The sequence below is a fragment of the Podarcis bocagei genome (assembly GCF_964188305.1).
Source record: "Podarcis bocagei genome assembly, chromosome: 15".
NCBI lineage: Eukaryota > Metazoa > Chordata > Lepidosauria > Squamata > Lacertidae > Podarcis > Podarcis bocagei.
In genome coordinates, this window is record NC_138141.1 from 35,197,027 (window position 1) to 35,303,658 (window position 106,632).

Genomic DNA, 106,632 nt, shown 5'->3' on the forward strand with positions numbered 1-106,632 from the left:
CTCAATGGAGGACGAAGAAGAAACGGCCTGATCTCGCCAAGCCTCCTGCCTCTGCAGCAAGATTCCCTCATTGTGCATGGGAAAAGGGGGCGGGATTTATTTTTTGTGCCAGTGCATTACACACACACAGCAATTCAGGTTATGTTTTTGTTTTGTACTGTGCATCTAAAAAAAAATAATGCAGTGACTTACAATCCCATTATATATATTTTTTTCAATTACCATTACTATTATTTTTATTTTATTTTTTTAAAAAATCCTTCCCAAGTGCAAGGAGCTGCTGGAAAGCAACGCCGCCTGGGCCCTGCACAGCCATGTTGTTTCTCCCTCCCCCCCTTTTCCCAGGTCCTCGTTGATCGACTCTCTCCGGCCCTTAAAAAAAAGAGGCCAACGCAGCCCCTCGCTGCTCGGCGCGGTGCTTCCTGGGAGGCGTAGTCTTCCCGCCGAATCCAGGCCGCTCGGAGGCGCCTCGGGAGAACTACATGGCCCAAGGCCGCCATGCGGCGGCGGGGCATGCGCAGAAGCGCCTCCCTTCCCCGAGAACGGGTGAGGGGGGGAAAAGGGAAAAAAAGAGAGAGAGATTCGAGGTCTTCGCTCTCCTCCCCCTCCTCCTCCTCCTCCGGTTCTGGGTTCAGGGTGAGCCGTTGAGCGCAGGGCCCGCGCGCCGCCCCGAGACTTGAGGGTGGGTGAGGGGGGGCGGGAAACGCGGCGGCGGCGGCGGGGGGGGCTTCTCCACAAAGAGGGAGGGAAGGGGGAGGGCGGTAATCCCGAGCTTTTCCAAAGGCGGCAGAAGTGCAGGGACGGTTTTTTTTTAAAACAAAAATATTTATTTAATTTCGCCATCCGACGCTTCTCTTTCTTCTCTCTCTCTCTCCCGATTCTCCTCAGCGGCGACGAGTGAGTGGGGGAGGGGAAGGAGCAGGAGGGGGGAGGGGCGAGAGGAGGAAGGTGGGGGAGGGGAGGCCTCGGCCTATCTCTCTTTATCTCTTATCTATAAAATGCCTATTAACCTGCCCACCCCGCCATGTGTGGTGGAGGAGGAGGAGGAAAGAAATTGCTCTTCCCCAATTTCTATTTTTGTTTTTTTTTCCGAGGGGGAAGGGCGCTATTGTTTGTTCTTGGGGGTTTTATTTTAATATTTATATTCCTTACCTCCACACTTTTCTCCATTTTTTACTTATTTGTTTATTGCGTGCGAAGGGGGGGGAGGTAGGGGCATTGTTGTTGTTGGGAACTTGATTGAACATGTTTCATTGGGTGTTTTTATACTGTTGTGAGCCGCCCTTCTTGGGGTGAAGGGCGGTATACAAGTTGCATAAATAATAATAATGTTCTGGCACTTTTCCCTCTTTCTCTCTTCTCCCCCAATTTTCGTGTTTGTGTGTCTGGGGTGGGGGGGACGAAAGAGGGTTGGGCATTATTATTACTGTTAGGAACGTCATTTAAAGATGCTTTCGCACTTTTCCTCCTCCCTTTCCTCCCATTTTCCTTTTGTGGAGCTGGAAAGGAAGGGAGGTTGGGGCTTCATAATTGTTACAAACTTATTTTTTAAAAATATCACCACCCTTTTCCTCCCATTTTCCATTTTTGGGGGGCAGGGTTGGGACACCATTATTGTTACAATATTTAGGAACTTGATCTTAAAATGTCCTTTTTTATTTTGGAGAGTGGGGGTCAATTTTTTCCTCCAGGGTGTTGGGCAGAGGAAGAGGGAACCACACTGAGCCCTTGTTATTGGGAACCTAATTAACATTTTCTCCTTACACTTTGCCATTTTGCTCCTATTTTCCATTGGGGGACGTTGAGAAGGAGCCCCTGCCCCTATTTTTTTGGATGTGGGAGAGGAAAGAAGGTTGAGGTTTTATGACGGTTGTTGCTTTCATAAAAAACTTCATTAAAATTTTCTCTTTACACCTTTCCTCTCCCTTCTTTTCCCATGGGAAGAAACAACAACAAGAACTCCCAGTGCAAAAGAAGTAGGTTGTTGATGTTATTAGGAACGTATTTAAGAATTTCTTAACTCTTTCTCCTCCCATTATCTATTATGGGAAACAGGAGGACCAAATGTTTCCAGTGGGGCAGGAGGAAGACAGACAGAGGCTCTATTGTTGTTGTTGCTATTATTACTAACTTAATAATTTCTCAATTCACTACTACAGTACTTCTTCCCTGGTCTCCCATCTTCTGTTGTGGGTGAGAAGAAGCCCTGACTGAACTAATTTTTTGGGGGGGAGGGGAACAACGGGGAAAGATTGAGGCTGTATTACTATTATTGTTGGTGTTTAGTAATAAAAAAAATTCCTCACACTTTTTCTTCTTTCTCCCCAACCCATTGAGGGGGAGAGGAAAGACTTCTAGTTTTTCCAGAGTGGGAAGGAAAGGTGGATGGGGGATGCGTTGTTATTGTTAGGCACTTAAAGAAAAAAATCTTCTTATACTTCCCCCATTTTTCAATTGAGGGGGTGGGGTGGACTGAGCCATTAATAATATTAGGATTGACCCTTTATTATGGTTATTATAATTATTATCCACCCTTCGACCTAAGGTCCCACAGCAATTTGAAATAAAATATCAAAACAGTTGAAAACAAATTACAATCACATGAATAGGGTGGGTTCCAGCATATGAGGGAATGCTGCAACTTAGGGGGTGCCACAGAAAATAGCCTCTCCAAGTGCCACCCTGAAGCAGCCTATTATTACACTATTATTATTATTATTATTATTATTATTATTATTATTATTATTATTATTATCATAATCATCATCAACAACATTCACTTCATAGTAGTATTTCTTTACAGCCTACCCCCCTCAAATCTCTAGAGGAGAGGGACTTACCCTGTTTCTTAAGGGGAAACTGAGGGTTATATCCAGTGTTAGTCTTACTCAGAGTAGACCCATGGAAATTAGGCCTAAGTTGGTCATGTCCATTAATTTCAATGTGTCTACTCTGAGCCAAGCTAACATTGGCTACAACCCTGAGCCTCTATTATTATCAAAAATAATAATTTATCTTCACACTTCCTCCAGTCTTTATAGAGGGAGTAAATACTTTTCTTACCTATTTTTCTGTAGGGTGGGGAAAATATAGCCTCTGTTTTTGTAGTCATTGTTGATAGGAAGGTGACTTAAGCCTCTCTTTTTGTTAAAACACTAATAAAGACTCAAACCACAACTTCCTGGTAGTGTAAGGAGTAATGTTTTAGTTAATAAAAGTAATAAATAATAAGACTTTCACTTTGGAAAGTTGACTAGGAAAGTTCTCTTGCCTACTCTCCCATCTCACAGAGAATTTGAGATAGTCCAAGTAGAAATAATTTCTTTTTCCTTGTATTCATTTCCCCCACCCCCCAAAAATAATTATCCATGGGAAAATAACATTCTTAGTCTGTATTTGCATGTATGTTTGGAAAGCCAACTGAGGAAGACTTCAATGGATATGTTTTTTGTGGGGGCGGGGAAGTGTGGAGAAAAAATTATAAAATTTCTTTTCCCTCCCAGTTATTTGGGAAGGCCTTCCTTAGCCAGTTTTCCACAGTAACAGTACCAGAGGTTCGTTTCCACTCTGGAAATTAGGCTAAGGCAGTCCTCGTGTGGGATGGGGTGGGCAGTGTGGTGACTGGGGCCTGGCTTCTTCGCTTGAAAGTCTGCAGCCTCTGACCCACAAGTCTTGACTCTAGGTACTTGTGAGTCGGAGTCTGAGGCTTTCAAGCTAAGGAGTCAGACCAGGTGCAGGGCTGTGAGCCTCCTGCTAGTAATCACAGACTCAGAATTGTAGAATTGGAAGGGACCCCAAAGGTCCTCTAGTCCAACTTCCCTTCAGTGCAGGAATGTCAGTCCCCTGCCCAATTTGAAACCATACCCGACCCTGCTTAAGCTTTGCAAATGTGCAAGCAGCTTTATTGCTGAGGAAGACAACTGAGGGTGAGGAACATGGGTATGTAGGGCCAGAGCCTGAACCACTCATGAACCTCATCAGTCCAGCTGGCAGAGAGTGCAGCATGCCTGAGGCTAGGGAATTGAGAAGTGCTCCTTGTCTGGCCAGAGGGTTGGCCCTTTAAGAGAGTAGAGTTAGTCACAAGGGGGTGGAGCCTGAGAGAGGTAGCCTGAGAGCAGGAGCTTAAAAAGGCCCTGTCTGCTCTCAGCCTTTCCCCAGAGCAGATTGCTCACTGGGAGCTATCCGTGGTGCTGGTCGGGCAATTGCAGGCCAGCCTTGCCTTCTCTGTGGGTGTATTATTATTATTATTATTATTATTATTATTATTATTATTATTATTATTATTAATTGAGTTTATACACTGCCCTATACCCAGAGGTCTCAGGGCTTTTCACAGAACAAATTAACATCTATTCATAAATTAGCATCTATTCATCCTTCTGATGCAATCCCAACTTTTAAGAGGTTTGACAATTTTATCTAAGATATTTGTTTACTGCCCTTCATATAAATAACCCAGGACAGCATTCAGAACTGCAACCTGTCATAAAAAGAAAGAGGAGGAAATACATCTATACATGTGTAGCAGAACATACCAGGCAGTGTGGAAAATAAATTACAGTGGTACCTTGGTTCTCGAAGCTAATCCGTTCCGGGAGTCCATTCAACTCCTGAAACCATTCAAAAACCAAGGCGCGGCTTTCGATTGGCTGCAGGAGCTTCCTGCACTTAATTAGAAGCCGCATCGGACATTTGGCTTCCAAAAAGCGTTTGCAAACCGGAACACTTCCTTCCAGGTTTGTGGCGTTTGGGAGTCGATTTGTTCAACAACTAAGCCGTTCGGGAACCAAAGTACCACTGTACTGTTTTCCTCTTCACACACACCCTGCTGCCAAGTCTACATGAGGGTGGCAAGGCTTTCTCAGTCTCCCCCCCCCTTTTTTTTTTGCTGAGGCCTGAGTAGTTGTTGTCATGCCTCCCTGAAAATTTGCTTGTCCTTCCACTATGAGGTGGGTGGTGCACAAGAATGATAACTAAATAATTACAGTGGTGCCCCGCAAGACGAATGCCTCGCAAGACGGAAAACTCGCTAGATGAAAGAGTTTTCCGTTTTGGAGGTGCTTCGCAAAACGAATCTCCTATGGGCTTGCTTTGCAAGACGACAATGTCTTGCGAGTTCCTGCTGGTTTTTCCCCCTCCCCCCCCTTTTCTAAGCCACTAAGCCGCTTATCAGCTGATCCGATCAGCAGATAAGCCACTAAAAGCCGCTAATAGCGCTAATCCGTCGATGGGCTTGCTTCGCAAGACGAAAAAACCGCTAGACGAAGAGAATCACAGAACGGATTCTTTTCGTCTTGCGAGGCACCACTGTATTCCTAAAATGATAGTAAAATAATAGCATTTTCTCCTCAAGCTCTCTACCTGCCTCATGAATGGGCTAAGGAGCCCTTTCCCCATAGAGGGAATGGAGGGGCAGTAGGAAGAGGGGGAAAATAGTTTTATCGTCAAACTCTCCTCCCATTCCATATGTGGGGAAGGGCTTTCTTACCCTATTTCTAGGCGGAGGGGTTTCATCCAGTGTGTGGATAATAATTTAAAAATGCAATAATCAAATTGAGCTTTCTTCTCTATATGCACATCTTTATTACCTTGGTACAAGGGAACAGCTTCCATAGTGAATCTACCAGGAAGAATAAAGGGTGGGTGGGGAAGAATTGTTTCGTTATTATTATTTGCTGGATTTATTTCTCTTTCCCCTACCAAACATTATAGTGTTTATTTGTGTGTAGACTTCCTTGGTGAATTACATTGGGTGGGTGTGGAGCCCCTGTACTGTATTGTTTTTGTTGTAATCTTTATTCCACTCTGGTTGCTACATTGTGGTGCTCCCAGCATATTTGTTTCCATATGTGTATCTTGTTTTCTACCCTACCCCCACCCTCAGCACCAAATCATAGTGGCCAGAACAACAACTTTTTTCCAATTACCCTCCCAAATCTGAAGGAAGCCTCCCCTTTTTTCTTTGTTAATTGCCTTTTAAAATAAAGTTCTATTTCTGGAAGGAAGGCTATTTTTGTTCTTTCTCTCCTCCCAAAAGAATCTTCCCACACAAGTTAATGTATTATATATAGCTAGATAGAGATAGAGATACACACACACACACACACACACACACACACACACACAATGTTTTCAAAGTTTTTAGTGGGATTGTTTTAAATTTTGGCACAGAGCCTGGCATAAAAATAAAAAAGGAATGCTGTGAGCCCCTTTTGGAGAATTCCTGTCAAAAAGTAGGATACCTATTTAATAATTAAAATAGTGCAGATATATTTTCTTTATAATACTTTATCCGTTATTTGTTATCTACTCCCCCCCCCCCCAAATCTGTGTCCTGCAGTGCACTGTTTTTCTTATTTAGCTGAAGCTTTTCTCCTCACACCACATCAGTGGTAGGAATTTTGCCTACATATTGTGCAAAGAGAAGATAAACAAAAAATCCCTTCCCATAGTTCCTACGAGTCCAGTTACCTTTAGATGGTAAACTGTTCCTTTAACTTTTCAGTGGCCTTGTGTACATTAGCTAAAAGTTGGTAAAATGAATGTGGCAAATGTTTGTGTGGTAGTCAGGTATGCTTAAGATTGCAGCCTGATCTTACACATGTTTTTTCAGAAATAAGTCTCCACTCTGTTCAGTGGGTCTTACTCCCAAGTGTGTAATAGGATTGTAGTCTTAGTCTGTTATCTCTTCTCTCCCCGCCTCCAATATTTCTAATGGGGATGTAAGCATGCTTCTTTTCTTCTTCCTGCTATGCAAAGTGGGACCTTTTAGTTATCTTCTCCCCCTGCCCAGAGTCTATATGCTTCACGGAATGATAAATATGGGGATATTTTTTTTCACCTGTCGCTTCCCACTGCAGAATTTCCTAATGGGGATCTCCATATATATCCTCCTGTTACTGCTTTATTTAGGATAAAGCTGTCTACCCCTACTCACCAAAATAATCCTTGTAGCGTGTGTGTTGACTGTGGGGAAGAAGTTGCCTAAATATACACCTCCGCTTCCATAGTAACTTCTGATTGTTCCCCAGCTTTTTGTGTTGCTCCTTTAGACATTTTATTCCCACTCTTTGTGTGGGGTTTTTATCTTTTCATATTGTTTTTTCAAGAAGAAGTAACTTCTCTTCTTCCCCCACCACTTGCACCTCCGCTTTCCCAGACCACAGTTCCTAATTGGCAAATGAAAAGGGAGTACTGCATTATTTTGAGTATGGCTGGTTGTTCTTCATCATCACATGTATTCAGTGGGCCAAAGGACTTGCTTTAAATACAACATCCTTTCTGCTTTGACCTTATTAGAAGTCCTTTGTTCTGTTTTCTCCTTTCTGTGTTCCCCTCTTCCCCATTTCTCATTTAAGAAAAGGCCTTGAATCTTCTCACAGCTTGCAACCCGCCCCTCCCCCACTTGATATAAAGATAAAGGGAGCATGTTTTGAGTAAACACTTCTTGTGATGCTGGGGAACACTAATCCCCACTCTCATACACTTTGTTCCTGAAACCTATCCTTAAACATAAATCTGTTTTAAAAGAAATTATTTGATTATCCCTTTTAGAGGAGTTGGACTGTAACCCACAACTTCTTGATATTTTCATGTATGTTACCTAAATTCTCCACTGTTCTAACTACAGATGGAGAGAGACTTTCCCCTGTAATTCTTTTTCTTCTCCAGATAGTCAATTTGTTGCAGCAAGTAGCTCCAGTACTTGCTCTTGGAGACTTGGGATCTAATCCCTGATGTTACTTAGAATTTTTAGATTGACACTTGGGATATGTGTATCTGTGTGGCTTGCAGATGTATTGCCACCTTTTAAAGTCTGTTACTTCCTGCAAATTTAATTATTGTAGTTGTACAGAAGTCTTGACCAAGTGTTGTTTCCTTCAGAATAGCATGCAAGTATGTCCAGGCCAGTGTCCTCCATCTTAGAAAGTATTCTACTCCTAGTGCTAATTTTGCTATATTGGTGATTTGTTTATCACACATGTATCCTGCATTTCTTTCAAAAAGTGTACATTAATTACTTCATAAATGGGATGTTCCCAAGAGACCTTAGTGGCCTCTGTGGAAATTTCAGCCTAGGTCTTCCTGATCTAAGCCCTGCCTTCTGCAATCTATGAAGCAAATACTGAATCACCTACTTTTTTAAAAAAAATCCTCTAATTTCTAATACTCTTTGCTTCCAATCTAGACTTTCAGAATTGCTTATTAAGAATGTTTTTGACCTATAGAGGGGTTTGGGGGGTGCGGGGTTAACAAAAAGGTGTTCAGAGCAAAATGAAGAGGGTTGTTCATTACTACATTTGCAGGCTTGATGTGTTGGCCTCAGAAAGAAAGTGGCCCAGATTTCACAGACCTAAGTAAATGCAGGGAATCCAGGTATCATCCCCACTGTCCCCCAGCACCTCTCTTAACGTGACATGATTTTTCATGCAGCATTCAAAACACTATTTTGAGAGGCTAGGAGAGTGCAATTTCACCTGCTGTTCATTTGCAAAGTATGCTATGGATAGTGGTTGCAACTCACAAGTCCAACTTCCCGGCATCTGAGCCATTTGAACTAGTTTCTTACTGCCAAAGTAAACAGCCTAGCTGCCTGTGGATATCCTTGTTGCCTTCCAAAATTTCATATTGTACTGTTAGGTAGCATAGATTCCCCAATCCGCAAAGCTTCCCACCCCATTTCATTTGCATCTCAATCCAATGCGTGTTTACATAGAAGTCCCACAAAGTGCTGTGGGACTTAGTAAGTACATTTAGGTTTGTATTGTACTGGCCAGAAAAAGTTTTGGTGCTTCACATTAAAAATTGTGTTTTTCTGTGTCTCCTCCACATTCCCTTGTCTGTCTGGAAAAGTCCCAGATTTTTAGAAACAATTGTTTGAGCTTTCTTTGCTCAGAAAATATGACCACTTTTCAGTTGTGCATTTTTCTGTTTCAGGTTCCATTTTAGCTGTGCAGAATTCTTGTAATGCAGAGAATAGGTATGAAAATACAAACTGGACTTTCATTAGCTTTTGAAAATAAGATGTGAGAGATACTGTATTTGCAGTTGGTACCCACGTGTTGTTACCAATGAACTTATGAAACAGAACCTTTTCTACAGAAGAATAAAGCAGTAATTTTTCCCACCCCGCATCGCTGGAGCAAATGAACGGTTGACTCCAAATGCTGGCATCAAGGGTATATCCTTTATCAGCCACAGTTTGGTTTATCAGAAAGGTCAGCAGGCTCTTTCATTATTGAGAACCATGGTAGAAGCCTGGGCTGAACAACAGGTAGTTTTTCTATCACACAGCATAATAGAGTGCAGAATATAGAACACTCCAAAATCTGGTCATTTTGGTCATAATCCTGTCTAGTTTTGTTGGCAAAATACTGAAAAAACTTTGCAAGTTTTTAAGTCCCAATAAATACATTGACTTAGAAAAATGATACAAGTGGCTCTTTGAGTGGGCCCTTATCATAATCCCATTTTTAGGCGAGATAAGATTGGGTGGGTTACATAGCAGGACCTTTTCTGTGGCGGAACCAGCTGACAGATCTGCTTGGTGCTCTACCAGTGAGCTATTGCCTTTCAGTGTAGCCATGAGTTCTGCAAATCCTTTAAAAAAAAATGAACTCTCATTAATGACCTTTGCTGATCATTATTATCTTTACATCCTTATTGCTATATAAGACTGCATTTGATAGTGGCAGTTGAGCCATGAAATAGGTCAGGATTTGAAAAACTTAATTCTTTTTATAAAAAAAAGTTTGCATAAAATAAGTCCTTAAGATGGAGGCGGGAGGGAGTTGTGACCTTCTCTTTGGGCATTTGGAGGTTCTCATATATGCCCAGATTTAAGAGTGCACAGTGTCCAATCATATTTGTGTAAATAAAGTGCAGGAGAATGCTGCTAGGGTTGAATGATGCAGAAGGGAGAGAGCCCATGTTTATTTTTGTATATTTTTATTCTGCCCTTACTCCAAATAAATCTGAGCAAGGTACATGGATTTCCTCCCTCTGCTCGTGTTATCCTCTCAGCAGACTGTATGATAGGTTAGGCTGATGTTAAATTCTCGAGAATAATCTTTTGGAGAATATTCTCGATTAATGAGAATATTAGAGAATTTTCATTTAAAATAGGAGAATATTCATTTTCATGCATTGAAAATTATATTATTAGTTAATATACATGTTTATTCATGAGTAAACTTGTTCAGATGGCAACCAAAAACTGTACTTTTATTCAATGGGGCAATGCAGTGAATTCACATTCTTTGATTTTTTTTGTACCAAATTTGAAATTGAAAATTCAATGTGAATGACTCACGTTAATCACTAAGCCTGCCACTAACCAAATATTTACCATCAATTTTGAATTATGTTGTGTATGTATGAAATGTAGCTTTTAAAGTAAAAGGAATATTAAAAAACCTCAGGTCCACTACATGAGTACATTCTTTAATAAGCATATCTACATGGTATAGTGTTTTCAGTGCAACGCTAATAAAATCAATATAAAATTTAAAATAAATGCTATTATTTCCAGAAAATAAAACATAAATAATCAGTAATGACAAGTTACACAACATCAGAAATGCAAATTACTATCTCACATTTCAGAACTGCTAATGGTGAATGACACAATGCCCAGTAATGTAACTGGATCAAAAACATTATTATTCATTACTTACACTGGCATTATCACAGCTTAACTTACTATTTACTAGATTTGTAAAACTGGCTCTTACATTACAGTTTGTGGAGAATATTCTCCTGGAGAATTTTCTAGCAGAGAGATGTGAAGGGAGTTCTGGTAAATGCAAGATATCAGGGTAGGGGGAAAGGGAGCATTTCCACCTTCTACAGCCATCCCATAGTGAGCAGCTGAGAAATCTGGTTGCTCAGTAGTTTTGGTTATCAGTTATTGCTCTTGACTTTGTATTCCACACAATGCAAAGGGGTAAATAATTCATTATGTGTATGCCTACTATATAATTTGGATTCACTGTGTTCTTTTCTCATTTTTTCATAGCAAAAATGGCTCAAGCAGCTATGGCAGCAGCATCTAGCCATGAAGAGGATTCATCTGAAAGCAGAATGGTTGTTACATTTCTCATGTCAGCCCTTGAGTCAATGGTATGATGATACTGGTATTTACTGTAATGTATCTTCTGCTTGCAACCTTTCTTTAGGTATCTTCATGCATGCCTGGTCATCTGATTGTTATTTTATCTTGCAAGTGGTAGAAGGTGTAAGTCGACAGTCTTTCAAACCCGTCTTCCTCGTCTTTTTAAATAATTAAATAATTATGATACAGCTGTGCCACTTGCTACTGCAATTCTAAGCAGCAACTTTTTCCTTTTACAGTGCAAGGAGCTTGCCAAGTCTAAGGCGGAAGTTGCCTGCATTGCCGTGTATGAAACAGATGTGTTTGTGGTGGGGACTGAGAGAGGAAGAGCCTTCGTTAATACAAGAAAAGATTTTCAAAAGGATTTTGTAAAGTACTGTAAGTTTAAATTGCAGTTTTTTCTCAAACCATTTAAGTGTCTCCTTTGGGAAAAGCGTAACCCTACACAGATTTGGAGTGGAGTGCTGAAGATGGTTGGATGGTGTCTTGTATGCCACCTCTGGCAACTCCTGCATCCAAGCTGGTGCCAAATGTATTACTTGACTTTCCTTTGGGCCACACCAATGGAACTCCCCCCCCCAAGTTTTTTTAAACCCCTAAAAATGGGGCTTTTCTCCTCCCTAAGAAAAAGCTCAACAGCTGTGAGCTGACTCCCCAAAAACGTGGCTTTTCTCCTTGAAAAAGCTCAACAACTTTACCCCAATGGGGGTAGATCACTGCCAGTTTTTAATTCTGAAAGTAGATCGCAGTCTCTTGAGAGTTGGCCACCCGATGTATTTGAAATGACTACAAAATAGAAAAACGACTGCACAGTTCATGAAGACGGCAACAGTTAATGCAAATCAATGTTTTGGGGCATCATTTGCATCATATAAACATCTGTGTATACCACAGAAGTCCAAAACCATTCCAGAATAATGCATATTTGTGCAGCTGCCCAAAAGGGAATGTAGAGAAAGCTAGGCACACTATCTTAGAGGGAATTCAATGTTGGTGCAACAGTTGACAAGACTGTCCTCTGCATGGTCTTCTGCTGTATTGAAATATCTTAACTTGTGGTTAGGCACATATATCGTTGCAATTTAGCATTCAAAAGGTGACTTGGTTTTGGATTTCATACTTTCTGTTTTGCAGGTGTTAATGAAGAGGCAAAGGCTGCAGAACTACAGAAAATAAAGTCAACATCCCTAGATAATAGGATGACTGTGGATATTGTGGAAATGGAAGCCCTCAGGAAATCCGTTGAGGATTATTTCTGCATCTGTTATGGTAAATATTTTTGTTTTATTTAGAATAATGGTATAAGCTTTAGCTTACAAATGTTGAAGCCACTAAAAAGAGGGTTAAAGCTGGTTTGTGGATCCTCTTCCATTCCTGGTTCTAGGGGTTCGGGGGAGAAGAAGAAGAAAATATTGAGTGGAAAGTTGTCATAATAGAATTGTGATGTCCTTACTCCTGAGCTGGGATGCAAATGGGTCTCTCCTTGAGGAAGGCAATAAGACCACGAAGATGCTGAATCCTACCTTGTTGGATAGGCATTTCCACCCATTTCATAGACGCAAAACTAGTCTTAGGTAAATAAACCCATAGCTGCTTTATTCCTTTAGGAACGGGATAGTAATAGCAGTTTTATACGGCACTATGTAACTAAAATGCACTGTGTGTGTGAGAAGCAGCACTTCACACAAGTGTGCTCTTGTTCAAGTTTTCTTGTTCAAATTTCTTGCGTAAGATGTCACCATGCTAGCGTCCATTACTGTGTCTTGCAGTTGTAGGTAGTATTTTCCACTGAAGAACATTGTTACAGTAAGGACCAGTGTAGCTAATGTGGTGATGACCTGTGTTGGAGGACTAAAATATTCAGAAAGGCTTCATTTACTGAGGCCATGGGATGTTAATTGTTTTCAGTGTCTATATCCAGAAGTTCTCTCTTGGCTATTGTAGGACCAGTAAGTCTGACATGCTGCGGTTGTCAGAATTGAAATGCTTAGCAAATATTAATATTTAACAGTTTATAGACAGGTTCTGAAAAAGTTCTGTTTTTCTAATAATTCATCATCATTGTCTAATAATCAACCTACATTCAGTTACTGTTAAAGTCAGATTGTTGCTACAAGGTCCCAGTTTTGTGGAAATTATGAAGGAAGCACTCCTGCCCTCCTTTTTTCCTGCTTCAGGAGTACTATCTATTACAGACGTATTTTGCTTGGAGAAATGATTTTGAGCTTACAAGACTGAGGCAAAAAAATGGGTGGAGGAGGGGAAAGACAAAGGAAGAATGCATGTTGCTGTGCAAGAAGGGGCATAATTGCCATAGTTTTGGTATCTTATTGATAAAGATTGCTTTCCTCCATCCAGGCAAAGCTTTAGGAAAGTCAACTGTAGTTCCTGTGCCGTACGATAAGATTCAGAGGGACCCATCTGCTGTGATGGTGCATGGTCTCCCAGAAGGACTTGCATTTAAGCATCCCACCAACTATGATGTTACAACACTGAAGTGGATTCTGGAAAACAAATCTGGAATCTCATTTGTCATCAAAAGGTGTGCTAGCACCTCCTTTTCTTGGAGCAGTTTGTTCAGTTAAATTATAAAGGTAAAGGTAAAGGTACCCCTGCCCGTATGGGCCAGTCTTGACAGACTCTAGGGTTGTGCGCCCATCTCACTTAAGAGGCCGGGGGCCAGCGCTGTCTGGAGACACTTCCGGGTCACGTGGCCAGCGTGACAAAGCTGCATCTGGCGAGCCAGTGCAGCACGGAAACGCCGTTTACCTTCCCGGCAGTAAGCGGTTCCTATTTACTTGCACCCGGGGGTGCTTTCGAACTGCTAGTTTGGCAGGCGCTGGGACCAAGCAACGGGAGTGCACCCCGCCACGGGGATTCGAACCGCCGACCTTTCGATCGGCAAGCCCTAGGCGCTGAGGCTTTTACCCACAGCGCCACCTGCGTCCCTTCAGTTAAATTATAATTGCGTATAAATCTTTATGTCTATCCTTAAGTTTATCTATAATTATATTGGAAGTGGGTGGTATTTAGTGGAGCAGTGTTGCTGCTGAGTTGTGAACTTGAAAATCTCTTGTTCAGACATTTCCTCTGCTATGCCATTATTATTATTATTGTTATTATTATTATTAGAATTTATATAATGCCTTATACCCAGAGGTCTCAGGGCAGTTCATCTGTTGTCTGAAATGGGCATAATAACACTGAGCCGTTTTCAGGGTGGCAGTAAGGATTGCATATACAGTCGTACCTCCGCTTATGTATCCCTCCGCTTACGTAAACGTCGGGATATGTAAGTGGCAAACCCGGAAGTATATTTCCGGGTTTTTGCCGCGCAAGCATGCGCAGAAGCGCTCTACCACTGCACATGTGTGCGCAGAAGCGGTCCCTCTGGTTGTGGAAACCTTGGGATCTGATCGGAGCTCCAGAACAGATCCCGTCCGCAACCGGAGGTACCACTGTATACAAAATGCTTTGAATACTTTTAAATGCTAGTAGCTCTTTTTAGCTGTGCTTTTAAAATAACAGAACATTTTCTTTTTAATAGGCCCTTCCTCGAGCCAAAGAAACATCTAGGTGAGTAGACACTTGTCTGATCTAAATAAAAACACTGGAAATTTCATTTGATACAATGGCCCGATTTGCACATTTTGGCAAGCCAGGGGATGACTAACCCTTCTTGTACTGAGGGCTACGTTGACACATCACCAATCTTCCAAGGATTGCATCATAAAAGTGGGTGGGGCCAAAGGGTACAATTTGGCATGGCCATTTTCTTGTTATTGGAGAGGACAAATTTGCTGTGTGTCTGTCTCATTCTCACAAACCATTTAACACCACAGATCGTAGCAGGGGACCTGCAGGAGTGGTCAGTTTAAAAATGTTATTTTTAAAATATTGGGGGGGGGGGCAGTCACAGACCCCTTTTGCTTGCACAGCCAGTCACTGCTTGTCAAATCTGGCTTTTGTTACATTAGGGTTAGGTAGAGATTAATCTGTTAATTGATCTGACCAGCAAGCAAGCCTAACTCAGAAGCCTATATAGGCATCAACAGGTATTTTCTGAATCACTCTGGCCTGTAACTGTTAGAGACTTTCTTTGCTGGTGTGACTGACTTTTCTCTTTCTCTCTCTGTAGTTTGCAGGGCCTGGCTGAATTTTTGTGAGACCTTTGGGTCCCAGATTCAGGACCTGCTGTGACCTTGAGTTATGATACTGGTGTTATGCCACTAGTAGTATTACTCTTTCTAGGGGAGAGTATTTTCAACTAGTTCCTATTATTATTATTATTATTATTATTATTATTATTATTATTATTAGTAACATTATGTACATATCAAGTGGCATTACTACTTGCTTACTTGTTTTTCTGGTTGTGTATATACAGCCAGTGAGGGGGAAACACATCACAGATGCTATTCCTTTACACAACCAAATGCTGCCGGTGCTGTGATTTGCTGCATTTTAGTTTTGTACCTTGTGCTTAGATTCTTTGGGGTGAAGAGTAGGCTAAAAGTAGCTTGAAATAAATAAGTGAAAATGTGGAGTCCAAGTGATACTAGTTTAACCTTACTCTAGAATTATATAATTGGGTGTGAAATATAAGCACCACATTAACAGATAACATTTTATTCCTTGCAGCACCTCGGATGACAGATTCCTCTCACACAGTAACATCCCCAGGTGGAAGGTAGAATATTTTTTGTGCTTTTCTGTGGTTGTTGCTTTTTTTCAACAGCTTTTCTCCTGTTGGTGCAAAAATAATAATTCAGAAAGGATATCTTTCAACCACAAAATACGGTTTTGAATATTCGTCTTTCATTTAAAATACTCATTTCCCCATCATCATAGTTTGCCAGGCTGCTGACAGCATCCTTTGTAAGCACACTAAGATAATTTTAAAAATCCTAAAATACAAGAAATCAGTCTCATCATCAGGATCAATCTTGTTAAAAGCCTAAGAGTATTTGGTGCCAAAAGGCCACCTGAGTTGATGCCAGACAAAAATATGTGTGATGACCTTCTCATCCATCCAGTTGTCTGTCTTGGCTGATGGGGCCCTTTTGACCTTTGTAAGAACCACAGCTGCCATTTCAAACCAGAATAGAAGTTTCCAGCCCTTGTAGTTGTGAGGAAAAATGTGAAAACAGCCCAGTGTGTCTACTAGCCCTAGGAGCCTAACGTAAAATGTTCTGTGGTTTTTTAAGATTTCACCTCCATGTTGCATAGCTCTGGTATAGGCACAGGTTTGGGATATCATTTGGCACATCTACATCGCTTCCAGGGCAACAGAGAAGGGCAAGAATTTAATGAAAAAGCACCTGCTTTACATGCAGAAGGTTCAAACAGGGAGAGCATCTTCATTTAAAAGGCTGTTGGGTAGCAGGGCTGGAAAGGACCCTACCCAACACCCTGGAGAGCTCCTGCCAGTTTCATGGGCTAGTACCAGGTTAGATGGGCCAGCGGTCTAACTCAGTTAAAGACGGATCCATAGGATTTTTGTTATTGCACTCACGGTTTGCATTAACATACTCTTTTTTTCATGCATTCATCTAGCTGCCCTTCCATCCAGGTGAAGACTGAGCCCAGTGAAGATTCTGGTATGTATCTCTTACTTCCTTGTTAATATTTGTCTCTTGAGCAATAGGGGATTGTGGTATATATACATCACTTAATATACATATTTAGGTTATTATTATTTCATGGAAATATGGAAACTAGAACTTAGTGAACTTGCCCTGTGCCTTCTCCCCCGGCCTTATGCATCCCACTTTAAGACCCATTCCACTTGAATGATCCCATCAGCATTTGAATGCACAGTGGAACCTTGGTTCTCGAATGGCTTAGCTGCCGAACAAATCAGCACCTGAAAGCTGCAAACCTGGCAGGAAGTGTTCCGGTTTGCGACTGTTTTTTGGAAGCCAAACCTCTGACGTGGCTTCTGCTTGAGTGCAGGAAGCTCCTGCAGCCAATCAGAAGCTGCGCCTTGGTTTTCAAATTGTTTCGGGAGTCGAATGGACTGCCGGAACAGATTAAGTTCGAGAAACAAGATGCCACCGAATGTGCTTAGTGGATCTCGGTAAACATTAATAACGTGACTGCTTGTAGTATATCTGATTACCTCCGTACATACATACATACTTACTTACTTAGTAGATTTCAGGGCAGTCCACAGCATAAAAATACAAGGATATAGCATATCTAATTAGAAAGAAACTGTCTCTCTGCTCTAGTATAACATGCAAAAGAACCACTGATAATTGGGTGCTTTAAAAAAGCTGTGGTCTGGCTTTGCATGGCAGCAATGGGGAGTATTGCTGCATGGGGAATTTCCATTGGATTGGGGTGCTTGGTGGACAAGGCCTTAATCCAGGTAAGGCCTTGTCCACCAAGTACCCAAATCCAGTGGAAATTATTACCATCCCTAATAGACCTGCTCGTGGGCTTCCAGAGATTCCCAGTAAGCTGCTGTTGGGGGAAGTGGGGAATGGAAAGGATGTGCACGATTCAATCCACAACTCCTAGTTGTATTGAATGAACTTGTGTGCACTCGTAACTCTGTCATTGTTTCTTTACGTGAGGATGCCTGCCATGGTTGAAAACTAAACGCCAGACAAAATGGGCCTTTATTTGATGAAGCAGGACAACTCTTGTCTTTTTCTTTAATCTTTCTTTCTTCAGCCTTGTCTTATCTACCCCACAGTTGCATAGCTATTAATAATGGACATGGGGCATAAAGTGGATGTGTACTCTCATTGCGATTTATTGCTTGAGCACACCTTGAAGCGAGTTTGGACACTGCAAGGGGGAGGGAGTATGATTTTCTACTTTTGTAATGTTTTGTAATGTTTGAACTGAATGAAAGGTTACTTGATGCACAAGAAATCCCTCACACTGTAACAATAATAATAATAAATTAATAAATTTTATTTATATCCTGCCCTCCCCAGCCGAAGCTGGGCTCAGGGCAGCTAACAACAATCAAAATAATCCAACATTCTAAAAACATTCATTATAAAATTAATTAAAATCAACAAGCTTTCGCTCAAACTGTTTTGGTTTCCTTAAGGCTTCAGAAGAGGGGGTTTTTTTTTGCTTTGGAAGCCTAATTGCCAATGTAAATGGCTGACACTTGTTCTTCTTCAGGGCTTGAGATGGTAACAGTTAAAGAAGAATCTGAGGATCCCGACTATTATCAGTTTAACATTCCAGGTAACATTGAGTGTAAGACTTTTACTGTGCAGGCTGAAATCATGAATGTTAAAATATACTGGTGGAAAGGCAAGTGAAAGTGGAGGCTATTGGAGGAGACAGAACAATCAGAAAGGGCCCTGGTTCTAATGTGAACTTAAATTATTTGAGGCAGGGTTTTCCTTTGGTCAGGGGATTCTTATGCATGGCTCCTGCTCTTTTTTCCTGCTGCTTTTGGTCCTTGTTCTGCCATTGTCTGTGCTTTTCCCTCCCTTGTTCTCTCTCTCTCTCCCTCTCTCTCTCCTTCCGTCATCTCTCAAGGCCTTGGCAAACGTTTTCTAGGTGCTGGAATAAATTAAATAATTTATATAGGTCTGTACAATAAGTGTCTTATCCATATCCTAACCTGTATTACAGGAAAACAAGCTCGGATTTCAGTGTTGCAAATGGGTACTTTTGAGGGAGGGGAGGGTGTGCAGTTGTTCACCTGCCTTGATATTTCAGGCTACAGAAGATTATTCTTATTCTTTATGAGTGCTTATATTTATGACAACTCTGTCACTGGTTCATCACACTGAATACTGACTATTGTTACAAAGAATGAAATTAACCTGTATACTGGCCCATTTTGTGTTGAAGGCTTTAAAAAAGTGGCTGTGTTAACATTGCCGGTGTTATGAGGTACAAAAAAGCAAAACAGCCACATTCAGTACTTCTAAATATCTTTTCTTTTAGCAAGGCATTGTCAAGTATATATTTGATGTAAACCCTTGTGCACATAGCTTATGTGTATGGTTTAATAGAAATGGTCTAGCTTGCTGTACTACTAAAGACGAGTGGAGTGTGCATATTTTTTCCCTGTCACTATATGCAAATTTCCTGAAAAGCCTCTGTCATAGTCAAAGCTTACTGTTAAGTAGGTTTCTTCTTGATCCTAGCCTCTAACAAATGTTGTATGTCTTCCAGGACTATGGTCTAAAGGCACATGATGTTATGATCTTACTTGTGCTAAGCAAGTCTCCATTTGGGGATTGCTTTAATGGGAGACTGGAAGCCCTATGTACAACACTTTGAATTCTGTCATAAAAGAAAATGGGGCAATAATATAATGAAATGTTCCCCTTCCCAATTCACATTTGTCTTCTATCTGCCATTACTAAAAGAAACAAAAACCTTCAATATTTCTTTTTCTGTTGGCTTATTGGTAGTGCAGAAGGAAAACTAATAATGATTTTGGGATTTAACTTGAAATGGTGAATGGAATGTGGTCAGCCCCGCAACCTACTTCTTGTGAGCTCCTTTGTGACTTCACTTTCCCTGTTTTAATGACCCATTTGTGACACCCGCTGTCCAGGGAGATGGATTTTGAGAATAGCATGATTAACTGGATACTAGCTTAATGTTGCCTAGTGACCCGTCGCCTAGTGCTGGCATCGCAAGTCAATGAAACACAGCGGATCGGTGCCAGAAAGTTGAATGTCGTTGCTCTTACAGATTAGTGGCATATAAATTTGAATATAGAGGATGTGGCAGTGCTCAGATTTTCCTTGCAGAGCCACCTGTGGCTCTGTTTCTGCAACCAAGAGATCACTGGACTTGCAAAGCCTTCCTCAGCATTGGCTCCTCTCCCCTGCCACATCATTTTGATACTACATTCTCTAGCTTGTTGGAAAAGAGCAGAGTACTGTACTGTTGTCCCTACTGAGTCTCCTTTGAAGCTTTTAATTCTGGTGCACGCAGTTGTGGTAATTTTGCCTGTCTCTTTCCAGCTAGGGCAGGTGTTGTGTGCTTTGTGTGTTCTCTCTCTTTAAAAGGTAGTAGAAAGGGGAGGGTCAGTACTTTGCAAGAGTTATTCTGACATGACTATTAATTTTCCTTATTAAAAAGGAATATGTAAAGGAGTCTTTCATGGGCAAGGAATTCCAAATTGTTTAATATGAAGGCCACTTTCACCCAATTCTACAGAGGTAACAACCTTGTGAGTGTTCTCATGATCCCTTAATGTTTCAGTGGAGAAAAAGAGAAGAGTCATGATCCCTTGCTTTTTTTTTTTACCAGATGTTCTTTTCCTATTTAACTCTCTTCTTTCTCTGAATTGGTTCAATTGAGAGTTTATAAGCTTTTCAGATAAGCTTCTGATATGTCCCAATTATTAGTTAGAATAATTCAGAATATTTATCATTCACTGTATTTTTATCCCACTTTCCAGACACGTGTTGTCTCTCAAAGTGGTTCACATCAATAATAATAATAAAAAAGACAGGCCCTGCCATCAGGCTTGTAATCTGAGAAGACAAAGACTCTCAAGGTTGGGAGAGCTGCCTTTGACGGCTTTCTGACTGGCAGAAACTTAGCAGGTGCAGAAATAGATTGAGATGGCTCTGGGCCAACAGCACAGCAGAAAAATATCCCTTATTCAGTTAATGTGCAAGGGTTTATGCATGCAGAGAGAAAAAACAAGAAAGGGTTAAGTTAGGTGTGCTGGTTAATTCTGGGTCTTTTTGCTCTGCACCTGCAACTAGTTAAGCATGTGAGAGTGAGTCAGCAAACTTGAGAGTGGGACTGCAACGCTGGCAGTGTTGGAGCATGTTGCTGGCTTGTGCTTAAGGTGTTTGCTTTCTTTGTTGATGAGATTTGTTAGAGGTCTGTGAGTTGGTTGAAGATGTAAAGCACTGTTGGTAAATACAGAAAATGGATGGTGGGTAAATCATAGTTTTTGCTTAAGATTGTTTTCAGAAAAAAAGTGTATGATCTCTTTTCTCAGTATTGGTCTGTTTGGTAGGGACAGATTCTGGGGGAATGCCATTATGTGGCCTTCCTGCTGCACCATAACTGGTTGCTACTTTAATGGATGGGACAGTGATAAGACAGGAAATTGAGAACTGAAATTTTGTGTTGGCTGGATTTGTAAACTGATGAACTGGAAGAATCGTGTGCTTCGCTTGATAGAAAATGGAGGGTTTTGAAGGGATAGGTGGGACTTGGCAAAAAGGGAATATTTGAGACTCACTTTGGCTCAGTTCAGATACCATACCAAACCATCCAAGCTTAATTGGTTTGCTTTGATGTCTGGTGAACACTGACTTGTGAGCAGCTATCTAACCCAAATCAAAAGCTGTAATTTGAAGTGGGCTGAAAAGTCATTGTTTGTGCTACTATGCTTTGGAGTGTTGAATTGTTCGACCGTAGTATGTTGCTCCATCTCCAGACAAGCTGCCCTAAACTGCGGCTTGCCTTAGTGTTAACTAAAGCCATGTTTTGGCGGATGTGCGAATTGAGTTGCTGCTTGTTTCACAACAAAGAGCTAGATGACCCTTGGAATTCTCCTCCATGCTGTGATTATATGAAACAATTCCTATTTTGTTTCTACGGTTTTTTTATTCAGCTGAGCATGCTCTTGTAATGGGACGGGAAAATCTTGGGAAGTGATTTTTTTTATGGCTGTCTTTGTTTATCAAAGCAGGTCCTTCAGAAACTTCGGCGATTGATGAGAAAATCGCCATGGCAAAGTCTTACACAGGTATAGCAATTCACTTGTTCATCATCACAGTGCTATTTCTCACAACAGCATTGATACCTCAGTAGCCATGTTCTGCCTGCCAACAGTACTGTTCTCCAATATTGGTTTCAATAAATGGCTTGATTCCCCCCCCCCCCCTTCGTTTCGTGAAAGAGAGCTGTAATTCTACCCTGACCCTACTCTTGTTTGACTTTCATTCAGGGGACTTTTGTCTACCTAGAAATACTGTGAATTTACTGTTGTTGGGCATTCAGACCCTGTAAGCTTATGTTTTCTATGAAAAATACAGAAAGGCCTTTCTATTCCTATAAAAATGAAATCTCAGATAAAAATTGTGTCAAATAACATTTTGATCAGACTTATTTTGCCACATTTTCCATTAAATGTTGTTGTTGTTGAGTCAGGAGGGAGAACAGTTATGAATTATGAAGGGAAAGTATTGAAGGCTTTATGGCAGAACTTGGAAGAATTTTGTTCCAGCTTCATATTTATGCGCCCCCCCAACATGTTTTCAAACGTTGTGCTATCCAAATTGTGTCTATGTTTTCAGCAAGGCTCTTCTGAACTATAGATGGCCTAATTGTGTTTGCCTTTTGCGAGGAGTGCACTCTGCCAAAAAAAACCTTTGGTTTTATGTGAAAGAAAATGGGAGCAGAGATTGATTGTCGACACAGACTCTTTTTTGAAATGATCCTGCTTGAGATGATGGTGCAATATGGGCCAGGTTCACTGGTCCATAAAATCTCTACTCCGTTCCTTGGGATACTAATTCTGAAATTTCAAGTGTTGACTAGTGCCCTCCTTATTCTTATGATGGTGTGTTTATATTTGTCTAAAGGAAGCAACCAGGGTTCCGATTGCAGTGAAGGAACAGATGTGGAATTGCCAGTAGAAGGTTAGAGATATGTAAATTAAAAAAAAATTAAAAACTCTGGAAAGTTTTTTTTAAATAATAATAATTAAAAGAGCACTTAATGCAAACATGTCCATTGTGTTCGTGTCTTGCATTCTTTTTTCCATATTTTACATGGTTGTATTTTTATTTTCATCCCCTTGAGTTGTGATCCTGCATGTTTATTGTGGACAACTATTGAGAAGCCTTTGCAAGATGACCCCCATCTCCTTCTCTTTCCTTCCACACCTTCCAGTGAGCTATAGAAGCTGTTGAAAAAGAGCTAATAAAGTTAGCATCCTACTGCCTTCTTCATGACTGTGGTGGCTTTTGCTATATATCACACTTTTCCTTAGGAGGTCTGAGTGAGTAACAGCATTACCCAATGTGATATGCTTGAAAGCATGAGGACAGCATTTGTTTTTGAAAGTAAGACAGTGACTTAAAGCTCTAGACTTACAGTGACCTCGAAACTTGTGATTTCTAAGCCCCTCTTTTGGTTACTTTTGAAGGGGCGAATTATGTGGGTCTAGCAATGCAAGGTTTGGTGCAACAGAACATGCATTTGTTTACATCCTGAATATGTCAATGTGTAGTGGAAAACAGTGTGCAAAGCCCTTCAGTTCATGCTGCTCCTAGTTGGAATGTTTGTTGAGTAAGTTACCTGCCTCAAATCTTATGGAGATCCACTGCCTCCCTGAGAATGTGAATCTGTCCTTTCAAAAGGAAATGCTAAATACACTGTTGATTTGAATTTTGTAGTTTTGGCAGAGCCACTCTAAATAGGCCTGAATATCAGCTCTGCCTGACCTCCAACAGTTCTGAATTGCTTGGCCACAACTTCACCTCAGAAAAATATTCCACTATTTTTGAACTGTCATTGAATCAGCTCTGTACTGGGGTGTGGCTTTGTGAAGCTTGGATTTAGTGGATATATGGATGAGGTGGGAGTGCCTTTATTTCCTTGTGAAACACGAGGAAATTAAATTGCCAACTTATCAACTAGTTTCTAGCTCAACCTATCCTTACTGAACCTGGAAATACCACTGGAAGTGTTTTTCTTGTTGGAGTATGATGCCTCTGCTCAAACTAATGGTTCGTTCTGTTTTGTTTAATATTATTTTAAAGTGTTACATGTTTCCTAATCACATTTTGGATAGCTGAAGACGCTGCACTATTCCAGGGTTGTACGTTTTTTAAAAAATGTTTTGCTGGACTCCGTCTGCAAACTTGATTATTATTTTTTTAACCTGCTCGGCATCTGCAAAGAAAAACTGCAGATGCAATATGCTTTAAAAAAGTGTTTCTGAAGTCTGTGAGAGATGGGCAGTTTAACTGGTGAAATGGAAACATTATAGAAAACCTTTTGAAGGTGTATGCGTTTTTAGAGACTGTTAAAGGAATCCGTGTCTTAAGGGATATAAGTAGAATGTTATTGTCAAGGAGTTGGATCCAACAAAGGTCTCCTCAGAGTAAGACTAACCTTGAATACAACTCACAAACCTTTCTCTTGTATGATCTCTTTTGTATCATGAATACTTTTGGACATGCGTTATACACGTGGAGATTGCTTCCTTGCCAGCTTTTGACCCTTGACTTGATGTTATCAGTACAGATGATCCCATGGAAGAGAGATTTTTGGTCAACTGGATGGATTCATGGATTAGTATCTTCCACTGTACACTGTGGTTACTTAGAAAAGAAAATCCAAGTACAATCACTTCTATAAGAACTATGTTGTGTGAACTAAAGTAGAACTAAAGTAGAACTAAAGTAGCAAAATAACACATTGATTAGTGTATCACTAGTACAGAATTATTTCAGCACTTCAGAAGCTGGAACTGAAAGCTGGATGCAAATATCTCTGATGTGAACTACCCTACACCTATCAGAGAACTTTCTATAAGGTACATTGTGGTATAATTTCTGTAAAATGATGCTTAACTGAAGGCCAGTAGAATTAGATTTGATAGGGTAACTTGAAAAAATATCCTCTTAACACTGCCTTGCTAAAGTTCATAAACCTGTTTGCTAACCTGCCTATCTGCTTTACACATCCCTATTTTAACAATTTATATAAAATTTATGGCCTGAGAGAGAACTGGTTAGAAAGCTGTTTCACAAACTTCCTGTTAGGTTGCTGCAGGAGTGTCTTCCTATCCATGAGTGACCAGACAAGTGGCTGTCTCTGAACTTGTTCTCAGATACCTTGGAATCAGCCAGCCATGCCTGCTCACACAATTTTTCAGTATCTTCATTAGTTACAATCGTCTAGATCCATCTATTGGGCTAGTAGTGAAAGTGGTGTACTCAGTTATGTTGCCTGTAAATGCATCCAGAGGACAGCACTGGCAAATTGCTGCTATGGATCTCTCAAAATATCTTTATCTTTTTGGGCTAATGAGATTTTGAATCCAGTCCTCTTCTTGCTCCGTGTCATTTACTCTGAATTAACAGTTGAACCTTTTTTTTCAAATTTGAGGAAGAATGTTTCAAAGGATGTGATGGAAATAGCATGAAGCTATTGCCAGAAGACTCATTTGTGCTTTTATTATGGGAATTCAGAAGTTGACAAAGCAACTTAATGTGTTGGTCAAACCAGTAGGATTGCAGCTGCTGGTGGGGCTCAATACACTGGAACCTTCCGCTCCTGTCAGCAATTTCAAGTGTCTTAAGAGTTGTCCTTCTGGTTGCTCATGATTTGATGTGCTTCCTTACTTTGGCAATGGGGGCAAAAAGGCACCAAGAGCAGCATGTTTTAGGATGCACTCCACATTGGTGGTCCCACGCCAGCCAAAATTCCATTTACGTTGGCAGGAAATCCAACCTCTTACTGAGATACCGTCGCTTTGTGAAAAGTTGGTTGCTATAAACGTCTGGAGTTAACGTGAAAACAAGATGTTCCACTTGCTTATTTGGATCCATCTTGCCAATTGTAGGAGATATTCCATCGATGAAAACTTTTGACTGTGTTTTATTACACAACGTTTTACAAATACTAATGTATTGTAACATTTTCAATTTGTACACATATATATTGTTGTAATTGTGCTGTGTGAAAGAAGAGAGACTTGTAAACATAGTATCTTCAGCAATGAGTGAGAAAATGTTTGACAATGAAAAGATAAGTGAACCTAGGAGAAGGCGACTCAGCAGCAGCTGCTGCACCTGTAGCTTAGCACTTAGAAATCTCCATTTCCTTGGCAACATCCCATAGGACTTGAGGCTTGTGATAAAGTATTTTGGCCTCTGTGTTTGTGAGTCTCTTATTCATAGTGCACCACACACTTGTTGATTCACCATTCTGGAGTAAAACCGCTCTTCCAGTTCCCGCGCCGTTCAGACTTGGTTTTTTGTTCTGCTTTTTTCAGATTCTTCTCAACATGCCACTTCTGAAACAAGTGAGGATCCTGAAGTGGAAGTGACCATTGAAGGTTGGCCATTTTCTCAGCTAATACTATTTTGCTCACTTGTTTCAGAAGAATCTCAGTCATGTGGCGTTGTGCACATCTCCTCTATATACCCCCCAAAGCCTTTCTCGTACTGTAAGATAACATTTGCTGGGCAAGATAGACATTAAATGATTGAAAACAAGTTGTCAACATTTTTAAAGGCGTCTCTTAGAGGTGTCTGTATTAAGAGTGCATGTGAAAACAAACCAAATTATTCAATTAGCTGGGTTTTTTGTTTTGCTTTTCAGAGGAAATAAACAAGAAGTTTGGGCAGACTGTTTTATTTTGATACACTTTGTTGGGAAATTATTATGGATGTGGGAGTTCTCCGGAGTGGTAGGAGACCTTAAGAAGGATCAGTTTGTTTAGGGAATACAGCAACTGAAAAGTGTTGCTTGCCTGTTATCCCTAGGATCATTTGGGTCTTGCAAAATTTGTAAGGTGGAGGACGGATAGGCAATATATTCTGACAAACCCCGTGATTGGTTTGGAAAGTAGAAAGTAAATTGTGAATCTGAATACCTAGCCTCAAAGGTCTGAGTGCTGTATATTCCTTAAGCAAATCTTTTGTGTTAAATCTTTCTCCTCCCCACCCCCCTTTGCTTCTTTTGTAAATCTCCTCTTGTGTATAGCCTCATTTGTTAGTTTTTAAACACACCAGTCTATAACAGACACTATGCTACACCTCAAAATAGGAAGTAGAGCAAATGAGATGAATTACTAGAATGGAATATTTACATTAGGAGGGCTTGGTTTCCTGTCTAGATTTTGCAACTTCTAGACCTTGCTACTAGTAAGTAAGTTTTTGGGTTAATCTGTTAAAGGGTTGTTGATAAAGCTTCCAATAGTGCTTCTAGATTATGAATTGCTATTCCTCTTGCCTGTGTAGTGAGGTGTTCCTTATGTCATAACAGTGAAGCAGTAGTAATATTTCTCAGTTTGGGGTGAAGGAGGCATCCGGTAGGGTGGGTTAACTCCTTTTGAAACTGAGCCCAGGCCTAAAGGTTCCTCGCTCAATTCATTCTGTGCCTTTGCTCAATATAGCCTTTCCTCTCGGCTCCTCCTCTGATTTACCTTGCCTGTGAACTGCTAGTTTTCCCCCTGACCCTTTCCCTTTCCCCTTCCTCTTCCTAGTCTGCTGCTCCAGTTTGTTGTTTCTTTTTAATAATCTTTTATTGCTCTCCTTTATTTTATTGCCTTTTCTTCCTTCATTATGGCCCCCTTGGGAAAGCAAATAGTGACATCCACATAAAAAGAAAGGAATTCCATATGTCAGAATGGGGAAGCAGACTAAGCCAATCAAGTCTCTGCTGTAGCTACTACAGAGCTTCCCACTGTGGGCCTCCACCATGTACTGATTCATTCTTCTCCAGAACAATTGGAGTCTCTCCCCTCCCATCTCCCCATGCGCAGTCCTATCAATGACTACCACTATCATAGGCTCAAACGCACTCGCAAACAACTGAGGAGTGAAGGAAACACATTCCTCCTACCTCAGGTGGAGCAGAAAGAGGTTGTGAAAAGGGGATTGTCAGGATGCCATTTTTTCCTTCTCTCAGCTTCTTTGTGCCAGGCATCATTTAGGGACTTGGTGAACATACTGTAGCATCTCTGCTACATCATTGTTATCCCCATTGCTTCTTCAGGTTTACCTACAAGCAGATACATTTCAAGTATACTGTAATGGCCTTGGGCCTTGGCTTGACCTCAAGAGTTTTCACGATTTCAGTTACAGGGCATGCATATATACCATTATCTTGAAGGTCTTCTCCTTAGTTCATCTTGGGCCAAGGCCCACCAGGACTTAACAGGCAACAGTAACCCCCAGCAAGATCATTGCTTTATTTTAAACAAAAGGTGGAAGCTACCTGTCTCCATGCAGGACACTCCAGCACCTGAGAACTGGTTCATCTATCTTTCACATAAGAGAACCCAGAACCCCTCTTGGACCTCAGACTCCTTACATGTCACAAAATGATGGATCTCTCAGCATGAGCCTACACCCTGGGCTGATTATTCATACCTAAGCCATACAATAGCTGTATGGCTCAAGGTATGCATTTTCTTGGCCTATGATGCTCAGTGCTTGGAATGAAATAGTTCACTTGAAAAAAGTTCATTGATCTAGGTTGGCAAATGCTGGGACAGAGCAACGGGAGCTTACCCTGTCACGCGGATTTGACCTTGTGCTTCAGGGCAGTAGTAGAAAGTTTTTTCAAAAGCTGTATATTATTTTATAAAAATTGCCGTTTGAACTGATCTCATGCCTTTTTAAAATGAACTTTCAAAGCAATAGTGATTCTCAGCGAAATGTCATGACATGCTAGGCCTGTCATACGTCAGGTTTTCAGGTGTAAAAATGTCGTCAGCTCCAAAAGCCTAAAATCACTTAACATCAACAATTTTGGGGTCTTCCTAAAAAAAAGCCCAAATACGGCAACCCCATAACAGACTCCATGAGTAGCAGCAGCTTCCATTTCCGCCATGAGGAAATTTCCCTCTACTTTCATTAGACATTGCAAGTTGGACTATTCGGCCTCCGCAGTGGCAGCCTTTGAGAGGAGAGTGCTCCAGCATGATTTGCTTCCCTAAGTTCAGGGTTGCTGAGGTATGCCTCCTTCACCCCAAACTGAGAGGAAAACATTAGACACAATGTGAAGTTTCCTTCTAGTTTGGGGCGAACAAGACACCATCCAGCTGGCTGCACCCTATTCTGACCAGTAGGTTGATTCACATGTACACCTTTGCAGTTCACTGTTTCCTGGGGCCTCCAGCTTGACCTTATAGAGTGTGAAGTTCCATGCTCTCTTTTCTATCATTTCTGCTGTGGCTCTAGGTTTTAATTTGCAATTTCTCATCATTCTGTCTTAAGCACAGCCACAGGAAACTGGGGAAGAGCCTACAGGACTGAGTTAAATCTCCAAAAGCTGGCCACATATTTCTTCCCTTCCTTGGTGAAATGAGGAGCTATGCTATTCTTTTGGATGCCTCATTCACCCCATACTAGAAGGGACCTTCACAGGAAGTGCCCAACATTAGTTTCTCCATATGAGGAATTTTTAAAAGTCTGGTAGCGCTTCCTGCATAAGGAGCTAAAGGAGTTATTTTCTATCAGCAGTGGCAGGTTTTTTGGGGTATATGCTTGATTGCCTTTCACTATCTGTTTGAAGATGTATAACTCAAGAACTCATAGACCCTAGCTCACTTTTAGGGCCCATGCTCTTCAAAACAGCATTTTTCTCTCATTTTCAGCGATGAGAAAACTAGCCTTAGATTTTCTAAAAACAGCGCAAAACTTTAGAGTGCAAGTCTTGTGATATAACTTTCTTGTATTGATGTTGATGGACAGTGAGTGCACAGTGTGGTGTCTGTTGGCTTCCCTTTCAGCAGCTCTTGCACTAATTTTAAAGTGGGGGATTTGTGAAGTGGTTTTGGGTTTGAATGGAGGAGGGCTGCTGAAAGGACAAATATTAGGGACACTAAAGTGTGTTTATCTGGCATCAGGGTGTCTGGCATCTATCTTTCTCTCTTCCCCCAATAATATTTTAAGTGATGTTTGCAACCTTAAATATCTTATTCAACATTCTTACTGTAGATACAGCAGTTTTCTTTTCTTTTTTCTTTCTGGAAAGGATTATCTAATCCTGGATGTAACAGTCCTATCCAGTTACCACTGAAATCTTCCCAACCTTTTCCAGTTGCTTGCAATTTCTATTTATGCAGTTGATGCTGGAATAGAAACCAATTTTTCCTCTCTTCCCCCACCGTCTCCTAATTATTTCCTCTATGTCATGCTGTTGTTGAACCACTGGATCTGGGAGAAGCTTTATCCTATGATCTTTATGATACTTCATTTTCAAAATCATCTGACCTGATGTGGTATCCATTATATATTTGGTACCAGTAGGGGTGTTGGGTGTCCCTTAACAGTAGAAAAGGGCCTCATTTAAAACATGTTGGACAATGCTGCTGTGCATATTCTAATTCCATTCGCATAATTTGAATATTAAATGAGAAATTTGGATGCCAGGCTCTGACCAGTCAGCGTAATGCATGTGGAATTTTTTCCTCCAGAAAAATTATCCTCCAACAGCAAATAATTTTGAGTTAGAACCATAACACCTTGAAAGACATTCAGGCATAATAGTAACAGCAGCCATGATGCATATATCTGTATTTTTCTGTCTGAAGATGATGACGACTACTTACCACCTCATAAGAAGACAAAGAGCACAGAACCAGTCAATGATGCTGCCAATTGTGGAAGAAGAAAAGCTAGAGAATTCAATTTTGGTAAGTTTAAGAGTAAAATGGTTCCTAACCTTCTTCACAGTTTTGTTGGCCTGGCTCCTGTTGGCTAAGGTGTATTCAAGCTTTCACTTGACTTGGTACTGAATATGACTGTATCTCTATTTGAACATATGAAACTGCCTTCCACCCCCCCCCCCCCAAGCCTGAGACTGTTCTGTATAGTTCTGTGCTGTCCAGCAACAGCTCTCCAGGTACAAGTTGGTTCCAAAACCTTAATATCTGAGATGCTTTAAGCTTGAAGTGCCAGAGCTTGAATCTGGGATGTTACATGTAAAACGTATGTGCTCTGCTATGGTGCCGCAACACAGAACCCCTTGCCTTCAGTACCATTAGATCTTGTTTCTCAAAGTGGAGGTACCAGCAGAAGGTTTTCCTGGGATGCCTTGAAGATCCGGGAGACTTGTGTAGGAGGATACATTAGCCCCTTATTTTTATTTTTAAAAATAATTTTTATTGGTTTTTCAATAAATGCATCCTTTATTAAATATCTCTCTAACAATTTTCCATTTTTTCCTGCCCCCCTCCCCTGGACTTCCCTCATACTTCCACTTCATTTTACTTTCAGTTTATTTACCCTGTGTATTATTTCCCCAGTTAATTCCTAATACATTTACATCTATTTTTTTATTATATACATTATATACATTTGTGAATGCTTACTCAAACCCTGCCAATGAGTCCAACTCTTCATGTTGTCTCTTCATATATATTGTAAATGGTTCCCATTCTCTTTTGAAGTCTTTGTTGTCCCTTTCATGTAATTTATCTGTTAATTTTGCTAATTCTGCGTATTCCATGAGACATTGGCCCCTTAAACACTATGATTTAATGCGCTGTGCATGAGCCTCAGTACGTCTGAGCAAAGTGTCAGGTTCATCTGCTCCCCTCATCCTCCAGCATGATCAGGGACTTCTGCCAAGTTTAGTTTCCCTTTTAAACAATTTCCACTTTGTATTTCTTTTGAACCAGCTGGTTTAAAACAGCTTGTTTTAAGTTCCTTAACATGCCAGCTTGAAAATGAATTGTTTAAAACAATGGTTTTGTTTAAGTAGGGTTGCTGGTTTAAATGTAGCACTAAGCTGTTTTTTTGTTTTGTTTTTTTACAAAATGCAACCAAGCTTGTCCTGCTGGATGTTCAGGGGAAGATGAAACCTTATTCTTTACTTTGGATCATTGAGGTCCATCCACATAGCATGCCCATGGTTTAGTATTATGTGTGGATGTGGCCACTCTTGCAGAAGCACTTCTTCAAGCTTACTTGAACTTGAACGTCAGTAGAACTGAGAAAGAAGGGAAGGAGAGTTGGTGACTGGCTTATCTGAGCAAACTGCCCAGTAGGCTGATCGTGGCAGAATGCGTGATTGGTTTGAGGATGGGCTACGCAGAATGAATATACTTGGAGTTTGCTGTTTATTTAGGGACTATTGTCAGTCTTGAGACAGTAGTAGCTTGAGGAGTCTGTAATGAGTCTGGCTTCTGTGTGTGCCTTCCTCTTTCGTAATGATTTCCTAAAGCTTCAGATGTCTGATGTAAATATGGTATAGAAGTGCAAAGCCATGAAGTACTCCAGTGCATCAGTAGCTTGAATGTGGATGCCTTGTGTCTTGCTGCCTCTATTTTCTTTGAGAAGTGGGACATGAATGCATTAAATCAACCAGCACCAGGACTGGAGTAATGATGGGGGGGGGGGCTGTATGGTTCTTCATATAACCTCTTTAGTTAAGGCTTCTGCCAATACGGCTTCACACACTCATTGTAACTCTGGCCTTTTAAGAAACCTCCCAATTAAACCTTTCAGGCTCTGAATTAAAATAATTTGTCAACAGCTGCTTCAGATCAGTGTAAACCACGATGGGAGTGAGCTACTGACTATAGAATTGCTGTAGAGCAGGCATGGCCAAACTTGGCCCTCCAGCTGTTTTGGGATTACAACTCCCATCATCCCTAGGCTAACAGGACCGGTGGTCAGGGATGATGGGAATTGTAGGCCCAAAACTGCTGGAGGGCCCAAGTTTGGCCATGCCTGTGTGGAGTAATTATGGACAAAGTTTTTAGCTGCTTTTGTCCAGCAATATGTATATAATTTTGTCTTCAGAACGTATACAGATGTTACTTTTAAAGGGTTTAGTGTTTTATAATCATGCATGAGCAACAAGGCGAAATGCATAATCCAGAATTCAGCAGCTTGATATATTAAAAGCTTGATATATCTTATACTGGGATAACATTATTTTTCCTTTCAGAGAAATGGAATGCCCGCATTACAGACTTGAGAAAGCAAGTTGAAGAGTTATTTGAAAGAAAATATGGTATGTGTACGCACTGTATCCCTGACCCCCTTTTAAAAGCCATTCCTAGAATTTGAAACTCCCCAAACTTTTTTTGGAAAAAGGTTAGAATTCCCCACTCCATAGAGTCTGAATTCTTTTGGCATGTTGTCCTGCCATTGTCCAAGGACTGCCAGTGCCAAGGGGTGTTTGTAGCCGTGTTGGTTCTGCAGAATTAGAGAGTTGGCAGTAAGTACAATGATACCTCCTTTTGGGGAGTGGGGTAAGTAGTGTTGGAAGTTCTGCAAGCTGTTACTTCCGCAGCCTTTGGTTCTTAACATTACACATTAATTGTGATCTGTATTAAGAATAAAATGTGGTACCAAAAAAGAGGGGGGGCCCCTGCAGTCTGCAACCTGTGTAAAGTAATGCTGCTTATTTTGTGTAACTTAATCGGTTTTAGCTAATCATCCGAAAGGTCAAGGAGTTTGGCTCTGTGTTGATTTCACTCTTCTGGTTTCTTAGATTTGCTGCGCTTGACCACATCATTCGTAGTCTTGTAGGCTTAAAACTTTGCTTTTTAAAAAGTTGGAGGAGGATTTCTGCATCCTTCCTGTATTTGAAAATGTTGACATTATAGGTGGGCATACAACTTAACTACAGATCTGCAACATCTAAATCAGTGGTGACTAACGTATAATCCCCCAGGTATTGCTGGGCTCCAATGCCCATCAGCACTAGTTAGGATGGTCAAAGTCATTGATGATATGAGTTGTGGTTCAACAACACCTGTTGGCCCACAAATTAGCCACCCCTGGTCTTAATACGTTGTAGCATATGTTTGCATATAGCAAGTAAGTTACTCATTTTGGGCATTACACAAAAATTGTGTTGGGTGATAATGTGATCCACTGTCAAAAATCTGAAACCATGACTTGAAGTTTTTATAAATCATGGCTTGGGACTGTCTGTGGCTGGATGGGGCATCTGAGTTGACAGTTCGTACTTAATGGCTATAAATCTTCCTCTGGGAGTCCTGGCTCTGCACTCTAGTTTCCATATGGGGACAGAAAATAAGCACAGATAAGCAGCTCTGAACTGTTGTACACTTTGGAAGCTCAAACTAGGGCTTGTGTTCTAATCTATGGTTAGTGCAAATTAGTTTGGTGTGGGGTTTGAGTTGCACTTACGAGGCATAATCTCTTCCTCTTTTATATAAAGCAGGTTTGATTGTATAGGGTTCTGCTAAGTGAGATACTGCATTTGGTGTTCTTTCGAAACAAGTAAGTTTGCAGGCAATGCTAAGCCACTCTTAGTGTGTTTTTCTTTTTATATTAAAGCTGAAGCTATTAACGCAAAAGGCCCCGTGACTATCCCGTATCCACTCTTCCAGTCCCATGTTGAAGATTTGTATGTGGTAGGACTGCCAGAAGGAATTCCCTTCCGGCGACCCTCCACCTATGGGATCCCTCGCCTCGAAAGGATTTTGCTGGCAAAGGAACGGATACGATTTGTGATTAAGAAGTGAGTAAGTTGGTTTAAATTAGAGTGTCCACAAATGCAGGATTCACAGTATCTTTTTCTGTAGAATTGCTCATCAATTATAACCTCTCTCCCCCTCATAATATTGGCACTTGGGCGGGGGCTGTCTCAGTGAAATTTATTAGAAGTAGATTCAAGGCAGAAAAAAAGATATCATATAAGGGCTGTGTTCAAATGATCAAACCTCAGCTTAATAATTGTTGAATGATTTAAAGTTGGCCTAATATCCCAACTTGTTTGGAAGCTATTAACCATAGCTTCCCATTTTGGATCTTACTGGATGCTGTAGTGAACTGGCTTCCTGGCTTGTTCCCTACTTGCATGGGTGGAAAAGTGAAGCAGCTGCATGTGTGTGCGCAGGAGGCTCATTCTCATCTTGGCTCAGTGCACAAATACAGAGCTTGCAGTCACCAGATGCAGTGAAGGGCAGGGCGACAAATTCATGAATGGGGGTGGCTCTGTTAATGGCTATTACTATACATGATAGCTGGGCAGAACCTCTGTGTTCTGAAGCAGTATGCCTATTGGATGGCAATTGCTGAAAGAGAAGAGGGTTGTTGGCTTCGCAGAAACATATAGCTGGCCTCTGTGGAGAATAAGACGCTAGACTTGATCAACTTTTTGACTGATCCAGCACAGCAGCTTTTTACATTCTTACAGCATAATATTTGCTGCCATTTCATGTATTTCTGCAGTGTTCTTTATTTAATGTTTTTTTACCCTGCTCTTCAGTAGACAAATAGCTAAAGTAAGATCTGTAGTACGCAAGGCATGTCTTGCCTTGCAGCCTTACAATTTAAAAGACATTTTGCACAAGAGGGATCAGGAAAATGAATAAAGGCAGGCACCAGTTGATAAATTGTGTGGTAGTTGTTACACCCTGAATCGAAATAATTCAAGGTTATGCCACTTTGAATGGAAACAATTCAGCTATCCCATCTCTCCCTCTGCTGCAGTCAGGTGGAACCAAGTATTGTTCAAATAATCAGAATATATATTGGGGTGCTGCTACTGCGGATTCTTCTGAGCGGTCTTCAGATTTTTGCTGATAGACCTAATTTTATTCAAGCTTTGAGATAACCAAATGTTTGTTTTTGCCACTGGTTATTACTGTCAAATTATCACCATGGCGTATTGCATAAAGTTTCTTGCGAGATTATTCTGAAAACACTTGCTCTTTAATAAGTATGAGGCTCTCTGATCTTGAAAAAAAATGTACACTACCCATCTGTAAGTTACATCTTAGCTTACCAGTGAGGAAGTACTTCAGAAAATATTCCATAGCCAATCGACTTTAGCAGATTGCCCACTAGAAGTTTTTACCCTGTCACAGTATTATATCCAGTGCAAGTCCTCCTCAGAGTTGACCTATTGAAAATAATGAACATGAGTAACTTGAGTACATTAATTTCATTTGCATACAGCCCTTGGCGATTTCTGTTATAATTTGTGTATCCCTCCCATTCCTGTTGGTAAGATGGGGGGGGGGTGTTTATTTGATGGATGAAATAATGGTTGCTATGGGGTAAAAGTAGTGGTAGTGTAATAGTAGTATGTTGGTTAACAAAAATATGCCCTAAAATGTTTGCAGGCATGAGCTGCTAAATTCAACGCGAGAAGATCTACCGTTAGACAAACCTGTTGCAGGAGGTAAGGGGTATGTGGAGTTGGTGGCTGTGTTTATTTTATTCATTGATTGCATTTATGATGGCTGCCCAACAACATTGTGCTCTGAAAGGCTGTCAAAGAAAATACAGTATTACGTGTTCTAAAGACAATTGCAGCACAGAATTTCCCGAGAGACCTAAATCCAAGTTCACAGCATAACTAAAAGTATACAACATGCAGTCAGTTAAATAAATGTGTTTAGGGTATTGCTGTTGGATCAGATTTGACCAACGTTTCTTAGGTGAGGTGGATGGTAAATTAAGTGAAGGCATTATTGGTTGTGGTAGCTGTCTGGCACTCTTTCCTCCAGGTGGCTTGCCTGGCATTGGTGCTGCTGCTGTTTTGGTGGCAGATGAAGACTTTTAAAAGAATCTATTAGTACTTCCTTTAATACTTTTTAAAGGCTTTAATGCTGCTTGTGATTTTTGTTTTATGATTGAATTGTATTTGATACTTAAAATTGATCTTGTATATATTTGCAAGCCATCTTGGAAACATTCGGTGAAGGGCAGAAGAATGTTCCAGTGAACAAATTAGAACAATTTTCATCTCTTGAGCTAGGCCTCAAGAGGTGAATCTTAACTCTAAAAATGTATTTGTTGGGTTGAAGGAAGTAAAGCAACATAGCATCTATTTTTCTCTGCTTCTTTGCTACCTGCTACCTGTAAGTTTGTGAGGACTCCTGGGGACAACTTCCTTTTATGCCAGGGGCGGAGAGCCTGTGGCCTTCCAGAAGATATTGGACTCTACATTCCCATCTCTGGAGGCTTATAGGTTTACCTCTTTCCTCTCTGCTCTATGCACTTTCCCTCTTTCGCTATTGTGACTCCAAGGGAGAAGGATGGCAAAGTGAATAAAGTTTTGCCAGATCAACAGTGTTTTAGCTTCAGAATGCTAAACATTTAAATCAAATTCTTGTTTTTACCACTGATCACAGTGAAAGAAGAATGGTATGCCCGAATCACCAAACTAAGGAAGCTTGTTGACCAGTTATTTTGCAGAAAATTTGGTAAGTTCACTTGGCAACAATTCATTGTTCAGTTTTGGTGGTGGTGGGTTCAGGACTGGCATGCAGATCAGAGATCACTTTCCAGTTAGCAACCACTAAAATTCAATTGTTTGCTTTCTGTTTGTGGCAAAGAGAGTTAAGAATGCCTCTTAACATGTTTTTTTACCTTTTAACTGGGTTCAGTGGCATCAAAATCGGGTGCTTTCAGGAGCCAAGCTGCATCTGGCAGATCCAGGGCTGTCAAGACATGATCTGCCCCAATTACCTAGAAAGTGCTTGATTGAAGAGGGGTGTGCAGGGCAGGAATGGAAATACACATCAATTCCCAATGCCCTTTTTTCTCTGTACCACATATGCTTGGGATATTAGACTGCAGCAGAAGAGAAAAGGACATGGGGAGGCAGACTGCAGGGAGTTTAGCCGTAATTGGGAAAAGGCTCTGTACTCGCCTGTATGTCCTTTCAGTAAGGGGTCCTTGTTCATAAAATGCATTGACTATTAGTTTAATTAAAGACTGAAACTAGGGTTCTTGTCTGAGTTTTGCCCATGTTGTGAAATTACAAATGGTCTGGCTTCTTCCAACAGCTGAGGCACTGGGGAGCACTGAACCAAAGGCTGTCCCTTACCAGAAATTTGAGGCGCACCCCACTGATCTTTTTGTGGAAGGTCTGCCAGAGAACATTCCATTTCGGAGTCCGTCCTGGTATGGAATTCCTCGGTTGGAGAAAATTCTTCAAGTGGGCAACAGAATAAAATTTGTAATAAAAAAGTAAGATGAGTTTTCTTTGCATTTCTGTTTTTTGAGATTAAATTTGTCAATGCCAAAAAAATGCCAACAGTTTTTCTTGATGTGTGTTAGAGACTGGAAATATATCTATAGGAATATACAACTTTCGCCAGGTGTTTCTTTCTATCTTTGATTTCTCTAGCAACTTGTCTTGGCTAGAAGAGATCTGCTTCACCCTTGAACTTATTTCAAAGATCTAAACTGTTACTGAAGGATTGTTTTCTTTCTTCATTCTTACATTGTAAATCAACCCTGGATTGGAAATACAGAAACGGTTAAATGATATGTGAAATAAGCAACATTCATTTTAGATGGCACCCTTTTGTTAAAAATACAAAACCCTATTATCAACCAAAATTCAATTCACTAACTTGATAGTTTTATATGTTTCGAATGGGCTCTTGGAACCTTTGTATTTTGCTGATATCTGCTATTTTGCTTTTTAAAGTTCATTGTTTTGAGCTGGTACTTTATTCTTATTTTTTAAGTCAGCTTCACAGTGTAATCGAGTGTAATTGATTAGTACTGTGACTTGGATAGTTCAAGGGTAGAAGCACTAAAGATTGTACAGTACGGACTACCTCCCTTCCACTATGTATTAATTTTTATTTTTATTTAATTACAGGCCAGAACTGCTAACAATCACTCCTGCAGAGGTTGCTCAACCAAGAACAAACATGCCTGGTAAGATGGGCATTTATGAAGTGATTAAACACAGACAGCATTACTTCCACACACTACTTGGAGAGATGCTTTTTCTCTCCTCCTTAATGTATTCAGATCCCATTTATTCATAGAGATGGGTTGCGAACTTTTGGAGCTTTGGTATTCACTTGTTTCTCTGTGCTAAATGCATTCATTAAGATGGGGGGAATATATTGAAAACATCCCACCTAAAAGGCCACATATATTATTGCTATTTATTAAATTAGGTTAAACAGAAGAGGTTGATTCTACAAAGCAAAATATCTTAACTGTCAATGGCCAGGGTAACAAGAATATGGTGCAATTCCAATGGTGATTATTGAAGGATGCAATCCATTATCAGAATGGGAAGGGAGGGACAGTTTTTGGCGATCCTTTCTATTAAGTAGTGGGTTGACATAGCAGCCGGCACAGCGATTTCTTCAAGTAGCTCTTTATTAAGATAAGCTGGAATAGAACTGACTGCGAACAGCTCAGCCGGCCTGTATTTATAGGCAGCCGGCTGTCAACATTGTAACCACAACAGCTCAGAGTTCCCGCCTAAACTAACTGCCGCGGACCTGAGTGAAAACTATCTACAGACCTGAGTGAAAACTATATACAGTATCCCCCTGTTGGCCCAGGGTGAAAATACACTACATAACACCCCTCCCCACCGAGATAAGGCGTTAGTTACAATCGTAATGGTTTCCTTATATACAGCACTACGCGTAATGGTTCAATTAGGCACAAAAGCATATCGGTTCCATTTCCCATATTTAGACCAACAGTGATACCTGTCCAACAACGTAGTCCTTTAAATGAGTTGGGCGCTTGGAAACTCTGCCAGACTGTCGGGGACTGGTAGCCAAGTCCGGAGGGCCACACAGTTCTCGCTGAGGCTGTGGTGCGACCCTAGGTGGCGTTGGAACCAACTCCCCTGGATCCGCTGCTGTGGGTGGAGCCTCCGCAAGTGGAGTGGTCTGAGTCTGTTCTGAGACGGCTTGGTTCGGCTCCACGCTGGCAGTTTGCGAGGGAGGTGTAGGTGGGGCCTCGCCATCTGTACGTGTCTCTTCTGGAGCCGCAAGCGCAGTTGGGGGCACCTCGGTAGTGTCTAAGTCGCCAACCCTGCGCCTAAGCTGGTCTATGTGCCGTCGCCACAAACGTCCGTCTTCGAGTGCCACCTGGTACGAGCGAGGTCCAGTGACTCCCACTACTGTGGCTGGCACCCAAGGGATGTCCCCCACATAGTTCCGGGCAAAGACCTGGTTTCCTGGGACAAATGACCGTGGTGCGTTGGCACAGCCTGGGGGTTCAGCCACGGCAAAGTCTGGGTGTAGCCGGTCGAGCGGTGACCTGAGGCGGCGGCCCATAAGCAGTTCAGCAGGACTCCTCCCTGTGGCCGCATGAGGAGTGATGTGTTGCACGAACAAGTATTCGGCGACCCGCTCATGCCATTCTCCCCGGTCCAGGCGCGCCAGTGCCTCTTTTGTCGAGCGCACCATTCTTTCCGCTTGCCCGTTGCTGGATGGATGAAAAGGTGCCGTTAGGGCATGGCGGATGCCCAGTCCCAAAAGATACCGCTCAAACGTGCCTGACGTGAACTGCGGTCCGTTGTCAGAGACAAGGACATCAGGACACCCATGCGTTGCAAACAGGCCTCGCAGCACCCGGATGACAGCTTCGGTAGTGGTGGAGGGCATCAGGGCGACCTCCAGCCATTTGGAATAGGCGTCCACCACTACCATAAAGGTCCGGCCGTGAAAAGGGCCAGCCAGATCGATGTGCACCCTCGACCAGGGTGTCTTTGGCGTCTCCCAGGTGTGTCCCTTAGCTGCCGGTGGTGCAGGCCTCGACTCTTGGCACGCTTGACAGGCGGATACCCAGGCAGTGATGGCATCGTCCATATTAGGCCACCAGACGTAACACCGAGCCAACGCCTTCATTTTGACAATTCCCGGGTGGCCAACGTGCAGAGCCTCCAGGACGCGCTGACGGAGTCCCTGGGGAATCACGACGCGGTCTCCCCACAGCAGACAGCCGCGATGAGCTGAGAGTTCATGTTGTCTGGTTGTGAAGGGCTGGAACTCCGATGCAAAAGGCCCTTGTGGCCACCCCCTCCACACCCAGTTGAGCACCCGGCTGATGGTGCGATCCTGGGCAGACGCGGAGGCCACAGTGGCAGCCGATACAGGCGCTGCCGGAAGATCCTCAATCAGAAGGAGCGATGAAGCTGGAGCCGGGTCTTCCACAAATGCTGGAAGAGGGCAACGGCTGAGGGCGTCGGCATGGCCCATCGATTTCCCCGGGCGATGGATGAGCCGGTAGTGGTAGGCAGCCAGGAAAACAGTCCATCGCAGCATGCGCGGTGAGAGGACCGGTGGAGTTGGACGATCACCGGCGAGGAGGCCCAGGAGTGGCTTGTGGTCAGTGATGAGGTCAAAGGTCCTGCCATAGAAGTATTCATGGAACCTCTTCACTCCAGCCACAAGTGCCAATGCCTCCTTGTCGAGCTGGCTGTAATTTCGTTCCGTCGGAGATAGTGTCCTGGAAAAGTAGGCGAGCGGTGCTTCTCTTCCATCTGGGAAACGGTGACTAAGGACAGCACCGATGCCAAAAGGTGAGGCGTCGCAGGCAAGGACCAGCGGCCTGGATTCACTGTACTGTACCAGCACACTGTCTGAAGAAAGGAGAGCCTTGACTGCGTTGAAGGCCGCCGTCTCTCGATGACCCCAGGCCCAAGGCGTCTTAGTGCTAAGGAGTCGGTGAAGAGGCTCAGCCACAGTGGCTTTGTGGGGCAGGAACATGTTATAAAAGTTCAGCAGCCCCAGGAATGCCTGCAACTCCGTTTTGTCCTTTGGGGTGGGGGCCTGCTGGATAGCGCGGATCTTGGATGTGGTTGGATGAAGGCCGGAGGCATCGATAAGATAGCCCAGGAACTCTACCTGTGGAACGGCAATCAGGCACTTCTCCCTCTTTACCTTGAGCCCGGCCTCCTGGAACCTGGTCAGCACGGCACGGAGGCGCTCGAACAGCTGCTGGTGTGATTCTGCAGACACCAAGACGTCATCAAAATATGGTACCACGCCCGGAAGCCCTTACAGGAGACGCTCCATAAGGCTTTGGAAGATGCCAGGAGCCACACTCACCCCGAACTGCAACCGGCGGCAACGGAATGCCCCCCGGTGGGTGACGATCGTCTGGGCTTCAGCAGTGGCATCATCGACTGGCAGTTGTTGATAGGCTTGGGCAAGGTCCAGCTTAGCGAAGACCTTACCCTCACCCAGGGAATGCAGCAGGTGTTGGACAACAGGAACCGGATAAGCGTGCTGCTGAAGTGCCTTGTTGATTGTGCACTTGTAGTCAGCGCAGATTCTCACCGACCCACCTGGCTTGACAGGCGTGACGATGGGGGTTTCCCACTTTGCGTGGTCAACGGGCTCCAAAACTCCTTGGGCGATCAGTTTGTCCAGTTGTTCGTCCACCTTAGCCTTGAGAGCAAAGGGAACCCGGCGTGGCTTAAGCTTGATGGGGGCGACTTGTGGATCAAGGCTAAAGGAGATGGGCGTACCAGTATATTGTCCCAAGGTGCCGTCAAAAACCTCAGCAAAGTCTTTGACCAGACCCTCAGTCTCTGCGTTAGAGATGCAGTTGATGCCGGTGACTTCCAGGCCGAGGGCATCAAACCAGTCTAGCCCTAGGAGGCTTGGCCGCTGACCTTCGACCACCACCAACCAGAGCAGGCCCGAAAAATCCTTGAAGGCGATCCGGAACCGGCCAACGCCTACCACGGGAATGTCGTTTCCCTGGTAGTCTCTCAGGTGTACGCGGTGAGAGTCGAGTTGCCTTTTGGATACTCTGGGTACCAGTCTTTTGATGGTGCTCCATGACACGACGGACAGGGCGGACCCGGTGTCAATCTCCATGTCACATGGAGCTCCTTCAATGAGCACCGTGACGTTCAGCTTGCGTCGCGTAGACGAGTCGGTTTGGCCAATCGTGGTTCCAGACGGGCAGCGGCAGTTGGTGAGAGCGAAACAACTTTCCTTGGCAGCCTGGAGTGAAGACTTGAACTTGCGAGTCGATGAAGGGGGGGTGTCAGACGGAGCCGATCGGCAGACCTTAGCGATGTGGCCCCTTCTGGAACACCTCCTACAGATGGCGTCTCTGAATCGACACTTGGCACGGGAATGGTCGCCTCCGCAGCCAGCACATTCCGGTTGGCCCTTGGACTTCTGTTGGAGCTTCCTGCGCTCCCGCTTTGTCTGGTGCACGTCATCGTCTTCACTGGAGGATGCCTCATCACTGCTGGCCTCTTCATGATGCACCGGAACTGGCCCCCTAGCAAGACGCGGGCTGCTGGACTTGCGGATCTCCTGGGCGGAGCGTTCAGCAGCTTCTGAGGCCACAGCCTCCTCAATGGCTTTCTGTAGCGTGAGGTCTGGCTTGGCTAGGAGACGCCGTTGCAGATGGATGTCCCGGACCCCGCAGACGATTCGATCCATCAGGGCATCGTCTAAGTCTCGGAATTCACAGTGCATTGCAGCCTGTCGCAGGGCGGTGGCGTAGTTGTTGATTGACTCCCCCTCTGCCTGGTTCCGGTGGTAGAACGCATGGCGGGCAGCAATCTTGGACGGCTTTGGTGCGTAGTGGTTGCGGAGCTTCTCTTGGATCGTGTCCCATGGTGTTGCCTGGACTGCTTCCGGCGCAACCAATGCTCGGGCCGTCTCAAACACCTCAGGCCCACAGAGGCTGAGGAATAGGCCCCGCTTCCGATCCACTGATACTGCTGTCAGCTCATTGGCTTGGAGGTAGCAGTCGAACCGAGCGAGGTAGGAGTCCCATGACTCAGAGGCGGGCGCAAACGGCGGTAGAGGCACAAATGAAGCCATGATTCCGATGCCGGCGTGAAGGGCGATGGACGGAACACAGTGCTCTAGCCAGAACAGTCAGCTCTGAATTGGTTCTGCCCAGTGATTTCGCTCAGTGATTTCGCTCAGTGATTTCGCTCTGTGATTAAGCTCAGTTCAGAGGCTGGCCGCATCTGGCTGTGCTCTGATGTCCATCCAATCCCACCTTCGTCGCCAGTATTAAGTAGTGGGTTGACATAGCAGCCGGCACAGCGATTTCTTCAAGTAGCTCTTTATTAAGATAAGCTGGAATAGAACTGACTGCGAACAGCTCAGCCGGCCTGTATTTATAGGCAGCCGGCTGTCAACATTGTAACCACAACAGCTCAGAGTTCCCGCCTAAACTAACTGCCGCGGACCTGAGTGAAAACTATCTACAGACCTGAGTGAAAACTATATACAGTATCCCCCTGTTGGCCCAGGGTGAAAATACACTACATAACACTTTCTGTATCATGTTGAGGGTTACAGAGCACTGCAGGAGGGAAGGAGGAACACCAGAAACCATCTCTCTTTCAATTTTTCTGGTGGATTTCTTCTGGGGGCACATTATCATCATTGGATCACTATCACTCATTGTCTTCGTTATTAAAGCTAAATATGAGATGATATATCTGAAAGCATTTTTATCATTACTGTGATCTTCCTGCTGTCCCTTATTTTCATTAATCTAGATGTTGCCTTATGTACAGTGACTCAGATCACTCAGAACAGCAAGTGATGCTTTGAGAACCCAAATGATCTGAATTTCCCACCATAGAGCAAAATTATAGCTTGTTCGCTTTCATTTCATAATCTGCATCTAAGGATATGTATTTATATACATGCAAATCTGTAGGTTACATGTTTGAATTGATCTCTCACTAAGTGCCATCATTGCACGTTTACAAATGGAAGCATACATTGTATATATATGTATTTATTTTTAATTCCCAGTCAAAGAAGATTGGAATGTCAGAATCACAAAACTGAGGAAGCAAGTAGAAGAGATATTTAATCTAAAATTTGGTAAGTTAACTGTTGGATATTCACCTTGTAGTACCGTTGCTAGATGAAAATACTGTAGAAGTAAAAAACACAGTTTTTTCTACATTGTTGTAGCATTTTGACCAATTGCCTTTATATATATTTTGGGAAAGGCTATGTGTGTAAAGCTGTGAAAGTCAAGGATGCTAGATCTGGATCTTAAATTACGTGTTATGGCTACTTGGAAATTTTAATGATTTTCATGTACATTGTGTGAATTTCTTTGAGATTTATAAATGGAATATAAATATTTTAAATATTTAAAATAGAATAAATAATTAAAAAGGAGGGGGTGGCCTGCCTTTGAAAGCAGAACTTTGATGCCTAATGGTCTATTGAATCCCTGCCAACTTGTGACCTTCTTTCTAGGACAAGCTTTGGGTCTGAGTGAAGCAGTGAAAGTTCCTTATCCTGTGTTTGAGTCAAACCCTGAGCACTTGTATGTAGAAGGTTTACCTGAAGGCATCCCCTTTCGAAGTCCAACATGGTTTGGAATCCCACGCCTGGAAAGGATTGTCCGAGGGAGTGGAAAAATCAAATTCATTGTGAAAAAGTAAGCTGGTGGTTAATCTCTTTACTATTTTTAAATTTACAATTTTATTGCTTTACTGTTGTTTTTTAAAGCAAAAAATGCTTGTTCTGGAAAATCTCAAAATGCTATCTGCAGATGCAGCCTCAGTCTTGACTTATTACCCCAACAGGGATCTTTAATACCTAGGTCTAAAGTGATGTTGCTGTTGCTGTTAAAATTTATATCCTGCTTTTCAGCATCTAGGTCTCAAAGCAGCTTGCAACGATAAAAATATACACAATTTAGAAGAAATTAAACCCCAGAAATTTAAACAAAGAACACCAGAAAATTTAACAACATTGGAGAAGCATTCCTGATATAAAGGCTTCCTGAAATAAAGCAATTTTAACCAGTCATCTGAAACGCAGCAGGGACGGTCCCTGTCTTGAGTTCTGGTGGGAGTTCCAGAGTTAGGCCCCCAACACTGAAGTCCTCGTTCGTATGAGTTGCACTTCTGGTCCATGGAGGACCACCAAGCTCCATCAGATGATCTCAGTGATCAATTAGACATATACAGGGAAAGCCAGTACTTAAAGCATTCTGGGCGTCAGTTATTCAGGGCTTTGCACACTAGCAGAAGAACCTTGAACCTGGCCTGGTTGCAGATGGGAAGCCAGTGCAAGTCTTTTAGCAACAGTGTCGTGTGTTGGCAGTAGCCTGCTTCCAGCACCAGTCTAGCCACAGCATTCTACACTGGCTGAAGCTTCCAGACCAGACTCAAGGGCATCCCCCCCATAGGGTGTGCCACACTAATGGTTAGTGCTATTAGAATCATGGAACCATAGAATTGTGGAGTTGGGAGGGTCATCTGGTCCATCTCCCTGCAAAGCAGGACTCTTTTACCCAACATGGGGCTTGAACCCACAACATTGAGATTAAGAGACTCATGCTCTACCAACTCAGCCATACTTCACTGTGGGGTATCATGGAAATGTGAAGCAAGCTTACATGCAGGATGGATGAAACAGACATTCAAGTATTCATTCTTAAGACATCAGCCACCTTCGCAGGGGATGTAATGTACAGTTTATGTGTCTCGAAATCACTGATTTCAAATGTGTGAATATGACGGCAGCATTTAACTTGAGGGATTGGGCAGGTGGTTATTAGTTGCCAGGTTCCACTTTTAGAACTGTAACCATTGGGCCGTCTTAACAGGATCGTTAGAATGTGTCAGGTAGACACACATAATTTTGAGCTGCTGTTGCATTGTGTGCATCTGGGCAGCTTAGAAATTTCATATTTTATCTCTGGAAAATAGCTGTTGTTAAAGTGTGATGAAACAGATATTAATATTTGGGTATGTACAAATTGGAAAGTTACAGCGGTCACATCTACAGTTGCCTCCTCCCTCCTTAATTAGAATTAAAACCCATCTCTTACTGGAGATCTTCCTCCCCACTCCCACCCCATGTAGCTGTTACAGGATCCATATGGTTTTTACAAGGGGTTCTGCCCCTGCTCGTATTGCTCGCCAGCCCCACCCTGGTGACGGCTGCCTGGGCCTCTCACTTGCTTCACTCTGCCATCCCGCTTGGAGATTTCTCCCCTTCATTCTTCCCCCTGTTCCCAGGCAATGCCAGCAGCAACAGTTGCTTGCACCGCCCTCTCACTTGAGGCTTCTCAGGCTTCCATCACCCTGTTTAAACTTGGCTGTGGTTGTGTGTTTGCTTGCCAGCATGAAGATGGACGAGTACAAATATTGTATGTAAGATACTTGCATTGTTATGAGAGCATCCTATTAAAAATGCATTTTCTGATTTATAGGCCAGAACTTGTCACCTCTTATTTGCCTCCTGGATTGGCTAGTAAAGTGAATACTTCGGGTAAGTGACTAACCACCAGTTACAAACGAAAGGGATGTCATCTTCACACACCGCACGGTGTTTGAGTTTTCAAAGCAAGAGACCTGAAATCCAGCAGGTGTCCTCACATGCTTCCTTTACACAAAACAGATGGAGTAAATAGTTTGGAAACCAGCGTAAGCATTTCAAGTAGTCTCTGCCCCATGCCGATTTAGGCATGCTAGTTAATTGGGGCAGGGGACTTTGTCTGAAACAAGCATATCTACATAGAGCTTTATAAACAATAAACAAATTGCTTTTCTTTTTAGAACCCCAAAGTCCGAACAGCTCAAACTCTGCACAAAGTCCTGTAAGCAACTCCAAGATTCCAGAGATTGAAGTTACTGTAGACGAAGGTATGGACTTGACTAAATATGTTTGCTTGAGAATAAGTAGCTTGGCTTGCACCGGTTACTGAATGAGGGTTTCTTCTGTCTGCAGAACAGAGCTTCTCTGGAAGCTTAGTCTGTTGTGGGGGAGGGGAAGAAGAGCCATCAGAAAATCTTCTCATTCTTAATCATAGAATTGTAGAGTTGGCAGGAATCCTGAGGGTCACATAGTCAAAGCCCCTCACATTGCAGGAATCCTGCCCACAGCCATCCAGTGGGCTTGATCCACCAACCTTCTGGTTAGCAGCCAGACACACTTACCCATTATGCCACCTTTGGCATGCTATTCCCAGCACAGATTTTATGTATACCTTCATTGGGCTAAAAGTCCCTAATTCCCCACCCACTCCTCATTTCCCCATCATTGTATAGAGAGATGTCTGTGTTACCTTTCCAGTTGTGTGGGTTGTGAGTGTTGAAGTGAATAAAACAACATCCTCTAAAATGTGGATTTCTGGCTTTTCTGGGAATAGAACAGGGAAAATCCACTCACATGAGTTGGGACCATATGTGTTTGGGGGGGTGTATGTGTATAGCGATGAAAAGGGCTGATTTCAACAGTTTAACTATGCGTTTTAGATGGTAAATTAGTTGAATCCAAATAAAGTAGCTTAACAGCAAGATTGATAACTTTAAAAGCACACTTCCTTGAAAAATGGGGTAGCTGCTTGTTAATATTATTTTCAAGGGTAACTGAACACTTGTGCCATGTCCACTAAGATCTCAGCAGATTTGAAATTTTAGAGTAGTATTGTAAATTCTAGTCTTGCATGTTCTTGTTGTACACTAGAAAGTCATTAATTTACATGGGATGTATTGTGTGTGTGTGTTAACACAGGTCTTGCTAACAAGACACAAACCCCAGAAGTTAAAACTAATCCTCAAACCAATGGATCCAATGTAGGCTTTAAACCAAGAGGAAGAGAGTTCTCTTTTGGTAAGTTCTGGGGAAAACTGTCTCCTTCCAAACTGCATGCCACTAGCCACTTATTCCTGTTCTTTATTCCTGACAGTTGCCTACTTGAATTCAGTCTGATTCACTAACTAGATAATATATTTACACTCTTCCCAGTTTGGGAATTAAAGTGCAGTGTATAAATGTAAACAAAGCAATAGAAATCCTCATTTTTTGTTGGTAACTCTGTTAGGAATTTAATTACTTAGGGGCTGCTTGCCTTACGTCTAGTACCTAAAAAGAGAAAAGTTACGTGAGTTGCACCTAGGACAAACCCATTTCCCCCTTTATATGTGGAACTTGCTACTAGTTTTTTCTTGCTCATTGTACAGAGGCATCCAGATAATATCACTTGGTATTTCCATAGAAGCAAAGAAGTAGTGGATCAGGGTGCAGATAATTGACTTACTCTTTTGATGTTTTAACAGAGGCCTGGAATGCCAAGATTACTGACCTGAAGCAAAAAGTTGAAAACCTTTTCAATGAGAAATGTGGTAAGCATACTGAGCCTTTTATAACATTATCTTAGCACATCTGAGGGGAACTTTATCAGCAAAATATTTGATACATCCATAAATTACAGCATAGTTCTTATTATTAAGTTGGTAAATCGAAGTCTTGACTGTACCACTTTAAACTGCAGTTGAGAACTCACAGATAATAAATGTAAAAGAATGTGATTATTGTGATTTGGCTTTCTATCCTGTTTTTTTGCAGCAACAAACTGATTCTCTTGCGTGAAAGGAAAGAGGTTAAGCTTCTGCAGTAACCTGTTTTCTTAATTTGGTACATCGGCATATGGATAATACCTCTAGATTCTGGATGTATAGCCTCTTTTGTTCTTTAAGGGACTATGTTACTGTTATGTAAATATACAAGCAGGAATTGATAAGTCAACAACTGCTGGATAATGGGAAAGGAAAAAACTAAAAAATAATTGTAAATGGAATATATGGAATGAAATGTGAATTAGAAATATGTAATATCAAGCAGCAGTGGGGGAAAGTAGAGACATGTCTAGGATGAAGAGCAGGAAGTCAACTTTTTGGAAAATTTGTATTAAATTAGATGTAATTTGGCATTGCATTGATTTGTTAAAAATTTGGAAAACTAATAAATATTATTTGGCAAAAAGCACCTGCAGATTTTGGATTTTCGTGCTGATTTTCAATATTGGTTGAAAGCCTACTAATGTGCATTAGGGCTGAGTGAAATTTGTGTGGTGTTTCTTTTTACAAAGCAAAAAGTACTTTTGCCCTCTCCAAAACGTCTTCTCCAAAAGAGCAGTGTTCCATAATCACCTTTCACTATAAAATCATGCTCTGAAGGGAGAAAGAATGTGCAGAATGTATTACGAATTGTCTCCTGCTAAAGGGGCGACTGCACTACAAAGTGATTATTTTGCCACCTGTTCTAATCCCTATATCAGATATAACTGGAATTGGGGACTTTTTGTGGAGGGTCAACTCTCAAGAAAAGCTTTGTCCCTTCGTGTTTTGGCTTAGCTCTAGTAACCACTAGGACGTAAGTGTGTGAGAGAAATTCATCAAAGGTCCAGCCCCACCCCCTCAAATATTGTGAAATACATTTTGTTTTAGGGGAAGCTCTTGGACTGACGGAGCCTGTGAAAGTCCCTTTTGCGCTCTTTGAGTCTTACCCTGAAGATTTCTATGTTGAAGGCCTTCCCGAGGGAGTGCCATTCCGTCGCCCTTCCACGTTTGGCATTCCAAGATTGGAAAAGATCCTCCGAAACAAAGCTAAGATAAAATTTATCATTAAAAAGTAAGCCAAATGCAATGCGTACCACATGACTGGCCTCTCTGAACAACCTAAATACAGAGTTCAGCCTAGACAGATGCTGGATTCTTTCATCAGAGAAACGAGGCTGTATTTTAGACTAGCAATACTCATGGTAGGCTTCTCTAAGACTTGGGCAACCTTGTTTCAAACTTTTGGAATAATAACTAATAGATGCAAATATTTCATTTCTTCATAGTCACAAGACTCCGCACAAATTAAGGTTTCTAGCTGAACAAGCAGCATTTTAAAATCAGTTGGTAAGGGATCACTTGCAAACTCCATATTTGAGACCCAAATCAGCAAATCAAATGTTTTAAATCCAGATGAGCTCAAGAGCATGGCTGCAAATATTGCCGTGCCAACTTCAGAATAAATTTCTCAGTCAGAGATAGAAACAAAGTGGCCCTGTGGGTTTTTGGTTTACTTGATAAGTGAAAGCAGAACTTAATCAAAGTAAGATTGAAATGCCCAATTAGGATGACAGGAAGCACTTGGTTATGGAGTGTTGAATAGAGTGAATACTGTACAGTGGTGCCCCGCAAGACGAACGCCTCGCAAGACGGAAAACTCGCTAGACGAAAGAGTTTTCCGTTTTGGAGGTGCTTCGCAAAACGAATTTCCTATGGGCTTGCTTCGCAAGACGACAATGTCTTGCGAGTTCCTGCTGGTTTTTTTCCCCTTCCCCCCTCCTTTTTCTAAGCCGCTTATCAGCTGATCCGATCAGCAGATAAGCCGCTAATAGCGCTAATAGCGCTAATCCGCTAATCCATCAATGGGCTTGCTTTGCAAGACGAAAAAACCGCTAGACGAAGAGAATCACAGAACGGATTCTTTTCGTCTTGCGAGGCACCACTGTATACAGTTGTACCTTGGAAGTCAAACGGAATCTGTTCCGGAAGTCCGTTTGACTTCCAAAACGTTTGAAAACCAAATTGTGGCTTCTGATTGGCTACAGGAAGCTCCTGTAACCAATCAGAAGCTGCGGAAGCCGCATTGGAATTTTGGCTTCCAAAAATAGTTCGCAAGCTGGAAAAGTCACTTCCGGGTTTCCGACGTTAGGGAACTAAGCTGTTCAAAAACCAAGGTATGACTCTATTGTATAGCTGCTAATGTTTTCAGCTGGTTGAAGGCTACTTCTTAAGAACGATCTTGTCATATCCAAATATGCGTCTTGTGTTGTCTGAAAGTGAATAGTGATAAAGGCATTTTGCAAATCCAAAAGGCAAATTGGGCAAGCATAGCTTAAAGTAAAACACCTTGTTGCCTTGTATAATACATGAAATAATTGTGCAGTTGCTAGTGCCTGCCTTTTGTCTGTTGAGTCTTGTTTTCTTTTGTCTTCACTAAATCTACTGGGACAGCTTTCAGTGCATTGGCATTCTGGCTAACATGAACGCATTGCATTTCTGAGTCCATCTGGAATTAAAACCTTGTTTACTTTCTTCCATATAAGACTTATTCAGTACCTCCTGTTATTTCCCGGAAGAATAATGAAGATAAAACAAAGGCAGGCACTGAGCTGGTAGCACTCGTATTTGTCCCGGGGTGAGGGAGGGTGTAGCACTGAATGAAGAGCACAAAAGTGAAATTTAGAAAGAAGGGTTTGTAACCATATGAGCTGACCCTGAGGTCAAAATAAGGGGTTGGCCCATCACACTGCAACATTAAAAAACAATAAAATGAGTTGGACACAAAAGTCCATGCAGTGTTTCAGTTGATAATTGCGTCATCTCAGGAAGAGTTTGAGCCTTTTATAACTCAGGGGCACAAAACAGGTAACTCCATTTGTGGAGATGTGTCTCATGCTAGGGGACAATATGCCGTAAAAGAACAAATTGGTGGAGGATAGCCAAATGGAACCCAGCTTACAGGATCAGAGGCAGTGTACCACTGGGTACCAGATGCACAAGAGGATTTCGCTTTTGTGCTGCCCAGGTGGACCTGACTGGTCATGGATGAACAGGCTTGGACCATGGTTTCATTAACCACATTAACATTAATCACAGTTAGAAAACTTCCCAACTCTTGCAGCCTTTCCACAGGAGGAGGAAATGTGCTGCAGGCCTGAGGCTCACCAGCTTGTCCTGGCTCATTCACATCACACTGGTTTAGTGTGATGTCTGAATGCAGCCAACATGTTTAAACTTCTTGGTTCAGGATGCACATGGATAACATACCGTATTTTTCGCCCTATAAGACGCACTTTTTCCCCTCCAAAAATGAAGGGGAAATGTGTGTGCGTCTTATGGGGCGAATGCAGGCTTTCGCTGAAGCCTGGAGAGTGAGGGGGGTCGGTACGCACCGACCCCTCTCGCTCTCCAGGCTTCAGGAAGCTATCCGCTAGCAGTGGGAGACCCAGCTCTCCCAGGGCTAGCGGAGAGCTTGTCTGCACCCAGAAGCTTGGGGCGCGCTGAGCTCCGCACGCCCCAAGCTTCGGGATTAGCGCAGCGCTCCGCTAGCCCTGGGAGAGTTGCGCGGATCTCCCACGGCTAGCGAACTGCTTGCGCGCACCCAGAAGCTTGGGGCGCGCTGAGCTCGGCACGCCCCAAGCTTCTGGTGTAGCGCAGCGATCCGCTAGCCCTGGGAGAGCCGTGCGGCTCTCCCTGGACTAGCGGAGACCTTGCTGGCACCCAGAAGCTTGGGGCGCGCTGAGCTCCGCACGCCCCAAGCTTCGGGATTAGCGCAGCGCACCTGGGGGGGAAATAAAATTTCCCCCCTTTATTTCCCCCCCAAAAAACTAGGTGCGTCTTATGGGCCAGTGCGTCTTATGGGGCGAAAAATACGGTAATAGGTTTACTTTGCTTTTGCTTTAATGTTTGGCTGAAGGGTTCTGAGCTTCTCTGAGATGAGAGAGAGGGAAGCTTCAGGGAGGGATATCCAAGACAAGTGGAATTTACGGGGAGCAAGACTGCGTGTTTTAGGGAGGAATGGTCATTGTGCTTTCTCCTCCATCCACTTGACCAGCCATGCTATGGCATTTTAGAATGAACAGCTTCGCCTCAGAGGGAAATGAAGCTGCAGTTGTGTTTACTTATTGATCGCACTTCTTTATATTCTTATGCCAAAACTTCCACCATGTTTCTTTGCAGGCCTGAGATGTTCGAGGCGGCAATTAAAGAAAGCGCTGCTGCTGTTCCAAGTCCTCAGAGTGAGTTTTGTCTCAGAGTTAAGCCCTCAATGGCACCGACTTTGTTGTGTTCATAAGATGGCGACACTGATCAGTAGGGAACAATTCAGGGGAGCGAATTAAAGTACTCCAAGGGTTCTGTGATAGCATAAATCAAGTCATTGCTTTTGGGCCTTGCACCTCAGAATAAGAAAGAGTCTTGTGTCTTGAAAGTGCTATTAGGTTACTATATCAAAGAAGTGACAAGAGCTGCAGAGACCAAGTTACTGGTCTTCTGCTCTCAACATCTCAGCTCTCATTCCAAATCTCTCTAGCTAGCTGCCAGTCTACGTGTGCAGTTTCCTCCCCTTCTGCTGCCTCCCTGGAGTGCTATGACATCAGATGTGTTCTAAAATTCAAATAGGGCATAGGGCGTATGATGATGTCTTTGCTGGGAGAGTTCCTTATCCTTTTGGAGTGCAGAGACACTGCCATCCTCTGCAAGGAGGAAAGCAGCACTCCTGTTAGAACATGAACAGATTTGGCACTGGATATGGTTGGGTGGGGGCCAACAGCTGTCCTCCAATTGGAACTTAGATCTGCCTTGTATGTTGACCACTCTTTTGAGTTCAGTCTTATTTGTTCTTGATACTTTTTTACTGGGCAGTACTCATAATACGAAATGAGATTCGAGTCCTTTTGGTGTTAATGCTTTGAAACCATGTGTTTTGTAAGGAAGAACAAGTTTATCAAACACCGTGATAAACACTGTAAGTGTGCCTGATCCGGTGGTGAACACAGCTGCTGGAGTGGAAGATCTTAACATCATCCAAGTGACTATACCAGGTACTCTGCCCATTTCCCTCCCTACCTTGCATTTTCAAAAGCCGTTTTAAAGACAGAGTCTTTTTCCAGTTCAATATTTTTGTTCCTGTCCTACTTCTAATTCTAGTTCATGTGCCAGCAGACACCACATAAGATACTAGTCATAACAAACCATATTCTTCTGTGTTACTTGCAAAAGTATCTTGAAGCTAAGCTCCCAAGGGCTTGAAAGAGAAAAAGCAGACATTCTTAACTATTGCTAATAGTTCTCACTTTGCAAATTAAACGTGACATAGAAGCCCCATGTTCCTTACTTTCATTTCCCAGAAGAAGCAGTGCTGCAAAGACAAAGGCTATCTTATTGATGATTTACAGGAACTGAAAGCAGCCTTCCTGAGTTGGATTGCTCTGCTTACAGGAACATGCTGGCTTCCCACCTGCCAACCGCAGACTGTCCTTAGAACTTGCACGAGGGTTTAGAGAACTTCCTTGCTATATTTCCTATTGAAGAATGTGGGCTGCAAAGCAATGACCTGACTGACCTTCCCCAAAGATTCAACAAGGGGAGAGTGCTGGTAGCTGCCAGGTTGCTAACCAGCTGCCTCCCTTTCTCCATGCTTCCATGAGGTTCCTAGCTTGGCGGAAGAGCCTGTCAGTTTGTTATTTTCTGCATTAGTTCACTTTTTTCAGTTGCTCTGTAAAAACACCAAGGGGCACCTGCATATCTGCTATGTGCTCTTTCATTTAATCTTTCAGGCAAGGGTGGGACATGTATGGCCTCCAAATGTTATTGGTTAACATCTCCATCATCATTGACCATTAACCATGCAGCTAGAAGATGTAGTCCAACATCATCTAGAGTGTGTGTGCAGATTTCCATGCCCTTCTTTAAAATCTAGTGACTTAAGCGAAAAGAAAGAGAGGACTTTAGCAGCAGGTACACCTGGTAGAGACATGCCCTATAGGGCACTTAAGAAAGTGGGCACACACTTGGCTCAGGCTCTCTCCTGCCACTCCTTTAAACCCCAAAGAACTAACAGTCTTAAGGCTGAGAAGGAGTTGGCGATAGGACAACAGCAACACTAGATGAGTAGAACAGGGCTCTTTAAATAACTAGACTGACTTAAATTGGCTTTGCTTGCGTTTAAACAAGATCTGTTTTTTTAAAGGTTCAAGTCAATCACAAAATATGATTTAATTCTTGTTTCTTCAAATTTTACAGACGATGATGAGAGAACATCCAAAGTAGAGAAGGCCCGACAGCTGAGAGAACAAGTGAATGACCTGTTCAGTCGGAAGTTTGGTAATTTTAATTTTGCAATGTAGACTCTCTAATCCAAGGTGCAGTAGGCCTACCTTTGAGACCTGAATTGAAAGAGGACTGAGCTGTAAAAGTCTGAAGCTGCAAAAGAGCCGTTTATGCTTCGGAAAGTCAGAAGTTGGGCGTTGAGTGCATGTGTCCTTGCACACCTAGCTAGCACCTGTTTTCTGTTGGTGGTTGGCAGGTGCTCTGGTTGACAGGTGGTCTATAAATATAGTAAATAAACTCATCCTTTCGTACTGAAGGAAACATTTCTGTTCCCTCTTTCCCGAGTTCTATATGCAATTCCACTTCACTGAAAAGCATGTATTCAGTCGTTAGAAAATAGCTGTCATTTGATGCTTCTTGAGTTCAATAGGTTGCTTTATTATAGTTATATAGGATCATATATAAAAATACACTTTAGTTTAAGTGCAAATTATCATGTTTGTGTTAGGTAGCTCATGTTGCAGTCTCCATGCAGCCTTGGATGATGCAATGGGAACGACTGACACCTGTGATTTTAAAAACAGTGGGGTAATTAGTTAGATGCAACTTAATACCAGTGGTCATCGAAAGACTGCCTTTGAAGAAAAACTGCCAGCTGGTGTCTGGTGGATTTCATACATCTGATTAGTGATGGCAACCAAAAGGGAGTATTTCTTTACACAGTGCTTGATTAACTTCTTGAAAACAACACACAATAACGGCCATGGGAGTAGATGGCTTTAAAAGATGCGTAGCAGAGGATAGATCTACTGGAGGCTATTAGGCATGGGAACAAAATGGAATCCTCCTGATTCCAAAGCGGTGTGAGACACTGGATACCATTTGTTGGGAGGCAAATGATGGGGAAGGGCTGTTGCCGCCATTCCCTCCATTTATGCTTCCTACAGGCATCTTGTTAATTACCGTAGGAAATGGGACGGACCTTCTTTTTTACTCTGATCCAGCTGGACACTTCTTATATAGGTGCCAGTACTCGCCATAAAGTTGTTACACTAAGTGCCACACTTTTTAACAACGAAAGAAAGAGGTGCTGTTACTGCGTACCCTTGAGTAATGTTTTAATCAGTATTTTTAAAAACAGCACTTCCAAAAGCTTAAATGAAGATAAGTGGAAGGGTTCAGTCCCAGAAGGTCAGCAAAAGCACATCTCCGTTGAAGTTGATTCTGATTTTATAATGATCCTGCCTTTGCTACTGTGTAGTATTTTCAAGTAAACTCTGCCTTCCTTGTGGCCTAACGGGAGGACAGTACAACATAACTCTCACAACCTCTCTCTCTCTCATCAGGGGAAGCCATTGGCCTGGGGTACCCTGTGAAAGTCCCCTATCGAAAAATCACAGTCAACCCTGGCTGCGTGGTGGTGGACGGGATGCCTCCTGGAGTGTCTTTCAAAGCTCCCAGCTATCTTGAAATCAGTTCCATGAGGAAGATACTGGATTCAGCAGAGTTTATTAAATTTACTGTCATCAGGTATGTGGCTTTCAACTGCATTCTCTATAATACGGATTTTCTTTTCTTTTTTTGTTGGAGAAGATGTAAGCAGGGGCCTGCTTATTCTGGTCCTGGTTGATGGAATAGACACGCGGTAAAGATAATGGGAGAAGCCACCACTGTTTTCCATTGCAACCAAGCTAGGACCAGTGCACAAGACCAAGAGATCCACTTGTGATCTCTACGACCCTTTTGACAATGCCCTGTGTTTGCGAGGCTCAAACAAGCCACCAAACTGAAGCTCCATAGGCAGCATGCTTCTCCTTATGAGGTCTTGTGGGGAAAGAGGGGACTGCTGCTTAGGATCATCCCAGAAGCATCTGAGCTGCTGTGCTCCCTGCCTTCCAATGGAGAAGGGTATTCAGAAGCATGGGATGTTTTAAAGTCCAAGCCAGCTTCCATTGGGGCCAGTTCCTCATGGCCTGGGGCCAGCATACCTAAGAGAGTGTGCCTTCTTCCCTGTGCCCCACTGCAGTGTTGAAAGATCAGCTGAGAATGTGCTCTTGAATGATGCCATCATACAAGCCAGGCTTGTAGGAGGATATGGAGAGAGGCATTCTCTGTTGCTGCCTCACGACCGTGGAACACCCTTCCCTTGGATGTTCAAATTCTGAGGCTCTTTGTTTTCGAGCCACTTTAAGCAGTACAAATTTGGAAAAGCAGCAGGAGGTGAAACAGATTTGGAGCGCTGTTACTAAAGCAGCAAGGATGAGCGGATATTTTCTTAAAAGTTTCACCAGCGGTTGTCTTAGGAGCAGGCAACAAGAGTTTATTGGAAACCTACTGGTTGCTACTAAGGACGTTAGCCATAGATGAAGTGGGCCTATTGAAATGAATAGAATGTTTAACAAAGTTCCATTATTTTCAGTGGGTCTCCTGAAAGTAGACCTGTATTTACTAGATACAGCGCTAGGAACAGAATTTTGAAGAGAGTCCACCACTGACCTAGCAAAGATATGAGGGTAGAGAAAATATAATAAAAATGGAAACTGGAAAGTATACAAAGACAACTGGAGAGTAAGTAATAAAAATGGAGTCAGTTGAAATTTTTCAACTTAGTATATAAATGCAAAGTCACATAAGTAACTTACTCATGTTGAATATATATATTTTTTTCTTGGACCTTGCTGGGAGGCTTAAGAATTGCAGTACAAGATCTGTGGCTTTATGCATACATGAAAGTGGAAGAAAATTAAACACAGTGAGAAGATCAGAGTGCATATGTGGTTATACAGTTTGGCACCTCAGATTGTTATGTCAAATCTGTAAAACGTTAGGATTATATGTAAACGATCCCTTATTGAAGTGTTGCATTCTGTGTTTTCCAACAGACCATTCCCTGGACTTGTAATGAACAACCGTAAGTATTTCATTAGCAGTGCTTAATATGTCCATCCTTCTATAACTGTGTTGTCATTATGATGCTGCCAATGACACAGTCCAGCTCTTTCTTAGCATTTTATACCTGTGGCCAGAGAGAAAATGACAGCGTATAAATGCTAAAGGGGTAAGGATTACAAGGGAGTAGATTTAAAAAAAACAACAACAATGAAAAAACAACTCTTTGAAATGTTATTTGTCTACCACATCTTTCAAGGGATTGGTAATGTTTTGCTTGGTGCATACTGACATGGAGTAACATTGTGGTTTTAACATGAATACATTTACTAGTGGAGGGATGTAGCCTTGTAATAACTTAATGCTGACCTTACTACTTCTAGAAATTGCTGAGAAAGCAGAATCAGAAGCACCAGCACCAGCAGCTGTGCCAGTCCCCGAGCCAGTGGAACAAGGTAGGTGTTAACTTTTAATAGACTGCCCTTAGAAGTTGATAACATGATTGGTTATAAAGCCCCTTTTTCGAGGTGGAGCAGGGGTGCGGATGGGCGTGAAGACCAAATCTGTGCAATAATCCCAGGGTGGAATTAATACACTAGCTTAATTTGGTTTGTGTGAGAATATGGAGATTCATTTTTATTGATTTACTTCATAAAATTTATAGACCACTTGATTGTAAAAACAAAACCAAAAACACCTAAAATGGGTTTTGCTAATTCTTACAGGTGCTTTTCAGAGAATATACATTACGTTGCTGCCTCTGGTTACATAGTCGATCATGTTTGCTGTTGTAGTTAACACTACATTATATGAAATAATGCAACTAATTTTATGAGTTTCCTTTTTTTAAGATCCAGTTGAACCAGACCAAATAGTACAAGTATCTGTGGAGGACGGTAAGTGTTTGTTGTCTGATGAGTGGAAATCAACAGTTACTTGAAAATGTATCTTGATGCCCACAAAACCAAAAGGAAAAGAGCAAGGTGAAGCCCAACACTGCTCTCTTCCCTCTGGCCCTGTAAAGTTGCCTGCTAGCTTTTCATTTTTTTATTTATTTTTATTGTCTATGGCTCAGTTGCTAGAGCAGCATGAAATTCTTAATCTCAGGGACATGGGTTCAAGACCCACGTTGGACACAAAAGAATTCTTCATTGCAGGGGGTTGGACTAGATGACCCTCGTGGTCCCTTCCAATTCTACAATTCTATTTCATGTATTTCCATACTGTTTTATATTCAGAATTTCTAAGCGATGCACATAAAATGTTTTTTTAAAAAAGGCAAACACAAACCACACGAGAGTATAAGAACAATTAAAAGTAAACACAAAACCATAACATAACATAAAAGCTACTTGTAAAGTGGCTGCTGAAATAGCCATGAAGTAATTTCAGCGAAACAATATTTGTAGCTCCGCCACTCTTGTTTGTGGTTAAAGATTCTGGCGGCCCACTCTTAAAATTACGTGGTATGATTTTCACTGGTGGTTTGTGTTTGAATGGTGAATCATTTTCCAGCTGTGGCTTTTCTCTCTTTCAAGCAGCTGCTCTCTATAGTTCACTGAGACAAAATTACTATCACCTGGGAAACGAACAATCTTCTTAATTAAGTTTATGCCGGAGCTTTGTTCCTCCTTGCTCATTTCCGGAAATTGCAATTTTCATTTACATTCTCAAATCCCCTTCCCTCTTTCTTCAGCAATCTTGTTGAAAGGCATCTAACTGTCCTTTTTTTCTCCACAGATTCGGCAGAGACTGAAGAAGACACTCAAATAAAACAAGAGCCAGACCCAACGTGGTAGACCTCGCCAATATTTAGGGTAAAAAAGTCATGAAGAAAATGGAGCGGCGGGTGGCATGCAGATGATTTTATAGATAGAAGGTGGATTGTACTCTTAATGTACAATTTATAACCCACGTTGCGTTCATATTGGCCTTTGTAGATTGCTTAACTCGGCAATACCCTGTTGCAATCTTCAGTTTGTGCTCATTTTGTCCCTGGGCACACTTCATTTAATTTTAGCCCAGCTGAACCTTTAAAAGAGCAAGCTAAATGAGTGAAACAGGTTTAGCATGTCGAGTAGTCAATATTTTCATTGGACTTCTAGCTGCACTTGATTTAACTTCAATCCCTGCCTTTTTTATTCCCTCCTCACTGTTTAGTCAGAAGCTTCCAGGATTGCGAAGAGTTTGCTGGGACGGCCCTGAGCTGTGTAATATAGCTGTATAAGAGAAGTACCTTCTATCCACCCTCCCCCAACCTCCTTTTTTTTGTATTTTTAGATAGAAATGTCTACTCTGTTCAAAAGTCCTGATAATTGACATGAAGCAATGAAATAATATTCACAATGGCTTATTTTATTTTAAAAGAATTAATTGGAGGAAGAAATGCTGGATACATGGCTTAATGATTGTTAGCTTTTCATTAATATCAACAGGGACTTTCAAAAAATATCTGCCTTTCCAATTAAGACAGTCCATTAGATATCGAAGAAAGAAATATGCCTATCGTAGTTCAGGTTTTATTTTTTTCTCCCAGTGGGAGTGGGTGGGTGTGGGAGTTGAAATTGTCCGCTGAATTTTTCTTTCTCTTTCTCCTTAATGGTTAATTGGATAATAGTATCTGTATATTTGAAATAATTTTTTTCCTATGATATATCTCTCAACTCATATGTTTTTAATAAATAAAAAAAACTGGTTTTCCTGGCATCTGCAGTGTTATTTATTTCATAACCTGGTACTCTGTAGTCTTTAGAGAGGGTAGTGGGAAGGATAGCATTAATTTCGAAGCAACAAGTGCTTGTGTTTAGATTATTTCTGCATACCAAGGTTCAGCTGTGAAGCTGTTGAGGCCTTAAGGCAGGGATGGATGGAAAATAAAGCAGGGTGGACCACTGAATTAACCACATAGCAGCGGCAAACTGTTTCCTTTCTAAGAATCCTTGGCTAGGCAGAACTTGGGGGGCATCTAAGCAAAAGTGCACACTTGTTGATTGCTTAACACTTAGTTACACCTCCACTGTTGGACTCTGGGGAGTTATACCTTAACGCAGCCTGCTCCTGCTTCTTAAACTGCTGTAGACTACTGATACGCCACGAGTTAAATCCTCTGTCTTTCTGCAACCTGTTCAAAAATGGCACAGTCCCCAAGAAGACATAGGAAGCTACTTTATACCAAGTCAGACCATTGGCCCATCTTACTCAGTATTGTCAACATGAACTGGCTTTAAAAAGGGTCAGTCATTAAAAGAGTGGAGGCAGAACAGAAAACATGTTCTAATTGTTGCAACCAATAAAGCTTTAAACTACCAAGGCTGATTGTTAGTTTATCATTCATTCATTCATTCTGTTTTCTTCACAGAATTGTTGACTTCAAACTGAAAGTAGTATTTCTATGTCACATTTCCTTCCATGGGAAATGAAAGTGGTTAGATAAGGAATGCTGTGAAGATTTTAAGGTGACGATGGGAGGTTAAAGTTCTTAAGGTGGAGACTGTGAAGATCTTATGGTGGAGACTGAACTGTTAATAAGACAAAGAACATTCAGTGTGGCATACATTGCTGGGCATTCCATTGACTGTTGACATCTTACAGCAATTATTGGATGAGCAATTGAAAGAGATTAGTGCTGAGATGGATGCAATGGTGAATGAAAACGGACCAAAGAAGGATGAAAAGGAAAATGGAATTTAAGAGGACTGAGACTTCGGAGAACATTTGTAGAGTGCCCCTCTCATTGTTAACATCCTGAAAAAATTATACAACATTCTTGTTTGCTCAGGCACCTGAACTTTTTGACGGTAAGAACTGTTTTACAGAGGAACAGACGCCCTCGGAAGGTGGTGGATTCCCCTTCATTGGAGGTTTTTAAGCAGATTTGAATGGTCATCTGTAAGGGATTGTTTAGTTGTGATTCCTGCATTGCAGGGGGTTGGACTAGATGATCCTTGGGGATAGCTTCCAGCTACCAATTCTATGTGCTTTCCCACATAGCATTCAGAAAAAGTTGCACTGATAGTAAAACTGGGCTTAGTTATAGTGGTGGAAGTTCCGAAATTGTTGGTACCACCCCCAATAAGAGACTAGAAAGAAGAAAAAAAGGTAGCAGTGTGTGTTTGCTTGTGCGAGGGTGTGCTTTGCAAATATGCTCATGGATCTCAGAAAGTGGACAGCCAAGGCTTATGGTATGGTAAAATCGACCAGATATATCAGGGTAAGAGAAGGCAGACAAAGGCAAGTCTTCATATCCATCATATATTTAAAGCACACTCGAAACAGGAGGCCTTCCCCTGCCTCCACTAAGGTCCTGGGAACTGTAGTTCATCCCTCACAGAACTCCCAGGAGTCGTGTGCTTGAAATGTGTTGTGTGTATGCAGTCTCAAGTTGATGGAAAAATGGGATCTGCTGGTTTTGTACTGGAATAGCACAACACAGGGACGTGGGTGACGCTGTGGGTTAAACCACAGAGCCTAGGGCTTGCCGATTGGAAGGTCGGCAATTCGAATCCCCGCGATGGGGTGAGCTCCTGTTGCTCAGTCCCTGCTCCTGCCAACCTAGCAGTCAAAAGCATGTCAAAGTGCAAGTAGATAAATAGGTACTGCTCCGGCGGGAAGGTGTTTCCGTGCGCTGCTCTGGTTCACCAGAAGCGGCTTAGTCATGCTGGCCACATGACCCGGAAGCTGCATGCCGGCTCCCTTGGCCAATAAAGCAAGATGAGCGCCACAACTCCAGAGTCGGTCACAACTGGACCTAATGGTCAGGGGTTCCTTTACCTTTACCTTGGCACAACACAAGACTTAATAGATTCATACTTATTACTTGGGAATATTTGGTAACTCAGATATAATTATTTGATTATCTGGTAGTATAGACTTCATGCAAAGCTATATATTTCTATTTTTTAAAATGAGATACCTAATAACAGTCTGAGCACACTCAAGTTTATCAGAAACGCTGTATCATTAGTAGCTGATATTTCTTGATACCTCAACATTTCCTTCACATTTATATTCAAGATTATGCTTAAAACTCTATTAAAGAGTTGTTTCCCCTTCAGAAGCTGTTCCTTCGCAAAAGCTTCTGAATCTAAAAAGACCTATTCTTACCCAACTTCCACATTCCTGACGAAGACAAAAGTCCCTAAAACACCTATAGACATTTGCACTTGGAAGAGAGAAGGTTTTAGAAATTCCCAGCGGTGAGGAGGAGGTTGGATTCTCCTTCCCCCATCCCCAGGACCCATCCTAGTTATTTGATTTTCCAATCTTTACATGCCTCCTTTCAGTACCTGCCCTGTGCAGCTCACATAAGCGGCTGAGAGAGACACCCCCCTGGGTGGCTTTAAAAGAGGAGGAGATCAAATCATGGAGGGTATAAATGCAGCAGTAGCTAATAACCCTGGTGGCTACGCTCCATCTCCATTGTTAGAGGGAGTTTGCCTCTGAAAGCCACTTCCTGGAAACTGCAGGAGGGGTGAGGGCTGTCATCCTCAGATCCTGGTTGCAGGCTTCCCAGAGACATCTATCCGAAGGACCACTATGAGAGCAGGACGTTGGACTAGATGGGACCCGGGCTTGATCCTGCAGGCTTGCCTTTTGTTCTCCTTTGGGAAACTGAGCAGAACCGCTTCACAAATCTTCCTGAGGCTCATTCTCCAGCTCCTGCCTACTTAATTCTCCCCCTCCCGTCTTCCCACTCTGAAACTTAAATCATCCCCACACCTGCTTTCTCTCGCTCCCCTATCTACAGACTTCCCAGTCTAGATAAACTCGGAAGTTCCCGGCAGGTGTTCTCAAAACACAAAAAGCTTGCATTGTTTCCACTTGCAGAATATCCGGCAAACGTGTGCTTCCTGAACGAGAACCAGCTGCTTTCATTTCTCATGCCGAGGCTGAGAAATAATAAGAAAAGAGAAGAGATGTGCTAAAAATATTTTGGATTTCCCATCAAGCAAAGCCAAATCTTTGGCGAGGCTTGGTACACATCCCTGGATGGGTTTTTCAACCGAAAAGTTCTGTGTGGGGTGGAGAAGCTTTTACTTCTCCAAGGCTGGGTTACGCTCAGTTTTTAAGTGCAGCTGGTGTTGAGAGGTTTAACCTGTGTACAGATTACCATTTCCTCTCGCTCCAGTGTGCTTCCATTGCTGGTGTTTGAAGCCATGGACATGTGACATTAGTAATAATTATCATTATTATTATTATTTATTTATACCCTGCCCATCTGGCTGGGTTTCCCCAGCCACTCCAGGCGGCTCCCAACAGAATAATAATAATAAAGCGATAAAGCATAAAACATTAAAAACTTCCCTGAACAGGGCTGCCTTCAGATGTCTTCTAAAAGTCAGGTAGTTGTTTATTTCCTTGACATCTGATGGGAGGGTGTTCCAGCCACTACCGAGAAGACACAACTCACATCCATTCTGTCGTTCCTTGGGTAATATGACTGTTAGATGCATTTTCTCTCAAACCAGCTCATTTGGACATATGATCAGACAGATTGCCAACTGGTGTGAGAGCATTTTACACCAATCCTGGTCCAACTGCACTGGTTACCAGTTAATTTCTGAGCCTAATTCAGTGCTGGTTTTGATCTATAAAGCCTTATGTTGCACAGGACCCTAATACCTCAAGGACTATCCCTATTGCCACATGAGCCAACCCAGACCCTGCATTCATCATCTGAGGTCCTCCTCTCTCTGTCCGCTCTGAGGGCGAGCCAGAAGGTGGCAACGCCAGACAGGACCTTTTCTGTGCTGGCTCCCCGCTTACAGAATGCTCTCCAGGGAGGCATGCCTGGTACCATCACTAGCTACTTTTAGGTGCTGGGCAGAAAACGTCCCTTTTCAGCTATGCTTGGGGGATTTAACTTGGAGAGTTTAAAATATTGTGTCTTTTAGTGGGTGGCATGTGTTACACTGCTTTTTCTATATGTGTTAATGCTTTCAGCTCTTGGAAGGGACGCGGGTGGCGCTGTGGGTTGAACCATGGAGCCTAGGACTTGCTGATCAGAAGGTCGGCGGTTTGAATCCCCGCGATGGGGTGAGCCTCCCGTTGCTCGGTCCCTGCTCCTGCCAACCTAGCAGTTTGAAAGCACATCAAAGTGCAAGTAGATAAATAGGTACCGCTCTGGCGGGAAGGTAAATGGCGTTTCCGTGCGCTGCTCTGGTTCGCCAGAAGTGGCTTAGTCATGCTGGCCACATGACCTGGAAGCTGTACGCCGGCTCCCTCGGCCAATAAAACGAGATGAGCGCCGCAACCCCAGAGTCGGTCACGACTGGACCTAATGGTCAGGGGTCCCTTTAATGCTTTCAGCTCTTTGTTTTAACTTTGCATTGGTTTTACATTTGTATTATAAGTTACATTTTATTTAATAATAAAAAAGGGTGACCAATAAGTTCAGATAACAATATTAGTTAATTAATCAATCAATCAAACAAACAATAGTAGAACTGTAGGGTTGGAAGATTGCAGCTAATGCAATGCCTTTGCACTTGGCATGTTTTCCTTCAGAAGCTGCTGTATGATGGCCAAATGATTACAAAGAAGAGTTATTTCCAAGTTCACAACTGCCTTAGATCAACCTGTGTGACGCATGTTCAGAGAAACCTCAGTCCTGAGTGTGCTTCTTTGGAAGTAAGTTCCACAATATTCAATTGGACTCATCTTGAGTCTACGTGCTTCAGGTCATGTTCCAGAGTGACCACAGGATTCATTAATCATGGTTTCCCTTCTGTGATGCAATGGCTCTCTTGTATCTTGGTAGGGCAACTGATCCCCCTGGGCTGGGAAGAGAAGAACTTCCTTTCCCCTTCTCTTGCACATATGAGGTTATTTATTACCGCACCGTTTCTATGTTCAGCAACATACAACCCACAGGTTCTGAAGTGCTAGAGAGGCCAGTGCTTTTTTCCTAGAAGTTCTTTATTACCACACTAGTACAATTACCATGAAGTTGTTACAGTAAATTTACAGTAAGTTTACAGTAACTTTTTAACAACAACAAAGCTGCCCTTGAGTACCCCCTGAAAAGAACAATGAGACAGCTACAAAATGCTTTTTTAAAATCATTGTATTTGTTTTTAAATTTGTTTTTATTGATTAAATGCTTCATCAGGAATGTGCGCATACAAGCAACACTAGGAAAGAAAAAGGAACTGAACTGAAAAGAAAAGGAAAAAGTGATGATTCGTGCTTGTTGTGCATGACTTCCATGAAAGTGAGAAAACATCATTTCCCATCAGTTTGAAGTACTAATGCTTTAAATGCCAGACAACTAAGTATCATTGTGACTATACGAATGGAAAATAAATCCAGTGCGTAAATCTAATTCCTGGATAAACTAGCAATAAAGCTGACTGCTTAACAAACTCGACTACATAACAGATATGTACCATTAGCCCTGAGTGACAGCAGTCACGAAATTAAAAGACGCCTGCTCCTTGGGAGAAAGGCGATGACAAACCTAGACAGCATCTTAAAAAGTAGAGACATCACCTTGTCATCAAAGGTCCGTATAGTTAAAGCCATGGTTTTCCCAGTAGTGACGTATGGAAGTGAGAGCTGGACCATAAAGAATGCTGATCGCCAAAGAATTGATGCTTTTGAATTATGGTGCTGGAGGAGACTCTTGAGAGTCCCATGGACTGCAAGAAGATCAAACGTATCCATTCTGAAGGAAATCAGCCCTGAGTGCTCACTGGAAGGACAGATCGTGAAGCTGAGGCTCCAATACTTTGGCCACCTCATGAGAAGAGAAGACTCCCTGGAAAAGACCCTGGTGTTGGGAAAGATGGAGGGCACAAGGAGAAGGGGACGACAGAGAACGAGATGGTTGGACAGTGTTCTCGAAGCTACAAGCATGAGTCTGACCAAACTGCGGGAGGCAGCGAAGACAGGAGTGCCTGGCGTGCTCTGGTCCATGGGGTCACGAAGAGTCGGACACGACTAAACGACTAAACAACAACAACCATTAGCCCAGTAAGAAATGTATGTGATATCTGTTCCTTTCAGCTTTTGCTCTGAATATATGCATCAAACCAAACTCCACCGGTAAGTATTATTAGTCACAAGCAAAATATAAACTGGGCCAATTCACAATGTTGTTATTTGGTCGTTTAGTCGTGTCCGACCCTTTGTGACCCCATGGACCAGAGCACGCCAGGCACTGCTGTCTTCGATTCAAAATACATAAACTTAAATTCACCAGGTAGGTGAATATTGCAAGATTTACCTGTCTCCATAACTGACTTCTCCCACATCACCAACATTTTAGCTAGGAGCAAACACATCCAAACAGCAACTGCTTGGAGACATCAGCTTCTGCTCTGAGCATTGTTCTGCAAGCATCATTGTGACCTGATATTGTATTCCTTTTAAATGTCTGTGCTGATCCAACAGCCCAGAAGTCATCTTACACAAGCCAATTTTTCAAACTCAGAGGTCCAATGCTGGGGTGACCTGAGCCAATAATTACACCAGGGTAGATAAGGAAAAGATTTGTTCAGATTGCAGGAAGGAGAAGCAGAGGAATCAAACCTCAAATCTTGCATGCCTTTTATGGTGCGCTCAAACATCTTACACAATTTAACTCCATACATTAATGCTTCCTATGATTCCAATTACTACTGGCTTTACCGTAAACATAGAACAACCTACTTCTTCTTTTGTCTTCTCTTGAAAAGCCAGCTGTTGACAGCGTCATGGTCAACAAGATGGAAGGGGTGATGGGATGTCCGGTAGTTCAGCTTAGTTTGCTAACCAGTACAGGGGTGTGTTTTTTTTTGGGGGGGGGGGAGTAGGAGAAGTGAAAAGAGCAAGATCAACTTCATAATCTCCAGGGCAACCATGGGTCTCTCTCAGATGGTCAGCGGTCCAGCTCACTTGGCAGGTCACACTCTTGACGTGATAATTGTCCCCAGTGAAATGAGTGGACTGAAGATACAGGAAAGGCAATGCACTCCCTTGCCATGGTCAGATTAGCCCAGTAAGAAATGTATGTGATATCTGTTCCTTTCAGCTTTTGCTCTGAATATATGCATCAAACTAAACTCCACCTGTAAAGTAGGTGAATATTGCAAGATTAACTCATTTCAAGGGGCCGAGGGAGCTTCAGGGGCCCCCTAAAATATCTGAGGGGATCAGGGCCCCCCAAAGTAGATGAGCATTGCTGTTCAAATGGTGTGCCTGCATAGTGTCATGTGACCAGGGGTGGGGCTTGCCTGGATCCCCCCAATATTTTATTCAAGGTGGCACCCCTGGGTCAGACAATCCTCTGGTTAAGTATGGGCTGACGGTGGCAGTCCCTTCCGGCCCCACCCATCATTGTCCTCTATTTGTCTGGTTTAAATACTTTTTAAAAGAAACACAAGAAGGAAGAGCAGGAGGAGCATTGAAGCTGCCCACCAGCAATTGGCACGTTATACAAAATATAAAGGTAAAGGGATCCCTGACCATTAGCTGACGACTCTGGGGTTGCGGCGCTCATCTCGGGTCATGACTAAGCTGCTTTTGGCGAACCAGAGCAGCGCATGGAAACACCGTTTACCTTCCCACCAGAGTGGTACCTAGTGGTACTAGGATAATAATACAGTCATACCTCAGGTTACAGACATTTCAGGTTGCGTGTTTTCAGGTTGCGCACTGCGCCGAAGCTGTAAGTACCGGAACGGGTTACTTCCGGGTTTCGGTGCTTGCGCATGCACAGAAGCACTAAATCGCACTTTGCGCATGAACAGAAGCGCTGAATCTCAACCCATGCATGTGCAGACACGGCACTGCGGGTTGCAAACGCTGCAGGTTCGCAACCAAAGCGTCCACTGTATCAAACTTTTAAAAAGAATGTATGGGTTAGGGTGTTTTCGTATATATTCAAGGGACATGGGTGGCGCTGTGGTCTAAACCACTGAGCCTCTTGGGCTTGCCGATCAGAAGGTTGGCGGTTCGAATCCCCACGACGGGGTGAGCTCCCGTTGCTCTGTCCCTGCTCCTGCCAACCTAGCAGTTCGAAAGCACGCCAGGGCAAGTAGATAAATAGGTACCACTGAGGAGGGAAGGTAAACAGCGTTTCTGTGCACTCTGGTTTCCGTCACGGTGTTCCATTGTGCCAGAAGTGGTTTAGTCATGCTGGCCACATGACCCGGAAAGCTGTCTGTGGACCAATGCCAGCTCCCTCGGCCTGAAAGTGAGATTAGCGCCGCAACCCCATAATCGCCTTTGACTGGACCTAACTGTCCAGGGGTCCTTTACCCTTTACATTTACTGTATATATTCTCATATATATATATATTTCTCTACACATTTTTTGTGTTTTTTTCTTTGCATTACTTTATTTCTTTATAATTGTAAACTTTTCAATAGACTATTAATATCAAAAGAAGAAAAAAGAAGGAATAATAATAACGATAAATGATAAAGAATGGCAGTTGGGCAGCAGATGAAGCAGGCAGGTAACCTGGCTGCCCTTCCCCCACCATGGTGGTGAGATGCAGTCTTGCATGTATACTTGTAAATTACCACATGCACCTGTTATGCAAATGCAAACTTTCTTTTGTCCGTGTTTCCGGTAATCCGCTTCCTCTTTCTTTGCCCCCATCCTGCAATTCTGTCCTTGCAGCAATCCTGTGAGTCAGATTAGGCAGAGCAATATCTACCTGGCAGCCCAGGGAGCCTCAGGAACCCAGATCATTCCTTGCCAGCGAACTTGGATGCTGCCTCTAGCACATGTCTTCTGGAGCCAGGAGCCCACAGCACAGACATAACACACACCAGGCAGCATCTAGTGCCGTGTTTGCCATGCTCTGGAGACACACGCCAGGTGCAGAAAACAGAAACCCAGCGCACACACACACACCCAGAAAAAATCCACAATGTGCAATGTGGGGAAATGAGACTTCTCCTTTTTAACGAGGATAAAAGCTGCAGCCCACAAGCCAGGTCGTTTGACAGCGAGGGGGCACTATCTCAGCCACAGCCAACAAGCATCAGGGCTGCAGGGATTTAGCAGCGACCATGGGAGATACCTATATCCGACATATTGAACTGCTGGGCTACGAGAAGAGGTTTTTCCCAAGCCAGCACTATGTAAGTCTTTTTGTTGTTGTTACCTTATTATCTTACCTTTCCTCCTCAAAGTGGTGCTTACGGTTCTCTTCCTCCTTGTTTTCTCCTCACTACAACCCTGTCAGGTAGGTTAGGCTGAGAGTGAGTGGCTGGCCCGTGGCCACACAGGGAGCTTCATGGCATTGTGTGTGGGGTGGTGGTATTGTTTTGCTTTTTCTGTTTTAACTAATTGTTTAGGGAAGTTTTTAATGACTGGTGTTTTAATGTACTTTTAATCTTTTGTTGGAAGCCGCCCAGAGTGGCTGGGGAAACCCAGCCAAATGGGCAGGGTATAAACAATAAATTATTATTATTATTATTATTATTATTATTATTATTATTATTATTATTATTATTATTACTACTACTACTACTACTTTGGTCTTATATATTTTTTCTTGTGAACTGCCCTGAGATCTTTTGATGAAGGGCAGTACAGCGGTACCTCTGGTTAAGAACTTAATTCGTTCTGGAGGTCCGTTCTTAACCTGAAACTGTTCTTAACCTGAGGTACCACTTTAGGTAATGGGGCCTCCTGCTGCCGCCGCGCGATTTCTGTTCTCATTCTGAAGCAAAGTTCTTAACCCGAGGTACTATTTCTGGGTTAGTGGAGTCTGTAACCTGAAGCGTCTGTAACCTGAAGCGCCTGTAACCCGAGGTACCACTGTATAATAATAATAATAATAATAATAATAATAATAATAATAATAATAATAATAATAATGGCTGAGTAGCGATTTGAACCCTGGTGTCTCTCAACTCTTCCTAGTCAGGCACACTAACCACTGCACCACACTGCAGATGCACCACAGATGGATGTATGATTGTTGGGAAGTACTTGTTGCTCCTGAGCAAAGGGGAAGGGAAAATATGCCAGTGAGAGACATCCTTTCAACTAAAGAGCTTTTCTATTCATCTCATTTTTGCTCCTCGTTATGTGGAAGATGCATCTTTTTAGTTCTGCTTTTGGCCCTTGCGATGTATAGTTTTAGAAACCACCCTATTCTTAGGACAGTAGTTTGTTTTCAATGCTCTGTTTTCAGTTGTTGTGACCCACCCTATGGCCTTAGGCTGAAGTCCAGGTATAATAATAATAATAATAATAATAATAATAATAATAATAATAATGAAAAGTTGCAGTGCTGCACACCCCAAAACCACCCAGGCAAGACATAGGCAAGCAAGCATCACTCAGCTGAGATTTGTGTATTTTGATTATTAACTTAAACAATCTATATACTACTTAACTAGAGTAGTTCTCTAAGCAGTTTACAAAAAATAAGCATCAGTTAAACTATAAAGTCAGTCCTCGATTCATTGAATGTCCACTAGTTTCCAGTGTTATGAGAGGGGGAGAAAAACATTTTTTCTGTCCACTTTCTCCATGCTATTCGTCCTTTTACCGTATTTTTTGCACCATAACACTCACTTTTTTCCTCCTAAAAAGTAAGGGGAAATGTCTGTGCGTGTTATGGAGGGAATGCCTACGGGTGGCATGCCTACGGATTTTCCTCCTCTAAAAACTATGCGTGTTATGGTCGGGTGCGTGTTATAGAGCGAAAAATACGGTATATCCCTCTCCTGCTGGCCCTTTCTTTAATCTGAAAAGGCAGAGAGTGGAGGAGGGTCATCTGGCTGGGAGATCCTGCTTAGATCTAGGGATGGGGGAGACATAGATTCAGCTTTCACTTCATCCTTAGTCTGTCAAACCTGCACTTCGTACACCAGAATCCTTGGAAGTTTGCCCTTCTCTGAGGCTCCTAACACACATCTACCAACGGAAGAACTGGTACAAAAGATGCGTACATTAGTGCAAACTGTGTGCAAAGCCATGTGGAAATTAATGCACCAAAACGCATTCTATTAGGTGTGGTGTTAGCAAACTCCTTGCAAAAAAGTGTAGGCAACAAAAATGAGCATATCATGCTCACACACATTTTTGTGTAGATCTTGTTTTAAAAAAATTGCAATATTATGCAGAAATGGCAGGAACCAAGCTTAAGCTTGGAAGAATGAGAAACCGAGAGGATCTGAAATTGACGGGTGTGTCTATGCCTGGTTAGGACATCACTCCCTGACCTCCCCACTGTTGTTTCAAGATTTTTGGACCCTGCTTTCTTTCGTTCCCCTTTGCCGGTTAACAGCAAACCCTGAGCCACCCACTCAAGCCTTGGCAGGGATTTTCTCGGCCTTCCTTCTTTTTATAACACTATTGCACCATGATGATCTGCAGGAAGAGGATAGTTAAGTCATTCTGGGCCGCCCAGGGAACTTCAGCATTTAAGGGCTTGGTGATCAACACTGCTGCAGATTCATAGGGGTGGGGTTTTCCGCAACCAAGAAGAGAAAGAGAGAGCAAGGTCATCGGCTCTCTTTTCCACTTAGGTTAAACGTGATCAGCCTCTGCTTGGAAGGAAAGGCAGTGGTACCTTGGTTCTCGAACTTAATCCATTCCGGGAGTCCGTTTGACTCCTGAAACCATTCGGAAACTAAAGCTTGGCTTCCAATTGGCTGCAGGAGTTTCCTGCACTCAAGTGGAAGCCGTGTTGGATGTTCAGCTTCCGAAAAAAAGTTCGCAAACCGGAACACTTGCTTCCAGGTTTGCGGCATTTGGGAGCCAATTTGTTTGGTAACTAAGCCGTTCGAGAACCAAGGTACGACTGTGGTTTAATTTGCAATTTCACTGTTCTGAACTCACAAATGCCTGCAAGGAAATCCTCTCTGCTTTTGTCATACTTTCCCCTCTGCTGCCATCCTTGTGAACAACTGAAAAAGAGCTAGGTGAGAGGCACTGGGCCTTGCATAGCTCAGGGTTGGATGAGGAAACCTGTTGGACTACAACTCCCATCATTTCTGGCCATGCTGACTGGGGCTGATGGGAGCCTGGCACCTCAAAAGCCCCAGTTTCTGTGTCCCCAGGGTACGGAAAGGCCATGTTCAATGTGTGAGTGGCAGCAAGTTTTCAGGGGCCCCAGGTGTAAATGCTCATGATTGAAATAAAAAAAATCAAGGTCTTATATATATATATATATATATATATATATATATATATATATATATATATGTTCATAAATATACCAAGCAAACACGTACATAAATATATAAACCACATGTCTGAAGCAGCACAGGAAAACAGCCATAGAACCATTTTGGCTCCCAGACTGACCAAATCTGTTTTCTCTGCAAGGTCAAAGGAAAATGGAAAAGCCTCCTCATTGTCTTTTCACTCACAAAACCTGTCTTAAGGGTATATCTGTGTATGAATAGGGTGAGCCTGTGACCTGGCTCAGGAACTAAGTATTTATTATTACAAAAGACTGGTCAGGCTCCCCAGGGTATCCAATCAAGAAAGCATTAACAGGTAACTTGCCAGACAGGAGGTAAACAACCCACTCAGATTTCTGCTGTAGCCCGCCCTTTCTGTGATGTAGGTATGATGTTTCTGGGGGTGGTCTTGGACTCCAAGGCAGGCAATTTAAAATGTCTATATAAGGGCGGGCACACCTTTGCTCTGGGTCCTCCTCCGTCCCCCTGCGTGTGAGGGGAGCACCCTGTTGCAACAGTTCAATAAAGATCAGGCTTACTAGCTGCTTTGCTTCTCAATATTCTCTGGTTGGCCTCTGTTCTTATCTCCGACCAATGGAGAACCTACAAAGGACTCTATAAGGGCTCTTGTGTCCCCCATAAGGGAATAAGGGCAGATTTTCGTTGATTACACAATGCTCATGCCAAATTAGGCCCCTTGGGAAAAGGCAGGGCAGAGTCCAGGTGATCTACAGTGAAAAGATAGCGCTGGTTTTCGCTTGCTGTGTTTTTAAAAAGCTGCATTTTCTTCACCCTGAAAGGGAAAAAAAGATGGAAGGAGAACGGGGGGGGGGGGGGGGCTCCCAGATGACTTGTTTACTGAGCACACACCTGGATTTGTTTGCAGGGAGATTAGATGACGTTGCACTTTCCCATCACTTTGTTCATTGCAAATGTCATCTTTTGAGGAAGCAGGTTTGTTGCACAACAGCTCAACTTTAATTGTGCAATTGGAAGGCACTTGATTGAAAGTCCCGCAGACCGCAACAGTCTGGAAGTGCCCCAGGGGTGAAGCAACAGCCAGCAGGCTTATGATTCGAGTGCTCTATCATGTGGCTTGCCTGTAGAAAAAAGGGGGGGGGACCATGTGTGAACAAAGGCAGGAAATTCCACCCCATGTGCATTGCTTGGGAATACCCTCGCTTAGAGGAGGCTGCGAGGGAACAGCCCCCATTCTAAAGCACAGCAAATGCTTTGCGCCCCCCAAATCCCAGGTTCATTCCCTGGGATTTCCAGTCCATGGGCAGCATGGCAAGAGGAGATAATGGATAGCTCAGTTGGTAGAGCGTGAGACTCTTAATATCAGGGTCATGAATTCAAGCCCCACATTGGGTAACTGATCTGTTGAAAACGCAACTTGAAAAAAAGACAATACACGTATTTTTGTAAATTAAGAATTCTTTCATATTGTGGGTTTTTGTTTTTTTTAAGATTCCTGCATTGCAGGGGGTTGGACTAGATCTGAGGTCCCTTCCAGCTCTACAATTTAGTGATTCTATGACTGTTTGATTCTTCTGTGCCTGCTGCCCGCCAACACAAGGCTGTAACACACCCATAAGTCAACCCTGTATTTTACGACATGAAAACAAAACAAAAACACCAGTCGTACAATGAAAAACCACAAGTCCGTTTCCAGATTCGGATATGTCTCTATTAGTGAATATTTATGGAACGGTTTCAGGATGCCTACATTAGTTGCTTATTTTAGAACTGGGAAAACTGGCATTGTTTTGTGCTTAATGCTTCAGCTTCTGATGAGTGTTTCTGCAGGACCAGAAGCGCTCTAGGATTCCAGCGTCAAAGCAGATAACATCTATTTTTAATGCATTTTATTTTTGAACATAATGTGTGTAACATTCATCATTAATGGAGTCTCCCTGCACATCTAAATTCGGCGCCCTCTGAACAGCCAGGGATGAAGAGTAGGGTTGGCTGGGGGAGGCCATTTGAAAGCTTTCGCTGATTCTGAACAACGGTCTGTTCTCCTTGTCAGGTCTACATGTTTCTCGTGAAATGGCAAGATCTCACCGAGAAAGTTGTGTATCGGAAGTTCACCGAGATCTACGACTTCCATGTAAGTAAACTGTTGCGTCTCTGGCGCCTTAAGAGTGTCTGGCTAATCTCGATGTCTTTCTGTGCTAGGATGGTGCATTCATTACATTGCCAAAGAAGACTGAAAGGAGGACTTGCATAAAATGTGCATGGGCTAATCTATATGGACACCTGCAGATTTAGAAATAATTGCTGCTATTTCAGATAGGCCTCCTTCTCACCTTTGAGGAGTTAAATCACAGCAATCATTCCTGACTCTGCATCTATACATATAATATAATGCCATGCAAACCTGTGGCCTCCTTTTTTTCTTTTTAGGGCAACTTTCTGTGGTTGCTCCTCTTTCTTAGGAAATACAAGTACTGAAGAAATGAACCTATGCTGCCAATTCTCATAGTAGACCGGTATAAATTAAGCAGATATAAGCGGCACACAAAACTCTACCAAAGCATTCTATGTTCTAAATCTTACATTAATAATCCAAAAATTGAGAGAGCTATGTACAAGATCTACTACAGAAGCCACAAACAGAAAACTCATTCAAATTGTGTCCAAAAGGAAGATTCAGTCATTAAAGTTCCTTTAGCCAGGCTTCTGTAGATCTCAACAAAGGCAAGTTTGATCAAATGAAGTGTTGGTGATGTTGCGCTCAAGGGTTAGATATCAACGAGGACAAACGCCAGCACCCTGTCTAACTCTGTGTATACCTGCCAACCTAGCAGTTCGAAAGCATGTCAAAGTGCAAGTAGATAAATAGGTACCGCTCTGGCAGGAAGGTAAACGGCATTTCTGTGTGCTGCTCTGGTTCGCCAGAAGTGGCTTAGTCATGCTGGCCACATGACCCAGAAGCTGTATGCTGGCTCCCTCGGCCAGTAAAGCGAGATGAGCGCCGCAACCCCAGAGTCGTTCACGACTGGACCTAATGGTCAGGGGTCCCTTTACCTTTACTTTATGCTGCCCTAGGGCAACTTTCTGTGGTTGCTCCTCTTTCTTAGGAAGATAGGATGTCATTTTGAGTAGTTCTCTGAGCAGCCCATTGGGACTGTGGGGTGGAAGGTAGTGGGGATCAAGGGTAAGAGGAACCAGAGCCATCAAAAAATACGCACTCGCAAGCATTGTGGGCAAACCTTATAAATCTCACTAAAGCTGGAAGGAAGGGCAGCCGAGTAGGTGGTCAACAAAAGAGGGTGATTCCTGCATTGTTCTCTTTTTAATGCAGCTGGTTGGAATTTCTGAGCTGCCTGGTTTAAATATTATTTCATGAGATAGTCATATGATGAGAATTCAACATTTCAAGTCTTTCCCTTTTTTTGCAAGCCGCAAAGGGGAAGTCTGCTGCTGCCTTTGCCGTCAACCTTGTGCCTTGCTCTTTTGTTTTCTTGTTTTGGGAAGGCTGAGGTGGAAACCCAGGGGAGGGGCAGCCGCTGGGTCACTCTGGGGCACTCTGACTTTGAAATTCCAGATATCCCTCCATTCAGCCCCCATGAGACCAGTGGAGGCTGACCCACTGCAACAAATGGGGCACTGCCTCACCAAACTCAGTCTGCTCCTAGCCAGCTTCTTCCTGCCAGACTTCTTACTTACAACCAATCAGGGGGCGGATTTGCCTGTCATCTGCTCTGGCGCCACCTACTGCCAGCCTCCTGCCTTCCACCCTACCAGTTACCACTTCTTGTTGCTGGTTCCTGTCATATGGCTGTCCCACTGCCTGGTCATGTCCGGCTCTTTGGCCACAGATTTAAGGCATTGCGACACAATGTAAAACGGTCATAGCTTCTCTCAAATCATTCTGGGAGCTATAGTTTGTTAAGGGTGCTGAGAGTTGTGAGGAGACCCCTGTTCCCCTCAGAGAGCTGCAGAGTGATTTAACAATCAACCTCTCTTCTCAGGGGACTTTGGGAATTGTAGTTCTGTGTGGAGAATTGGGGGGGGGGAAGCCTCCTAACAAATTTCAGTACCCTTAACAAATTTCAGCTCCCCAAATTCTTGGGGGGGGGACTCTTTGAAGTGATATCATCAATGTCAATGCATCCGTTGGTGAATGGGGATTTGCTTTTTTAAAAGTACTGGTAAATTGTGGACACACACCCCTCCCCACAATCTGCATCAGAATCCCGTAGAAAAGGATGAAAGATTAAGGGACTCCTCTCTCCCCGCCCTGCATCAGGGTCCCAATCCAGACTTCTGCTCCCCTGTCTGCAATTTACTTTTTAAAAGCAGTGAGAGCAATTGCTAATTGCCAATGTGATGGTAATGGAAGTCCCTTATTAAATTACTGACTGGAAGTGGCTAAATGCACTCGATGATTTGTTTTTCGTCCATACTTTCATCTAGAATTCTAAGGCTGCTCTTGCTTTCTCTCCTTTCTCCAGAAAACTTTAAAGGAGATGTTTCCTATTGAATCTGGGGACATTAGTGTTGAGAACAGGATCATTCCTCACTTGCCTGGTAAGTAAGCCAGTACAACTGCCAGTTCTAGGTTCTTGGCATTGCCCTGAGTCTGGAGATATAAAGCCAGCCCTGATTTACAATCAGCGCTGTATATCAAATAATCATCGTAGCGAACTTGACTGAAATTTCAAACTGCTGGCCTAAATGACATTTTGGATGTACACACACCGTATGTTTAAATCCCATTTCCCACCTCCCAAAGAATCATGGGAACTGTAGTTTGTTCGCCACCGAGCTACAATCTCCAGTACCTTTAAGAAACTCAGTTTCTCAGGATTCTTTGCAGGTGTGTGTTTATGTAGGATCCTTCTTCCCAGCTATTCAGGGCTTTCCTTTGGTGGAGCGTGAAAGCAGTCTTCACATGCTCAAAAGAACACCTCCCACCTCATCATATTACCATATTTTTTCGTGTATAACACGCCCCCCTTGTATAAGACGACCCCTAATTTTTTGGACTGCAAAAAAATTGGGGGAAAATTGCCCAAAGTTGTTGAGCTTCTTTTGAGGGGGAGGGGGGGAGTCACCGCTGCCAATCGCTCTATTAATTCTAAGGAAAAATTGTCATCTATTACACAGAAAAATGCGGTATATTATTTCACAAGATTTAAGGCTGAGTCCCAGTACAGTGGTACCTCAGGTTAAATACTTAATTCATTCCGGAGGTCCGTTCTTAACCTGAAACTGTTCTTAACCTGAAGACCACTTTAGCCAATGGGGCCTCCTGCTGCCGCTGTGCCACTGGAGCACAATTTCTGTTCTCATCCTGAAGCAAAGTTCTTAACCCGAGGTACTATTTCTGGGTTCGCAGAGTCTGTAACCTGAAGCATATGTAACCTGAAGCATATGTAACCCAAGCATATGTAACCCACTGTACTTTAACATTTCACTGGCAGCACCCAAATGTTCTCTGGTTTCTAGTAAGCTCTGGGAAATGGGCAGACTGAATGTTCCTTTTGGAAACGTGGCAATGTAGAGACTGTAGTGTCTTTAGGATACATGGTTTACTGGCACATATATACAACCTGAGCTTATGATGGAGGGGCTCACAGCACCAACACCCCAAGAGGGTCTCATTTCTCCCAAAGACTTGAATTCAAACAGAAATCAACCACTGTGCTCTGACCTTCTCTCCAACTTGCTGCTTTTTCCAGCTTGCAACCTTTCCCCCCCTCTAGGTCACATCACAGCCAAGTCTCAGCTCTGCCTTTGTCTTCTAACTAACTCTGAATTGAGGGCATGGTCCCACCCATTTGCTGTCTGACCCAGACTCCACTCTCCTATTTACTTTCTTAATGGCCTATTCCTTTGTTCTCCTAATGGCCCATCTCCCAGGCGATCACCTGAACACAGGAAGCTTGGTTTAACCCCCCAAGCCTTGATTATATTCTAACGCCTACTGGACCCAGGAATTTAGTGGTGCCTGGCACTCACAAAATCATAACATTGTCATTGCTAAAACGCACACTTCCTATGTAGTAACCAGGAACACATTTAGATCTTTGGTTTGTCCAAATCAGTTGTCTTGCAAATGCAGTGGGTTTCGGGCGCTGAAATAACTGTTCCGTTGCAGTTGATTGACCAAGCAGCCACATGTGGTTCAAAAAAAATTGTTCCTGTTCCCTTTTGGATCCTGTTTACATAATGATGAGAAACGGCCAAGTCTTGAACCAAGTCACAAACTGAGACACAAGCGTACACTGTCTGTTTCAGTTTCTTTCAATTTCTCATTTTCCCAACCACATCTGTGTAAGATTTTTTTATTCTTTCAATTTCTCATTTTCCCAACCACATCTATGTATTATTATTTTTTTATTTTGAAGTTGGCATTTGAATGTGAATTTCTCCCAAAATACACATTTTTTCTATGCAAATTTGCCCAGAATATACTTCTTCTTTGTCAAGAATTTCTCCCCGAAGTAACACATTTTTGTATGTTATTCTCACCAATCTTATGCATGTTTGTGCGTCTTTACTGGGCTGGAGAACTGCACTGGGAAATTTGGAGAGGTGCAGCTTTAGAAAGGTAGTTTTGCCTGTTAGGTAGTGTCGCCTGAAATGCAAACTGAATTGGCTGGAATAGGCATTGACCGGACGGGATGGGGTAGTCCTCTGGCATGATGAAATGCAAACTCCTTTGTTCCTTCCTACCCATCTATCTAGCGCCAAGGTGGTTTGACAGCCAGCGAATCACCCAGAATCGGCAAGACACGCTCTCCGAGTACACCATGGCCCTCATCAACCTGCCCCGCAAGATCTCCAGGTGTGGACACGTCTTGACCTTCTTCAAAGTCAGACCAGATGACCTGAACCCACCTATAGCAAGCCAGTGAGTATTGTCAGGATGCTGGGAGGCACCTATTGGGCTAAGACTGGCGGGAAGGGTCCATAGGGAGGAAGGGACCCATGTCCATCTTGAACCCGGTGTCAGCACCTGATACTTTGGGCAGCTGTAAGAAGTCCAGTGTCATCCTCCCCTAGGGCTCATTGCCACTTCCCCTCTCACTTCCGCTCCTGGTAAATGACTCTGAAAAGTGCCATTTACAGTATCTCAGTACAGCCCTTTCCCAGTGGCAGCCGCTCCCCAGTCATGTTTCTCAAACTTGGGTCCCCAGCTGTTGTTGGACTATAACTCCCATCATCTGTAACTAGCAGGAATGGTGATCAGGGATGATGGGGGTTGTAGTCCAATGACACTTATTAGAGAAACACCGCTTGGGCCTGGTAGGGCAGAACACAGGGAGCCGACCAGTAGGGGGCGCCAGAGCTGGTGACAGGCAGAGCCAACTCCTTCTAGCTTCCCCCCCCATCCGCCTCCTCTCTGCTGAGTTCTACAAGGGTGACCCTGAGACTAAGAAGGAGGAAGCGGATAGTCAGGGCCACTCCTTGGCCAGCTTGTGAGATATAAGGCAAGCAAGTTGGCTGGAGGCACGCTGAGGTTGGTGGTCCAGCCTCCATAGACATCTAACCTGACACTGCATGGCAAGACAAGAGTGCATGGTTGGGACCCACTCCACAAAAAAAGAGTCAGTGCTGGGCATGCTTATATTCTGTGTTTCAAATACCCAAAGTACAGTACCTTTGTAATCCTTGCAACAGCCCTGCAAATCAGGCCAGTGTGATTATCCAACTTGCTTGAGGCCACCAGTTTGAGTCTGTGGCTGGGATGGAAGACTTGACACTTTCAACAGTGTTTGCCTTTGATTCTTTTCCCCTTAGCGTCAAGAAACCAGAAACCTTTTTGATACCAAAAGACTCCAAGAAGATTGCAGCAGGTAATTAAAAAGCAGAAGTGGTGAAATCTTTCCCGCTCGTCTTCGGTGACTGTATGTTACTGCCAGGATCGCAGTCTGCCTTGCCCTCAGCAGCACTAAGGTCTAAAGAGAGCTGTGGTTGCCCTCATGACCTGTGTGCAGCTTCTCCAGAAACATCTGGCTGGGTAGTTGGTTAAGGGCGTTAGGAATCATAGCTCTGTGAAGCATAAACTGCAGTGCTCGGGATTCTCTGGGAGTAGCCATGCGATTTCATAGGATCCTAGAGTCTGAAGGGCCCCCCAAGGGGTCATCAAGTACAACCCCCTGCAATGCAGGAATCTCAACGAAAGCACCCCAGACAGATGACCACCCAACTTCTGCTTAGAAACATCCAAGGGAGGAGAGTCCACTACCTTCCAAGGGAGTCCTTTCCACTGTCAAACATCTCTTACAGCCAGAAAGTTCTTCCTGATCTTTAGTTGGAATCTCCTTTCTTGTAACTTGAAGTCATTGGTTCAAGTCCTACCATACTTTAAATTTATAGTGTCCTTCGCTGCCTCCTCTGCTTTCTGGATTCATAAATTGCCACAAGGGCTAAAAACACGGTGTTCTCTCCTAACTAAAAGTGGCACTGGGAACTCTCTGAAAGCAGTTCTCAAGTCTATTTTTCAGATTCCACCTTCCGCCCCGAACTCTGTGCCCTCTTTATCCCAGAACTATGTGTGTGGGGAGAATTAGCTCACCGTTATTCAGTGTGGAGGGACATCCTCTGCATGGCACAAAATATACTGTATTAAGTTTGCACGTGGTGCTGGTCCCTCGCACTCCAGCCAGGTCTCAGGGGCTCGGCTCTGGCGAATCCTGGCTCAGACGGGGCCCTTGAGAGTTCCCCTAATCACAGTCGCTTCTCCTCCTGAGAGCCAGAGTGCTGTAGTGGTTAAGAGCGGTGGACTTGTAATCTGGTGAACTGGGTTCGTGTCTCCGCTCCTCCACATGCAGCTGCTGGGTGACCTTGGGCTAGTCACACTTCTCTGAAGTCTCTCAGCCCCACTCACCTCACAGAGTGTTTGTTGTGGGGGAGGAAGGGAAAAGAGAATGGTAGCCGCTTTGAGACTCCTTCGGGGAGTGATAAAGTGGGATATCAAATCCAAACTCTTCTTCTTCCTCCTCCAATAGATATCACAGGACCCATCATCCTACAGACGTATCGGGCAATTGGCGACTATGAGAAGAACTCCAGCACTGAGATGGGGGTCAAGATGGGGGACCTGGTGGACGTCGTGGAGAAAAGCGAAAGCGGTAAGGAGAGAGAGATGGTGTTTATCTCTTGAGAGAGGGGCTGGTTTTACAGCGGTGGCAGAGAAAGTAGGGAACGTCCTCTTCCATAGTCATAGTTTTACTATTTATACCCCCGCCCATCCAACCGGGTTGCCCCAGCCACTCTGGGCATCTTCCAACACATATAAAAGCATAATAAAACATTAAACATTTTTTAAATAGAGCTTCCCTATACAGAGCTGCCTTCAGATGTCTCGGGAGTCGCATAACTCCAAACCCTGCAACATTTCTGTGATGACAGTGAGGATGTCCTAAGGAAAAGTGAGACATTCCAGGATCCAAACAGAAACTGGGTGACTTCTGTAAATCCAGGAAAATAGGGACACTTGGAGGGTCTGTACTTTGGCCGCAGCAGGAGGTCTACCCCCTAAGCGGAGGCTACCAATGTTGCATCTCTGGGGCCATGGCGTCCCTGGGGGTCTTCTCCTGGTGCCTTCATGGAGAGCCTCTGATTCCCTCACTGCCTCCTTGGTCATGAGATGAGGGCAGCGGTTTCCCTTTCCTCCCTCAAAACGTGCATAGAATTGAGAGAGGAAGTTCGAAGAGCGGTGCCTTCCCCCACTTCCTCTTCTGGCTCTATGTGCTTTCCAAGGCTTGTATTATTTCTATCGCCTCTTGACTTTGGCCCAGGTCCTTTGGAAAAGCTAAGTGTGCCCACTTTCTTTCTCTCCATCTTTGCTGGGGCAGATGAGCAGATGAGAGAAGTGGTCTGTTGGCAGGCCAAGGACAGATAAAACAAAGTCCTTCTTAAAGGTAAAGGGTAAAGGGACCCCTGACCATTAGGTCCAGTCATGACCGACTCTGGGGTTGTGGTGCTCATCTCGCTTTATTGGCCGAGGGAGCTGGCGTACAGCTTCCAGGTATGTGGCCAGCATGACTAAGCCACTTCTGGCGAACCAGAGCAGCGCACGGAAACGCCATTTACCTTCCTGCTGGAGCGGTACCTGTTTATCTACTTGCACTTTGACGTGCTTTCGAACTGCTAGGTTGGCAGGAGCAGGGACTGAGCAACGGGAGCTCACCCAATCGCAGGGATTCGAACTGCCGACCTTCTGATTGGCAAGTCCTAGGCTCTGTGGTTTAACCCACAGCTCCATCCGCGTCCCTTGCCAAAGTCCTTCTTAGCATACAGTTAATCTGTGGAATATTATCAGACAGGAGGCAGCAATGTCCATCAATGGCAATGCTTCTGAATACCAGTTGCTGGAAACTGCAGGAGAGAACAGTGTGCTCTTGAGTTCAGATCCTGCTTCCAGGTTTCCAGAAGTTGCTGGGCTAGATGGGCCATTGGTCTGATCCAGCAGGCTCTTTTGAAGACCTGAAGAGGTGGCTCCTACACTGCTTCCTCAAAAAATCAAAATAAGCCCATGGGTCTAAAGAGGTTGATGACTCGTGCAGGCAATAAGCATAACCAGCTGCACTTCTGATGTGTAAACTTTAGAGACAGGTAACTTGGTCCAGGAGGACACCGATTTATTTATCTATTTGTCTCGCTCCAGGTTGGTGGTTCTGTCAGCAGACGAACAAACGGGGTTGGGTCCCTGCTGCCTACCTCGAACCTATGGATGGTCCAGATGAGTCTGAAGAACAGGATCCCAACTATGCAGGTAAAACAAACCCTCTCTGTTGGGTCCATGGATGCCCAGGTCCCGATTAACCCTGAAGTTAAATGGCAGCGTTTGAAAGATAGCTATCTTTCAGCCTCTGTTTTCCTATCTGTAAAATGGGAACAATAGCGATCCGCACCACACATGGCTATCACGAAGAGGATTGCAATTCAGATCGGAAAGCACGTTGTGTGTGCTTTAACTGTGCAAACTGAAGGATGAATATAAATGAGATGATTATTGGGTCTTTTGTTGCCATGCAAACTCCTGAGTCCTTCTTAATGGCCCTCTGCTCTTTTGTTTTAAGGGGAACTCCATGTTGTCCGGAAAGGCTACACAGCTGCCCAGGAAGATGAGATCACTCTGAAGGAAGGGGAAACCATAGAAGTTATCCATAAACTGCTTGATGGATGGTGGGTTGTCAGGTGAGGAACCAAAGAAGAGCTGGTGGAAATAAGCATCACGCGTTGTTGTTGTTGTTTAGTCGTTTAGTCGTGTCCGACTCTGGACCAGAGCACGCCAGGCACTCCTGTCTTCCACTGCCTCCCGCAGTTTGGTCAAACTCATGCTGGTAGCTTCGAGAACACTGTCCAACCATCTCGTCCTCTGTCGTCCCCTTCTCCTTGTGCCCTCCATCTTTCCCAACATCAGGGTCTTTTCCAGGGAGTCTTCTCTTCTCATGAGGTGGCCAAAGTATCGGAGCCTCAGCTTCAGGATCTGTCCTTCCAGTGAGCACTCAGGGCTGATTTCCTTCAGAATGGATAGGTTTGATCTTCTTGCAGTCCATGGGATTCTCAAGAGTCTCCTCCAGCACCATAATTCAAAAGCATCAATTCTTCGGCAATCAGCCAGAAGGCTGATGGTCCAGCTCTCACTTCCATACATCACTACTGGGAAAACCATAGCTTTAACTATACGGACCTTTGTTGGCAAGGTGATGTCTCTGCTTTTTAAGATGCTGTCTAGGTTTGTCATTGCTTTTCTCCCAAGAAGCAGGCGTCTTTTCCTAGTGTGTGGCAATTGGAGGTATCCTGCCTTTGAATGTGGAGGCTCCATTTCTGTCTACTGTGGTTAATAGACATGGACTGTTCTGCCCTAAGGACTTGTTTGGACCTTTCATAAATCCTTTCCGCTAACCTGAGGCCCTCCAGATGTTTGGGGACTACAGCTCCCATCAGCTGCATGGTGGGGCTGATGGAATCATGGCTGCACTGGTGAGGGGTGATGGGAGTTGTGGTCTAAAGGACCTGGAGGGCAGCAGGGTGAAGGAGGAAGGACTCTGTCTGATACAGCTTACTGTGTCCCTTATTGGCCATCATTCAAAGTGTACATTTACTGGGTGGAGGGCGAAACAGGATCACACCTCTTGCTCCCATGTCAGGGTGTCCGGTGTGAAATTTGAATGTGGAGCCTGGGTGTGTGCACACGTGTTTTTGTGTGCTGTTTTACCCACATAGTCTCCAACCACGAAAACCTCTTTCAAATATTGTACTGAATCTGTGGATGTCAAAAAAGTGTGTTTATTAAAAGTGGGGGCAGCATTGCTCATGGTGTGGGAGATTGGGGTTACGTCCTCCTTCACCCTCCTGGGATTAAGGCTCTCTGTCCGCTTGCCAACCACAGCGCTCCTTCCTCTTTTTTTCTTGTGGGTAAATTGATGTTGTTTCCGAAATCTCAGGAAGGACGAAACTACAGGCTATTACCCGTCGATGTATCTGCAGAAATCTGGGGAGCTGAATAACCCAGAGAACAATCAGCTGAGGAACAAAGGAGCCCCACCTCGAAGGTAGTGTGTGTGTGTGTGTGTGTTGGTGGAAGAAGATGCTTTCAGTAATTTTTGGCATGGGAACAATAATCAAAAGGACTGGTGCAAGACATTTTTCTGCATGAGTCAAATCAAACAATTGCAAACACTTCCCATTCCACATACAGAGGCTGATTGCATCACCATAAGCAACTTTATTACATGATCCACTGGCTTTGACACCTTAAAAATATACTTTGACAATTTCCTATACATGAATCAGTTTTTTTTAAAATTCTGGGGGTACTCAAGGATACACAATACTGGCTCCTTTTTTTCCTAGAAGAAAAGCACTGATATGAACAGTTATGTAAAAAAAAAAAACATTAAGGAAGAAGTTAAAATAATCAGAAAGCTTTTGACACAGTCGAATGAAACCTAATTTAAAGCAAAACTAAACATACTCTTAAATTTCTCAGATGTGACTGTACTAGTTCATTCTGCCCGGCGCTTCCTTGCCGCTGCAGTGCTGTCCCATATGTTATATGTGGGTAAACATCTTCTTAGAGTGAACAGATTATTTCTTGATAAGACCAGACAAATAACTTCTCATAAATCTTCCCCTTGGGGCATCCTATAAAGGATGTTTCACAGCAGATTACATTCTCTAGCCAAACAAACAAACAAACAAACAAACAAACAAACAAGCATTTCTGTATCTGACTTCCTACATGTTGGAAAGCATAATTCTTGTATAAGGGAAACACTGTCAGTTCTTCTAGATAGCTAGACCTTTGATGATCCTTTCTGAGAAAGACAATACATTGGGGAAATTTAGTTCGTTGTAGCAAACTTATATCTTCTCTAGCTTGAGCTTCATATAACCTGTCCCTTTGTGTGTGTGTGTGTGTGTGTGTGTGTGTGTAAGGTCTAAATGAGGCCAGTACAATTACTTGGGTAATAGAATTTGCAGAGTGTCATTGCGATTTCGCATATGACATGAGGGAAGACATGCTCTTTCTCCTTCTGACTTGGCAGATCCACCATCCGAAATGTCAAGAGCATCCACAATCAAGGCCGCAAGCAGATCAGCCAGGAGACGTATCGGCGGAACAGCGTGAAATACTTAGTGAGCCGGAGGAAGATGAAGAACAACCTCATCTACAAAGGCAGCACTATCAGTAAGTACTCGGTGGGGCCTTCCCAGTACTTTGTTTGGTTTCGTTTGAAAGCAGCTTTTCCAAAGTCACCCTGTGGCGAGGAGGTAGCGAGTTGCTGTGGCCGCTGTGAGAACAGGTTGCTGAAGCAGATGGGCCTTTGGCTTGATCCGGAAGGTTCTTCTCATGCTCGTATGTTGCAGAGTAGGGCCCTTCTCGGCTACCTCAACCTCTGAGGCAGGAATTTGCAGGTGGATTATTTATTTATTTGTGTGTGTTTTTTAAAATAAAAAGGTGCCGTATTGAAAACAACAGCACAAGGTCTCTCCCCACAACCTTACAGCCTAATGGGGACAATACGAAAGGAAAAGGGGATGAGGTGGGGAGAGGAAGATGGGCAAATTCGGGTACCGACTCAAAATTATTGCAATGGACCCATATGAGGGAGTAAGTTCTGGGAAGGGCAGACCAGTTTACACTTGATCTTCACAAAGCAAACTAGTTCAGTTCACAGTTCAAGTTTTTATCCAAAGGAGCCTTGGCAAAATAAATAAACAAAAAAAAAAAAAAACCCACAAGCCCTCGGAGCATTGCAAACTGCTATGCTGAAGTATAAAATATGTTTAACAAGACCAAGAAAACATTAAAACACACAACAATTATGCTCTTTAAAGCTTAAAGGCCCAAGGAGTCTAAAGCAGGTGTGAGGAATTTTGGGCCACGCTTGTTAGGACTTCTGGGAACTGTAGTTCAGAGACATTTGGAGAGCCACAGGTTCCACATCCCTAGTCTAAAGAGTAAAAAAAATAAATTTCTTAAGAGAGTGGACTTGAAGATGCACAAGGAATCGTTCTGAGTTCACCCCAAAACAGACATAATTCACATTCATTTCACCCCGAAATGGTAAGAACTGCTTTCAGTTACAGTTCAGAGATTTTCGAACCAATCCCGTGAGCTTTGTTAAATTGAACCAGTTCATTCCAAGCACCTCTTGAGATGAAAACAAAGGAATTTATTGTGTGCCTCTTTCATTTTATAGCGGAGAAAGACGAGACAGAGAATAACCAGTCCAAGGCTCAACCCGCCATCCCTCCAAGACCCAGTAAAGACCTGATTGTGGCTCGCTGCTCAGAGACCACAAAAAGCAAAATCAAGTGAGGAAGGAGCTTATTTCTGCCCATGGCAACATCTCTGAGGGACTCATGGGCCAGACTGGACTCCTGTGAAGTTCTGCCTTCCAGAACTCTGCGCCTGAATTTTTAGCAATGCATATGCCTGTGTTTGTTGTAAAATTGTTGTCAGTGCAGGGTTTGATGCTGGTGGACTCTGTTCATTCTTCAGGATGTCCTTTTCCTTCTTCCCCCCAACATTAAATCTTATGGACTAGTGATTTGTTTGGCTCCGGCAGGTTTAAATGCCTACACAGAGCAATTAAGGCATGAAGGCCTGTGGATGCCTTGAGTGTTGGCTGGTCAGTGGGGTAACTGATGCTCCTAACAAATAAATAATGCTGGCCGTTAGCTTTTGCTAGCTACTAGACGAGAAGTATTCCACCAATCGATTTTGTGATAGCAGGAGAAGGAAGGAAAAATGATATTGATGCTTGTCACTCATTATCTGACATACAGCACAGGCTCTTTTGTAAATTGTGTTTTTGGTCAATATGCCCAAGTATATCTATATATGTATATGTTTAAGTACACAAATGTTTGATAAATAAATAAATAAGTGCATGTGAAACCTGAGTTTCCCGTCATCTTGCACAGGCAGTTCTGGATAGGAAACTCTTGCAACAGAAAGGAAATCATCAGCATATAACTTTCTGTTTTGAAGTCTCCGTTTTTTTTGCAAAACCTCTTGCCTAAGCCTGGAGAGAGAGAGGAAGGAAGGAATTCACAATTCTCTACTGTCAGAGGGAAGATTGCAAATTATTAACAAGAAGTGGGATGTGCAACAAAATGTTGCAGGGGTGTTCTTAGCAGTCCTCCTGCTCAGGAAGTTCTTCAGGACTCAAAACATGGAACTGACTGCCTGGCTTTTCTTTCCAACTGGGGCCAAGTCCACACCATACATTTAAAACACTGTGATACCACTTTAAAAACAGTCATGGCTTATCCCAAAGCATCCTGGGAACTATAGTTTGTTACGGGTGCTGTTAAGAGACACCTCCAATTTCCCCTCACAGAACTACAATTCCCAGAGTTCCCTGGGAAAGAGGGATTGATTGTTAAACCACTCTGGAAACTGTGGCATTGGGAAGGGAATCAAGGTTCTCCTACCCACTCTCAACATCCTTAGCAAACCACAGCTCTGGGATAAACCATGACAGATTAAAGCAGTAGATGTGGATGTGGCCTGACACCAACCTATGGCTACCCAGAATGCCTGGTTCTCACTGGACTTCCTTATTTGTGCCCCTTTTATTGTACTTTCCCAGTCTAGGGCTTCTCCAAGCAAGTCTGCTGGTATCTGGAGGGAACCAGGTTGGGGAAATCTGATTTACATTGCTGCATCCACGTGCGTGGTGCTTTATGAAGTACAAGGGGAAGGGCGAATGCATGCTCTAAATACAACCTTGGTCTATGTCCAAGTATATCTGTGTCCAAGAGGAAAGGAATGGGAGGTCATGGAGCAGGGCAGCCAACTTGAATACAGTGGTACCTCGGGTTACATATGCTTCAGGTTACATATGCTTCAGGTTACAGACTCTGCTAACCCAGAAATAGTACCTTGGGTTAAGAACTTTGCTTCAGGATGAGAACAGAAATCGTGCAGCGGCGGTGCAGTGGCAGCAGGAGGCCCCATTAGGTAAAGTGGTGCTTCAGGTTAAGAACAGTTTCAGGTTAAGAACGGACCTCCGGAACGAATTAAGTACGTAACCAGAGGTACCACTGTACAATATTGTGGGGGCCCAGGTAAGACCCGTCCTGCATAATCGATCACATGATGCAGTGCACACACACCATTTGAATGGGAATGCCCATAAACTTTGTGGAGGCCTGGCCCCCTCAAATATTTTATATTGGGGGCCGAAGCCCCCAAAGCCCCTAGGAGTTGGCTCCTATGTCCTGGAGTCTGGAACACACCAAGGAAGAATCTGCATTTGTTTCACAACCATGTGTACATGCCCTCCAACATTTCTCGGATGAAAAAAGGGCTGCCCTAATCCATAATTATAACAATGATAATCTTATTATTTATACTCTGCACATCTGACTCAGTTGCTCCAGCCACTCTGGGTGAATTCCAACATAAAAACATAAGCAAGCATTAAATATTTTAAAACTTCCCCATACAGGGCTGCCTTCTGATGTCTTCTAAAGGTTGTATAGTTACAGTGGTGCCTCGCAAGACGAAAAGAATCTGTTCTGTGATTCTCTTCGTCTAGCAGTTTTTTCGTCTTGCGAAGCAACCCCATTGAAGGATTAGCGGATTAGCGCTATTAGCGGCTTTTAGCGGCTTATCTGCTGATCGGATCAGCTGATAAGCGGCTTAGCGGCTTAGAAAAAGGGGGGGAAAGGAAAAAAACCCAGCAGGAACTTGCAATACATTGTTGTCTTGCGAAGCAAGCCCATAGGAAATTCGTTTTGCGAAGCACCTCCAAAACAGAAAACTCTTTCGTCTAGCAAGTTTTCCGTCTTGCGGGGCACCACTATACTTATCTGCTTGACACAGGGAGTCACATAACTCTATACCCTCTAACATTTCTAACATATGAAAATAGGGACATCCTAAGAAAAAGTGGGGTGTTCTGGGGTCAAATCACAAACCAGGATGGCTTCTGTGAATCTGGGACAGTCCCTGGAAAATAGGGACACATGTTTACGCGGAAGTAGCAGAGGCTGGTCCATCAGGGCAAATGGGGCACTGCACCACCAAAACAGATGTGCAGCTTAATATGAAACAAGCTCATCCTCTCTGCCTTGTGTTTCAAGTTGCATCTGCATGGTGTTGAACATATCAGAGAGTGGGTGGGGATGTTTTGCCCCATGCGCATGACAGCTGTCTCAAATGTACGCACCTGACTTCACTATGAAGTGAATGAGTCTGAAGTGTGGGTATAAACAGGCTTGCAGAGGAGCCAGAAGCATCAAGATTCTAGTACAGTTGTACCTCAGGTTACAGACACTTCAGGTTACAGACGCTTCAGGTTACAGACTCCACTAACCCAGAAATAGTACCTCAGGTTACGAACTTTGCTTCAGGATGAGAACAGAAATCGTGCGGCGGCAGCAGGAGGCCCCATTGGCTAAAGTGGTGCTTCAGGTTAAGAACAGTTTCAGGTTAAGAACGAACCTCCAGAACGAATTAAGTTCTTAACCTGAGGTACCACTGTACCTTACAGTGTGGTATAGCGGTTAGAGTGCCAGAGCAGAACCTGGGAGGCTTGGCCATGAAGCCTAGTGAGTGATGGGGGGCGGCAGTCACTGCCTCTCAGACAACCTCACAAGGTTGTCATGTGAAAGTTATGGGAAGGAGAAGGACTCCACCTTGAACTCCTTAGAGGAAACGTTAGAATATAAATGTAAATTTGCTCTGCAGTTAGTTCCACTGGGTTCAATGGAGCTTACACAAGTGTACACAAGATTGCAGCCTTAATGGAATAAGAACCTCCAGTTCTTTTCCATGAATAGTTCAAAAGTATTTCTAATGGTTCTTTTTGGTATTTAATTGCATTAAATTTTTATTATTATACTTTAATAAAGGGAAGCAATGCTCATTGGTGCATTTTATGCTTTAAAAAGGGGTGAACTATGCATGCTTAGAAAAAAAATATCTCTACTGTGGTTGGAGGAGCGAGGTGAGGTCATTGGTATAAATTATCCTCACATAAAACAGGCATTGCCTGTTTTAATTAGAACATCTGTTTTGAATGTGTTTTTTGTTTGTTTGTTTTAGGAATGCAATTCTATACTAGTTCACTCAGATCCATTGGGCTTACTCCCAGTGCCTTTTTTCTGGGGGGTACGCATACCCCTAAACATTTTGTGAATCTAAGTTTGGACTCATTGACAGGCAGTATTTCAATATGAAAATGAGAGTACCCTTGAACATTTTTTTTTAAAGCACTGCTTACTCCCATAAAAATGAATGGATAACCATTCAGAAACATCAGGCAAGTATGTGCCTCTAGTGTCATGGCTGCCGCCGCCAACTCAGATACGGGAGATTAGTGACATCTCCTTAACTAATGTGAAGCCTGACCGCAGCCTCTAGCCTATCGTGTCATGGCTGCCCTTAGGAAGTGGTCGTTGCGCAGAGCGAAATGAAAGCTGAAAGGCGTGCAGCGCCCTCTAACGAATGGCTGACTAGGTTAGAAGAGAGCGGGGGAGAAACCGACCTACCTCTCGTATCATGGCTACTATTGGGATGAAGCTTCTGCGGCTGCGCAGAGCGTCCTGTCGCCAGCGCGTTTTACGGACGATACCTCGGCGCCTGCGCGGACCAGGCACCTGCTTCAGTGCCTGCCGTGTCGTGGCCGCGCTTCGACGGAGAGGCGCTGCGCATGCGCAGACCGAGAGCCCGGGTGAAAGGCGAAAGGTGAGCAAGATGGCGCTGCCCATGCTGCAGGTGTTCCTGCGCCTGGACCAGATGCCGTAGACGCGGCGGCGGAGAAAGCGCGGCCTCGCTAGGCAGCGATGGGGCCTCATGGGGGGCTGGTGCAAGTGTGCAAGATTCGGGGCTCCCGTGGGGCTGCTCTGCTGTCTCCAGAGCTCCAGAGGGGGTCAAGGGGGGCGCTGCTGGGGCTCCCTCGGGGAATATGGGGCTTTTCCCGGAGAGCTTCTCCGGGGCTGCTTCTGAGGCCCTCAAGTGACGCCCTGGGCCCCCCTTGGACGCCCAAGGAAGGGCTCTTTCTGGGCCTCCCTGGAAATGGATTGGGGTCTCCCTGGGGCCTGGCCTTGTTCTGCAGGAGGGGCCTTTTCCAAGGGCCTCTAACAAGGACGCAGCGCCCCCTCGGTCTCCCCTCTCAAAATCCCCAGCAGGGCTCGCTGTGTAGCCCCTGCAGGGCCTTTCTTGACCTCCCCCCGAGGCTTCCTTCCAGAGGCCTGGCAAAAGCAGCCGGGACGAAGAGCATCAGGGATATCAGAGAAGCTGACGACAATGCCCCCATTTTCCAGTACGTGGGGAAACAAGCCAAAAGGAAAGACCGGGTGTTTGTGTGGGGTTTCTGCTTCTCGGGGGCGTTGGGAATCCCCACCTTTGTTGTGCCTGACCCTGGGTTCAGGAGACGGAGGATCCAGCCCACTCCATATCGCCTAGAGGTGGATGACAAGGTGAGTGGGGGGGGGGGAATGAGGAAACTGGCCTCCTTTTTGATTTGGGATGCTCAAGAGGCATTGATGGGCTGGTAAAGCATCTTTTCCCATTGTGCCAACTGCTGCTATGCATCGGGCAGAGCCAAGATTGCTTAGAGTGGTGGCTACAATGGTAAACCAGCAGTGAGCGTTGGAAGATTCAGGACGGACAAAATTCTCTTTCTTTCTCTGAATAGCAGTTGCTGGGAATTCCAGGTGGGGAGAGGGCTCCTGTGATCAGGTCCTGCTTTGGGGCTTCCCATCTGGTTGGCCACTGTAAGAACAGGATGTTGACTAGCTGGGCCACCGGCCTGATCCAGCAGACCAGTTTGTATGTTCTTATGATCAGTTTGGTCTTTGCCAGGAGCAGGAGATCACTTTAGCTTGTGCCCTTTCTTCATTTCTGCAGATCTAGAGATATTGCTGAGTCCTTTGTTTCTTTATCAATATCAACATCTACTTGTATCTCATTTTGAAAGATTTCCTCTGCTGCCTGTGGCTATGGATTCACCCTCCTATCCTCCAGAACGACCGATGTCACCAAAGTCTGGGGCACGGGCCTCAACAAGGATTCCCAGATTGGGTTTCATCAGAGCAGGAGAGATCGCTGTAAGTCTGTGAAGACTTGGCTGGTTTGAAGCTTTGTATGCCCTTGTACCTTTGGTCCTGTCATTTTTATTTTAGGATAAAATATCCAACTTATCTGTTGGGCTTCCTGCATCCTGCCCTTCCAGTCCTGATGGGCATCATGCAACCGTTATCCTCCCAAACCTTATCCCATAATTTTTAAGATTCCATAAGACCTGTTATTGGTTTTGTCACAACAGATTGCATGGCTACCTCTGGAACCAGCAGTCATGTTTGTATGCAATAATGCCTGTCCTTTCTTTCATTGTATATTTTATAAAAGCTAAAGGTTACGACTATGTCTTGGAGCCGAGTCCTGTTGCACTGCCCTTGGACAAGCCGCAGCAGACCCGAGTTGTACAGGTTTCCTGTGGGAGAGCACACTCCTTAGTGCTGACAGACTCTGAAGGAGGTATGGTGGAACTCCAATGAAGTTCTAAGGAGGGGTGCTGTTTGTAGTTATGTATCTCTCCCAGGTTTTTGATGTGGGGGTGCTTCAAAAACTTGCCCTACATACTCCCGCTGCAAAACTATCCTCAATTCTAGAAATGATTCTAGAAATGATCACAGTTTAACCACAGTTAGTGGTTCAGGTGACCAGCCTAAAACAGAATTGGAAGCTTCTGATCTCTGTCTTGTGGCCACACTTGACAAAGGGAGGTAGGAGCATGTGAGCCCAGTATGGAGGCTAGACTCATTTTGTACTGCTAAGCCATTGCTTAGCATTGTGTCCGAACTCAGCCAGTATCTATCCTTGAGGGGTGGTACTTGATATCTGTCTGATGGCATCCTATAACTTTGTTTCAGTCTTCAGCATGGGCAACAATTCCTATGGGCAGTGTGGCCGGAAAGTGGTCGAAGGTGAAATTTACAGGTGAGATGATCTGCTCTGTTCCAAACGTGTCTGTTTCTCCAAATGTATCTCCCAAAGCAGGTTTGTCAAATTCTGAATGAGTTATAGGGTGATTCAGGAAACTCCATTCAGGTCAGATGATTTCTCCATTGGGGCCAGTATTGCCTGTTGTAACTGGTAGCAGCTCTCCAGGGTCTTGAGGGAAAAAGAGATTGTTCTCTCTCTTTTTGATTTTGTCTTTAAAGAATTTTCCAACTTTTTCCATACATACATACATACATACATACATACATATTGTTATTACCTCTAACAAGGTAATAATAATAATAAGCTGTTAGAGGTAAGAGATTGTTCTCATACCCTGCTTCCTGAGATCTCGTTTAACTGGAGATTCCAGGCATTGAACCCTTCTGTGTACAGAGCGTGAGCTCTGCCCCTAAGGCCCAGAATAGTTTAACAATGAATCCCTTTTCCAAGGAACTCTGGGAATTGTAGCTCTGTGAGGGAAATAAGCAGTCTCCTAACAACTCTCAGAACCCCTAACAAACTACAGCTCCCAGGATGTATAGTGCAGATACGGCCTAACAAACTCCCTAACCCAGGAGTTGCTAAGGAGACTGGGCTCCACTTCCCATCAGCCCCATTGAGCAAGATGGAGAGAATAGAATGTCTGAATAACCAGAGGAGGCCCTGCAGCCAAAATAATATTTTTCCACCCAGCATGTTGGTTATATGAATTCTGCCTGAAATTAGGTCAAGCATCCCTGTCCTTGCTTGATGTTCTTATGCTAAAATCTTCACCCTGCCTTATAGGATGCAGATAATAAGAGCCACTTAGAAGAATTATACGGGAGAGAGAATGGGAGGTTCGTCTTATGCCGTGACACTGGTGTAACATCCCAGAACTTGAGATAGATAGTTCCCCGCCCCCATCTAATCAGTTAATTGAGTAAATCCTCAAGCAAGATTTATGTAATCCCATGACAGCCACAATTCCAAGCCTTTGTTAAATTGCAAATAACCCTGTGTGTTTGCCAGAAAGGTGGTGAATTTAAATGTGATTTACTACAAAACGCAGTTAAAAATTAGTATGGCGTAAACCCTAATGTGGGACGTGGGTGGCACCGTGGGTTAAACCACAGAGCCTAGGACTTGCCGATCAGAAGGTCGGCGGTTCAAATCCCCGCGACGGGGTGAGCTCCCGTTGCTCGGTCCCTCCTCCTGCCAACCTAGCAGTTTGAAAGCACGTCAAAGTTCAAGTAGATAAATAGGTACCGCTCCGGCGGGAAGGTAAACTGCGTTTCTGTGCACTGCTCTGGTTTGCCAGAAGCGGCTTTGTCATGTTGGCCACATGACCCGGAACCTGTACGCCGGCTCCCTCAGCCAATAAAGCGAGATGAGCGCCGCAACCCCAGAGACGGCTATAACTGGACCTAATGGTCAGGGGTCCCTTTACCTTTAAACCCTAATGTGCTTTAAAAATGATCCCAACCGTGCAGCTTCTTGCTGGCTTACTTCATTTTCTTTGTTATGATCTCTTCCTGGCCACATACAGTGAGAGCCAGCTTATTAACCGCCTGCCGCAACTTGAAGACAGAGTTGTCCAGGTAAGTAGTTGTCTGAATTTGTATACTCTTCTTATCACCATCATTATCTGCTGCTTTGCATCTACAGGCAGCTCCCCATTTACACGGGGGTTCGGTTCTCGGCCCCTTGCACATAAGTGAAATTGTCTAAGTGTCAGCTAGCACCCTCTAAACTCCCTTTAAATGCCCTCTCTGCCGCTCTCTCTTCAATCCAGACCAAAAATCCTGCATCCAAAAATATCCAGAAATAGAATTGAAGTTCTGGGGCCAAGGATGCATGGGAAAGCGGGGGCAGCAGCTGCACTGCCCCACATGGCAGCTGTTAGGCAGGGCTGCTGAGCAGCTTAAACAAGGCCCCACTGCTGCTTTGGTCTTTTCAGGGCTTCCTCCACCCTCACTGACATTCTCTTTGGGCTCTGGGGAAGGTCTCCTCGTGAGCCACAAGGACTCTCCAGCTCTCTCCTGCCATTTCCGGGTATGAATTGAATTATTATTTCCTGGCGTTGCACATATACATTGTCAGGTGTGAGTAGAACACACATAAGATGAGATGGAAGGGATGACTGTGCTTTTGTGTGTAAGTTAGTGCAAGTCAAACCATTGGTCCATCTCAGGACACTGACGGAAGAATAGTTTAACAGCGAATCCCTCTTCCCTTGACAAAACACCCTTAACAAACTGCAGTTCCCAGAATTCTACAGAATAAGCCACGAAAGGAGCACGATAATGTTCTAAATGCATAGTGCAGAAGGGACCTGGCCATTGAGAGGTGGAATGGAACATACTCTCCCTGGAACACTGAACAGCAGCCCTCGGCGCTGCAACACTTTGTTGCAGTTTCCGCTTGCATTGTTTTCATTCCGAACAATTTTATTTTGGTCCAACTCCTCCCCTGCTGTTTTGTGTGTGCCTATAGGTTGCTTGTGGGCAGGACCACAGCCTCTTCAGGACGGAGAAAGGAGATGTCTATGCCTGTGGGTGGGGAGCGGACGGCCAAACAGGTAGGCTGTCCAAAGGGTCCTGGTGGCAGGATGGGGCATGAACCTAGTCTAGGGAGTTTGTTCTGCTCCCCAAGGCTCCCCAACACTTTCTACCTCTCGTGGAAGCAGCACGGTTGAGGCAGAAGGATGCTTGTCCATGGAAATTAAGAGCATGGAAATGACTGCCTTAGGAATGGGGAACCTGCAGCTCCCTAGATGATGTTGGGACTACAACTCCTATCAGCTCCAGCCAGCATGGCCAATGGTCAGGGATGATGGGAGCTGGAGTTCAAGAGCTCCTCTGAATTATACCCATTATAATCAGGGGGGGGGGGACGGACACCTGGAACAACTGAGAATGTTCTTGGAGTTTTGTATGCACTAAACCAGAGATCTTCAAACTGTCCCTGGCCCAGCCCTGGGTTTATTTACCTGTATTTGGGTAATGGAGAGGGAGACTGTTGTAGAAATGAAAAATCATGGGAGACGAGAGAGGCAGGTGTAGCTAGGCGTCTGTCAGGGCGGACCCTGAGAGCCTATTTTATTGAATATTGCAAGCATTGCCACAGGTGGGCCTGTGGCTGATTGGTTGATACATACACACAGAAACTTGTAATTGGTTAACATAAGTACTAAGGCGGGAATTACATGTGAGAGGTGGGGATTACATGTGATCATTTATCATTGATGGAGAGAAGGCTGAGAATCGGAGCTAGAACTAGACAGGCATGAAGCCTCCTAATTGAATTGTAACTAGGGATTAATTGGCACAAACAATATAACAATCGGGTTCTATAGTTATGGTCAGCTAGGCATGGAGAGCAAGTACAGTTTGTTTTCCATGAGCTTAGGATGTCTGTTACTAATGATTGATCATATCATGTAACAATATAACAATCAGGTTCAGCTAGGCGTGAAGAGCAGGTTCGTACAGTGTGTGCAAAAGCAGGGAAAAACCTACAAGCAAAACTTCTCAGAAAGCAAGAGAAAGGAGGAACAAGGCTTCCCCAAAATGGAGCAGTTTTGTGCAGAAAGAGATGTGCAGAAAGACTTCCCTTTATCTCCCCCTTTCTTTTCTTGTTTGCGAGGCATTCTGGGTAGATAAGGCAAAAATATTTCAGGATTAGTGGTGTGCCAACAAATGCCCAAAGTAAGTTCGCCAGGGTCGATGGGACAAAAATATTTCGGGATACGTGGTTTGCCAACGCATGCCCAAAATAAGTTCGTCCAGGATCGATGGGACAAGAATACTTCGGGATACGTGGTTTGCCAACGCATGCCCAAAATAAATCCGTCCACATCTCACCTTAGGTTTACTGTTGGTGTTGCCATTTCGCAAAGTAGGCAGCAAGGAGTTTATTAGGTGGTTGAGGGGGAGAGAGAAGCCGAGAGAAAAGGCTTATGAGGCCAGGAACGCATTGAAGGAAGCAACATAACAAAATTAAGATGCATATAATGACAAGGGCATATTGAAAGAGATTACGAAGCCAAGTAAGATTAGGTAGTAAGCCACTGGGTGAAAGAATCCCAGAGGCCAGAAAATCCAACGTCTTGTGTAATGTGGTGTGTAAGATTTTGCAATCCATAATGATTCACATCCATAATGATGAAGCATCAGCAAATAGTGATAGCAGAACGATTTTGTAAAAGTCCATAGTGAAATTCACTCTGTTCTTTATTCAAAAGGTGAGAAGCTTGTGAAGTAAAATTGAGGGCTTCTTCTGCAGAACAAGCTAAAGAATTAATGTTCATACGATTCTGTACAGCCAATCCAGGGACTCCTAGGAGAGAAACAACTAAAGAGATATATTCAGACCTACTGAAAAAGGAGACAAAAGCATCACAATCATTAGTCAATTCCACATTTCGGGCATTTTTTGGAAGGTCTAGCCTTGTTGGCAGCGCCATCCTTGCTAGCCCCCCCCCCCCCGTCAGGGGCTCTGCATTGTTTAGCAAAATGGCCAGGGCACTTGCAGCTGAAACAGTTACCAGTTGGCTTATTGGCTTACCAGGAACAAGGCTTCCCCAAAATGGAGCAGTTTTGTGCAGAAAGAGATGTGCAGAAAGAAGACTTCCCTTTAGACTGTTCTGACCAGGGCAGGGTAACACAAACCTGGCCTTAACTTCTGTCATTTCCACGGCACAGCCTAGTCTGCTAATTTTCCCATGTATAAGGGAAAATTATAAGGCAAGGTTATAAGGCAAGGCAACAGCAATTAAAATGAGAGTTCTGTACAACTCTCATTGAGTTGAACCATCCTGCCCATGACAGTTTATTAAGCTGTCCACTGAGACAACCCGTCCCCAATCAATCAAGCAATCTTCAGTGGTCTGTGCAGGGTAGGGAGATGGAAAACCACGACACTTAATCCCAGACTCTGTAATCGTAGAATGGATTCCGCAAGTCAGACACATTTGCATCCAATCGCTTTCTTCCACACTGTATGTCTTCTGGCAAGGGCCAGGGACACAGAAGATCTCCCTCGCCTGCCGATCTGCTTCTCCACGCCCTCCCTCTGCTTGAGACTTTGCTGGGCATTGTCCATAAGTTTAAGAGTCAGGTATCTCCTTTCTGTAGGGACGCGGGTGGCGCTGTTGGTTAAACCACAGAGCTTAGGACTTGCCGATCAGAAGGTTGGTGGTTTGAATCCCCGCGACGGGGTGAGCTCCCATTGCTTGGTCCCTGCTCCTGCAAACCTAGCAGTTCGAAAGCACGTCAAAGTGCAAGTAGATAAATAGGTACCGCTCTGGTGGGAAGGTAAATGGCATTTCGTGCGCTGCTCTGGTTCGCCAGAACCGGCTCAGTCATGCTGGCCACATGACCCAGAAGCTGTACGCTGGCTCCCTCAGCCAATAAAGCGAGATGAGCGCCGCAACCCCAGAGTTGGTCATGACTGGACCTAATGGTCAGGGTTCCCTTTACTTTTATCTCCTTTCTATAGAGCAGGGTTTCCCAAACTTGGGTCTCCAGCTGTTGGGTCTCCAGCTGTTGACAGACTACAACTCCCATTATCCCTAGCTAGCAGGACCAGTGGTCCGGGATGATGGAAATGGTATAACATATACAAGGGATTTTCTCTGTTTCCACACCAGGCCTTGGTCACTACGACATTGTCAGCACCCCCACGAAGCTTGGTGGAGACATCGTGGGTGTGCGCATCGCTCAGGTTTCTACCTGCGGCGACTGTTGCCTTGCCGTGTCGGAGGACGGCGACATCTTTGGCTGGGGGAACTCGGAATACCTGCAGCTGTCTTTGGTTACCGAGTCGACCCAGGTGAGAACAGTTCAGATGGGGTTTGTGTTCCTGTCTCTTCTGTTTGGCAGTAAGCGGGTGAGGATGGGTGTCTCCCCCCTGAGATTTTCAGGTGGTGCTGGGGTCCTGCTGGAATGTTGAGGCTGGGGGGGAGGCAATTTTTGGACAGCAACAAGGGTTATGCTTCAGGTCTTGGGCATAGTGGAATTTATATCAGTCCAAGTTCAGGAGAAGCAAATCTATCAGTCTCCGTTTCTTATTTTTTGCGATCATAAATTTAGTTCTCCACATTTCCACACCAGCTTGCGTTTTCTTTAAGTCCTCATGAAAATTCACCAGCGTTTTAGAGTGCATTTTTTCTAATATATACATTTTGGGGTACACAATTTTGCCCTAATATGCACATTTTTGTCATTTCCCTTAATATAGTGCATTTTAACGTGTTGCCTTGAGCTGATGGGAGTTGTAGTCCAGCACTGGAGAGCACCAGTCTGAGAGGTGCTAGACTGGGCTAGAATTAAACTTTAAAAAAGCAGGTATTGAATTCTGGAACTATAAAATGCAGAGTATGAAAGATGGAGGATATTGGATTTTTAGGCAAACATGCTTTCAGTTGCTCTTCTGTTCTCGCATCCTGTAATGTCAGTGTGAAACTCTTGTCACTGAACCAAACTGTGGAAGACATATTTTTAAGCCAGTGTGGTGCTCTGGTTTTAGTTTTGGGGCTCGGCTCTGCAAGGCCAGGGTTCAGATCCCCACTCAGAGGTGTGAAGCTCACTGGGTAACTTTGGGCGGAGTCCCAGTGACCGGCTCAGCCAACCTCACAGGGTTGTTGCAAAGAAACAGGATAGGGAGTGTGTCTGTCACCTTGAGGAACTTGGAGGAAAAGTGTGATATACAAGTAAAGTATAAATACACACACATATAGATGAAACCCAAACCATATCTTATCAGTGTCTCAAACTTCCGTGTTGCATAGGTTAATGTGCCCAGACACCTGCCCTTCAAAGTTGGGAAAGTGAAGGAGGCTGCTTGCGGAGGGACAGTCAACGCTCTCTTAAATGGTATGTCCAGCGCTTAAAAAATCTATGATTTAAAACATTTGCACGATGCTTTGTGGGAGAAGGCAAGGAGGCCAACAGTAGGTGGCGCCAGAGCTAATGAAAAGCAGAAAATGATCTAGAAGGGGGAGTGACTCCTGTATGAGGAAAGGTTGCATCATTTGGGACTTCATAGTTCAGATAAAGAGGTGGCAATGATAGCAGTTTATAAAACTATATGTGTGGCCTGGAGGGAGTGGATGGAGAAAAGTTTTTTCTCCTTCTCTCATGAACACTGGAACGCATGGGATGGGGAGGGAATTGTTCAAATGGGGGGAGGAGGTGGAACAAGTTGACTCGGTTAGTTAGAGTGTTGAGCTAATGGATCTGGTGGACACGGGGCATTGCATGTTAACACTGAGCCTGTCTTGACCCCCAACCCAGAGGAAGGCCATGTCTTTGTCTGGGGCTACGGGATACTTGGGAAAGGACCGAAGCTGATGGAAACGGGTACCCCTGAAATGATCCCACCCACCCTGTTCGGCCTCTCGGACTTCAACCCGGATGTCCATGTGGCTCGGATCCGCTGTGGACTCAGCCAGTTTGCTGCTGTCACCAGTAAGTGGCTTCCAAAGCGTTCCTGGGCATGTGGACTCAGAAGTAAGTCTCAGCGAGGTTTAGTTCAAGGATTTTGCAGTCTTCGGCTGGGGGAATTTTCTGCCCCTGCCTCTTTCAAGTCCGAAGAGTTTTTCTTCCTCCTGTCAGTTTTCTTGCTTCCCACAGTTAATCCAGAGCAATTTTTGTAGTTCGCATCTGTTCCCTCTGCCAAGTCCCGTTAGTGCTGATTAATTAACACTAGAAATTGTGGACATCCAATAAAGGGGGCTGTTTGAAGATTCAGAACAGATAAAAGTCCTTCACACAGCACAGAGTTAAACTAAGGAACTCCCTCCCACTGGAGGCAGGGATGGCCACCAAACTAGATGTCTTTAAAAGAGGACTGGCTATATTCATGGCGGAGGAGAGGGCTATTGATGGGTACTAGCCATTGTGGTTATGCTCTGCCTCCCCAGTTAGAAGCAGTAATGGAAGGAGGAGAGAGGGCTCTTGTTCAGGGAAGTTTTTAATGTATGATATTTTAGTGTTATTTTGGTTTTTGTGGAAGCCGCCCAGAGTGGCTGGGGTACAAATAATAAATTATTATTATTATTATTATTGTGCTTGAATCCTGCTTGCAGATTTCTCACAGGCTTCTGGCTGGCCACTGTGAGAACAGGATACTGGGTAAGAGGGGCTATTGGCCTGATTCAGCAATGTTTTTATTAGTCAGTCAAGCAAAAGCATTCAGGATTGGAGCTGCCTCGTTATAAGCAGGCTTAAAAGCTGGATGCTTGTCCGTCAGCCCTTTCTGAGCACTTCATTGGCCGAGCTGCTGTGACATCATAGAATGTTCACCAGGATTCCGACTACGGAATGTGTCGGCGCTAGAATGTCAAAAAACAGCGCACCACTTGAGAGGGAAGGGGGAAATAGTTAAGCAAGAGGAAAACGTAAGTTTGGGGTCTAAAGACAGGACACGAACAAGGTGGTCAGTGGGCAGAGGCATGGATTCTGGGTCAGTGTGCAAGCCCAGCTGGTGTGTAGTAGGGATGAAGAATGAGGTAGTGAAAGGGAGAAGGGGGCTAAAGGAAGAGGGTCTGTGTTGGGTTGGTGAAAATCCTGATGGAAGGAGGAGTGGGTTGTATTGGAAATAGTGCTAAGTACCGTACTTTTCCGTGTATAAGGCTAGGTTTTTTCACTGTAATGTTAAAAAATGGGGGTCATCTTATACACAGGGGTCATCTTCCCTCATATTCATGAATTTGAGTCCCCCCCCCCATAGGGGTCGTGTTGTACACGGGGGCGTTATACATGGAAAAACATGGTAACTCAATTTCACTAGTGCATTGGGACCTGACACCCCCTCTTTCCTGCCCCAGACACAGCCCTCTGGAAAAGATTTGGGGAGGGAGGAGGGCAGGTGGGGAGGAGGCAGGTGCGTGAAGTCATACTGCCAGGACACGATGGTTGGTTATTGCCCAGTTTCTGGTCCTGGGAACAAGGCACTTTTATGGTAATGGAGCCCATTAATGGCCGAGCTGCAATGCCACTTGCAAATGCGGTCCATTTGCAATTAAAAACAAAAGAGAGGCAGGCAGACATAATTTTCTGGATTTGCTGTTGGATTTGTGTGTGTTGTCTCCATGGGCTTGGCACCAAATGAATCCTGCAGGGGGCAGCTGCTCAACACCCTGCGCTAGTTAGTTACATAGAGAGAGATTAGCCAAAGTAAGGTTGGTTCTGTTGAAAAAAGCAGCGGCAGCAAAATAATTAGGATTATGGTGGTTTGACTTTCCTCATCTCCCATCACAAATATCTGTGAGTAACTAAGATGTGCTCCATCCTTTCATTTTTTTTTAAAAAAAATTAGGAGGTAGAGGAATACCTGTAGTGGCCAATTAAGGAACTGGATTTAAAATGAATCTTTCTGCCAACAAATAAGCGAACGTCCACCAAGGCCAACTTGGAGTCATCACTTGGTATATTGTGTTGCTTTGCAGACAAAGGAGAGCTCTTCGTATGGGGCAAAAATGTCAGAGGGTGTTTGGGGATCGGCAGAATGGAAGACCAGTACTTCCCATGGAGGGTAAGGAAAGCTCCTCTCTCTCTCTCTCTCTCTCTCTCTCTCTCTCTCTCTCTCTCTCTCTCTCTTTTAAAAAAGATTTATCTGCAAGAATTGGGCAGCCATGTTGAGCTAAGGTCCCACATGTGGCTGAAATTCTTGCGGTTCTCAGGAACCAGTCAGACATAGGTCAGCATTTTTTTTAAAAAAACAACAACCCACAGTGTCAGTGACGTTAGCTCTTTATTCAAAGAAGCCTAAACAGTGCAGCCTAGTGGTCAGTGCAACTCTTGCCCCAAGGAGGCAGTTGTGAGGACTGAAGGTCCCCACCTTCCCACTGCTCTCTGTAAGGCTCCCCTCCAGAGTTTCTTTCCCCCAAGCAGTCGTAGACTGCGCCTGTGCACAACCAATCTCTGCTCTGCCCTTTTCATTTCTCTGCATGTTCTGCGAGACCCGGGTGGGAGAGGAGAGTTGGCTGCAGCAGGAGGGGGCGATCCCCTGGCTTCATCAGCAGCCTGCCTCATCTCTGTCTCCTGGCTACCATCCTTTACGACCTCCGATTCTGGACTGCTCTCTGCCCCACCGATTATTGCCCTCACCGTGGGCTGCCTGGAGGTCTCCAGTTGGTCACTGTGGGAAATGGGATGCTAGAGTAAGATAGGCCTCTGGCCTGATAGAGCAACACTACAGTGTAGCCAATCAGCAATGGCCATGCAGCAATGTCAGCCTAAGCTTTTCAACAACTACATGCAGCCGCTGGGAGAGATCATCAGGGGGTTTGGGCTGGGTGATCATCAGTATGCGGATGATACCCAGCTCTACCTCTCTTTCAAATCGGAACCAGTGAAGGCGGTGAAGGTCCTGTGTGAGTGTTTGGAGGCGGTTGGAGGATGGATGGCGGCTAACAGATTGAGGTTGAATCCTGAAAAGACAGAAGTACTGTTTTGGGCGCACAGGAGGCTGGCGGGTGTGGAAGACTCCCTGGTCCTGAATGGGGTAACTGTGCCCCTGAAGGACCAGGTGTGCAGCCTGGGAGTCATTCTGGACTCACAGCTGTCCATGGAGGCACAGGTCAATTCTGTGTCCAGGGCAGCTGTTTATCAGCTCCATCTGGTACGCAGGCTGAGACCCTACCTGCCCGTAGACTGTCTCGCCGGAGTGATGCATGCTCTGGTTATCTCTCGCTTGGACTACTGAAGGTGACCCGGAAACTACAACTAATCCAGAATGCGGCAGCTAGACTGGTGACTGGGAGCAGCCGCCGAGACCATATAACACTGGTCTTGAAAGACCTACACTGGTTCCCAGTACGTTTCCGAGCACAATTCAAAGTGTTGGTGCTGACCTTTAAAGCCCTAAACGGCCTTGGCCCAGTATACCTGAAGGAGCGTCTCCACCTCCATCGTTCTGCCCAGATACTGAGGTCCAGCGCCGAGGGCCTTCTGGCGGTTCCCTCGCTGCAAGAAGCCAAGTTACAGGGCACCAGGCAGAGGGCCTTCTCGGTAGTGGCTCCCACCCTGTGGAACGCCCTCCCACCAGATGTCAAAGAGAAAAATAACTACCAAACTTTTAGAAGACATCTAAAGGCAGCCCTGTTTAGGGAAGCTTTTAATGTTTAATAGGTTATTGTATTTTAGTGTTTTGTTGGAAGCCGCCCAGAGTGGCTGGGGAAACCCAGCCAGATGGGCGGGGTATAAATAATAAATTATTATTATTATTAAGCCATTTCAGTGTGAGGGCAGGAGGTACTGCCTTCCCTCTGGGTGTTGGAGAGGTGTTGTGCAGGTGAAGACCTGAAAGATCACGAAGAGGGTGCTTTTCAAAAGGGTGGGGATGGAAATGCCTCCCCCCCCCCCGCACTGTTTCTCTTTGACTTGGCCTGAATTGGGACAGCTTGAAGAATGTTGGCAATGGACTCTTGGAAGTTCAGAGACATGCATTCCTGCAGGAAGTCTGCTTCTTTCTCTACCAGAATCCATGATCACGAAATCTGCAGGGCACCTGCTGCTCCGTCACGTGGCGGCGTTGCCATTCCTGGCCTGGGTTTGAAGGGAAGCAGCAACAGAGGGTGTGCATGTGCAGCTGGTTCTCCTCGACCAACATTCCCGCCTCCACCCTCTCTTCCCAAGAAACAGCTCAGGTGGCTGCCAAATCATGCAGCGTTTTGGCATGGAAGGCAGCAAGAGCCGGCTTCCGCTCTGACGGGAGCAGTAACAGACTTCCTTTTTCATATATCCCAAAATGTGCTGCGAGGTACCTTCCTTCGCTGATGTTTCCTTGTGATGAGACTGGCTTTATCGGTCACAGCTGGGGACTTATCCACACTCGCCTTCCCTCTGTTGTTTCTAGGCAAGGACCATACTTTAAAAGCTCAATGAGTGAGCATCCCCTTCTTCTTCCATTTTTTATTATTTTTTTTGCTCTATAGCTTTCCCCACTATGTAAAGTCGAATTGGAGCAAACAGCAGTCCGTGGAAAAACTGAATTGCTGTTTGCTTCGAAGGAGCACTAAAGAGCAGGCTTTTGTGGGGAAAGCTATGGGGCAAAAAAAGTGGGG

General features: G+C 43.9%; 3 protein-coding genes across 13 annotated transcripts; all 3 read left to right on the top strand.

The window, feature by feature from the left end:
• The first annotated feature begins 481 nt into the window (after positions 1-481).
• GTF2I (general transcription factor IIi) lies at positions 482-60,706 on the top strand. 11 transcript variants are annotated; one of them, XM_081172900.1, is made up of 37 exons: positions 523-636; positions 1,945-1,976; positions 8,938-8,980; positions 11,018-11,121; positions 11,353-11,491; positions 12,248-12,382; positions 13,472-13,655; positions 14,661-14,689; positions 15,755-15,803; positions 16,670-16,713; positions 18,260-18,325; positions 21,765-21,824; positions 22,663-22,719; positions 26,088-26,150; positions 30,360-30,461; positions 32,723-32,788; positions 34,087-34,270; positions 35,880-35,938; positions 36,894-36,965; positions 37,551-37,734; positions 38,378-38,436; positions 44,283-44,354; positions 44,742-44,925; positions 46,711-46,769; positions 47,057-47,143; positions 48,015-48,113; positions 48,560-48,625; positions 49,730-49,913; positions 53,021-53,079; positions 53,773-53,883; positions 55,085-55,165; positions 56,458-56,641; positions 57,994-58,022; positions 58,384-58,455; positions 58,852-58,896; positions 59,741-59,817; positions 60,161-60,706. In XM_081172900.1, the coding sequence occupies exons 3-36, from the start codon at positions 8,968-8,970 to the stop codon at positions 59,797-59,799; spliced, it is 3,060 nt and encodes a 1,019-aa protein (XP_081029026.1). In that variant the 5' UTR covers positions 523-636; positions 1,945-1,976; positions 8,938-8,967; the 3' UTR covers positions 59,800-59,817; positions 60,161-60,706. The 11 variants fall into 11 exon arrangements, with proteins under 11 accessions (XP_081029018.1, XP_081029021.1, XP_081029022.1 ...); XM_081172901.1 differs by lacking the exon at positions 1,945-1,976 and having other exon boundaries at positions 515-636; XM_081172902.1 differs by lacking the exon at positions 1,945-1,976 and having other exon boundaries at positions 534-682.
• A 9,196-nt stretch (positions 60,707-69,902) lies between these two features.
• Positions 69,903-88,517, top strand: NCF1 (neutrophil cytosolic factor 1). Its single transcript, XM_081173122.1, has 11 exons — positions 69,903-70,075; positions 75,171-75,251; positions 77,602-77,677; positions 79,841-80,006; positions 80,897-80,952; positions 82,108-82,230; positions 83,769-83,876; positions 84,184-84,301; positions 85,555-85,662; positions 86,659-86,801; positions 87,817-88,517. The coding sequence occupies exons 1-11, from the start codon at positions 70,004-70,006 to the stop codon at positions 87,933-87,935; spliced, it is 1,170 nt and encodes a 389-aa protein (XP_081029248.1). The 5' UTR covers positions 69,903-70,003; the 3' UTR covers positions 87,936-88,517.
• Positions 88,518-92,288: 3,771 nt separating this feature from the next.
• On the top strand, positions 92,289-104,279 carry RCC1L (RCC1 like). The gene is made up of 10 exons (XM_081173016.1): positions 92,289-93,052; positions 93,553-93,682; positions 93,984-94,112; positions 94,508-94,574; positions 96,109-96,160; positions 97,056-97,140; positions 100,213-100,394; positions 101,353-101,437; positions 101,858-102,031; positions 104,014-104,279. Exons 1-10 carry the CDS (start codon positions 92,417-92,419, stop codon positions 104,262-104,264), a joined length of 1,791 nt encoding a protein of 596 aa, XP_081029142.1. The 5' UTR covers positions 92,289-92,416; the 3' UTR covers positions 104,265-104,279.
• The last annotated feature ends 2,353 nt before the right edge of the window (positions 104,280-106,632 follow it).

Coding starts and splice junctions, on each gene's coding strand:
- RCC1L (XM_081173016.1), top strand. CDS start 92,417: ATGGGGCCTCATGGGGGGCTGGTGCAAGTGTGCAAGATTCGGGGCTCC. Junction 93,683..93,983: donor TCAGAGCAGGAGAGATCGCT/GTAAGTCTGTGA, acceptor ATTTTATAAAAG/CTAAAGGTTACGACTATGTC. Junction 102,032..104,013: donor CCAGTTTGCTGCTGTCACCA/GTAAGTGGCTTC, acceptor GTTGCTTTGCAG/ACAAAGGAGAGCTCTTCGTA.
- NCF1 (XM_081173122.1), top strand. CDS start 70,004: ATGGGAGATACCTATATCCGACATATTGAACTGCTGGGCTACGAGAAG. Junction 80,007..80,896: donor AACCCACCTATAGCAAGCCA/GTGAGTATTGTC, acceptor TTTTCCCCTTAG/CGTCAAGAAACCAGAAACCT. Junction 82,231..83,768: donor CGTGGAGAAAAGCGAAAGCG/GTAAGGAGAGAG, acceptor GTCTCGCTCCAG/GTTGGTGGTTCTGTCAGCAG.
- GTF2I (XM_081172892.1), top strand. CDS start 483: ATGGCCCAAGGCCGCCATGCGGCGGCGGGGCATGCGCAGAAGCGCCTC. Junction 14,690..15,754: donor CGAGCCAAAGAAACATCTAG/GTGAGTAGACAC, acceptor TATTCCTTGCAG/CACCTCGGATGACAGATTCC. Junction 58,897..59,740: donor ACAAGTATCTGTGGAGGACG/GTAAGTGTTTGT, acceptor TTTTCTCCACAG/ATTCGGCAGAGACTGAAGAA.